Below are 144,179 nucleotides of genomic sequence, written 5' to 3'. Positions count from 1 at the left end.
TGTGACTTGGGTGCTGTTAAAAGCATTCCATTTTAAAAGGGAAACAGAGCATTAAAGTTTAGAAAATTTGCAGCCTGATGATGAAATCTAAATGAAGTAAAACCCCTTTTCCAGGGAGAAATTCAAGTCAGCTGCAGATTTGCAAAAGTAGCAAGGAACCTAATGCTAATCCCCAAGACCCTGAGGAAAATGTCTCCAGGACATGTCAGAGACCTTCATAGCAGCCCCTCCCATCACAGGCTCAGAGACCCAGGAGGAAAATGTGGTTCTGTGGACCAGGCCCAGCGTCCCCATGCTGTGTGCAGCTTAGGGACTTGGTGCCCTGTGTGCCAGCCGCTACAGCCATGACTGAAAGGAGACGACATGTAGCTTGTGCTGTGGCTTCAGAGCAGGGAAGCCCCAAGCCTTTGCACCTTCCATGTGGTATTGAGTCTGCAGGTATACAGAAGTCAAGAATTGAGGTTTGGAAACCTCCGCCTAGATTTCAGAAGAGGTATGGAAACACCTGGATGCCCAGGCAAAAGTTTGCTGCAGGGGTGGGGCCCTCATGGAGAACCTCTGCTAGGGCAGTACAGAAGGGAAATGTGGGGTCAGAGCCCACACACAGACTCCCTACTGGGGCACCACCTAGTGAAGCTGTGAGAAGGGGCCCACCATCCTCCAGATCCCAGAATGGTAGATCCACCTTCAGCTTGCACCTTGTGCCTGGAAAAGCCACAGACACGCAATGACAGCCCAAGAAAGCAGCCAGGAGGGAGGCTGTACCCTGCAATGCCACAGGGGTGGAGCTGCCCAAGATCAAGGGAGCCCACCTATTGCATCATCGTGACCTGGATGTGAGACCTGGAGTCAAAGGAGATCATTTTGGAGCTTTAAATTTTGACTGCCTCGCTGGATTTAGGACTTGCATGGGGCTTTGTTTTAGCCAATTTCTCTCATTTGGAATGGCTGTATTTACCCAATACCTGTATCCCCATTGTATCAGGGAGTAACTAGCTTGCTTTTGATTTTACAGGCTCATAGGTGGAAGGGACTTGCCTTGTCTCAGATGAGACTTTGGACTGTGGACTTTTGGGTTAATGCTGAAATGAATTAAGACTTTTGGGGACTGTTGGGAAGGCGTTATTGGTTTTGAAACGTGAGGACATGAGATTTGGAGGGGCCAGGGATGGAATGATATGGTTTGGCTGTGTCCCCACCCAAATCTCAAATTGAATTGTATCTCCCAGAATTCCCACGTTGTGGGAGGGACCCAGGGGAAGGTAATTGAATCATGGGGGCTGCTGTTTCCTGTGCTAGTCTCATGATAGTGAATAAGTCTCGTGAAATCTGATGGGTTTATCAGGGGTTTCTGCTTTTGCTTCTTCTTCATTCTCTCTTGCTGCCACCATGTAAGAAGTGCCTTTCACCCTCCACCATGATTTTGAGGTCTCCCAAGCCATGTGGAACTGTGAGTCAAATTAAACCTCCTTTTCTTCCCAGTCTCAGGCATGTCTTTATCAGTAAAGACAGACTAATACAGAGGGTCAGGAGAAACTAGAAGAGCATGAGAGCCAGATTATAGGCCAAAGATGGACTGGCCTTGATTTTTTCTGTTTTGTGAGTTTTGTAGAGATTTGTCAGCATTTTATATAAAGTGATGTTCTAATTATTTAACTTGAACTTCATTGGAAAATGGAAATCATGCAAAAATCCATACATGGAGAGGACAACAAGTACTTCATTAAAGTTTGGTAACATCCGTGAAAAAAATCTTGCTCTTCCTTAAGGCAGTACATCACTGCAGAGATGCTCTATTTTTGTGTTTTGAAATGGAGCACTGCAGTTTATTGTAAAACTGCTGGTTCTGTTGTTTACCATTGGAATTCCCCTGAAAGTTTCCTTCTTCAGTTGAGCCAAAGTTCAGGAAAAGATGTGACACAACCTAAAGACAAAAGGGAGGAAGTTAAAACAGAGAGGCACTATTTAGTGATCATCTTGCGTATATCATTTCTACCAAATTATTTACCTGAATTATCTCGTTTAATCCTTCCCACCATCTCACAAGATAGGCATTATCAGTCCCATTTTATAAGTGGAAAAACTGCAGCTTAGAGAGATTGGGTAATTTTCCCAGAGTCACATTCTAGTGAGTGATGAAACTAGGATTTAAGACTTATCCTTAATTATCATACATCAATCCATATGGAGGATGAAGAACGTGAAAGAGAAGGAGGTTACAGAAGGATATGAAATTAAGTCAATAAGGGAAGAACTGAAAAGGTGGCACTGGCATCAAAACTGCTGATCTACCGTTCTGAAGCAAGAGAGTCACTGAAAAAAACAGTAGGATTAAAGAGCTCAGAACTAATGAGAGACACCTAAAAAGAAAGTTAAAAGCTTGGTCTCAGCGATAAGTAATCTGCGCCCCTAAATTCTCTACTTTAATTATAATTTAGCTGTGTGGGCTCTGCTTTGCATAGTTATAGATAAACTGGGAAAAGTGATCTTAGAGGAGCCAAAGACTAGAAGCTTCAGAATATTGCCCACAAAGAGAAAGTGGTCTCTGTTTTTACACCTGGATTTGTCACCTGAGTGGTGACAACCTCCTATGAAGAAGTAAGATCAACAGAAGAACCAAGGAGCAGAGTGATTAATCTCTCTTAACAATACCATGCTTATCTTTAAAGCGCATTAAATATCTGGAACATTTTGTCATTTTAAAAACCATTCATGAGGCTGGGCGCGGTGGCTCATGCCTGTAATCCCAGCACTTTGGGAAGCCAAGGCGGGTGGATGACGAGGTCAGGAGATGGAGACCATCCTGGCTAACACGGTGAAACCCTGTCTCTACTAAAAATACAAAAAATTAGCCGGGCGTGGTGGCGGGTGCCTGTAGTCCCAGCTACTTGGGAGGCTGAGGCAGGAGAATGGCGTGAACCCGGGAGGTGGAGCTTGTAGTGAGCCAAGATCGTGCCACTGCACTCCAGCCTGGGTGACAGAGCGAGACTCCGTCTCAAAAAAAAAAAAAAAAAAAACCATTCATGAGAAGAAATCATTTGGAAAGACAATACTTTATGTGTAATAGGGTGCTTTTGTAGGCTGGAACGGAAATTTTGTTGGATCTGAATGTGGATTTAGGCGATAGTCCTAGAAGTCCTTAGGGTCTTAGTGCAAAACGTGTCTATCACTCTCACAGGATGTTCATAGACATGCAGACAGATTCTAGCCAAAGGTCAATAGGAAAGAACTTGAATCATGACGGCAATGATATTCAGACACATTAAAGATATGTCTGCTGGAAAAGTCCAAAGGAAGCCAGATATCAGGAAGAGACAGCTAAGTCCCTAAGGGAAAAGCTTGGTGAATGAGGAGATAATCTGGCATGGTGAGAGAGAAGTAGCACAGGATCTGAGTATCCAAAGACAAAATGTTAGCAGGTACAGTGCAAAGCTATGCACAGACACCTTACCCCTTATAACTCGGTCTCTTGGCGGTCCCCATGCCCTAGACCAAGGCAAAAGACGTTGTTTAAAGAACACTTGGGCATCTCTGTCTCATGGGATTTTAGCACAATCCGTAATCCTAAATATTTGCTCTTGTTACCAATACTGTTCAGGCCCCAGGAAAACTCTTCACATCTATTACCCTGTGATATGGTTTGGATGTGTTCCCACCCAAATCTCATCTTGAATTATAGCTCCTATAATTCCCACATGTTGTGAGAGGGAAATAACTGGAGATAATTGAATCATGGGGGCAGTTTCCCCATACTGTTCTCATGGTAGTGAATAAGTCTCACAAGATCTGATGCTTTTGGGGGTTCCTGTTTTGCTTGGCTCTCATTTTCTCTCTTGCCGCTGTCGTGTGAGAAGTGCCTTTCACCTTCTGCTGTGATTGTGAGCCCTCCCCAGCCGCATGGAACTCTGAGTCCATTAAACCTGCTTTCCTTTACAAATTACCCAGTCTCAGGTATGTCTTTCTCAGCAGCGTGAAAACAGACTAATACACTGCGATTTTGAAAGAAAATATCACTGTATCCAAATGCCACGAAGGTTTTTGGGCTATGCCATTACCAACTTCAGAAATCAATAATGCTTCAGAGTACAAGCAGCAAAAGAGCTCAAGCAAGGGAAAAACAAATAACATGTCATAATCCTCTCAAGTACTATGAGCATAATGAATTCTTGCATAATGAAGTATAATTTCCCATAACTACTGGGCATCTATTGTCTTCTTCTCTTTATGTTCCACATTAGGGCTCTGGAAACACTCATAAATTAGCACAATATTCACAACTGTTGCATGTGGAAGCTGAGGAATATTCTTTATTACTAAGTACACTAGTTCATGTCTTAAGTTATACATATGTAAGTTTATCCTCTTAAACTGTACCTGAAGATACAGACATAGCATGTATAAAGTGAGATATTTCTTCACTTCAATAACTAGAGGGACATTGATGACTAGGCTTAGTAGCAGTTTTATTTTTTATAGATATATTTAAATAATTTAACTTATACTCATAAAATTAAAATTAAAATTCCAGCTCCATTTAAATAATTGATTGAACTCTTTGATATTCATTCATTATAACTTGAATTTTCTTATTTAATTTCAATAGCTCTTTTAAAAATATTTCATCAGAAAAATAAGCTTTTGAAAACATGAAGGGATTTTGTATTTTAATGTTTACATTTATTTTAATTTATATTTTTAAATAGAATTCAAATGTATTCAATTTTTTAAAACTCCAAATAAAATTAAACTTATTTTGTCATTACTTAGATCACTGACATTGAGAACAAGCTACAATTATAATAGAAAACACAAAATGCAGTTCAGAAAAGTAAAAATGTTAAAATTTTAAAAATAGAAATTTTGTTGTAGTAAAGGAAAATTTGTCAAGTAGGAAGATAAGATATACTTTATATAACAGTATGTTCGCTTGATTTATACTCAAGTATTTAGACCCTTTGTATGTGAATATTCTTATTCTGGGGTCCAAATATGTTGCAGGCAGCACTGTCCATGTACCCTAAAAGAAGAGAGAAATATGTACAAAAAATTCTTTAGTGTGCAAAGCTGTATCTCTAAGACCCTAAGCCGCTGTGCCATGTGAATTTTGCCACTTTGTCACCGGAAAGCTTGGCACTATAACTGAAACAGCTGTATATGTTGGTGTCTATGTTATAAGATATCTTCCCACAGCCGCATGCCCAAGGAAGGGAGCTGGGCTCTAAAAGGAGAAGGTGTTTTCTCACTGACTGAAGAATGAAGTGAGCACATAGATCAGGAGGCAGAAGGCCACCCATGGCAACTCAGAGATAAACACCCCAGTCATTTGAAGTCAAGGGCAAGTTGTGTATGCCAAACAAAGCACCGATAGCCGCTCTCCAGGTCGAAAGAGACCAAGAGCGCTGACATCTATGAGGGCACCAGTAGCAACCAGAGCACAGGAACTGTGGCCTCCCAGGCAGTGACTATTACTGCATACATGGGTCCCTCCCCTCTTCTGTCTTCTGGAGGATTCCCTGAGTGACACAGCCACCATGACAAATCAGATCCTGCCCCTCACAGGAAGGGGCTGCTGATCCATTAGTCACAAGAACTACAACTGTGCAAGTCACCTTACCCAAGTGTATTAGTCTGTTCTCCATGCTGCTAATAAAGACATACCAGAAACTGAGTAATTTATAATGAAAAAGAGGTTTAATGGACTCACAGTTCCACATGGCTGGGGAGGCCTCATAATCGTGGTGGAAGGCGAAAGGCATGTCTTACATGGCAGTAGGCAAGAGAGAGAATGACAATTAAGACCTTATGAAACCATCAGATCTCGTAAGACTTATTCACTACCACGAGAACAGTAAGGGGAACCACCCCCATGATTCAATCATCTCCCACCAGCTCCCTCCCACAACATGTGGGAATTATGGGAGCTATAATTCAAGATGAGATTCGGGTGGGGACACAGCCAAACCATATCACCAGGTAACTTCCACAAGTGAGTGGAATGTAGGGAATATTCAGGTCCTATAGATGCCAATGAAAATATTTTGTATAAATATAATTAATAAATTGCCATATCCCAAAGTTGCTCCTTAAGTAACATAAGAAATAAATTATTATGCAAGACAAACTCATCTTTAAAAATCTATTTGAATACAATAAAATTCTATTTTGAGAGAGGGCTAAAAATCTCAGGTTTTCAATTTTTTCTCCCAAATTTAAACTATACAATATAACATATGAGCTAATTTAAGCCAAAAAGTTTCAAGAGACAACTTGGTAAACTTCAGGTGGTTAGTTTCTTCAAGACTGATAGTTACATTTTACTCTTCTAGGCTGTAAATATTGTAGGCACCACTTAACCAAAGGGAATAAACATACTTAAGATAGATGTGGTCTGTTCTAAATCAAACATACCAAAGAAGAAAATGCAATGGGAAAGGGTGATTTCCCAAAGAATCAAGAAGCCTATTATAATTAGTTTCTCCTGGGGAGATGATTCCACTCTTTTGCAATAGTCAACATTCCTTGAAAACAGATGACAGTTCATCTGTCTGAGTGGGATCTTTGCCTCCAAGGAGCAATGCCACTGGGGAATTTATCTGTCTAGTCATTGGTGAAAATGTGAGAACTTTGCAGAACACATTCCATAAGTCTCCTGTCAAGAGGAACTTCTAACAACCTTCAGCGATGCTCAGGGCTTGCCATTTACTCTGAAGTTCCACATGGGACGCAGTCTTCTTGCTCGGGTCCACCGTAGACAGGGGGTGGGGGGCGGTGGCTGTGTGTGAAATAGACACCACGCATTGGAATTGTCTGAATGGCTAATATTTTTCTTCTACTATTCAGGGTGACTTTCCTCAGATCATTTAAATTGGCATAGTATTTATTACACGTGTTAGCTATCCTGGAATTCAAACCATGCATCTTGGTGTAATTGATGAAACAGCCCACACCGAAACATCAGTTTCTCACTTAGAACTTAGGCTGGGGAATTTTCCCTCTCCTTTCCCCATTTTGTTGCCTCTATTATGTTAGTGGTGTTTCCCATTAGAGGGTAAACTATTTTAAAGTCAGGACTCTTTACTTAAAGCTACTAAAAGCCGGCATTTAATGAGCACTTACTGTATGTCTGACGTTGGGCTATAAGCTTCATGTGAATCATCTCATTTAATCCTTTCACAGCCCTTGGAGGCAGGAACCTTTTTTTTTTTTTTTTTTTTTGGAGACAAAGTTTCATTCTTGTCATCCAGGCTGGAATGCAGTGGCATGATCTCGGCTCACTGCAACCTCCGCCTCCTGGGTTCAAGTGATTCTCCTGCCTCAGCCTCCTGAGTAGCTGGGATTACAGGCGTGTGCCACCAGATCCAGCTAATTTTTGTATTTTTAGTAGAGATGGGGTTTCCCCATGTTGGCCAGGCTGGTCTCCAATTCCTGACCTCAGGTGATCCACCTGCCTCATCCTCCCAAAGTACTGGAATTACAGGTGTGAGCCACTGTGCCCAGCCTGAAGTAGGAACTATTCTTACCCTCATTTTACGTATAGGGTCACTGAGGTTTCTAAATAAAGCCACCAAAAAGATCTGATCCCAGAATCTGTACTTTGAAGTCATTAATTACATTATTTCTAAGAGGCATATTTTTCACAGTTAAACAGCTCTGAAATTGTTAGCATATCTAAAACAAAAAATTTATTACAATGAAATGGCAGTGGTGTTCTTTTTTAATGGTATGAAAACTAACATTGTATTTGACAACCTATGGCATATTCATTTCTGTGACCTTATATAGCCTCTTGCCCTGCTCATATTCCACTCCCCTATAGGATCTGACTCCATCCTGACACACAGTAGACATTAAATAATTCTTACAGTAAAATATGTATATTTATAATTTAAATAATATCAAGTAACACATGGTGGAAGGTGGTAGCTGTCTAAAATATGCATCTACTTCCTTAGTCATTGAGAACAGATGGCTAGCTGGGTCCATGGCCTCTGGGAATACAGACTATGTTCCCAGTGTTCCTTGCAGCTCAGTGCACTCAGGTAATTAGGTTATGACTAATCAAGGTAAGCAGAGCTGATGTATGAGACTTCTGAGAAGTCTTCTAAGAGAAGGAGCACATCCTTCTTCACCCTTCCTTCATCCCACTGCCTAGAACATCACAGTGGTGGCTAAAGCAGGACTGACTCTTTTGGACCATGTAAATAAAGCCTGCACCTTAGGAACTGTGGAGGTGAGAGCAGGAAGGGGCCCAAATACCTCATACCAGCCACAAACCGCCTCCCTCTGAACTTTTTACATGAGAGAAATATCATGTGTGTTTAAACATATTTAAGTTCTCTGTGACATGTAGACTGGTGTAATCTTATCTGATACAGGACTTAGAACCTGAAATTGGAGAGATTCATGACAACATTTAAAAATATTGCAACGACTTAGTAGATGCAATCAAATAGTGGGCATTGAGAATTCAAGCACTGAGGACTGGGAAAGCTGACAGCATTTATTTTGCAGTGGTAAAACCCTTGGTCAAAATGAAATCCTCTGACCTTAAAAGGCAGATGACCTGCTGACTGAGGCTGCAGTGTAAGGAAAATGTAATGTTTACTAGCTCCTTCTTGCCACCTTTTCCAAAATTACTCAAGGTCGGAGCTAATGAGTCTCCAAACAGAGACGAAGGAAACATCACTTGGCTAAGGGAAGCGCTCTCTGCTTGTGGCCTCCCCTACAACTTGACAGAAAGACTCATAATCTGAATCCTGGCAGGGTTGAAAAAGTCAACATATGTACGCCAAAGTGAAGAGGGATTTTGTGGCAGCAGCAACACAGTAGCCTTAGCAGGAGATAAGAATGGTGTCCTGTCCTACAAATTTTACGAGCCTGCAAGCCAAAAATAAAAATAAAAGTGGTATTTTGCTAAATCAATCCACTGTTAAAGCCATTATTAAGTTGGTAGAAGGGGAATAACACAAGCAAAGCCAAGAGATTAGTAAATTAAAGGCCAGAGACTTTAGAGTTAAATATAATCTCTCAGGGCCCAGGCAAGGGTGAGACAAAAGAAGGGTCCAGGGGCCCCAGTGTGGTGGCTCACACCTGTAATCCCAGCATTTTGAAAGGCTGAAGTGGGTGGATGACTTCGACACCAGCCTGAGTAACAAAGTGAGACCCTGTCTCAAAAGAAATAAAACACCAACAAAAAAAGAAGTGCCCAGCACACAAAACTAAAGCCCTCATTCACAGGCTTGGGCAAGGGCAGAGCAGCACCTGAAAGTGCATGCCTCCTTCAACTTTGTGCTTTGGGTACCTTCTTTGCTTCCACCTAGTCAGGCCTCTATCAAAAGATATTTCACTGTATGTTTCTTACCTATGGAACTGATCAGAAGCAAAGCAATTGTAAGCCTTCTTGTACTGCTAAAGCAACCTCAAACCTAGCCTGCAAAAGACAGTGACAGATGAGTCCTCAAAGCAATGCTCAGGTCCTGGAACTACATCGGGGGGTACCTATGACAGCCATGAGGCTTGTGCAACTTTCAGTGGGGCATTCTCTGATGCTCACCTCAGAATCAATGTGGGGATAAATGAACAAGGAAGAAAAAATGAGAGAGCAAAGCCAGTGGCCACAAGAAACAATGAGCAAGAGAACATATCCTCCATGGACTAGATTCAGGACTTCCAAGGGGAAAACCATGGCGCTTCCTCTAATGCCAAGGCAGAGAGTCTTGCCCAGCACGATAAGACAATTGCTGTGAAATAATTACTGCCATTTGTTCTCCACTCTCTCTCTTTTTTTTTTTTTTTTTTTTTTTAAGACAGAGTCTTGCTCTGCCATCAGGCTGGAGTGCAGTGGCACAATCTTGGCTCACTGCAACCTCTACCCCATGGGTTCAAGTGATTGTCCTGCCTCAACCTCCCAAGTAGCTGGGATTACAAGCATGTGCTACCACACCCAGCTAATTTTTGTATTTTTAATAGAGACAGGGTTTCATCATGTTGGCCAGGATGGTTTCGATCTCCTGACCTTGTGATCCACCCGCCTCAGACTCCCAAAGTGCTAGGATTACAGGCATGAGCCACCGGGCTTCACTCTCTTTTACAAAATGGAGCTTTTGTCATAATTGTGCTCTTCTTACTGTGCCTTGGTATATTGGATGAGTATGGGGAAGAGGCCTATGCAGTTCAGTTTCTGTGCTGCTGTGGCACACAAAGCCACATCTGGAACTGATGACAAGGTTTTCCAGTTATGCAGCTCAGTGCAATTATTGGATGGTCTTATGGGTTGAAACGTGTCTGCCCCCAAATTGCTATGTTTAAGTCCTAATCCCAAGGACCGCAGAATGTCACCTTATTTGGAAATAGGGCCATTGCAGACGGAATTAGTTAAGATGGAGTCATACTGGAACAGGGTGGGCCCCTAATCCAGTATGACAGACATCCTTCCAAAAAGGGGAAATTTGGACAAGATAGCATGCAAGGAGAACACCATGTGAAGTGAAGGCAGAGATCAGAGGATGTTTCTACAAGCCAAGGAAGGCGAAAGACTGCCACAAACCACCAGAAGTCAGGGGACAGCATGGGACAGATTCTTCCTCACAGCCGGAAGAAGGCACCAACACTGCCAACATCTTGATCTTAGACTGTGTAGCCTCCAGAACTGTAAGGCAAATTTCTGTTGTTTAAGCCACTCAGTTTGTGGTACTTCGTTATGGCAGCCCAGGCGAATTAATACAGATGGGATTTGGGCATGAACTGCTCTGAGGAGAAGGTAAAGGTATAAAGAAGAAATCACTGAGTAACCAAAAGAGCAGACTGTGGCTCCTAGTGTTCACCTCCACTTTCTTAGCAGTGCAATTACTGATTTTGAGCTAGTTGACTAGATTCCTTTGCAACTAGGTATAGCCATGGACCACATTCTTGCTGATAAGATGGAAGTGGAAGTCTTATATACAACTTATGTGAGTGTTTCTAAAGAGAATGGCAAGATACATCCTTCATTTTCAGTTTTGTTTTAACTGCTGGCTGGAAGACACATGGAACAGGAGGAGCATAAGCAGCCCCCATCTTGGACCACGAGGGGAAAACCACGTGCTAAGTATGATAGAGCAACATAATAGAAGGACTCAGGGTCCCTAACAACTACAAGAAGCCCACTACTATTCTCAAGTGCTTTTCTTTTAACTTCTTCAACATGGAAAATAAAAAGCCATTGTATCCTATTTAAGCCATAATTACTTAGGATTTTCTGTCACTCAGAACTAAATCGTGGCAGAGACAGTAATTATCATCCAGCACCCATTCTCCTCTTCTCCCTCTTAGTAATAGAAGCTTTACAAGTTTAGCTCAGCTAGAGAATGACCCCTTCAGCTAATTGTGTCCATATTAATATAGCTGGGCAATGATGAAATGTAAGCAGAAGTGATACGCCAACCTCTGAGGCATGCCTTTAACCATTGCCCATATACTCCCTACTCCTTCCTCACTTCCCATGAGTATTGAGTCAGTTTTGACCGTGTGAATAGGGACATGGAGATGGCAGCACAAGAGAGATGGGGCCTTGGTCTGTAGATAACCCTGACAATACATCTGCCTACCCATAGGCTGTTACGTGACTTAGCTTTAATTCACTAAATTTTCAGACCTCTTTGTTAAGGCAGCTTAGCCACTGCCCTAATACATTATTTCAATCATAGGAGATACAGCTTTAAAGCCAATATTTTCAGATGCACTATAAACTTTGCGTCAAAATCATCATGGGATGGAGGACTTTTAGAGAAATGACCTGAAGAGCAGGGTTGTCTGGAACATCCTATGGAATTTCTAATTGGTTCTAAGTAACCTGGGAGAATGTAACTTGTAGAGGTCCTCCTGAGTCCTGGAGTCAATCTTTAACTTGTGACCTAATCTGATCTCTAGATCAAGCCTGAAACTGGATTTATGAGCTACAATGGGGCTCGCCTCTGTCCCTGCCCCTTCAGGCTAACACCAGGTGTCCATTTCCATTGGCCAAGCTGCCAGGATAGCCCCAGTAGCTTGTTACACTAGCTTGTTAAGTGGCACAAGGATGACCAGTGTGTAGTCAAATTTATAATATGGATGCCAGAAAGTGTAATACACACCATGCATCACAGGCAAAGGGGACAAAATAACCAGGTGACATAACTGATGGATCAGATTCGTCACCTGTGCATAACTGGTTTGCATCTCCCTTTTTGAAGCAATGGAGACTACATTAATTATACTCCTTTCCATCACCAGTTACTTGATGCTTCCTGGTAACTCCCACATGGGTAAAGATTCTACATCTCTCAGCATTTGCAGCTCCCTGGCACCATCTTTACAAATGGACTTGCACAGATGAATTCAGCGATTCCAGAATATTTCCTGACCCCACAAAAAAAAAACAAACTCCCCAGATGCCCCATCTCTTGGTTTACATGCCACTGATGATAGCTTTGATATAATCCATGTAACTTTGTTCTTGTATAGAAAGCTAAACTGAAAATTCGAGTATAACTATAATGAGAATGACCTGGAGTGTCTCTCATTTACATGTCATAAAAATGTCTGAGGGACAAATAAGAGTCATTCTAATTAATCTTTAAAATGATATTGCAATGTCTATTTGGAGCAAGGTAGTAATTGCATTCAACTGAGTTGAAGCCAAGATATAAATATCTTGCAGTGCCACAGTGTATATCTGACATGTTCATGGGAAGTTCACTTTCCAGCCCCGGTGACAAGGCTTTAAAAGCATACAATGCACACAGTACCCCAGCACCTCCAAATTATCTGGCTAAATTCACATTTATGGAGATTATTGCCAGATGAAATTTCTGCCAAAACTTAAAGACAATGAAGCTGACCAAAGCAAAACCTGTAAAAAGCAAAAAGGAAAACAATCCCTGAGGGGAAAAAGAAAAGGATTCAATCTCGTTCATAGAAATTTAAATCACCTGTTGTGGCCTTGCACCCGGGATACCTCTAATGCATGTGGCAGTTTAAAAAGAAGTTGCAGACTTCCACACCTGCTATCACATTCCTGCCCCATTATTTGAAACTCTCGTCTGTCTCTTTCCTGGCTTCATTTTTGAGACTTTCAGTCTCTATCTCTCTTCTTACAGGCTCCTTTAATTGATAACCTCTTATAACCCACAGTTTCCATCAACAACATCCCATCCTTTCCTGTCCCCCATCTTTGGATCTTGACACATGCTGTTGTTTCTGCCACATCTTCCCTGCTACCTACCAGACAGCCTCCCATTCCACCTTGGCTGAGATAGCCACTACTTTTTAAAATACAAGAAGTGGAGATGCTGAGACATTGCCATATACTCAAAGTAGGTGAAATAAATCTCAGTCCACTGAAGGACTGTAAAACTGCCTAGTGGCTGAATGCAAATCCAGGCTGGACATGCCTATGCTGAAAATCAAACATTCAACATGTTCCAAAATTCAAAACTTTTAAAGTGTTGACATGATGTCACAGCCAAAATGCAGGCACACAACATAGTTTATTCAGTATCCCCCAAGGAAGAAAGATCCTCCTAGTCTCTTTTAGCTGCAATATATTTTCTGTGTGTGCCCAGATTCCCCCACTCAAGCATGCCCACAAAGGATAATAAAATGGTATCTGTACAGGCTGGACACACCAACGGCAGTTTCCCACAATGCCTTATATTGTGCCAAGACCTACATATATTACTCACTGTGTTTTATTGTTTTTCTCTCTCTATGGTGTAAAGATATTATTGGAAATGTCAACAATGCCTGCAAATATCCCTATGGTTAACAGTAAAAAGAAAAAGAGGACAAATTTATGCTTATCCATAGCATAGAAAGCCAAGCTTTTGGAGAAACTGGACAATGCTGTTACATGTGAAACATCTTACATAAGAGCATGGTGTTAGAATGACCACCATATATGACCTGAAGGAACAGAAAGACAAACCAATGAAGTTCTATTCTGAAAGTGATGTACAGAAGTTAATGAAAATAGAAAAACATTGCATAAGGCTCAAAATGAAGATCTTGATTGTGTATAGAAAGAGTGGATCAGTCAATGTTGCAATGAATACATGCCACTTAATGGTATGCTGATCATGAAATAAGCAAAGATCTATGACGGTGAACTAGAAATTGAAGGAAATTGTGACTATTCAACAGCCTGGTTGTAAAAGTTTAAGAAAATATACAGCATTAAATTTTTGAAGACTTGTGATGATAAATCATCTGCTGGTCATGAAGCAGAGAAGAAATTCACTGATGAGTCTGTCAAGGTCATTCCTGATGGAAATCTGACACCAGAACAAGTTTATAATGCCAACAAAACTTCAGTGTTTTGGTGTTCTTGCCCCAGACATATATTCACTACAGCTAATAACATAACCCCTACAGGAATTAAGGATGTCAAGGACAGAATAACTGTGCTGGGATGTGCTAATGCAGGAGGCATTCATAAATGTAAACTTGCTGTGATTGGCAAAAGCTTGAGTCCTTGTTGTTTGCAAAGAGTGAATTTCTTGTTACAGTTTTGCTAACAAAAAAGCATGGATCACCAGGGACATCTTTTCTTATTGGTTTCACAGACATTTTATACCAGTGGCTCATCATCACTGCAGGAGAGCTGGACTGGATAAGAGCTACAACCTTTTGTTATTCCTTGATGACTGTTCTACTCATCCTCTACCTGAACTTTTCATCAAAAATAATTTTTATGCCGTGTACTTTTCCCCAGTGTGACTTCATTAATTCAGCCATGTGATCGGGGTATCCTTAGATGAGTGAAGAGTAAATATAAAAACACTTTATAGAACAGCATGCTAGCCACAGTGCACAGAGGCATGGATGTGGAAGGTTTTCAAAAGGAGTTATCATGAAAGATGCTGTATACGCTGTTGCCAATGCCTGAAACACAATGATTAAAGACATGTTTGTGCATGCCTAGCAAAACCTCTGGCCTGCAACTATGTTTAGTGATGATGAACAAGGTGGTAACTTTGAAGGATGCTGAGTGTCAATTGAGAAAAAAAGAGTCTGACCTCCTTACATATGCAAAAAATATACCTTCAGTCTGCCAGTAAGATAAAAGTAGATATCAAAGAAGTTTGTTTAATATCAATGAGACTCCACTTGTTCTATCTTGACTTGAGATAGCCAAAATGGTTCTCAATCAACGTGACTGTGAAAACAGTGATAAGAAGATGACATGGTTAACACTGCAGAAAAAGTGCCTATAGAAAACATGGTGAAAATGTGTGATGGGCTTATTGAAGGGCATGATGAATCCATAACAGAACAAGAAATCATGTCAATTTATAAAATCAGAGAATTCTAAGACAAAAACCATTGTTAATGAAGTAGGCAATTCTGGAAGGAACATTTTTAAAAGCCATCCAACAGAATGTCTCCTTTTCCCTACAGAACCCACTTCTTGGTCCCTCAACTGCTTTTGATATTTCTTCTCACCTGAAAAAAAACGCAGTGGACAATAACCTTTTAATCAAAACATAGCACCACAGGTGGAAACTGAAAGCCTGCATTGTTTGTTGTTGCTGTTGCTTATTCTGGTGATGGCACTGTGCTGCTTAGTTACCCTAAACACATTAATATACCTATATTAATGGTAGGTTATATGTTTTACTGGTAAATACTTATGTGTGCTAAGAAAATTATTGCTTATTGGTAGCATATAAATTTAAAGTCAGGAATGATGGTGATGCCAGACAACAACAGACTGTCCACATGGGTGGCTGAGACGGTGACACCTTTGCTTTCTGATGGTTTAACGTAATCAAATTTTGTGCCATGCAAAATATTATTTAAAATATGATATAAAATACACCTTCAGCCTATGTATATAAGATGTATATGAGACATAAATACATTTCATGTTTATACTTGGGTCCTATCCTCAAGATACCTCATTATTTATATGCAAATATTCCCAAATCTAGAATCCAAAACACTTCTGGTCTCAAGTATTTTGGATAATGGATACTCAATCTGTACAAACCACTCACCTGTCACCTATAAGACTTAAAAGCCAAAGGGACATGAGCTACCACAATCCACTGATGCCTACACACAACCCACAGGGCATAGCCTGAGTGAACTGGGGACTTAAGGCTGCCCTGGAAGTGGCAGCTGCACTACAAATCCCCATAGCTGCCCACAGTTCCAGGTGAAGCTTCCTCCAGCGGCCCCAAGAACCCATGCTGAAGTTTCCACACAGGATTCAGTAGGGTTCTGTATTAGTCATGGCTCTCCAGAAAGACAAAACCAACTGGATGTATGACATAGCTAGAGATTTATTTGAAGGAATTGGCTGATGTGGTTTGGCAAGTCCAAATTTTGTAGAGTAAGCTGGCAGACTGGAAATTTTAGCAGGAGTCAGTGTTTCAGTCTTGAGTCTAAAGACAGTCAAGAGGCAGAATTCCCTTCTTTTGGAGAGACCTTAGTCTTTTCTCTGAAGGCCTTCAGTGGGTCGAATGAGACCCATCCATATTGTGAAGGGTAATCTGCTTTACTCAAAGTCTACTGATTTAAATGATAATGACATCTATTAAAATACCTTTATAGAATGAATATGGCATACACAGCAACCTGGATGGAATTGGAGACTATTATTCTAAGTGAAGTAACTCAGGAATGGAAAACCAAACATCATATGTTGTCACTCACAAGTGGGAGCTAAGCTATGAGGATGCAAAGGCATAAAAATAACACAATGGACTTTGGGGACTCAAGAGAAAACGGTGGGAAGAGGATGAGGAATAAAGACTACAAATCAGGTTCAGTGTATACTGCTTGGGCAATGGGTGCATCCAAATCTCACAAATTCACCACTAAAGAACTTACTCATGTAACCAAATACCATCTGTTTCCCCAAAAAACTATGGAACTTTTAAAAATAAATAAATAAATAAATAAAACTACCTTTATAGGAACATCTAGATTCATGTTTAAGCAAACAACTAGGCACCATAGCCTAGCCAAGTTGACTCATAAAATTCCCCATTATAGGTCCTAAGAAGCCTAAACTACCCGCTATGATGCTCCAAATACTATCCCCTGTTCTCCAGGTAACCTGGCCTGGGAGCTGATTCATCCTCCATAAGTACAAAAATCACCTCCCATGGCTCCAACGCAAACATCAGTGGCAAATCACAAAGCTCCAGATCTTCTGAGTCACCCCAGATCCCAGGGGCAGGTCTCTCCTCTCTAGAGCACAACACTCCATCTACACATGAAAAGTGGGGTGCCCATCTACACCCTTGCATAGATCATAACAGAAGCCCCTCACCTCACCACTGCCCCTAGAGAGAGCGTTGTACTAAACTAACCATATGGTCACAAAATTTACCTCATCACACACATTTGGGCTGTGTGTTTTGAACATTCAAACAAGATACACTCACACATTCATAAATCACCCAGAGATCTCTAGATTGGTATCATTTTACTCAAAAGTTGGGCAATTTTGGCCAGGCACGGTGGCCTGTGCCTGTAATCCCAGCACTTTGGAGGCCAAGGAGGGCGGGTCACCTGAGGTCAGGAGTTCTAGACCAACCTGACCAACATGGAGAAACCCCGTCTCTACTAAAAATACGAAATTAGCCAGGCGTGGTGCTGCATGCTTGTAATCCCAGCTACCCAGGAGGCTGAGGCAGGAGAATTGTTTGAACCTGGGAGGTGGATGTTGTGGTGAGCAGAGATCGTGCCATTGCACTCCAGCCTGGGCAAAAAGAATGAAACTCTGTCTCAAGAAAAAAAAAAAAAAAAAAAAAAAGATTTAGCAATTTTAGTACTTCAACATTTATACTCACTGGGAAATGTGTTTATTTAATCTCTCAGCTTACTCTTAGCTTCAGAAATAAAGCCTTCCTTTACTGTTTTTTGATAACAGAAATTATAGCAGTAAGAAAATACAGATATCAGAAGATACATCCCAGGCTCAGAAGCAATGTGAAATGGGTCCCTGAAACCACAAGTTAAGTCAGGAGGCAGAAAATACCAAAAATACAGCCAAAGGAAAAGCACAGAAAGCACTCACTTCCCTAAAGTGCATCCCTTATACACAGAGACTTTCTGAAGAGCTCTGGAGGCTAAGGGAGATGAATGGCATTCAGCCAGGTTAAAAACAAAATACAAACAACAGCATCACCACAAGGGATTAAATTTTCCAAATCCTTATTCATTTTCTAGCAAGACAATTGCATGCAACTACAACATCATAAAATGAGTTATTGCAGATCCCAGTAGCATTGTAGAAATGAAACTAGTTCCTCTATTCTTAGTACAATAGATTATTCAAATTGTGATCGAGAGCTGCAGAAAGTGCTCAAGGAACTTTGCATTAAACAGGGAAGTGGCCACCATTTCTCTTTCATGCTGGTCTGTTCCCTCCCCTGAGAGGGAAGCTGAGCAGTAAGAACAGGCTGAATTTCTATGCCTTGTTATCATCATTGGTAATTAGCACTTACTGAGCATCAAGGGTCCACTAAGTGCCAAGCAGAACTTAATGCTGCCCAGTGGGTTGTCGGTCTAATTTCAGCCCCAGCACCTCCACAAAGACCAGCCACCAAAAATGCATAGCAAGAGGGTTCAGACTTGCCTTATCAGACCCAGAGTTGCTTGATTACACAACAGGAAAAAGAAGTGGCCAGAAAAGAACTTGAAAGAGGAAAGCAGATCTTTTGAAATGTGTCATTTCTTTCCTTCACCCATTGACCTCTTTTGCAGGACTTTTGCAAAGGAGGGGATCATTATTTACAGAAACGGTTCACAGCATGGTAGAGAAAAGATCCAAAAATTATTAAAGATTACTTGTTGAATAGAGGAGGTTTTGATTTCTGATGAAAGTAAAAGTTCTGGCCAGGCACAGTGGTTCATGCCTGTAATCCCAGCACTTTGGGAGGCCAAGGCAGGTGGGATTGCTTGAAGCCAGGAGTTCGAGACCAACCTGGCCGATATGGTGAAACCCCTCTCTACACTTAAAAAAAAAATACAAAAATTAGCCAGGCATGGTGGCACAGACCTGTAGTCCCAGATACTCAGGAGGCTGAGGCAGGAGAATCACTTGTACCCAGAAGGTGGAGGTTGCAGTGAACTGAGATCCCATCACTACACTCCAGCCTAGGTGACAGAGCGAGGCGCTGTCTCAAAGAAAAAAAAAGTAAATATTCTTCATCATTCAAGTTGTAGAGTGCAGAGTCCCTGATAAAACCAAAAACAGCAATAGCCCCATATTTCTATCACATTTCAAGTTTAATTGTTGCCACATATTAAATTTGAAATGTGAAGAAAATTTCCTTGTAACAAATGGGAAACCTGATTCCTGCTTTATAGTTGGTCATTTTGGTCTGAGTCAAATTCCTGTTATACTAGTCAGGTGACCTTAAACTTAAAAACTTAATGTGTGTGTCTCAGTCTTCTCATGTGTAAAATAGGGATAGCAATGAAATCAACCTCAAAAGGTTGTTGTGAGGATTAAGTGAAATAACCCATATAAAACTGCTTGACATAGCTTAGCACACAATAGGTATTCAATAAATGTTAATCATAATATTATGTGAGCTCTTTGCCAAATGTCAGGTATGACACAAATGCAGGTTATTACATTGCCCTTGTACAACATGAATCATTTAAAGAATCAGAAAATCGTAACTACTTCCAAATACCGTTGGTTTTTTTTTTTTCTTTTTTTTTTTTTTTTTTGAGATAGGGTCTCACTCTGTCACCTAGGCTGGAGTGCAGTGGTGCAGTGGTGCAATCTCAGCTCACTGTAACCTCTGCCTCCCGGGTTCAAGAGATTCCCCAGTCTCAGCCTCCCCAGTAGCTGGGATTACAGGCACGCACCACCATGCCCAGCTAATTTTTTGTATTTTAGTAGAGACACAGTTTCACCATGTTGCCCAAACTGGTCTCAAACTCCTGAGCTCAGACAATCCACCCACCTTGGCCTCCCAAAATGCTAGGACTACAGGCGTGAGCCACTGCACCTGGCCCAAATAACATTTTTATGTAAGTAGACTCACATGACAAAACAAGGCAGGTCAAGGTGAGTTGCCTCTTGACTAGAGGAAGCTGAAGCGAAGAGAAGATGTTCTTCAGAACTGGGAGGAAGATGAGGGGAGAGGTGCAGGTCTCAAAGACATGGAATCAATCCAGGTGCCCATTAATGGAGGATGCTTATTTTTAATAAGAAACTCTACAACTTAACTGATGAAGAACTTTTACTTACCTTTTATCCCCTTTTCCTCCTCTACTTACACACTCAAATGGAACTACGGTTAAGACTACATGGATTCAAATGCTGTCTGACTTTGAAAAGGTTACCTCACCTCCCTGTGCCTAATTTCCTCATCTGTAAAATGCAGACAATGGAAATGGTATATAGACACCGTGGAATACTATGCAGCCATAAAAAAAGAATGAAATAGTGTCCTCTGCAGCAACATGGATGCAGCCAGAGGCAATAGTCCTAAGTGAATTAACACAGAAACAGAAAACCAAATATCACATGTTCTCACTTATAAGTGGGAGCTAAACATTGAGGGCACGTGGACATAAACATGGGAACAATAGACACTGCAGACTATTAAAGGGGAGAGGGAGGGAGGGGGATGCAGGTTGAAAAACTACGTATCAGATACTATGCTCACTAGCCAGGTAACAAGACCCATACCCCAAACCTCAGAATCAAGCAATATTCTCATGTAACAAACCAGCATACTTACCCCTGTATCTAAAATGAAAGTTGAAATTTAAAAAATAATTTTTAAAACAGGTACACATTTCAAACTCTCTCCATGTAAACTAAACTGAAGAACCTTATTCCCTGGAATGTCCTTTCTGCTTCTGGTACAGTCACAACTGTCATCTTGCAATGTATATTAACCCTTAAAATGCTTTCTGAGAGTCAGTTTATAGGATTGCTCTGCATTAGATATTTGGAAACTTCCTATTAAATTTCAAAAACAATGTGCTCCCTAACCTCCACCTTTCTATCTCCTTTCTCTCTATTCACACACTCAAATAGAGTTCTGGTTAAGATGACATATATTCAAATGCTGTATGACTTTGAAAAGGCTACCTCACCTCTCTGTGCCTAATGTCTTTATCTGTAAAATACAGATAATGGAAATGCTTATATCCAAAGCTTGTTGTGTGGATTCAATGTGATATATGGAAAATGAATAGGAGATCAGAATCACCATCATCAGCATCTTCATCATCATCTTATCATTGTTATTACACATATTCCTCACTCCTCTAAGACTGACAGTTCATCTTCTCTGTGAAACTTCCAAATCACCTTTCATGGAAACCAGTAACACTAAGCAACAGAATAAGAGCATAGATGTGGATGGATCACAAATGCCCTACACAAGAGGCCTGAATTAGAAGAGTCTGCAGCATGAAAAGAGAGGCCTTTCATGAGTGTTGAGTGGGGAATTAAATATAATATCCTCATGCTCACTAACGATTAACATATAGCACAAGAGAATATTTTTTAGAAATGATGCATCTGAGCTTCAGATCAAACACCTGGTTTTACAGATGAGGAAATCAGGACCCAGAGATAAACAACTTGCCTAATGACTTTATATTGGAGACAAGAACCCAAGTCTCCAAGTCCAGTGCTCTTCAGCCATCCCTGGCTTCCTGACAAGTTGTAAAACTCTTATGCAGATTTAGAAGCCAAGGAAAGGTAGGGTCAATGCTGGGCCTTGTGCATTGGGGGCTATCCCAGTTGCATCCACCAAGAAGCTGATATTCTTCCCTTCCCTTCTCCTCTTTATTTCCTTCTGTTCAATGCTTCTTTCTCTCCCAGGTCACAGCCAGCCTTGTAAGAAGATGCTGCACTAAGATAGCTTTAGTAATAAAATGCAGGTACCCAGGGTCAAAGCCGCTCTCTTTCCTCACCCTTCTCCTCACCATGGCTCCCCTCTGTTCTGGTCCTGTCCATATCAGGACTTTTTTTTTTTTTTGAGGTGGAATCTCACTCTGTTACCCAGCCTGGAGTGCAGCAGTGCAATCTCAGCTCACTGCAACCCCCACCTACTGGGTTCAAGCAATTTTCCCACCTCAACCTCCCAAGAAGCTGGAACTATAGGCATCCGCCACCATGCCTTTATGTTTTTGTATTTTTAGTAGAGATGGTGTTTCACCATGTTGGTCAGGCTGGTCTCAAACTCCTAACCTCAAGTGATCCACCCACTCTGGCCTCCCAAGGTGCTGGGATTACAGACGTGAGCCACCACACGGACCTATCTCAAGACTTTTGATCACCGACCCTGTAGCCTTTCCCTCAGAGTCCTTATTTCCTTGCTTCTCTTCCCTTCTACCCTCTCACCTTTGCCCTCACCCTCTCATGAAATGCTTTTTTCCTACTCACAACCCACATCACCAGGCTATCCCTCACTCCTTCTGTCAATCTCAATTCCAATATCCCTAGTTGAGTCTCTTTCTGAATCATGCCCACTGACTGCCCAGCCACATTCGGGCATCTCCCTTCCTTTGCATCCTGCCACTTACCACACTTTTATATTTCTACTTCCACAGTACCTAGGGCTTTTGAGAACAATGGCCATCTGCTCCCCAGTTCCTGGTATATACCATAGTTCCTGGCTCAATACTAGATTATCAACAAATATTTGTTTGGATAATGCTAGCTTATCAACAAATATTTGTTTGGATGAATATAACACAAGTAAAAATACACAAAGTATTCCATTTAGCTGAAACTGTCATTGTTTGCATGTCAGTGACCCAAAACTCTTTCATGGGTTCCATAAATGATGAAATAAACAACTATTCTACTTTTTGTTCTCCTGGTTCTGGTTTCCATACCTCCTCTAATAAGACATTCCTTCCCCTTTCGTATTTTTCTTTCTTCCAAAATCCAAAATTTCAAAATTAACCTCTCAAGGGGTTAAAAGAGACTTGAGGTCACAGGGTTGTATGAATTGCCAAGTCATTGACCAAATAGGAAGTGCACTTATTGCAATGATAAATACACCAAACTAAGGGTAGAGACATCTCATTGCATAAAACACATGTGCTACAGCTGAAAGAAGGTGCACTTGTTCCCCTGGTGCATTCCTTCTTCTATGCTTTCACAGTTTATTTTTCCCCTTCAAACCTCCAGCCTCACCCACCCATTCTCACCCATAGCTGCAACGACCTTGCTTACCATTTCACTGGAAAGATAGAATCCACCCAAATAGAACTCCCACAAGATAGCCCCTCTGCACACATGGCCTCATCCATCTGCACCTTCAAACTCTACTTCTCTCCCGGAAAAAGCTATTGCTTCTACCTCACCTGTGCACTAGATCCTAAACCTTCTTGCCTCCTCAAGGACATTTCTTCAGTTGTTCTCTCCTCTCTCCCATACCATAAAAGTTGCCCTCTATACTTAATCATTTCCACCAGAACAAAAGATGTTCGTTCCTTCTCATCATAAAAAAAGGGGGAAAAAAAAACAGAAAATTTCTCCAGGTTTCTCTATATTTTCACCTTCCCTTTTCTAGCAAGATTCCCCAGGAGCTACTATAAGCAGTGTTTTCAAGTTCCCGTTGTCTCTTGAGTCCACTCCAGTTAAACTTTGACCTTCTGACCTTCAATACCCGATGGACGTCTCTCATACCTGCCAAACTGCTAAAGCTACGGTCAAATCTCTGTCTTCATCTTGTTGACATTTCAGCAGTATTTGAGACAGATCATGACTATCTTCTTATAACCTCCCTCATCTACATTTTCTCCTATTTGTCTGGGCACTGTGTCCTGGTTTTTTCTGGTTCCTCTTTATCTCTGACATCTTTAAATGTTGGTGCATTCTAAACTTAGCCCCAAATTCACTTCTCTCTCTATACTCACTTTCTTGGTAATGTCATCTAGGTTTATAGGTAAAAATGCCATTTTCATGCTGATGACTTCCAAAGATGTCAACTGGGTATCTTAAATGTATCATACCTAAAACTGAGTTCTCAATATATACCCCCCAACCTAGCACTTTTGATGATTAATTGCGATTCAAATCTTTCAGTTGCTCAGGCCAAAACTCTTGGAGTCAACTTTAGCTCCATTTTCTCCTATACCCCACATCAGCTCTGTCAGCAAATTCTGTTGGCTCCATTTATTTTTTGCCTTCATCAGCGTCTTCTATTATTATTAAAGGGCACTAAGCCTCATGCAACTACAGGAGTTTAAAAGGAGCCAGAATACTATCAAGAATCCCAAAGAACACAAAGACTCCAAGAATGAGGCACAACTCTGCTGACCCAAGGCCCTCCCTCCTTCCCTGCTTCCCCTGACACCTCTGCCCTACCACCATGTCAGCTAATCATATTTTTCACAGGAAGCTGCAAAGATAGCACAGAGAGGTCCTGCGTACATTTCACCCAGATTCCTTCCACGGTTACATCTCACATATTTATAACCCAATATCAAACCCAGAAAATTGACACTGTGTGTGTGTCACTTAATCCTATGTGTGGATTCATGTAATCACAACTGCAATCAAGACACAGAAACTAAAACATTGCCACAAAGGACTTCCTCATGCTACCTCTTTATGATCATGCCTACCTACTTCTGTATCCAAAACTCCTGCCAATCTGTTTTCCATCTCTATAATTTTGTCATTACAATAGTGTCATATAAATGGAAATGTATAGTATGTGACCTTTTGAGGTTGGCTTTTTTTTTCACTCTGCATAATACCATTGAGATCCACAGATGTTATCAGAAGGACATTTTTGTTATTTCCATTTTTGTCAACTATAAATAAAACTGCTGTGCATAAATTTGTACACATTTTCATGTGGACCTGTTTTCATTTCTTCAAGATAGGTTCCCAGGAGTTCAATTGCTGAGTTGTATGGTCAACGTACGGCTAGTTTAGTTTTCATTTGTTTGTTGGCTTGATTTTAGAAGGCGCCAAACTACTTTCCAGAGTGGCTGTACCATTTTCCATTCCAAGATGTTTGCCAGCCCCCTGGTCCAAGTCACTGTCCTCCCTCCCCAAGACCACTGTGATAGCCCCTTAATTGGGGACTCTTCTTTGATCTTTTTTCACCCCCTACAACTTCTGTTTTCAATCTAGCCCCCGACTGATTCTGGCAAAATGAAAATCAGGTTGTGCTATTCCTCTTCCCGAGACCGTGTAATAGCTTCCTATCCCACCAGGAGTAAGGCCAAATTTCTACTCATGGCCTGCAAGGACCTCTATCATTTGACTCTTCCCTATTCTCTGACTCTATTTCCAATTATTCTCCCCAAAACTCACTCCTCTCCAGCTACATTGGTGGCCTCCTCACTCTGCCCTACATATGCTAGGCAATCTCTTGCCTCTGAGTCTTTATAATTGCTGTTCCCTCTGCCTGGGATGCTCTTCCCACATAGTTCATTTCCACACTCCTTCAGGTCTTAATCGAACATCATTTCCCTCTTAGTGAGGATTTCCTAGTCATCCTCTCACCCTACCAACCTTTTTGTTTTTTTCCCTAGTACATTGTCACCAACATGTCACATACCTTAGTTACCTTGGTTATTATTGTCTCACACCTATCATCAGAATGCAGGCACCTTGAAACCAAGGATTTGTGTCTGTTTTATTCACTGTTGAATCCCCAATGATTGGAACAATTCCTGGCATATAATAGATGCTCATTAAATATGTTTTAGGAGAATGAATGAATCAATAAATAAACAACTACTAACTGGAAAAATAACTGCCAGCATTTCATATTTGTTCAAAATGTCCTTGCGTATAATGACATTCACAACATTGAAACAGAGGCCAAAGTACTAAAAGCATTTAAACAGGTCCCTGGAAAATAATAAAGATTTTTGCCGTTTTTGCATTATTGGGAATTTGTCATTTGATATTGGAATACATTCTTAAAGAAATGTGGTTATGTTATACATCATTTTAATGGGCATTTCTCACTATATTTTTTTTTGTTAATGACTAATTACTTGCTTTTTATTTTATGTTTATATTAGACTATGAAAATGATGTTAGACAAAAAGCAAATTTGAGCAATTTTCTTATTTGTGTTCAAAATGGGTTGTAAAGTAGCAAAGGCAACTCGCAACATCAACAATGCATTTGGCCCGGGAACTGCTACTGAATGTACCACGCAATGGTGGCTCAAGAAATTTTGCAAATGAGACGAGAGCTTTGAAGATGAGGAGTGTAGTGGCCGGCCATCGAAGTTCACAACCAATTGAGGGCAATCATCAAAGTTGATCCTCTTACAACTACACAAACTGCCAAAGAACTAAACATCGACTATTCTATGGTTGTTCAGCGTTTGAAGCAAATTGGAAAGGTGAAAATCTCAGCTCAGTAAGCCGGTGCCTCATGAGCTGACCAAAAATCAAAAAAAAAAAAAAAAAAAAACAACATTTGGAGTATCATCTTACCTTACACTATGCAACAACAATGAACCATTTCTCAATCGGATTGTGACATGTGACAAAAGTGATTGTATATGAGAATTGGTGACAATCAGCTCAGTGGTTGGACCAAGAAGAAGCTCCAAAGCACTTCCCAAAGTCAAACTTCCACCAAAAAAAGGTCATGGTCACTGTTTGGTGGTCTGCTGCCAGTCTGATCCACTACAGCTTTCTGAATCCCGGCAAAACGATTACACCCAAGAAGTATGCTCAGCAAACTGACTAGATGCGCCAAAAACTGCAATGCCTGCAGCCAGCATTGGTCAACAGAAAGGGCCCAATTATTCTCCACGACACAACCCGACTGCATGTCACACGACCAACACTTCAAAAGTTGAGTGAACTGGGCTACAAAGTTTTGCCTCATCCGCCATATTCACCTGACCTCTCGCCAACCTATTAACACTTCAAGCATCTCAACAGCGTTTTGCAGGGAAAACGCTTCCACAACCAGCAAGATGCAGAAAATGCTTTCCATGAGTTGTTGAATCCCAAAGCATGGATTTTTGTTCTACAGGAGTAAACAAACATATTTCTTGTTGGCAAGAAAATGTTTTGATTGTGGTGGTTCCTACTTTGATTAATAAAGATACGTTTGAGCCTAGTTATAATGATTTAAAATTCATGATCCGAAACCACAATACTTTTGCACCGACCTGTATTTGAAAGTGCACTGGGCCACCCAGCAAGAGTTCTTACATTTCGTCTTGCTCCAGAACAAAATGTTGGAGCAGCTCCAGTTCTGCAGTGTCATGTCAGAGCACAGAGTTCAGGAAGCTAAACAGGAAGCCAGGAGCTCATTCCTTGATAATCTGGAGAACAAGGTCAGGTACAATTTACATTCCTGCTTTGATTGTCAATCCAAACCAAAAGATGGAATTCTTCACTCCTACAATAACTGTATCTTAAAGCCTAAAAGAATAGAATAAAACTTTACCTTATTACCCACTGCATTACACGTTGGTTTTTTGTTTTGTTTTGTTTTGTTTCTTTTTGTTTTTTTTTTGAGATGGGTTCTCACTCTGTCACCTAGGCTGGAATGCAGTGGCACGATCTCAGCTCACTGCAGCCTCCACTTCCTGGATTCAAGCGATTATCCTGCCTCAGCCTCCGGAGTATAAGAAAGTTCTATGCCAACAAGAAGAGCTTATTTATAGGCTGACAGGTATCATTACATGGATGTGCTAGAAAAACAAAGCCTAAGTAGGTTAATATATATTTTACTAATGCCAGTTGCTATTTTTTGAGTGCTTACTATGAAAATAGCTAGCGATTACATAGCATGTATTATGTACCATGGACTAGTCTAACCACTTTACACCTGTTAACTCACACACAGCTAATGAGTGAGGTCCCCAGGACTTGTACCCAGGCAACCTGGCTCTGGAGTTTGGGCTCTTTTGTCCCTTCAATGTGTGCTAATGTCTGTACCCTCGTGTCTGGAGGTAACATACTGTATGTTACCCTCAGGATGTTATTAAATGTTTAAGCCACCCCAGGAGATAATAGAGGAGAAAAGTGAAGCTTCGATAGATGAAGGAACTAGCCTGAGAAGTGATAAGGGGGTTTCAAAGTGAGGTTTGTCTGGCTCTAAAACCCATTCTCCAGGCCTCTTCTGTTTGCTTCTGCCCCCTTCTCCCTCTGCCATGACCCTGGTGGGAAGGTAGGCTGCTCCCATTGGCCACCCACCCTCACTGTTCCTCCCCAGCCCAGAAGGCTCCCTGCATATTGACTTACTGCTTCACTCCTCCTTCCAAATGCCTTTTCTTCATTTCTGTAGGGAAGAAAATGGGATTATTACATTACTGTAGCTTGTCTTTGAATACAGTATGCTACTCAAATGAAGTTTTCATTGGTCAGTCTTTGGACCCTAAGACAAGAATCTCAGAGAGCATTAAGGGAATAATTTTTATTAACAGGTCTCTCTAGACTATAAATAGTCTATACATCATACCACCTGAGTTCTTCGCTTTGTCCATTATAAGCAAAGCTGGCTTACAGTAGGCCACATACTACTGGTGTAATCTCTGACAAGTCCTGTGAGCTCTCTGTACCTCAGTTTCCCATCTGCAAAAGGGGATAAACATATACCTGCCTCACAGGGAGTGGGAGGATTCATTGAGCTAAACTGCAGAAAGCAGTGCTAAGAAAGGTACCAGCAAGTGCAATGTGAATGTTTGCTATTATTGCATATCCCCTGGTCACTGCCCTGGCATGGAATAAGGAAACACGCTTTCTCCTCTCCTACATCCCCATTCTCCTCTCAATCTAGAAACACTTTCTGCCACCAGTTTCCAAGAAAGCTTGTTTTCTACTTCATGGAATGAAGTATTGGGTTGCTTTAATAAAACTTGCTGTTTGTATCGTGTTTTTCTTCCTTAAAGGACTTTTCTTCCAACCAGCATTTCTTTCCATGAGACTAAACACAGGAAGGCTCTTCTAAGAGAAATTTTTGAAAGAATTGTCATGGGCCTTGTTTTCAGGAATGGCCAAACTGGTAAAAGTCTGCTTACCATGAGAAATGTTCACAAACTACCACAAAACAAGACTGCGCACAATACATAAAAATGTACTTTGTTCAAATACAAAAAAAAAAAAAAGAGCTTTTTTTTTTTTTTTACATTTACCAGCATTGGAGGGTAACTTTGAATTATTCTGGATGCTTTGCATGCTGCTTCTTAAGCTTCTTTTAAAATAAATTTAAGAGAAGGAGACCAAAAGAGAATGGTGCAATTAAATTTTTTTTTAAAAAGCACCCTTTGCTTATGTAACTCCTGCCATGGCAATTTAAGGAAAATAGATGGCCTAAGCAGTGTTATCCCATTCCATTGTACAACCCACTGACAATTTTCACCTCCCTTGATAGAAACATCACCCTTTCCCCCTTTTTCAGGGGACTGTTAATCTTTCTCCTTCACAATCTATTTCCCAAGCCATGTGAATTTCCAATTATTCATGTTTAACTCACTCTTTGCTTTGTATGCTGAGAAAATCTTTGGAACATATAGGCAGGAGCCCTGTGCTGTTACCTATGATTTCAGAAATACTCGAATGTATGTTTCTGTAATAATTCATAGCAGTAACTCACAATGCTGTAGCACATGCTGTAACTTCAAATGAATGGATAATTGGTCAGGGAATTATGGAGGAAACTAGATAAATAATGAAGTATCTGCATAGTCTGAGGTACGGAGGTTTTCCTAGATGGGATAGCATAAGACATGCCGCTTCCTGTGAGCATGAGGACCATATGTCCTCTGGTCCTCTGAACTGACAGATCGGTATCTGACCAACAGTGATTCTCCTCAACTTAACAGGGTTTAAAAAAAATAAATTTAAGGGGTACAAGTGCAATTTTGGTACATGCATATATTGCACAGTGATGAAATACTGGCTTTTAATGCATCCTTCACCCAAACAAGATACAATATACTCATTAAGTATTTTTTATCCCTTACCCCCCTCCCACCATTCCAAGTTTCCAGTATCTATCATTCCACACTCTATGTCCATGTGCTCACATTATTTAACTGCCACTTATAAGTGAGAATATATGGTATTCGACCTTGTGTTTCTGAGTTGTTTCAATGAAGATTATGGGCTCCAGATCCATCTACAATGATGCAGAAGATGTAATTTTATTATTTTTTATGGCTGAGTAGTATTCCACTGTGTATATGCATATATACATACTTATATACCATTTTTCTTTATCCAATCATCTGTTGCTAAACTTAGGTTGATTCCATATCTTTGCTATTGTGAATAGTGCTGCGATAAACAAATAAGTGCAGATATCTTTTTGATATAATGATTTCTTTTCATCTGGGTAGATGCCCAGTAATGGGATTGCTGGATTGAATGGTAGTTCTGTTTTTAGTTCTTTGAAAAATCTCCACATTGTTTTCCATAGAGGCTTGTACTAATTTACATTCCCACCAACAGTGTATAAGCATTCCCTTTTCTCTATATCCTCACCAACATCTGTTGGTTTTCGTCTCTTTAATAATAGCCATTCTGACTGGTGTAAGATAATATTTCATTGTGGTTTTTATTTGCATTTCTCTGATGATTAGTGATGTTGAGTATTTTTCTCAGATGCTTCTTGGCCATTTGTACATCTTCTTTTGAGAAATGTCTATTCATATTCTTTGCCCATTTTTTAATGGAGTTGTTTGTTGTTATTGTTGAGTTGTTTGAGTTTCGTATAAATTCTGGATGTTAGTCCCCAGTTGGATGCATAGTTTGCAAATATTTTATCCTATTCTACAGGTTCTGCGTTCACTTTAACGGTTTGATTAAAAAGCAGTTTTTGTTCCTACATGCCTTTCCTTTCCAGCGTCTACCCTGTATTTGACATAAAAGACATTGGGCCACTTACTGTTGGGGGCCCTGTGATTCCGCCCTACAGGTAAGACATGCTATAGTTAATGGCCTCATCTCAGACGACAGGCCCGCAGGGTCTGTCTGGAGTCACAGCCTCCTCACTGCCCATGGCTCTCGCACGTGCCCTTGATCATTCCTTCTGTCTGCTTTGAGTAGACTGCCCTCCTTCAGCTCACAGTGCAGCAATTGTTTTGACATCTTGTTATCACACATCCTGTTCCCAGGCACAGATAAGAAGAGATGTGTCCAAATAAGCATAGTGCTAGTGCATTTTCTTCATTAGATCAAATTATTAAGTTATCTAATTATGGTCATCCTTAAGTCCATGGTGGCCAGATTTATACCATTATACCATTGAGCAAGATTTGTGTTGCTGGTTGAATCCAGAGAAAACACACACTAAATTTAAATTTTGTGTTTTATCCCTTTAGCTTTCCTTAGTTCCAAGAGTTCTCTGAAGTCAATGTTCTTAACCTAGAATGATGAGCACATTATTTTAATAAGGTCAGAGCCATGGCTTTAATCTATCCATTTGTCAGTTAATGTCACGCAATTCCATGATCACAGACCAGGCTAGTCCCAGGCAATTGTCTCGGAAATGACTATAAGTTACTAGGAAGAACAGCCTAAGAAAATGTGACTAAGTCAGCATAAATCTACCATCCACCCTACAAAAGATGAATCATTTTTCTTGTGTAAACAACAGCAATGAATGTTGAAGAGTTTCATTAAGAGTGCCATCCACCCAGTATTCATGTAAACAGCTCTAAACCAGTACCTGTACTAACACCTAATATCTGTAATTAATGTCTACGGTGTCAAAAGTTCAGATTCTAATGTTCATGCAAGCAATGACACCACAACCACCAAAGCTTTCGTGTATTTTTCTGTATGGTCTTGAAGCATAAAATACATTGAAATTGACTCTGCCTCCAGAGGAATTGTGACAAAGTTTGGAATGCCATTACAACTTATATTAATAAACTGGGCATAAAGTCCATTCATCGATATACAACATTTTTAACATGAAAACACAAAGACTCTGAAGTCAGTATTTCCCATATCAAAACAGCCAGAAGGGTGGATATCCTGGCCCAAGGACATGGCCCATCTTGTCCCAGTGGTAGATATAGTCCTACAACTAAGATGAATTAATCAAGCTCCTTTTGCCAAATGCCATGGATTATTCAAACCACACAATTAATTCCCCTGATTCAAAGTAGAATTTCTGTAGCTTGTCCGTAAGGATAAAATGCACTCATCCGCTGGTACTAGCACTCATTTATTCCTGAATTCAACAAACGGACATTATCTGCTTCATTCAAGCTCGGGATTATAGTATCCTCATGGAGCTTTGACTCTAGACATCGATCAAATAATTATATAAATACATATAAAATCCTAGTCGTGATAAATGAAAAATAGAGGCCTAAAAGTGCATAAAACAATCTGAACACTGCAGCATTGATTATCATTATACTGAAAAAGTAGAAATAGAGTATTTTACTTTCAGAGTTCTTGTGGAGATGAAATTTGATATATACAAAAATATATTTTACACTATAATACCTAGATAAAAGGAAGGATCATTTTACTCTGGTGGATAGGCTAGCCTATGCTGCAGTAATAAGTAATAAATAATATCTCAGTTACTAAATATGCCAAATGTTTATTTCTCTCTTGGGCAAAATTGTCTGCAAGCCTAGCAGCTCTCCAGGGTAGCTCCCTTCAAGCAGTGAATCAGGAATCCAGGCCACTTGCATCTTGTGGCTTCAGTATCTCAAGACGTGGCTTCCAGGTCACTGCGGCAGCAAAAATCAAAAGCAAGTAAATCAGACAGTCATGCACTGGCTCTTAAATGCTGCGTCTCACCACGAGGGCACTACTAAATGTGCAGGGGAACATGGATATTCAGGAAACATTTCTGCCAGGCATAAGAAGAGTATGGCTCTTGAACCAGTCACCTGACTCTTCAGAGATGATTTTCTCATAGTTCAAGTGGGAAGGGCAATTCAAGCAATTTCACAACAGAAAGGGGATTCATGTGAGGATCTTTTAACACTTCAAGGAGCCACAGAAAAGGCTATTACTGTTATTTCTACCACAACCACCAATAACACCAGCAACACTAAGAGAAAGAATAAAAAGTGAGTTTAGAAGCACAACTGGGCTGGACTAGTTTCTGTCAATGGAAAAAGAGAGCCAGTCTAGGTGGACACCTAATTGGCAGCATCCTCACCAAGTCACTTGGTGGCAGAATACAGAAGGCAGTAGCAGCACCAAAGCAAACGAATACAGACCCTAGCCCTCCCCTAATCTCCTGGTATGCTCAAGTTGACTTCTGGGTCACTACACATTTACCCAGTTTTCCTACTGGCCTAGTCTAAAATTGTCTAATTGGGTTAACAGACCCAGTTTAAAGAAATAAGACTAAATGTACCCAGTTACATAAGCACTTTCTCATTCTGTAGAACATTATCCTAGGTCAGAAATGAGGAATATTGCTGGTTTAACTGGCATAATTGTCCCTGTTTTCCCATTATGGAGCCAATGGCCCTGATCTAAATTACAGACCCTCCTTTACCTAACTAAAACCCAAGAAGCCAATGAAGAAGCAATTTCTGGTTATCATGATGGCTCCCAATTGTCTTCGGTAAGATGGAAACTCAGGTGGTGTTTATCTATTTGAGAAATTTTATTTATTTATGTTCTCTTAAGCAATCATACTCAGCACCAATATATCTTCTTAATATGCTCCTTTATTGCTTTAGTGATAGATATGACCATTAGGTGCCCAGCATGACAAATGTATATTTGGGACCTTGTGCAAATTATATTGAACTCTTTATCATGTGTTTTAGTTCTCTATCTGCCTGTGCAGGCTATTCACAGCCAGAGCAAAGCGGCAATGTGTAGTGAAGTTAATGGCAATATCAAAATTTTAAAAAAAGGATGTTTCTATAAAAACAAGTAGAGGTGAAAGGGAAAGAAATTAGAGTAATTGATTGTAAGAAAAAAAGTAACAGAGGTTCCAGAGATCAACGCTAGAAGTCCAAAGGCTTGGGACATTAATGTAACCACTACAAAAAGAAGATTCTAAGAAAAACAACCTATAAGACCTACTGAAAATAAATGGCTGTTTCATAAAATCAAATAAAATCTAAAATGCTAAAAAGATAGAAAGGATACAGTAAACAAAACTGCACTTAGTTATTTTAAGAAGGTTTATAGCTGAAATGTATGTCATTATTAAAAGGTATATGGTGACCCAAAGCGAATTAAAAAGAAAACAGAAACACGTTGCTGTTGTTGTCTATTAAGAGAAGTTATAAAATCTCAGGAGATTTTCTCCAGAACTAAAGCTTGAGAAATCACAAAAAGGTGACAGTTTGAAAAAAAAAAAAACCTGCTATTCATTAGGAGATACACCTAATGTAAAGGACGAGTTAACGGGTGCAGCACACCAACATGGCACATGTATACATATGTAACAAACCTGCATGTTGTGCACCCTAGAACATAAAAGTATAATAAAAAAAAGAAAGAGACTCTCAAAAAAACTGCTATTTATTCTGGAAAAGATAAAAATGTGAAATTTACAAAAATAAGTAGGGTAGGGGCTAGAGCCACGAGAAGATGGTTTAGCAACAGGTTAATTTGTTATTTTGGATCTGGAAATTGGTTTTGTTGTGTAATAGTAACAGGAATGGTACAGTGCCAGGAAAGTTTGGGAAGATGCTGTCAATTTTACTTTAAAATGAGAATCTGTTGTTTCTGTGTTTTAACATTTTTAGTAACATTTCCTAAGTGCTTTGGGGGATGTGGAGGAAGGTGATTTGATATATAACCTTACTATTGGTAGAGATTCATCCTTAACTAAGTAGTAAATTATATTACCATTTTAAGCTTAATTTATGAAAATTGTCCACATATTAGTAAGTATATCACTTGAAAATAAATATGTTGGGACATTTCAAAGGAGACTTGTTCACATGATTTTATGTATATATGGTGGGGGATATGAGTATGTGTGTGACTGCTTGTGTGTATAGGGTGTGTTTATGTACATTTATATGTCATGTGAGTGTATGTGTAAGTGTATGATTGTGCATGTGAGTGTACATGTAGGAGAGCGTATGAGTGAATGTGTGAATATGTGTGTATGAAAATGTATGGAAGTAAATATGAGTGTATATGTGAGTGTGGGTGAGGAGTTGTTGCTGACGGCATAACACATCTAATAAACCAAAGGGGTAAGGCATTTCTATGGCCTGGAAGAGGACAAAGAGCAGAGGTATTTATGGGTTAATTAGCTCAGCAACTTGCTTCTTATGCGTTCCCCTAGCCAGACTGTGCTCAACACCAAAGTCATTTCCTAAATGGTCCCTTAGAGGCTGGGGCTTGTCTTCCTGTCTTCCTTTCACTGTTCTCTCTATCCTTGCTTGCCAAAGAAAACAGATAGAACTCCAGTAACATCCCCTATTAGCTTCTGACCATGTCTGTCTCAGTTCTAGGCTCTACCTCTCCAAGGAATGGATGAACCTATTCATCCAGGTTGATGACTTCTTCCAAGCCTTGATTAAAAGTACTTTTTTCAAGAAATTTTCTGTACCCGGCCTTTCCCCCACATAGCCCTCTCCCTCAACTCCTAAGAACAGCAATTATCGTTTGGATTCACATATTCTAGCTATTTGCTCTCTGTACATCTCCAAAGCCCCTTCCAGCTTTACAGTTCTATGATTCGGTGTTGTCACCTTCTCATTTAGAGTAAAAGTTTGTCAAAGGAAGGAAGCCAATCTCCTCTTTTATACTTCCCACAAATTACTATAATGTCATGCTCAAATTATTTGTTCAAATCATCTTGGATTAAGTGGAAGTTTTATGAGTGTTTCTCATACTATTCTTGCAACTTTTCTGTGTGTTCCAAAAATCTGAAAGGTTGGGGAAAATAATCTTTGATGAGAAAAATTGGGGAGGTGTTAGATATGTCTATTACCTTGATTGCAGTGATAGGATCACAAGTGTTTACATATGTCCAAACTCATTAACATGTATACATTAAATATATGCAGTTCTTTGTATAGCATTATACCTGAATACAACTAATAAAATAATCTGTGACAAAAATTCAAGGAATATGAGGAATATTTTCTCCCTCTGCTATGAACCAGATGCTCCTTAATCCTTGCAAAAAGCAGCCCTTTTACATAGGTCCTTTGATCATTTTATGGGTGAGAAACTGGCATCTCAAAATCATGTCCAAGATCATGCAGCTGAGAAGTAGCAGATTCTGGATACAAATTTAACTCCTTATGTCATTTCCACCAGACTATGTAGTCTAAATATTACTTCTCATTGGTGTACAGCTGGTGATTAATAAATGCTTATTGAATTGAATTAACTGTACAGAGATGAAATCACATGGCTATCTACCCAGGGTAATTATAATAATTACACAGATTAACTTTTATTGAGAACTATGCGCCTGTCATTACATCAGATAAGCCTTTATTATATATCTCAATTAATTGTCACAAAATTTGTTTTTGACATAGCTACAATTATGTTCCTCATTTTGAAGATGAGTGAAATAAAATCCAGACAATTTAAGTAACTTCTCCAAGGCCTTTGTTTTTCAGCCTATTTTCTCTCTTATCCATAGTGAGTCTATTCTATTGATCTGTCCTCAAATTCACTGGTTCAGTCCTCTATCATCTTCATCGCGCTACTGAGCCCATCCAGGCAGCTTTTACTTTGGTTACTGAATTTTTTCAATTCTACAATTTTCATGGGGTTTTTTTTATGACTGCTACTTCTTTGCTGAGATTTCCTAATTTTTTATTTGTTTCAAAAGAATTTTTTATTTGTTTCTGGGGAACTTTTAAAATGACTGCTATAAGATTTTTGTCTGATCACTTCAACATCTGCTTGCTTTTCTCATGCATGTTGCGATCTTCCTGGTTTTTAGAATGACAAATGACTTTCTATTGTATTCTGGGAATTTTAGATATTCTATTATGAAACCCTACACCCTATTGAATCTTCTGTTTTTAGCAGGAAGTTCCCTTGGGAAGCGTAGTGCAAGGGTTGGGTGGGTGTGTATTTCCAAGTTTCCACTGGGCCGTGAAAACCCTCCCTTGGCAAGAGTGGGACACTGACTCACACTGTTCCATTGCAGATAGGGTGTTCCTATTCTGCTCCCTCCTCTGCTCTACTGACACCTTCCTGGTGAGGCAGGACACCAACTCCCATCCCACTGGGCTCCACTGACACCAAGTAAGAAAAGGGAGGGAAGCAGGGCACCAACTAGCCTGCCTCCCATCACATAATTCTGCCTTGTTGCTACTGGATGGGGGTGGATGCTCAGCTCCCCACTGGGTCCTACTGACACCAGAAGAAAATAGAAGCAGTGATGAGCCCCAGCATGCACTTAAGTCTCATTGCTGCTGGGTCAAGATGGAGACCCAAATCACCACTGGACCCCACTGACACCAACCTGGCAGGAGAATTGTGCAGCCCAGTTTCATTTGGTCCTGCTAGCACCACCGGATAGGAGAATGGAATCTTCTGCCCAGCAGGGGGTAGTGGGTAGAAGGGCATTTTTCCGTTGGTGGTTGGCATTGGCTAGAGTAGGGTAGGTATTGCCAAAATGCTTCCTGGTCCTTTCCCTAGAAACAGGCGTTTGTCAGAGCTTTTTATGTCTGTGCCTGTTTGTGGCTCTGGTTTAAAGGCTTCTGCTGCACCTGTGCAAGATACACAGGAGGAAATAAGGGAGCCCAGGAGCTCATTACCATGCCATTCCTCAGGTCCGGAGGTCCTGGGTAGCTCGGCCTTCTTTCACTCTTCAAAGACTTCCAATGCTGGTGTGTTGTATTAAGCCCAAAATTTTTAGTTGTAAAGGACCTATAAGGAATGCATCTACCCCATCTTGGAGGAATCAGAACTATTTAAGATCTTATAAACTCATAAATAGTGAGGCCAGAATTTGAACCCAGGATGTCTAGTCACAGGAACTGTTAGTTTGATTGTTATGCTAAAACTAGTAATAATAAAAACAATTATATATTAGCTTGTTAGGGCTGCCATAATAAAATACCACAGAGCAGGTAGTGTAAACAACAGAAATTTCTTTTCTCACAGTTCTGGAGGCTAGAAGTATGAGATCAAGGTATCAGCAGGGTTGTTTATTTCTGGGGCCTCTCTCCTTGGCTTGTAGATGGCTACCGTCTTGCTATGTTCTCATAGGCTTCTCTCCATATGTGTCTGTGTCCAAATTTTCTCTTATTTCAAGGCTAGTCACATCAGATTAGAGCCCACACCAATAACCTCACATTAACTTAATTACTTCTTTAAAGACTCTATCTCTAAATACAGTCTCCTTCTGAGGTTAGGGCTTCAACATGAATTTTTGGAGGACACTACTCGGTGTGTAGCAATATGATATATACCATTATACTATATAGAACAGTATGTTCGCATAAAGGCAGGATATTATAGATACGTATTATATATCATCTGAGGAAAGTAGCCTGAATGTACAATTGGTTCTTGGCATCAGGGTGAATTCACCAATTTGCACATTAACCATGATTAACACCCATTTCCCTGGCCATTTTTCTGAATAATAGGCAGGCAAAAAGTACAGCTGATTGCATGTATGGAAAGGGAAAAAGCTATTGCCCCCTCTAAGCTACTTGGGTTGACAGGAAATCCATTGGCTAGGCCTCCTTCTTTTTCTGAAAAGACACCCCATGGTGTGGCTTCTCTTCTCTTGCACTGGGAAGGTGACATTGCTGGAAACATTCAGTGCCTCTTAGCTGCTTGTTGGGGTGATTGGTGATCTCACCGCAGGTCCTGGTGCCTCATTCCCACAGTCACTCCAAAAGCTCAGTCGCCTGAAGCACAGCAGCATCCAACAATATGGAACAGTTTTTGCAATGTAATAGTAAGTTTCAGAAGTAAGCACCGAAACAATACATACAGCGTGCTACCCTTTTCATAAAGTCAAACATAATTAAACCAAAACTACATAGACTTTGTTGAAAAACCGTATAAATACAATAAACTATATTTTTTAAAAAGCAAGAGAATGATGAATATGGGATTCAGAGTGATGTCTGCCTTTGGTGGGTAAACATCCAGACAGTGAGGTGGAGACAAAGCCCTGTAATAGGTGAGGCCTGGTAACTGTCAGGATGCCAGCTTTAGTTTTTAGATGGTGGGTTCAAAGATAATCACTGCATTATTTGAAATAACAAAATAAAATAATGATTAAATACATAAAAACAGGGGGAAACTGGATTGCTAAGAGTTGTTGTTAGTCTTTAATTAGCTAAGAATTGGGATTATGTATTACTTTCTTCTCTCCTTTTCCTCCAATTACTAAAGAATTCACTGTGTTTCTCAAAGGATAAGTTTTTCTATAAACATTTTTAGTTTGTAACTGCTCAAGCCAACAAATAGCAGATCAGTAATCAGTTAGGCATATCCTGAGTACGTTTTACCTGAGGAATTTTCCAAGCCTAGAAACTCCCAGTCCTAATCTCAGAGATTCTGACTTGACAGCAGGGATGAGGTCTGGGAATCTTTATTTTATGCTGAACTCCAAAACTGTCTCCTAGGAAGCCATCCTGCCTTCAATGCCTTGATATAGTACATCTCATACATTGTGCACTCACCTTCTAAAATTTCATTTTTATCATATTACTCTTTATTTGAAAATCTTTACTGTTTCACTCTTGCTTGCCAAACCTTAATCCTCTACCCACCTGCAAAGTCCTCTGCAATCTGGCACCACCATAATTACCCAAAGTCATCTTGTATGTCTTCCTTAGGCATAGCTAGATACAATTAAGCCTATTTCCCCTTGCCACCAATGGGAATTCATTAGCCCCTCTGGCCTATTTTCTTATGGCCTTTTCCTTATCTGGAAATTCTTCTCTCTCCTGCACCTCTTCAGATTTGGCAAATCCTTCCAGGCCAGATTCAACTCTTTCCTTCCCATATGAACCATTTCTGACTTGGCCAGCTGTATTAGTCTGTTTTCATGCTGCTAATAAAGACATATCCGGGACTGGTTAATTTACAAAGAAAAGAGGTTTAATAGACTCACAGTTCCACATGCTGGAGAGGCCTCACAATCATGGCAGAAGACAAAGAAGAAGCAAAGTCATGTCTTACATGGTGGCAGGCAAGAGAGCTTGCGCAGGGGAACTCCCATTTACAAAACTGTCAGATCTCCTGGGACTTACCACCATGAGAACAATATAGGGGAAATTGCCCCCATGATTCAATTATCTCCACCTGTCTCCACCCTTGACACGTGGGGATTATTACAATTCAAGGAGAGATTTAGATGGGGACACAGCCAAACCATATCACCAGCACAATAGCCCCCAAATGAACTATGAAGTGATTGATATATTTCCTTACTTCTTTCTTTCCAGATAGTAAGCCTTCATGGAATCACAGATATTTTTTTCCCCCTCATCTGCATGTGATTTGGATTATGTTGTGGACACTTATGGTATCATTCCTACTAGGAACCATTCCTCTTACTTTGTCCCAAGGCTAACGCCTGAGCCACCCTGTTGGAAGCATGACACCCACCACTGATCCTATTCATTTGGGCAGTGCTGCCTCTCTAATCCAAACTAGACCAGGAGGTCCTTCCCCAGAAAGTTTAAACTCAGTGCCCAGAGATTTGAGACAGTGAAGAAAAACTGGATGTTTGGATGTTGTTATCTGTCATGCCTCATGCTCTGGGTAAACAATGGACAGAGAAGGCCAAAGGTCAAATAAAGAAAAGATGACGTGGTTGAACAGGAAAAAGCAGAATCCAGGACTGGAGAGAATATTCTAGTGCTGTGAGTCCCTGCCTCAAGTTCCTCAGTCCTGACTGAATTCTCGTCCTTATATTTAGTTAGGCACCTCAGTCCCAGTGAATAAATTTCCCCCTTTCAGTTTAGCTACTTTAAATAGGGTTTCTATTATTTTCATCCAAAAGAATTATTCTTCTTTATGATCCATTCTACATAGGGCTGACTCACACACCTGGCCATTATTCTCCACGTTCCTGAGCCTTCCCTCAGCCTGTCAGTCACCAGAAGAAATAATAGGAAGGCGATGACTCCCATTAACCAGTTCAGTCAGCTTTGAGTGAGCGTCCTGTGATGCTGGCTGCTAGAGATTTCACACTCCAACACCCAGGAGAGGAGAGCAGGATTCAAGCACTGTTGCTCTCCAGACACGCAAGGGAGAGGGGTTGATCTTTAGCCATGGGCTCAGCTCGCCCCCTCTTTGCTTCTGGAATGGACACTCCCAACATCCCCAGAACTACACTTTTTGATCTCAGAATTCACATTTGTTAATTAAAAGAGATAAATGCCGGTTTATATTTTAACGTATTCTGTCAGGTTTGGCAAAACGGAGGGAGAACTAAATCCTACTCTCATCACAGGGAATTTGTATTTCCAAACTTTAGAGAAAGATCTCCTTAAAATCTGACTTCAAGGAACAAATCATTCAAACACATCAGGTCATGCTCTGCTTTCGTGATTTTTACTTGAAATTAGCACATTACCTAGCATACAACCTCATTCTTAAAGGATGGATTTCACGGAGCAATGAGAATTCTGGGCAAATTTTAGATATCTAAAGTAAATTATTTATTTGCTCTGTGACCAATTTAAGGATTTTACATTGTCACCAACCTGGGTTTCACAGATAACATTGTAGCTGGTGTCCCAAGCCACACTGTGACCATAAAGAAATGTTCCCAGTTACTTTGCACTGAATCTACAAAGTGCACATATTTTTGCCTTCCAAGCATGCAAGCCTTTGAAAGACTCCCCTTCTGTCAGTGCTATGAATTCCATGGTGCCAGTGGTATTTTACCACACGGAATAAACAGCCGGTTGTGGTAAACGGTTAGCAAGGGAATACTGCAGGTCCTGTGGAAAAACTAAAACAATAGGAAGTCAAAAACCATCTCTTGGACACTCTCAGGGTCTTTCCCTGTGGACCAATTAAACAACACATTCAGTTGTTGGCAGTCCTTATTTTCAGAACCACAGGCCCAATTACTGGGCTCCAAGCAGCTACATTTTATAGCTAAAATGATTTACAGCCAGTGTTTTCACTGCACAATACGTGTTCCTCTTTGTTAAGCAAAAGTTCACAGAGAAGAACCACAACTGAGGAGCAAAAAAAGGGGAAGCATACATGCAAAAAGATCTAACCCACAAAGCCAAATGCAAATTAAAGAAAAAAACAGTAGTCTTTGGACCTCAGCCCCTCTTCTTTTGGATTCAATGCCAAATGTGTATTTAGAGATACCCTGAAATATCATCCATTTAGAATTTATTTTTTGCCTTTGTTGGAAGAGCTGTTCTGCAATATGGTTTGTTGAATAATATACCTAACTCAGTTATTAAGGACAAAAGCTACCAGTCAATCCATTCTGCTTTATTAATGACCAAGTCCAATTGACTAGTGGAAATCCTTTTTATTGTTTAATGCTCAACCATTAAAAATATTTGCAGTGAAAGATGGGAAATAGAACTCAATTTTTTTTTTTTTTTTTTTAAGACGGAGTCTCACTCTGTCACCCAGGCTGGAGAGCAGTGGCGCCATCTTGGCTCACTTTAAGCTCCACCTCCTGGGTTCACACCATTCTCCTGCCTCAGCCTCCCGAGTAGCTGGGACTACAGGCGCCCACCACCAAGCCTGGCTAATTTATTTTTTGTATTTTTAGTAGAGACAGGGTTTCACCATGTTAGCCAGGATGGTCTCAATCTCCTGACCTCATGATCCGTCCGTCTCGGCCTCCCAAAGTGTTGGGATTACAGGCGTGAGCCACCGGGTCCAGCCTAGAACTCAAAATTTAATATGAATGTAGATGAAGCCTCAAGCCTTGTTTGAAGTCATTAACTCAGGGGGAGGTTTACTCGCTCTAATAGATTTGGCCTACTTGGTAAATAAAGGAGATATCCACCTCACCTATATGATTACGTAGAGTACAAAGTCATCCTTCCCTGACCTCTTTCTTATAAATGATTTGCTGTTCAGAGTTTTGTCTTTGGTAATTAAGAAACTATATATGAATCAAAAAAGACCCCGCATTGCCAAGACAATCCTAAGCCAAAAGAACAAAGCTGGAGGCATCATGTTACCTGACTTCAAAGTATACTACAAGGCTACAGTAACCAAAATAGCATGGTGCTGGTACCAAAACAGACATATAGACCAATGGAACAGAACAGAGCCCTCAGAAATAATACCACACATCCACAGCCATCTGATCTTTGACAAACCTGACAAAAACAAGAAATGGGGAAAGGATTCCCTATTTAATAAATAGTGCTGGGAAAATTGGCTAGCCATAAGTAGAAAGCTGAAATTGGATCTTTTCCTTACTCCTTATATGGAAATTAATTCAAGATGGATTAGAGACTTAAATGTTAGACCTAAAACCATAAAAACCCTAGAAGAAAACCTAGGTAATACCATTCAGGACATAGGCATGGGCAAGGACTTCATGTCTAAAACACCAAAAGCAACGGCAACAAAAGCCAAAACTGACAAATGGGATCTAATTAAACTAAAGAGCTTCTGCACAGCAAAAAAACTACCATGAGAGTGAACAGGCAACCTACAGAATGGGAGAAAATTTTTGCAATCTACTCATCTGACAAAGGGCTAATATCCAGAACCTATATAGAACTCAATCAAATTTACAAGAAAAAAAACAAACAACCCCATCAAAAAGTGGGCAAAGGATATGAACAGACACTTCTCAAAAGAAGACATTCATACAGCCAACAGACACATGAAAAAATGCTCATCATCAAATGCTCGCCATCAGAGAAATGTAAATCAAAACCACCATGAGATACCATCTCACACCAGTTAGAATGGCAATCATTAAAAAATCAGGAAACAACAGGTGCTGGAGAGGATGTGGAGAAATAGGAACACTTTTACATTGTTGGTGGGATTGTAAACTAGTTCAACCATTGTGGAAGACAGTGTGGTGATTCCTCAAGGATCTAGAACTAGAAATACCATTTGACCCAGCCATCCCACTACTGGAGATATACCCAAAGGATTATAAGTCATGCTGCTATAAAGACACATGCACACGTATGTTTACTGCGGCACTATTCACAATAGCAAAGACTTGGAATCAACCCAAATGTCCATCAGTGACAGACTGGATTAAGAAAATGTGGCACATATACACCATGGAATACTATGCAGCCATAAAAAAGGATGAGTTCCTGTCCTTTGTAGGAACATGGATGCAGCTGGAAAACCATCATTCTCAGCAAACTATCGCAAGAACAGAAAACCAAATTCCGCATGTTCTCACTCATAGGTGGGAAGTGAACAATAAGATCACCTGGACTCGGGAAGGGGATCATCACACACCGAGTCCTATTGTGGGGAGGGGGAGGGATAGCATTAGGAGATATACCTAATGTAAATGACGACTTAATGGGTGCATCACACCAACATGGCACATGTATACATATGTAACAAACCTGCACGTTGTGCACATGTACCCTAGAACTTAAAGTATAATAAAAAATAAAATAAAATAAGAAAAAGAAACTATACATGATGAAATGAGAAATTAACTCAGACAGTGGTGCAGATTTAACTGTTGTAAAAAAATCTTCGTACTCAATTGTTTTCATTGGAGAGGAGAGGGATTTTGCCCTCCAGGAATCATTTGGCAATATCTGGAGATATTTTTGGTTGTCACCACCAGGATGAAGAATGCTATTGGTATCTAGTGGGTAGAAGCCAGAGATTTGGTTAAATATCTTACAATGCACAAGACAGCCCCCCATAACAAAGAACTAACCAGGCCAAAATGCCAACAGAGTAGAGGCTGAGAAACCCTGCCTTATATTTATACATGAATTAATTGTCAGATCCTTTTAAAAATTTAGCTAACTAAAAGCAGTTCTCAGTTGGTTTTATCTCATCTGAGGAAAGTGCTTAGGGTAAGGAGGAATTAAGGAAAGGGGAGGGGTACCTCAGAAGGAGAGAAGAAAACAAAAAAAGCAATTACTGGAGTTAGTTAAACACAAACTTTCCTACAATTCAATGGTGCTCAAAAACCAATTACCCACAAGATCCTTATTAATAATCAGCTGATTATTAGTTTGATTATTCAACTTTTAATTTACTTCATCTTTGTTCTAAAAAATGACTTGGCTCCAGGATTAATATCCAGAATATTCAAGTAACTCAAACAACTCAATAACAACAACAAAATAATCCAATTTTAAAATGGTCAAATGATTTGAACATATATTTCTCAAAAGAAGACACACAAATGGCCAAGAGGTATATGAAAAAATACCCTTCACTCATCAGAGAAATGCAAATCGAGACCACAATGAAATATCATCTCACCCCAGCTAGAATGGCTATTATAAAAAAGACAAAAAAATAACCAATGCTGTCAAGGATGTGGAGAAAGGGGAACTCTTACACACTGTTGGTGGAAATGTAAATTAGTAAAACCATTAGGGAAAATAGTATTGAATTTTCTCTGAAAACTAAACATATAATTACATATGATCCAGCAATCCCACTATTGGATATCTATCCAAAGAGAATGAAGTCAGTATGTCAAAAAGAATCTGCACTCCCATGTTTATTGCAGCACTATTTATAACAGCCAAGATATGGAATCAACCTAAGTGTCCATCAACAGTTGAACGGATAAAGAAAATGATACATACACACAATGGAATACTATTCAACCATAATTGCCAGAACATGGATGGGCCTGGAGAACATTATGTTAAGTGAAATAAACCAGGCACAAAAATATAAATACTACAGGTTTTCACTCATATGTGAAGGTTAAAAATTTTCATCTCATAGAAATAGAGGATAGAATAGTGGTTACTAAAGACTGTGAAAGATGAGGAGGTGCTAGGGAGAAGTTGGTTAACAAATACAAAATTACAGAAAGATAGGAAAAATAAATAGTTCTGTGTTCCTTAGCACTGTAGGATGACTCTAGATAAATGTTTGAGGTGATAGATTTGCTAATTATCCTAATTTGATCATTACACACTGTATATGTTGTATTGAAATATCACACTGTACATGTACAATTATTGAGTCGATTAAAAATAACCTTTAAAAATGATTTGGCGGCTCAAGCCTGTAATCCCAGCACTTTGGGAGGTCAAGATAGGCGGATCACGAGGTCAGGAGATCGAGGCCATCCTGGCTAACACGGTGAAACCCCGTCTCTACTAAAAAATACAAAAAAACTAGCCGGGCGAGGCGGCGGGCGCCTGTTGTCCCAGCTACTGGGGAGGCTGAGGCAGGAGAATGGTGTAAACCCGGGAGGCGGAGCTTGCAGTGAACTGAGATCCGGCCACTGCACTCCAGCCTGGGCGACACAGCGAGACTCCGTCTCAAAAAAAAAAAAAAAAAAAAAAAAAAAAAAGATTAAACATGAAAAAAATGGCTCCAATCCTTTTTCAATAGGTGTTAAAATTTTGCAGTAATTTCTTCTTAACATAAGGAAACAAATTTCTCTTCTTTCTCATCCTCTTGAGGCTTCTTTCTGGACATTTATATCCTAGAACTTATCTTTTGATATTCAAGACAGAATATAGGTCTTGTTTATAATAACCTCTGTGTATTTCATTTTAAATTCAATTTTACTTTATTTGCTTAAAATTTTGTAATTTTTTTGCCCATGAGACAGCACTATGAGAGAGGTATCAGCCAATTCAGTAGAGAATTCACATGATATAAGCAGTCCTGGCCCTCTCCATTCTCTGAAAGTATTGATGCCAATATCAGTCTGTCAGACTAGCATTTCTCATCATATTTCCTTAGTAGAGTAGTTTCTTATGTGTTGCCCCAAAAAGTCATACAGTCAAATAAGATAACATTATATTAAAAATGGGTAATTATACTGATTATGATGCTACACCTTGCCAAATGTTTTATTCTACATTATAGTATGCTTTCTACAATAAGCCGATGAGATGGGTCTTATTATTCCTCTTGCACAGCTGGGAATTCCTATCATACAGAGAAGTAACTTGGCCAGGTTTCATTGCTAACATTGAATCTGGGATTGATTTGAGACCAAGTCTATCTTGTATTCAAACCTGGTGCTCTTAAATATTGTGTTCTACTACTGACTTAAGCAGAGTTAAGTAGGATTTCTTTACCACAGAATTTCTCAGACCCTTTGTCTTAGTCTATTCCTACTACTATAACAAAATACCTTTGACTAGGTAACTCTTAAACAATAGAAACTTATTTCTCACAGTTCTGGAATCTGGGACGCCTAAGATCATGGCGGCAGGAGATTCCGTGTCTGGTGGGGGCCTGATCTATAGATGCATTGTTTTAAGACATCTTTATGTAATGGAAAAGGCAGAAGGGATAAGTGTTGTGTCTTCACATGGAAGAAGAGGTGGAAGGACAGAAGGGGTGAACAGCTCCCCTTGTAAGGTCACTAATGCCATTCATAAGGGCTCCATCTTCATGTCTTAATCACCTCACAAAGGCCCCACACTTGAATTACCATCACGTTGGTGATTAAGTTTCAATGTATAAATTTGGGAGAACACATTAAGACCATAGCACCCTTTAACAGGCTGTTTCTAATTCGAAGTTCTAAATGTATTTCTCAAACTTATTTGTCCCATGCACTCTTTTTATCATGAAACAGCCTTCATGATGGATGTTTCATAAGGCTTGCCTAGAACTACACCACGTTCTCCACCTGAAAAAACAAAACAAACAAACAAACAAAAAAAACCTGGTCAGAAAAAAATCTGAAGAATATCTGACACCTCCTAGTTGTTCCCTAAGTAACCTGAACTGGTGACCAAAGAATCACCACAGTAAAGCCCTGTGAAGCAACGTAAGTGTCACTGGACTGATGAGAAAGGTACAAATCCTGAGAGTGGAGGCTAAAGAACTTCAGGCCTTTTGTAGAGTCTCTTGTAGAAGTTAAACTAAGTACACAATTTTCTCCCTATAAGCTTCATGTTGAAGTTTTTACCAATGAACAGCTGGAGAGTATTAAAAACTGTGGGACTATTTTCCTTCCTGCTAGAACAAAAGACATTAAAATAAACTGCTAAGGGAGGTTTGGTGACTTACAAAGTGACCTGCATTATGAGCACTTTGGTCTGCTGCAAAATTAGTTCATAAAGGCCAAAAATGAAGTGTTACTGTTGAATGAATTCCCACATTTCCATAACAGCATTGTTAGCTTGTTATGCTTTTCAAAACTTTCCTTTGTGTTCCTTACTTTTATAGTCAATATTTAATTGGGAGCATAACTCTGGGAAGAATCAGACTCCGGGAAATAAGGGAAAGTCAAGTAAAGAGTATTATATCCCATAGGGCACATATACTTTAGGAAAGCCAAGAGGAGAAACAGTCAGCAAAATAAAACCAGATGTGAATTTGATATGATTATACCATCCCTTCCAATACGAACAGCACTTTCAAATTTACTTTTTTTTTCTTTGAATCAGTTGCATCACTGAATCCTTTCAAGTAAGTGAAACATTGAGCAATGCTTGCCCAAAAGAATTAGATGACGCCCACACAGGGCTTTCAAAAATTCATTTGCATTTGAATGAGGCAAATTGTAATTTAGTATAATAAAGTCCATGTAATCGAGAAGAAGAAATTACATAAACAGCCCCACCAACTTCCAGTCTACTAGTTCTAATCCCAACATGGCAATTTGAATCTACATGTCCCATCCCATCAGAAATGTTGTTCTGTAAAATAAGTTATACCCTTTTTGACCCTGCCATACCTGCCTGACTGTGATAGAATCAAATGTGACCAACACATTTGGTTATTTCCATTGAATATAATCCTAAGGATTCCCCATGAATAATGGATACTTCTGTCCAAGTCTTTGGTACAACAGATATGGCATTGTGGTCCCACAATAAAAGTGAACGTCTCTAATGTATGTTCAAATTCTGATGTGGAATTAGCAGAGTCACACATCTGTATTAGGAAACATCATATCTTTGCCAGAAAATAATATTTAGAATGAGAATCAGACTACAAACAACTATAAACATAGCTCTATATTTTCAAATACAAATAGGATAACAGTGCAAAGTTGTCTGATCGTTCCTCAGAATGTTTAATTCACATAATGCATAATGTCTATGCCTGAATATTGCAATGTGGTGAGAGGGGGACTAAGCTGTCACAATTTGAAGAGAACATGAAGAGGAATTTCCATCTTTCCTCACTGTGCATGTGTGTTCTGTCACTAAAGTGTCATATTTCCTGTCCTCTTGAAGCTGAGCTTAAATTTTTCAAACCACTTTCACAAAATCACAACCTCTCAGACTTTAAGGAATCTTAGAAGCCATCTAGTGCCTTCATCCAGCCCTCGCCCTCACCCTCTCCAATCACAGATAGCTTCTTAACTGATGGGCAGAACAGCTCTCTCTAATGGGGAGGCAACTGAAGACACATAGAGGTGGTTGCATCTCACATTGTGTTTCTGCTCCTAGAAAGTGCTTCCATATCATGGTGGCTCATATTTGTAATCCCAGCACTTTGGGAGGCCAACCATGTGTAAGTATCAAAAGGTACCTCTCCTCTGCTTTCCCTGTCTCCATGAATGTGATTTACTATTAACCAAGGAAGATGCTTGAATCATAATAAATCCTTTTTCCTCCCTGGTACACCCTTCCAGTGAACCTACTTCCCAGGACATTCTTGAATTCTGTTCCCTCTTCCCCATTTCCCTCCTACTGCCTCCATCCAGTCCATCACTATTTCTCCCAGGGATTGTGTAACTCTCCCCATTTTAGTCTCCCTGGCTCCAGCCTCACCTCATCTCCCTCACTGCAGCCAGTGATCTTCCCAAAACACAAGCATGTGCACGTCACATCCATTCTAATCACACTGAAAGACACCTAATTAAACCCTCTTTCCTATCATATAAAAGGTATCCATACTTGGCCATGTTTTGCAGACAAAAATACGCAAACAAATTGCATTCTCTTTTGGAAGAAGTTCAACTTTAATCAAAGAAGCAGTAGTCACAAAGGAAGAACTGCAGCTTTACAAAACATTTCCACATGGCTTATCAGTTCTGAGCTGTTAGTTGACAACAAACATATGGAGGAAACTACAGTATTAAGGCAAAGATTTAAAGGCCCCATAAAAATACCTGTATATTTAAATAAGACATTTTCCAGACCCTCATAGCTGGGTAAAATCAAAGTGCATGTTATTAGATGCCTCTTAGTTTTTAAGAAAGAAGTTAATCTGCCATTTCCCCCATCATTAATGAAGTCCGTGGTTACTTTTATGGCTGTCTACCTACTCAGATGATTGACGGTTTCTGATAGAGTTTTCTAGTAAGGATAAATGCACTGGAGAGAAAAACATGAAAAAATCGTGATTCAGTAACAGAAGCAGAAACCTTTATAACATTTTTCCATTGGGCAGATTAACTTCTATGGCGTATGAATTGTCTCTATCATGAACAGCATCACACTAGAGATAGAAACGGATTCTGTTAGTCTTCAGTCACTTTTATGAAATAAAGCAGAGTGATTTAATTATATATTCTGAGGCTCCTAAAATAAACTCTCCCTTTCTTGGCTCTTGCAATTTTCAATAAATATACACTAAGAGATACAACTTTGGAGTTTCTTAGCAAGTTCCTGAAAAATAAATTCTGATTTGTTAATTTGTCTAAATTCACTAAGAAAAAATATTTAAAGCATGATATACCAGTCAGAGTACACATTAGCAGAGTATCTTAAACAAATTTTCAAATACTCTGAATTGCTTTTGACAAAATCCATAGTACATTCTCATTTACAGTGGTGCAAAAAAAGGACACCTGCTTTTTTTTAAAATTTTTATTGGACTTTGAAAGGTAATGAACTTTGCAAAAAATGAAATACTAAATTGTGAGTAACAAGTGATTCCAGTTAGGTCCCAGGCCTAAAGTCTGACTTCCCTCAGCTCAAAGAATTGACACATCCTCTAAAAACACAAACTGTTTTTATTGCATATTTGTAAGTGTTCATGTAAGTGTGGAGCAATAAGTTTTTCTTCTTCATTCAAAACCTGGAATATTTTGGTTCCACTTTGGATTTTTCATTGTCCTTCCACACTTTGGAACCTTATCAACACGCTGGTGTAAACCTGCTATGCCATAGCTCAGTGTTGCCGACAGCCCTTGAATAAGTTTTTCTTTACTTCGTGAAGGTTAAGAACATTCTTTTTAATGGGTCCATTAATGGATATTATCTAAATTGGATTTTCATACTTGTGTGAAAAATCAAACAGAACACATGTTTTTCTGGTCATTTCACAAGTTGTTTGCCCGCCCTAGCAATTTGTGAAGATGGATATGTAGACAAGTCATGGCCCTGTCTGCCTATACAAACAAGATGATTTGGGTCAAAATTATAATTAAAAATGAAGTTTCATCCTCTGTTGTAAAATACAAAAAATGGAAAGAGCATGGTAGCTTATGCCTGTAATCCCAGCAATTTGGGAGGCCAAAGCAGGAGGATCACTTGAGACCAGGAGTTTGAGACAAGTCTGGACAACATAGCAAGACCCTGTCTCTACAAAAATAAATAAAAAAATAAAATTAGCTAGGCATGGTAGTGCATACCTGTAGCTCCAGCTACTCTGAAGGCTGAGGTGGGAGGATTACTTGAGCCCAGGAGTTCGGGCTTCAGTGAGCTAGGATCGTGCCATTGCACCCCAGCCCAAGTGACAGAGCAGGACCCTGTCTCAAAAAAACAAAAATAAGCACACACACATACAAAAAAAAATTACAATAGTTTTTCTTCTGACTTCTTCCATAAAATTATTTTTTATCATCCCCAGGGACTTAGAGGCTATTTCAGATACAACAGAAAACTTGAATAGAATGAAATCGGGAAGAAAGGGAAAGAAATTCTTAAACATGACATTTGAACATCTCTTTCCTACCTAAATGCTATTGAATGAGGACAATCTTTCTATGGTAGATAAAGAAAAAAATAAGACTTGGGAGTGAAAAACAAGAGCACTCTAAGAAGCTGTGTTAACAAAGGATTAACCTACAAAAAGGAAGCAAGATAGAGGAGGAAATTATAAGAAAATTAGACTGCATCTCTCCATGCTGAACATAATAGTGCATCATTAGGCAAAGATTTTCATATGTGCTGCCTTTATGAAAATCTATATGCATTTAGCCCTAGTTTTTAGTGCATGTAGAATGCAAACATTCTTAAAGACCTCAAAACAGTACTAACTGTGGATGTTTTATTTAAATTTAACATTTTACCAGGATCTGTAATTCATTGATTAAGGATTCATCTCTCTATTTTAGCTCTTGGTTTAAGGGCCCTAGTACAATATATGTCAATCCAGGGCTATCTAGAGCATTAACTGAAAATCTCAAAAGTGTAATTCTTCATTACAGCAGAAATAGAATTATAAAAAATAGATCCTTCAATTATAAATGACATTTACCACTCTAATCAAGGTTAGTCTTACATGTGGTTAGGGTCCAAGGTCAAATACGAATGATTCCTTATTCCAAAATAACTGGTGCAGTTCCAACATTGATGTTTTGCTTCCACCTTTAGCAAATATTTCCATTGTGTTGGTTCTGAGTTATCATAGCCAAAATAACAGCTGCATTTTATTGAGTATATTCTATGTACCAGATAGTGTATTCAACTCTTCATAATTGACATAAAGGAGTCTTTAAGCATGGACACCAAAGTCAGACTTCATGCATTTGAACCCTGGCTCACAGGAAAATTACCTAACCTTGCTAAGCCTCAGGTTTTTTCAATGTAAAATGGATAGAATAATATCTATAAGTTTGTTGTGAAAAAGATGAGAACCATGGTGATTGAGAAAAGCTAAGCAGTTTTCCAAGATCACACACTGCTAGACCATGGAAGAACCAGACTCAAACCAAGTTCTTCTAATTCCAAGTTTTCTAATTCCTGTAAATTTCCACGGTTCTGAAACATGATCTCTGAGGGTCACTAGGATGGCACGCAGATAGAAGGTACCAAAAAAGGATGAAGACACATCACAAACAGTGTTTCTATTCCTGGGAGAGGACATAGACCTTTGGGGTCTTAGGGTGACTTAAAGAAGACAGACCCTAATTAACTCTTAGCATCTCAGGAAATTATATTGATGACAGGTTGTTCATCTGGACATCACAGGAGTGGATAGTTTCCAACCACCAGTGCATGACATACCACAGAACTCAAAAAGAATGAACAAAATGTATTAAATGAACAAATGATTCAATTAATGAATTCTAAGAAACCTTATATAACCCTACAGTTTATGACAGAAGATGAAGACACATCGCAGGCAAGTTGGAATTGGTTGTCCCGTCCCTTAGTTGTGAGCTCCACAAGGGCAGTGACCACTCTTCAGTGACCACTCTATTTAAACCACCTGACTCATGCTGAGTTAACACTCAGTAAATAATTGTTGAAATGAATTAATCAAATTGCCACAGTGACTTCAACTATAACTCAGAGATATTTCACCCCACCTATTTTCTCCCAAACTCTCAACATCTAGCAATATTCAATTTGACCCGCATTTGAATCCCACCCATATAAACCAACTGCAAGGCCCAGAGCCTCACAGATCAGACATGTCAACTCAAGGGAAATGAATACATTCCATAGCAAAAGGAATGTTATTTTAAAAGGCTCTGTTTAATATACAACATAATGCAGGTTGACTGAGGAGTAATATACATGATACTGACCCAGATTTAATGCAGACCTTCCACTTTTATCATAGAATCTAGAAGAGTCTCATTTTTTGTAAGAAGTTTGCTTGAATCAATAGCACTATGACTGCAGTGTCTTCTCTAAAATTGTTGTTTGTTTGCTCTCAAACAACCTTGATCACCTTTAGTGGCTACTCTCCTAACTCTCTCCATATTCTCACACCCTCCCACACACACATATACTCCACCCTGAAAGTCACTCTTCTCAGTGGTCTGCCATGCTAGGGAGTAGGGCTTACACATGAAAAAGTAAAATGGCTAGACCTCTGAGCCCATAAGAACTTTTTTCTTTGGAGACCTCTCTTCCCACTCTTCCTCTAATGATGCAGATAAGATGATCCTGAGGCTATTCCCACTTTAAAGCTGTCTCTGCCCTACAGAGGCTTGAAATGGGTAGGTTAAACTTATTCTTCCTTATGAAGAAATGCTTTCTTATTTTCTTCAGTGTGCATTTCCAAGGGACTTTTTTTCCTTTCCATCCATCTCATTCACTTGCTGCCACTACAATTGCTTTTCTACCTCACCTGGAACTCTGCGCCTCCACTCTTTACTTTATCCTCTCTTTATTTCCTTCCCTACTCAACATAGTCTTCATGGTCTATCGCTTTAACCACCTTTTGCCAACATTCTTGAATTCTTTGCCCTGATGCTGTTCTGTCACATCTGGGAGAACTGTAGCCTCATATCAATCTGCCTTCTCTGTACCTAGAACCAGGTCACCAAGTATTGGTATATAAAACAAGACAGATGCTTATATTTGTGCTTCAATGAGTCATTGTGTTATTTAACCTCAACTAGGCAACACTGCTCAGACATCTCTTTTTCTAACTCAACAGCAGCTATTTCAAATCTTCTCCTTTCTCCCTAAACCTCTGATCTGCTCCTTCCCTCTCAAAAGTAGCTTGCCTATAGAAACTATCACAGGAAATACTACAGGTTCCTGCCACAAAATCTACTTACTTTTCCCCTCCTGCTATAATAGCTACTATGTTTTAGTACTTTCTGTATTTCAAGTACGATGATAAATGCCTTATTTGGCAAATACTTAGATGGTGCTTACTACCTTCCAGGTATAGGTACATGGTTTGTTTTATCTCCAAGACAACATCGGAATCACTTTAGATATAGTAACTCATTTAAGTCTCATAACAATCTTATGAAATAAGCATTATTATCACCCCTATTTTATAAATCAAGAAACTGAGGCACAAGAACATTTGCTAATGTATCCAAGGTCAGACAAGCAATCTTCTCCAAAATACATGTTCTTAAGCATTCTACTATGCTGCTTTTTATTGTGGTTTATATACAACTATGCATTACAGAGGGAGTCTTATTTTGTGAGCAAAACATGAGGAAACTGAGGCATAGAGAAGCTCAATAGTTTCCCCAGTTCATGCAGCTGGGAAGGAGCAAAAGTGGGTTTTGAATGGAGGGAATTAGTCTCCAGAGCCTATGCTTTTCCCACTAGGCTGCCTCTGACTTCTCCATCTAAGGTTAATCCTCTCTGTGTTCTACATCCCAATTCATCCTGTTTTTCAGGAACCTTTCTTCTATAGCATCAGCATGTATTTCTATTTATGTTTAATAGACATCAGTCTCCCTCCTAAAAATTGTTTTAGAAAGCTCTTTAGAAAGTTTAATTGTCATAACCTCCTACAGTTTCTGTGTGGATAGAGCTCACGTGTGGTTTAGTCTTTGTTTTCCAGTGCTTATTGCAGTGCCTGACATGTAATAGCATGCACAATAATTTCCGTAAAGTGAATGAAGGAGGGGACATGGTCTAAGGAGAAAGAAGGAATATGGAGGCTAGCCACCTGATCCAGCCTCGTTCACCCCAGGGACTACAGATATTTAACACATGAGCACCACAAAAAAATTAAAAATGTAACTTCAGGTTTGAAAAAGATGGTATGAAGTCAGAATTCCCCACCTCCCCACCATCACCATCACCACCCCACCATTCCTGGAAATCAACCAGAAGCACCAAGGAGAATAAGAAACAGAAAAGCAAAATGCATTTTGAACAGTAGTAGAAAATAGTTAAATCCAAATAAAATGAAAAACTTTCAAAAGCGTAGAGAAGAGTAATAGGTCACTAAGACTGCAGATCTGAGAAAAAGCCAACAAAGTAGGCTTTTTCAAAGTGAAGAGTACATGAGGTATACCCTTTATTTCCAGTAGGATAGAGGTGCACAAGATGACAGCATTTTTCTCTATACCTATTCTCATCTAAAAGAAGCAGGAACTGAATGAAGAATGGCACAAATAAGCCATCTTTGTCTGTTCCTATAATTGGAGACAGGGAGAAGAGAGGTGCTACATTATGAAAAAGAACAAAAACTACAGCAGCCTATCCATCTGTTTTGGTCCAGAGTGAAGGCAAAATAAGTTATAAAATTCTAGATAAGAAAAAATCCTTCCAGCCTGGAATGTGACATGCCTCCTCCCCACATCATTCCCCCAAAATGCTGGCCCAGGAAATATCCATCTTCTTCAACATGAGAAATTTTTTAAAGGAATGCATACTAACAGATGGGTTCACAGGTCATACATTATTTTGCTTTATGATTCACATACAAAAAAGGATGTACAAAAGGTGCCTCCAAAGGTATTATGAGGATAGGAACTGGAAAAATTACAGCTGAAAAAGAATGTCACCAGAAAAAGGAAGCCATAGATGAGATAAAAATTTGGCCATAAAGTATAATACTCTATCAAGTGACAGTACTAAGCGATCGGGAATAATTAGTGAGACAATAGTCGGAAGTGAAATAGGAGCTCTCAAATATCAGAAGAACAATAAAAGAAAAAAATAAAATTATCATGAAAGCAACAATAAAACTGTAAAGAACACAAGGGTAAATCAACATTGGCAAAAATGCACACTAAAAGATATAAAACATAGAAATAAGGAAACAAAAATAAAGACCTTAAAACCACTAGAGAGAAAATGAATAATATGGAATACAGGTAAAGGAGATTCCAATTATCTGAATGTTTGTGTACCCTCAAATTCCATATGTCAAAATCCTAGACCCCAAGGTAGTAGCATTAGGGGTTGGGACTTTTGGGTGTTCATTAGGTCATGAGGTCAAAGCTCTCATGAATGGAATTAATACACTTCTCAAAGGGGCCCAAGAAAGACTCCTCTCCCCTCCCACTATAAGAAGACTGCAAAAGATAGCCATCTATAAACCAGCAAGTGGGCCCTCACCAAACACTGAATTTACCAGTGTCTTGATCTTGAACTTCCCAGCCTCCAGAACTGTGAGAAATAAACTTCTGGGGCTTTTTGTTGTTGCTGTTGTTTTTTTTATTTTTTGTTTTTTTTTTTGTTTGAGACAGAGTTTCACTCTGTTGCCCAGGCTGGAGTGCAGTGGCACCATCTCAGCTCACTGCAAGCTCCGCCTCCTGGGTTCACGCCATTCTCCTGCCTCAACTTCCCGAGTAGCTGGGGCTACAGATGCCTGCAACCACGCCTAGCTAATTTTTGTATTTTTAGTACAGACGGGGTTTCACCGTGTTAGCCAGGATGGTCTCGATCTCCTGACTTTGTGATCCGCCTTTCTCGGCCTCCCAAAGTGCTGGGATTACAGGCGTGAGCCACCATGCCAGGCCACTTCTGTTGTTTATTAGCTACCCCATTCATGCTATTTTGTTATAAGACCCCAAATAGGCTAAGGCAGAGATCAAAAATATAAATAATTGGAGTCTCTGAAAAGAAAATGAAATAGCAGAACAGAAATTTTAAGATACAGTTTAAGAAAAACTATTTAGGCCACATACTAAATATCATGGTCTCTGAATTTTATTATTGAGAGAAAAAAGTCAAGCGACAAAAAAGTAATTATACTATCATTCGTGTTTTCAAGGGAAGATCTATATAGACACATGTGCTTTTATAAAATTTATCAAAAAAGATAACAAAAAAATTGGCAATGTTTATTATCACTGTGTGCCATATAATGTAGAGAATGTAATGTGTAGGCTAGGAAGATAGCTTTATAATACCTACCATTTTGTGTGCCTTTAATTTTGAACTGTATAAATAGTATTACCTATTTAAAATTAAGGTCTAAAATAAATAAAATATAAATAAATACTATCCATTTACCTGGTTTATGTTCCACATGATTTTAAAAGTTGAAAATTTTAAAATGAAAATTTGAAAATTTTCAAATTTTATGGAACATAAAATATTCCTTTTAATTTAAAATACACATCTGAAGAAATTAAGGCTAGTATCATTATCTCCTTTGAAAGACAAAAAAAAATAAACTCAGGACCCAAGAGACTAAAAGAATTGACCAAGTTCACATAGCTAATAAGCTAAGATTGAAACTCCAAGTACTCATAATAATATAAGACTTGCCATGAATAATTAAATCAATGGCCCATCTAGAGATGTACTCTCTTTTGGATAGTGACATCTTTGCATATTTTATTAAACAATACCGTTATTGTATTCATTATCTATTTCTGCATAATATATTACACCCGAATTTAGCAAAAATAATAAACATTTATAATCTTTCATAGTTTCTGTGGGTCAAAAACATGAAAGTGGCTTTGCTGGGCAGTTATGGCTCTGGATCTCTCATGAAGTTGCAACTCAGCTGTGAACAAGGACCATGGACATCTGAAAACCTGACTGGGGCAAAAGAACCCATTTTTAAGGCATTTTACTCACAGGCTGGTTCTCATTGTAAGTCTTGTTTCCTCCATACATGAGCATCTCCACAGGCTGTTTGAGTGTCTGCCAAACCTGACACCTGGCTTCCCACAGAATGTGTCCAAAAGAACAAAGCGGAAGCTGCAATTGTGTCAGCCCTCACCTGAAAAGTCACATGCCATCGCTTCAGATAGTTGGGGCCACCTTGCAGGCCGCCTACGCCAGCTTTTTTTCATAAAGTCAAGTTTACAACACTGAAATAACATTGTTCATCAGACTGTATAGTTTGAACTACCTTCTGTAAAGCAATTCAGAAATAAAGATCAAACACCTTTAAAATGTTTATATTCTTTGACTAAATAATTTCACCTCTCAGAATCTATTCCCAAAAAATCACAAATGCAAAGAAAAATACTATTTAAAATTTCCTATAAGGAAAAAAAGTTTAGTTTCTATAAATTTTTTTTTTTTGAGGCGGAGTCTCGCTCTGTCGCCCAGGCTGGAGTGCAGTGGCCGGATCTCAGCTCACTGCAAGCTCCGCCTCCCGGGTTTACGCCATTCTCCTGCCTCAGCCTCCTGAGTAGCTGGGACTACAGGCGCCCGCCACCTCGCCCGGCTAGATTTTTGTATTTTTAGTAGAGACGGGGTTTCACCGTGTTAGCCAGGATGGTCTTGATCTCCTGACCTCATGATCCGCCCGTCTCGGCCTCCCAAAGTGCCGGGATTACAGGCTTGAGCCACTGCGCCCGGCTATATTTTATTTTTAATACCCCAGAAGAGTAAAATGGTTAATTAAATTCAGGTGAACCCATTGATGTTAAGATGCACCTTTTCCACATTTTAACATCTCTGAAATTGGAATATGTCTTATAGTAGTTGGCATATTATTATCCCCATCAGCTGATGGCATTTTATTATCCCTATGAGTTAAGTACAAAGGAGTTGTCATTACCATGCATGCATGAACATGATGACAGACATTTGTGTTGTCATTACCTCTACTAAATTATGTACATTGTTGGTACCACACACGTTGATTTAGCTGCTATTTAAAATGTCTCCAGTATTGAAATTGTCTCAAGTATCTTTTCTAACCACAAAGGTATAAAACTAGAAATCAATAATAGGAGGAACTTCAGAAAATTCACAAATATGTGGAAATGAAACGACACAGTCCTGAACAACCAATAGGTCAAAGAAGAAATCAAAAGGGAAATCAAATAGTATTTTGAGACAAACAAAAACAGAAACACAGCATGCCAAATCTTATGAGCTGCAGTAGCAGCAATGCTGAGAGGGAAGTTTATAGCAACAAATAACCTACATAAAGGAAAAGAAAAGATCTCAATTGCCCTAACTTCACACCTGCAAGGACTAGAAAAAGAACAAACTAAGCCCAAAGTCAGCAGAAAGAAGTAATTAATAAAGATTAGAACAGAAATAAATGGCATAGAGACTAGAAAGATAATAGAAAAGATCAAGGAAACTAAGAGTTGGGGTTTTTAGGGAAAAAAAATCCACATAATTAAAACACCTTAACCAACCTAACCAAGCAAAAAAGGAGAGAAGACTCAAACAAAATTCTATATGAAAGAAGAGATATGACAACTGATACTACAGATATACAAAGGACCACAAGAGATTACTATGAACAATGATACACCAACACATTGGAAAACTTAGAAGAAATGGATAAATCCATAGAAACATGCAACCTACCAACACAGAATCAACAAGAAATAGAAAATCTGAACAGACCATGATGAGTAAGGAGATTGAATAAAAAAACTCCCAATATATAAAAGCTTGGAACTATATGGCTTCAGGGGTGAATTCTACTAAGCACTTAAAGAAGTATTAATGCCAGTGTTTCTCAGACTTTTTTTAAAAAATTGAAGGTGAGAGAATACTTTCAAAGTTACTGTATGATGCCAGCACTACCCTCATAACAAAGTCAGGCAAGGACACAGCAAGAAAAGAAAATTACAGGCCAATATCCCCAATGAATACAAATGTAAAAATCCTCAACAAAATACTAGCAAACCAAATTCCACAGCACATTGAAAGTATCATGCACCCTGATCATGTGGGATTTATCCCCGGGATGCAAAGATTGTTCAGCATATGCAAATCAATAAATACGATATGCCACATTAACAGAATGAAGTATAAAAAACGAGTATAAACATCTCAATAGATGCAGAAAAAGCATTTGACAAAATTCAACATCTTTTCATGAGAAAAACTCAACAAATTAGATGTAGAAGAAATGTACCTCAACATAATAAAGGCCACATATGACAAACCCACAGCTAACATCATACTGAATGGGGAAAAACTAAAAGCTTTTTTTCTGAGATCCAAAACAAGACCAGATACCCATTCTCACCACTTCTGTTTAATACAGTACTAGAAATCCTAGCCACAGAACTTAGGCAAGAGAAAGAAATAAAAGGCATCCAAACTGGAATGGAAGAAGCTGAGTGGTCTCTGTTTGCTGATACAGTGCTATCTTACATAAAGAAAACTCTAAAGCCTGTACCAAAAAAAAACCCTATTAGAACTAGTAAGCAAATTCAGTAAACTGACAGGATAGGAAATCAACATTCAAAAATTGTTAGTGTTTTTATACATTAACAATGAACTATCTGCAAAAGAAATCAAGAAAACAATGACATTTATAAGATCTTCAAAACATAAAATAAAATACTTAGGAAAAATTTAACTAAGGAGGTGAAAGAGCTCTACACTAAAACTGTAAAACATTAATGGAAGAAATTGAAGAAGACACAAATAAAAGATACCCTTTGTTCATGGATTGGAGGAATTAATATTGTTAAAAATATCCATACTACCCAAAGTAATCTACAGATTAAATATAATTCCTATCAAAATTCCAATGACTTTTTTTTAAAAAATAGAAAAAACAATTCTAAAATTTGTATGGAACCACAAAAGTCCCCAAGTAGCTATCTTGAACAAAAAGAACAAAGTCAGGAGAAACGCATTCTCTGACTTAAAAATCTATTACAGAGCTACAGTAATCAAAATAGTATGGCACTAGCATAAAAACAGACACATAGACCAATGGAACAAAACAGAGAGGCCAGAAATAAGTCCACATATCCAGTCAATTGTTTTTTGACCAAGATGCCAAGATCATACAATGAAGAAAAGAGAGTCTCATCAATAGATGGTGTTGAAAAAACTGCATATCCACATGCAAAGTAATGAAATTAGACACTTGCCTTAAACCATACATAAAAATTAAGTTGAAACAAATTAAATATTTAAATGTAATGTTTTACATCATAAAACTCCTAAAAGAAAACGTAGGGAAAAAGCTCCTTGACATTGGTCTTAGTAATGATTTTTTGGACATGACCTTGAAAGCACAGGCAACAAAAGTAAAAATAAACAAGCAGATTCCAATGAACTAAAAACTTCTGCAAAGCAAAGGAAACAATGACAAAATTCAAAGACAACCTATGAAATGGAAAAAACTATTTGCAAACCAAAAACCTGATAGGAGGTTAATCTAAAATATGTAAAAAATTCACACAACTCAATAGCAAAAAAAAAAAAAAAAACATATAAGCCCAATTTACATATGGGTAAGGAGCCTGAATAGACTTTTTTTTTCGAAGAAGACATGCAAATGACCAGCAGGTATATAAAAAGATGCTCAGTATTACTGGTCATCAGAGAAGGGCAAATTAAAACCACAATGAGATATCACCTCACACCTGATTATTATGAAAAAGACAACAGATAACAAATGCTGGCAAGGGAGTGGAGAAAAGGGAACCCTCATACACTGTTGGTAGAGATTTAAATTAGTACAGCCATTATGGAGATTCTTCAAAAAATTAAACGTAGAACTACTCTATGATGCAGCAGTCTCACTTCTGGCTATATATTCAAAGGAAATGAAATCAGTATCTCAAAGAGATATCTGTACTTCCACGTTCATTGTGGCATTATTCACAATAGCATTGATAGGGAATCGACCTAAGTGTTTATCAGTGGATGAATAACGAATATGTGAGATATATATGTATATGTAATAGAATATTAATCAGCCTTTAAAAGGAAGAAAATCTTGTCATTTGTAACTATAAATGAACTTGGACATTGCAACAAGTGAAATAAGCCAGCCACAAAGACAAGTAGTGAATGATCTCTTATATGTAGAACCTAAAAAAGTTGAACTCATAGACACAAAGAGTAGAATGGTTACCAGGGACCAGTAGATGAGGGAAATGGAGAGAGATTGGTCAAAGGGTACAAACTTTCAGTTATGAGTTGAATAAGCTCTGAGGATCTAATGTACAGCATGAGTGGTGGTGGATGTGTTTATTAATTTTATGGTGGTAATCATTACACAATGTATACATATATCAAATCATCATGTTATATACCTTGAATATATTCAATCTTTGTCAATTAAATATTTTTAAATACAATAAATAAAATGCCTACAAATGTAATGCTGTGATTCAGCATTGAGATGAAAAGTCTTTGTGTACACAAAAAAAGCATGTAAACAGAGACTCAGTGGGTACATTTTATGTTGATGAAGCAAATATTCATCATAGGACGAATTATCACTATGATATATTTTGTTCCAAAGCAACAAATCACATACGTGGTTTATGAACCTAAGTAGATGATGCCGTGCTACATTTTGTTTTCTGAGGATTATGCAAAAGAAGCATCTCTTACATGCCAAGAAATGCAACTAAAGGAAAAATTATTGCCAAATCCCTGAACTAGACGGAAGAAATGTCAAAGCATCAAAAGGCTGGTGTGACCAACAAAAAATATCATTCAAAGCTATCATTAAGGCTTTGTGTCAGTTTAATTGGAAACACTTTTTTTTCTTTCCTAGCAGTATGTAAAATAGCAAGTGCCCCAAAGTCAATGACATCTGAAAATCTCATTTAAAATAAATACTTCTAGAAGATTTGAAGAATTCTTCGGGTTTACATAACTTATAAAAGCAGAATGTAAAATTAGAGTCAAAATGATGTAAGATAATTTTAAAATACTGTGGGAAAGTAAATGTTAATACATCAAAATGTTAAAAGTCTTCACAATACAACACATGCATATAAGAAACCTGCAATTGTACCCCATAAACATGTAAAAACAATACTAGTAATTAATTCCTTAACTTACAAAAAATAAGTGCTAAAAATGTTAGAAGTCTATAAAATGAGATTATAATTCATCTTTATTTTCTTCTTTATGTTTTCCATATTATTGACAAAAGAATGTATGTTTAATTGGTTAAAAAAATAACACTTAGAATTAAACATGAAAATGAAAATGTACCCTCCAGGCACTTTTAACCTCCCTTTATAGCTCATTATTGTTATTTATCTAAGCCTTTTGTTAAAGTCCGTTTGTATTTCAAATTCTTCCTTTTCTATGAGAGGTACATTCTCTAGGTTCACAAACTTGTGTTCCTAGATCGGGCCAGTGCATGTCAACCCAATCTGGAGTCTTCACACTTTTATAATCTTCAATTATACTTTCTTGGCCTTTGCTATTCTAGCCACAAATGGTAATTCATTATTTTTTTTCTCCAGATATTGACACTGTTTCAGAAAAATAAAGCACTTTCCCAACTCATCTTTCTTAATGGTTATACTTATTTCCAGTCACTGCTCTAGGCTTTTTCTGAAATCAGGTCTACAGCAGACCTACTATATTTCTAAGTTATCTATCCATTGTGGTATCTTTTGAGTTCTTTCCTACATGACAGAAACCAAGACACAGAAAGGAAACACATCTTTTCCTGGATATATTAGTGATCAAAGGGCCTTTTCGTTGACATATTTTGAGCCATGGACTTTCAGATTATACCTTTCAGATCAAACACTAGAATTTCTAAGGTCATTGAGAAGATGAATGAGGACAGCAAAAGGTGACGATGGACAGAAATAGAAGACATGGGGTCTGAATTAAACCCCAGAACCTGGGGGACCTGAATCAGCTGGATTCATACTGAGGAATATATCCCCAGGCAGTCTTTCCTCTCTGCCCTTGATCCAAGTTTTATTGCACTTACAAACCCCATCTTTCTCCTCTTTTGTCTGTCTCACTCTTCTACTCTCAAAATAAACTATATTCAACTACCACAAGCAGCCTTCGGTTGCAAATGGGAAGCAGGGTGAACCCCAACATCACCTGTGTGTGCTCCTCATCAGTCAATGCTGACAGCCCTTCCTCAAACCAGCATCTCTCATCTGTTTCTGTTGTTATCACGTTTCTGCCCTTGTGCCTCACGCAGTCTTCTGTCACTCACAGAATCTGCGGGTGGCCCTCCTGCAGATGTGGCCAGAGTATCAGAGTACCACCAATCGATTCCACAAATGAAGGATACCGTGCCTAAATTAAGCTCTCCCACTGGCACTATTAATCAGCCAAGAGCCTCAATTAAAATTTGATTATCAGAAGCTCTGTTTTCACTTCAGTCCCTCCTACAAGTCAATTCATTTGATGGTGTAATCATAAAATTATTTAGGCATTTAACTGCAGCCCATAAGTGTGTTCAACTCCCTATTTATGCCCTATCCCACCCCCCACTAGTTAATAAATAAGACCTGGCATGAATGCTACTCAGCTACAACTAATAATAAATGTCTGAATTGGTCTGAGATTCAAGTTCAGAACTTATTTTTCTTGGAGCTAGACGTTTTCCAGAGACTTGGACATGAAGGCATGGTGGAATAAGATGGGATGCAGAGGATGTCACAGAAACACAGAACGCAGAGCAGAGTATAAATTTGTATGAAGGGGGAGAAGGGTCTGCTAACACTATCTTGTCACTGTTACATTAAGACCTAGACCTTCTAAAGTCAGAATCTGCCAAAAATAGTAAAATAAGGCTACATTTCGTTGCTTCATCATGTGTGAGACATTCATTAGCATTTCATGCAGGCAGGCAGAAAATTACTGGAGAAAGGAAGAAATCACATTCCCAGCTCATCCACCAAGAGCTGCAAATTTGGCATTTCTGCACAGGAGGAAACGATACCCTGCTGGCAACAGACTCATCAACCCAACCCACAAGGAAAACACAGAGAAAGCCAAGGGACCATGCATCTTTATTGCTCTCTGTATCTTGTGAGTATTTATCAGACTGAGGAACATTTCCTATAATCATTACATAAACTCTCTTCTCAGCTAAAGTACTATGCTCCCTACCTGAATTCTGTTTCATTCATTAGAACTGAGGTATGATTAGCTTCTTTAATGATTAATATACTCACAATCTGTAGAAATGGGGAAAGAGGGAAAGAAAGGCATATCAAGCCCAGAGCACTAGGAAGGGCTGGACTTCATCTGTGTCCCAACCGCATTCTCTCAGCACTTTTCAGAAGTGGTCCCCTCTCTAATCATTTAAGCTGCCTCACAGCCACAGATGATAAACAGGCCTTGATCCTGGATTCGACTTTCTTCTTTAAGGTGATGGTCATGCTTCCTACTTGGCAGGCTCCCAGTTACCGATGGCAATGGGAATACATTAACTAAACAAAGCCAAGCACTTCAAAGACTTTACCTCATTCTTCATCGCACCTTTTCAGGAAAACTGATTAAGAAGGGACCTACTAGACTATTTTTAATTTTACCTCTTCCTCCTGTAATTACCCTGCTTCTGGGAGAAGTGTCACATGCAGCTGACTGTGTGTCAAAGGAAGACATCGTGGGCTGGATAATTAAGGCCCGAATTCCAAAGGATGGTTATGTATCTGAGTCACTTCCACTTGGGGGATGAGGGCTTTACCTAGTGGCAGGCTGGAGTGGCCAGCCTGTAGCCTAAACATTGTTTTGCGTGATAAATGCATGTTAATGGAAGTGGACAAAATGAGAGACTGTTACATTGTCTTAAGCATGTGGCTTTGAATTGACTTTCTTTCACCTGCCTCTAAACTACATCATGTTGCTGCTTGCAGTGGACTGGCAGCTTTCCACTGCTGTTGTCACTACTCATTCCAGGCTGATGTCTCTCAGATTGCAGCATCAAACCTTAGACCCTTTTCTTTGAATTCTCTATTAGATTCATTCCACATTATCCAGCTCCGATGGTTCCACTTCAAATGATTTTTTTAATCTGAGATTTAGCCATTTAAAAATCATATTTTTGCAGAATACTCAATGATACAGGAAAATGTCATAATATGAATACAGATTTATATATATTTTTTGAGACAGTCTCACTCTGTCACACAGGCTAGAGTACAGTGGTGCAATCTTGAGTCACTGCAACCTCCACCTCTTGGGTTCAAGCAGTTCTCGTGCCTCAGCCTCCTGAGTAGCTGGGATTACAGGAACACACCATCATACCTAGCAAATGTTTGTATTTTTAGTAGAAATGGACCTTCACCATGTTGGCCAGGCTGGCCTCGAACTCCTGACCTCAAGGGATCAGCCTGCCTCAGCTTCCCAAAGTCCTGGGATTACAGGCGTGAGTCACCACGCCTGGCCTCATCATATAATATTACATAAAAAACATTACGTATGCAATATGATCTGATTTGATGTGTATACACATTATTTTTTAAAAATAATCCCAAAACATCAGTCTTTTTTTTCCTTTTTTTATTGAGACAGAGTCTTGCTCTGTTGCCCAGGCTGGAGTGCGGTGGTGCGATCTCGGCTGACTGCCACCTTCACCACCCAGGTTCAAGTGATTCTCCTGCCTCAGCCTCCCAAGTAGCTGGGACTACAGGTGTATGTAGTCCCACACCCAGCTAATTTTTTGTATTTTTAATTTTTTTGTATTTTTAATACAGACAGGGTTCACAGTGTTAGCCAGGATGGTCTTGATCTCCTGACCTCATGATCCACCCACCTCAGCCTCCCAAAGTGCTGGGATTACAGGCATGAGCCACCATCCCCGGCCCAAAATATCAGTCTTAATCATTTCTTGGCAATGGAATCAGGAGTAATTTTGATTTTCTTTTCTGTACTTTCAGGAATTTTCTAAATGCAGTATATGTTTTTACAAGCAGAAAAAAAATCATCTTTTCCAACTACTATACAGATGTTGGATATTCCTCAGTTTAAGCCTGCATTTTTTCATTTAGTTGCACCATATTCTACTCCATTAATTTCACTTCCTATCTTCTGGATTCCCCAAATCCCACATGGTTCAACTTTGTTTCCGGCTTCCAGGATGCAAACTTAGCAAGCAGGCTGAATTCTGGATGACTCCTCACCACATCTTGTGGCAGGAAGCAGAATGAGCCAGGACTATCTTCTAACTCTCATCTACCCCAAATACCGGGACCTTGAAAATTCCTCTGAGCTCCCTGGGCCTCTTTCTCCCCATAAATGAACTGAAAGATTAGGATGAATGACCCTAAAGGCCCATCCAGCTTAAAATTTCTACTTTTCATCAGCTTCTAGATCCAACTGCAGCAGCAAGTTCTAATTGCTGTGAGTGTGAGGTTACTGCAAAGTCCCACTCACAAGGCAAGTGATTCTCATTCAGCAGGAACTGGTGAAAGCTCAAAGTCATAAATATTCAGGAAATCTAACATACTGTTTTATATCAGAACAAACCTCTCAGGCAAAATATTCATTGCAGATGTAAATGCAACCCAAATATCTGCTGTATGGAAAACCAGGAGACCGGGAGAGTGCTCAAAAAAAGAGAAAGGCAAGATGGCCTTTCAGAAACATTAAATTATGTAATATACCAGACATAAATAAGGAGTTAGCTGTATACCCAGCATTTAAGTTTAATGAAGTCTGAATTCATCTGAATCATCAATTGGCTCAAGTATAAATACCTGGAATGATTACTATAATCTGATCTAAACAATTAATTTTAGAAAGTATAACTCAACTTGGGTGGAAGTATTGACATGTCAAGGTTAATTTCTTAAAATTATACAAGTAATACATGAATTCACTATAAAATAAAAGTCAAACCATACAGATGTACACAGAGTAAAAACCTGGACATTCCTCCTCGTGTCTCATCCTCTCCAATCCCACTCTTCCAACTACAGGCAAGTGATGTTTTAGACCCTTTTTGATCTAAATGTACATATCTTTACATTGCTTCTATCTCTTTCACATGGCACTATGAGAGTATCGATAAACTATTAGATGTCTTTGTCCTGTCACATTTAACCAAAAACTTGACAAGTTTCTTATTAAAATGGAATCCTTGCTTTTCAAGGGAAAATCTATTATTTATAACTTCTAGAATCAATTCTAACCATTATTCTCTATCTCTGTAAATATTATCTTTAAGGTAATAAGCAAATAAGCATGAATATTAGAGGAATAAATGTTACTAGGACAGTAAGAACAGCACAGAAGCCACTGTGAACAGTTCTGGCCTTCTAAACACAGGCATCTGCAGACTTCTATTAGCTCAGGCCTTAACTGAGCTCAACAGATGCCCTCAGGTTAATTATCATTTGAAAATATAATCACTTCATACTCTGCCTTGGGAATCAGCATCACAACTCTTCCTTCTCACTGCCAAGGTTCTGCAAAACTATTCCCAGACAGAGCTGAGGGTTTGGAAAGGAAGAATCAGGATACTTTGGAGGTCCTAGAGGTTCAGAGATGGCTCTTCAAAGACCAGACTCCTAAGGTTTAATGTTAAAACACCACCATGACTATGTTTATATAGTTTAAATGCTAACATGACTCTACTACTGGCAAAACAAATTCTGTGGAATAAAAGGCAATCAAGATTTTGCAGCGATCACTTGTATATATAGCCAATAGGAAAAAAATTAATTCAAAAAATTAATGTAATTAATCAGATGGCTCAGTTTGAAAGAATTATTATATTGGTTCTGGGGAGGGGGAATAAATATTTTTATTATTTATTGAGTGCTTAATATTCTAAACATCTTACATAAGGTAACCAACTTAATTTCACAACACATGTAAAAGAAAGTACTATATCTTCCCCATTTTAAAGAAGAGGAACCTAAAGAAAGGAGAGCTGGTCAGCTTCATCTTCACAGGATCTGGGCTCTCCCTCCTAGTAGCAAAATGCAGCAGTTTCAGCCTTCACACCTTTACATCTCTTTCCAGAGAAAAAGTCTTCTCTGGATTCACATTCTCATTAGCATGACTTTGTTACATGCTCTTCTCGGGTGGACAGGGAGGCTGGGATATGACTAGAACAAGCCAATCAGAGCCTGCACCTAAAGGCATGTGGTGGCATCAACACCACCTAAGCTTCCCAACTGAGAAGGGAGGGAAGTCAATCCTCCCTACCCCAAGGTGATAGAAGGGAAGTAATGGATACTGGGGAGGTGACCACCAAATATCTGCTCTACAACTCATTAGCCAGAAACAAAGGAACTGAATGTTTCTCTAACCGTATAATTATAACTATATTCCAACTTGAAATTATTAATTCCTATTGGCATTATTTGTTCTGAAACAGTATATCTTACATGCAGTAGCTTTTTAAAGAAAACCCACATTTATAGTCTATCCTCTCTGTCCCCAAATCAAACTACAACAGGTTATCATACATGCTAGGCACTATCAGCAATATAGATGGTCATTTTTGTCAGGAATTTTTATCGTGCAGAAGCAAGACTATCACAGTCTTTCTGATTGGAGGAAAACAGATTTCCAATGAGAAAATTCTTTCTATGTAGTCATCTTTTATATATTTGTTACTTCACCTTTGAACTATGGATTTGGTGCTTTGCTTACATGCAAGCAAAACACGAGTGAAATGAAGAACTCTGAGTCCTTACAACATACTCAGAATTATTCCTCTGCTTTTCTTCTAAATAGATAATTAGCTACTCAGTTTAAAATATGTTCTCAAATGAAGATGCCACAGTGTTGCTTGGGAACACGCTTTAAAGTTTATGACCTTCACTGGCAGTATGTTGCTCATATTAGAACTAACATGGAACGCAATTTAATCCATGAAGATTTGTTAAAGTAGAGTGCCTGCTATGGGAACATCTTGATGCTCATGCCCATGTCTTGATAGAAGATATCCTCTACATTAGCCTTCACAAGTGAGTAGACCACAATTGGTTCTATACCTGCTAATCAACATCTATGTATGTATATGTATTTAAATAGCTGCACTAGGAGAAATGGCATGCCAAGAAAGGTGTAAACTCGATCCTCTACCTTACCTCTCCAAAATACATGTTCTCATTTTGTTTTCCTAGTCCTTTCATGGTTTCCATGGCTTTACTCTGAGCCTTCTGCTAGTTTTCCACGGCTATGATAAATTGATGTCTCAAAATTGAAATCCATAAATAGAAACAACCAGTGGACTCTAGAAAAATAGTGCTTTATTGTGGGAAGCAGATTCCCAACCAGAAGATTTCACGTTAAGCTGTGTTTGAATGGAAAAGAAAAATAAATATAAAACTGAAAGAGTCAACATAACAGATATCAACTCACAATCAGGGAGAAACACTTCATATCATTGTTACTAGGGATGACTAATCCAATAAATGTCTTGGCTAACACCAGCTGCCCATAATCTAAATATACCAGCAACCATTCCCAGGCCTACAACGTGCATACATGCTGTTGAGAAGTATCATTCTATCAAAGCCTAAGGAGCCTCAAAGCTCATTCAGGTCTGAGCCTGAACAAGCTGCAAAACATTTCAAACCTCTCTAGGGTGATTTAAAGCTCCAGAGAAGGCAAGTTAGAGGGGTGACTGAGATTCTCTCATTTAATGCAAGAATCCCTCTTCAACAGTACATATCCACTGATCCACCAACAGGGAGCTGGGCAAGGCTGCTCCAACAATGCTTGTCAAGTTTCAAACATTGGGAAACCACTCCTTATACTAAGTCAAACCCCCCCCTCTGCCATTCCTACCAAAATATGTCTAACCTTTCTTGCAATGACAAGACTTCAACTACAGGAAGACAGCTATCATGTTGCCTAGTCACGTCATCTACTGTCTTCTCCATAGGACATCCTACAGCCTGGATATATTTTGCATCTTTCTCCTTGTCACTTTTGTTAAGTGATACAAAAATTTAGAATTTCCAAAAAGCATACCTGCTTCCTTTTCCTACTATTTCTTTTTGTAACAGGTGTTTATTTCATTTTGCAGTCTCTCAGAATTCAATAAGTGAACAAGTATACCCCATAATAAACACTCATCCTGAAGATTTTTTTGTCTTAAGTTACCATTTATACTGCTTTGTGTCTGTTTAAACTATGCTCAACTGATTGCCTCTACCTTTGAGTCTCCCTATATCCAATCTCCTCCATTCAATCATTCTTGCCCTGTGGATTAAGGTCAGCAAATGCCTCTCTATTCTACATCATCTAATTGATCCTGCTGGTGTGACATTTCAATCTCGGCTTCATCTGGAGAAGCAGCCTCACGTGAGATGGTAAAAATGCTATAGAGAAAAAAAAAGCAGAAACAGGAAAAGCTTATTAACCTTCGAAACATGATAGTACATTCTGTGCTTCTCTTAACACCTGATCATTTTCTAAGCCCTACAACTTTAGATTTATTATGCCCTAGGTGACTAAGTCATGCTTTTTTGTTTGTTTGTTTGTTTTGTTGTTGTTGTTGTTGTTTTTTGTTTTTTTTTTTTTTGAGACGGAGTCTCGCTCTGTCGCCCAGGCTGGAGTGCAGTGGCCGGATCTCAGCTCACTGCAAGCTCCGCCTCCCAGGTTTACGCCATTCTCCTGCCTCAGCCTCCCAAGTAGCTGGGACTACAGGCGCCCGCCACCTCGCCCGGCTAGTTTTTTGTATTTTTTAGTAGAGACGGGGTTTCACCGGATTAGCCAGTGATGCTTTTATAAACAGAATGTGAGATGCTGTTTTCAAGTAATTTTGTGGCAGTTTCACAGACTGGGAGAGATTGGAGTACTGATCATCTATGAAACACAAGATCTGAGTTCCAAACACCGTGCTGCTCTGTCAGAACTTTTCTATGTTATGTAGATAGCTGATGCTACAATGCAACGCCAAAAAGTGGAATCCTAACCTCGTCTGAAAAGCCCAAGTTATAATCCCAGGTCAGACCAAAGTGTCCAACATAGATCTAGCTTCTGCTGTATATAGCACCTTCGCCTCTCTTAACTCAGTTATACTTCAAAACATCCTGCCAAGACCAGGAAAATGGGCTCCATTTCACCAATGAGATCAGTGAGGCTTGGAGATGTGTGATGTGATGAAGCTCACCTAAGTGCCAGATAGAGTTAAGGTAAGAAATAAATCAACAATTGATTCATTATACTATATTCTTCAGCATTTGCCACAGCCCCCCATTTGTGAGGTCTAACATTACAAAAGTTAACTTTTTTGTTTTGAGGGTCTGGCTCGGTCACATAGGCTAGAATGCTGTGGCACAAACACAGCTCCTTGGAGCCTGAACCTCCCAGGCTCAAGCAATCCTCCTACCTCAGTGCCACCCCCACACCCCCACCCCTAGTAGCTGGGACTACAGGCACATGCAACCATGCCTGTCTTTTTTTGGGGGGGGGAGCGGGGGGTAGAGATGGGATCTCCCTATGTTGTCCAGGCTGGTCTCCAACTCCTGGGCTCAATTGATCCTCCTGCCTTGGCCTCCCAAAGTGCTTGGATTACAGGTGTGAGCCACCATGCCTGGCCACAAAGTTAACTTCTGCTTCTACTTGCCTTAGATTTTGACAAGTGATATAAGCAAAAGAAACAGTCAGAGGGGAAGAAAGTTCCTAAGATGGCTGCAAACATGTGTCCTAAAGGACACAGCACCAGGGCACTGCCCGGCAATCAACCTTCCTCACGGCCTCAGTGAACTGTGATAAGGAGAGGCTATTATATGCTGCTGATGACACATGAACACCACAGGGTTCACTTAGCATCTGCTGGTGGCCACACCTCCTTCTGCTTCTTGCTGCAGAACCCTGACTCCGGATACTGTTTTAAGTGTGTGTACAGGACCCTCAAAATACTGGATCTCAGAATAACAACCAATTTTCCACTTTATCTGGGTTGAGATATAAAAACCTATTTTAAAAATGTTTGATGGTAAAAGGGAGAAAAATTTTTCTGTCTCGTTTTTTGAAAGCATGAGGAAGTTTCCCACTGAAATTTTTTTTTAGAAAAAAAGAAAGGGAAAAAATTGCATGGAGGTAGGGGGACAGTTTTCCTTCTGAAATTTTCCAGATATTTCTGAACCTTCATACCACTTACTCTGGAATTAATCACATGAATATTATGAGCCTTTTTTAGGTAACTAAGCACAGAACAATTTTCCAATCTCTGCTTTGCCATTTTCTTTATAATTGTGGCCTAGTGACATTAGTTCCTTCATCTGTAAAATGTTGATAATATTAGCCTACTCCAGGGAGATTCGGTAAGAATAATCGAAGAAAAGCCTTTAAGCCCAGCTTTAGCAAGCACCCCCAGAGATGGAGGCTTCTAAGGAACTTGGGAGGAGTGAGAGGGAGCCGAGGGAGTAGGACCATAGCAGGAAACGCAGAGAGAGAAGCCCTGCCCACCTTATCCAAGGTAAAACATCCTAGCTTATCTCTAACACAAGCTCTCTCCCATGATTAAGTCCTCTTTCTGGTCCAGCAGTTTCTCCACCAGACCTCACCCAGGTCCCAGAGAGCTATTATCCCGACATTAAACTTCCTTGATTAAGATTTTGTTTGAAAAGTCCTCATTTCTATTTACGCACTGCTGCTTTCAAGACTACACAACAGCGCCAGGTGTGATGGCTCACACCTGTAATCCCAGCACTTTAGGAGGCTGAGGTGGGTGGATCACCTGAGGTCAGGAGTTCGAGACCAGCCTGACCAACATGGTGAAACCCCATCTTTACTAAAAAATACAAAAATTAGTCGGGCATGGTGGCAGGTGCCTATAATCCCAGCTACTTGGAAGGTTGAGGCAGGAGAATCAGTTGAACCCAGGAGGCAGAGGTTGCAGTGAGCTGAGATCACACCACTGCACTCCAGTCTGGGCAAAAGAGCAAACTTCCATCTCAAAAAAAAAAAAAAAAAAAAAAAAAAACCAGGCACGGTGGCTCACGCCCTTAATCCCAGCACTTTGGGAGGCTGAGGTGGGTGGCTCACCTGAGGTCAGGAGTTTGAGACCAGCCTGACCAACATGGTGAAACCCTATCTCTACTAAAAATACAAAAAATAAGCCAGGCATAGTGGCACATGCCTGTAATTCCAGCTACTTGGAAGGCCGAGGCAGGATAATCACTTCAACCTGGGAGGTGGAGGTTGCAGTGAGCAGAGATTATGCCACTGCACTCCAGGCTGGGCGACAAAAGTGAAACTCCTTCTCAAAAAAAAAAAAAAACAAAAAAACTACACAACATATGTTAATGCTATGGCTAAAGATTCAGTCATTAAGAAAATTACAGTAATGTGGAGTCTGTTGACTTTTCACCTTGGAGACCAAACACATTACTATTCACTTCCTGCTTTAGTTTTTAAATGATTGGCAAGCTCATAAAGCCCCATATCACTAAGGCAACAGCTGAGAGTAGACCATCCTGTAATTCTTACATACACAGTCAGCCTTGGAGGTGGTAAAGTGATAGTCACCATTGGACAACTAAGGAAAACAGAGACTGACCTCAGCTGAACACTATCGTGGCAGAATTGTAAAAAAATAAAATAAAATAAAGCCACAACTTTATTGGATTTAAGAGGAAATTACACAAAGTAAACTTCTTTTTGCTTATCCACTTAAATAATAGTTAACTCTACTAGTAGCTTTGAAATGTCCATTCTCTTATACTAAAAGCAAATGTAGTTCACAGAGAATGTGTATCAGTAATAACAGATCAAGCCACTAATAAAAGATATCAGAATTCAAAACATAGAAATGTAAGAGGGTTTTTTTAATCATAAATGTCAGTGTTTTTTAAATTACTAGGACATACTTTAACAGTACTCACTTTTTGAAGAAAAAAAAAAAAGGCAGGCCTCTTCAGTATATTTGTATATTGACTTAAAATGTGATAATCCCACTTTTTAATTAAATAAAAATAAACACCAAATTCTATGGAATTTGGGTTTTTTGTTGGTTTTTTGTTTGTTTGTTTTTGAGACAGAGTTCCACTCTTTTGCCCCATCTGGCGTGCAGTGGCATGATCCTGGCTTCCTGCAGCCTCAACCTCCTCAGGCTCAGGTGATCCTCCCACGTCAGCCTCCTGAGCAGCTAGGACTATAGGCGCAGGCCACCACACCTGACTAATTTGTGTATTTTTTTTTTTTTGTAGAGACTGGGTTTTGCCATGTTGTCCAGGCTGGTCTTAAATTTCTGGGCTCAAGTGATCCTCCTGCCTGGGCCTCCCAAAGTACTGGAATTACAGGCATGAGCCACCACACCCAGACTATTTCTATTGAATTTGATGAAAATGCTTATCCACAAATATAACTAAGTAACAACTTACTCCTTCTCTAAACAAAATTAAGACAAAAGATGTACTCATCAAGCATAAAACCTGACAGTTTTTAGTTTAGATTACAAATTCATTCCCCTTTTCCTTTCCAACTTCCTGTTTTGTATCATAAGCCAGACCCCTCTACATTTGAGATCCCTTCCCTGAATATGTCCAAAGACCAGAGATCCTGCTGTAATTTCTTTTTCCAGATTTATTTTGAATTGATAAAGTTGTATGTATTTATGATATACAACATGATGAAGTGTATATATACACTGTGGAGTAGTTAAACTCAGCTGATTAGCATGTACATTGCCTCATAGTTATGATTTTTGTGGTGAGGGCTGTAATTGCAACCCCCTCTCACTTTCTCTGTCTATGCATTTTCATCCACCTTTTCAATCATTGTGAAATTAATTATCTGTTTATGTCCAAGTCACTAGTGAAGCACTCCATAAATCAACAGATGTGCTTTTGATTCAGAGCATTACCCTCATTCCTTCCAAGCTAGGTCCTAAAAAGGAAATCATTCCAGTTAGAGAAAATTATCTCCAGAAAATAATCTTCAAATAAGTGTTTCATGCCCTTCAAAAGCCATGTCAAATCTAAGACTTTGATCATGAGGTATTCAGCACTATCATGGCAAGATACTATTTTAAAAATGGCGTAGGCCACGGGTGGTGGCTTACACCTGTAAACCCAGCACTTTGGGAGGCCAAGGCAGGCAGATCACAAGGTCAGGAGATCGAGACCATCCTGGCCAACATGGTGAAACCCTGTCTCTACTAAAAATATAAAAATTAGCCAGGCATGGTGGTGCCTGTGGTCCCAGCTACTCAGGAGGCTGAGGCAGGAGAATCGCTTGAACCCAGGAGGCGGAGGTTGCACTGAGCCGAGATCATGCCACTGAACTCCATCCTGGGTGACAGAGCCAGACTCTGTCTCAAAAAAAAAAAAATGGCATAGATATGTGTATACACACAAACGTATTGGTGCAAAAGTAACTGGAGTTTTGCCATTACTTTTAATGGCAAAAATCACAATTACTTTTGCACCAATCTAATATATATAAAAATCAAATAAAAATACATAAGTATTTATTCTTGTAATAGTTGTGTGTATTTCTGTTTAATATTTTGACAACTCAGTATCCACTTCTCCTTCCTATAGGACACAACTGTCTTTTGGAGAATTATATTTTTTAATTAAATAGTCTTGCTGCAACAACAAATCCAGGTGCCTGCCTCCCAGGAGATTCCCTTCTTCTTAAATTACCTGTATTAGTCCATTCTCACGCTGCTAATAAAGACATACCCGAGGGTGGGTAATTTATAAAGGAAAGAGGCTTAATTGACTCACAGTTCAGCATGGCTGAGGAAGGCCTCAGGAAACTTACAATCATGATGGAAGGGAAAGCAAACATGTCCATCTTCGTATGGCAGCAGGAAGGAGAATGAGTGCCCAGTGAAGTGGGAAGCCCGTTATAAAACCATCAGATCTCGTGAGAACTAACTCACTATCATGAAAACAAGATAGAGGAAACCACTCCCATGATTCAATGCTCTCCATCTGGTTCTTCCCATGAGACCTGGAGATTATTGGAACTACAATTAAAGATGAGATTTGGGTGGGGACACAGCTAAACCATATCATTACCCAAAGTCAGTTTCTGTTGCCTACAACCCATGGACTCTGTTACTGCTACTTATAAAATAAACCCTGAGTAAGAACACATCAGTATTTGCACTCTGGGCAATTAGTATATATGGGAAGATGCATTCTCTTAATCAGCGAGTAAACAGGATCCAGGGAAGTTGAATTTTCAGGCAGAAAGGTTGCCAGGAGCTCTCTCTAGGGAAATGACAACAGCTGAGAAGACATCATTTTAAGACATTTCACAAGCTTTTGTGAGTGACAAAGGGGCCACAGAGAAGGAAGTTTCACAAGTCCAGATGAAAGCTGGTGAAGACCCAGAGCACAGCAGAGGCAGTAGAGATAGAGAGGCAATTATAAATTTTTTTAAAAAAAAGAAGAAAAGTTCAGGATTTTATTATTGGGAGAATGGCAGCAAACATATATATGTATACACACATATGCACACATATACATTTTTATATACACATACATACATATATAATACACACACACACACAATCTCCAGACTTGTTGGTGTGTTCTGAAATTTGTTGCCCAGGCTGGAGTGCAGTGGCACAATCCTGGCTCACTACACCCTTGACCTCCCCAGGCTCAGGTGATCCTCCTGCCTCAGTCTCCCAGAGTGCTAGGATTACAAGTGTGAGCCACCACACCCAACCTATTGCTATTGAATTTAATCAAAATGTTTATCCATAAATATAGCTAAATAACAACTTACTCCTTCTCTAAACAAAATTATGACAAAAGCTGTACTCATCAAACATAGAATCTAACAGTTTTTGGTTTAGATTCACAAGTCTTAAAAATGACCTAGTCTGGATGATTATTAATTCATTCCCCTTTTCCTTTCCAACTTGTTGTTTTGTGTCATAAGCAGACTCCTCTACACTTGAGATCCCTGCACTTGATATATACTTATAAAATCTCCAGACCTACTGGTATATTTTGAAATTTGTTACTACTGTCAATGGAATAGCAATTGAAATTGGCAACAGGGTTATTCAGCAAGAATTCCAACAGCAGAGGAGTGAATCATCTCTCCGTGTTGAGGAATTTTGTATTTTATGCAGCAAGTTTAAAGAATATTTTATCTACTCTTCAATATATACATAGTGTATTATGTTCAAATTGCTAACAATATTTTATTGCTCATTTTTTGTGATCTTTTTCAATAGCTTCTAACTATCCTGATTTCCACATATCACCCAACAATGAAGGAATTTCTTTGCTTAGTTGATGCAGGAGCATTAACTTAATGTTGCAGAATTTAAGGTCTCCTCTTTTATAGACTTATAATATCCTTTCTGTCCCTGTGCAGTAAGTCTGATTTAATTATCTCCCAGAAATCAGTAAAGGTACTATTTTTGTCTTTCCTTGCTTTTAATCCCTATTTGATTAAAGTACCACGTGCTTAATTGGACTGGGTTTTCCTCAACCTCCTCAATTCTAAATATCAAAGGCAGCTGTGGGACTGCTGGAATGGTGTTAACAGGCTCCTTGGATTCAACTAACTGTTCTGGGATAATCAGTAAATCAGCAGAACCCACAAAATACTAGTTCCTCTTCCCCTTCATGCTGCCATGTGCCACCACGCCCTCCACATCGCTTTCATAGTTCTTACCAGCAAGGGTAGAGGAGATATTTATAGGAATGTGGAGGGTGTATGAAACCTATTATTCCCCTTTCTAACAGGCTGAAATCTTTTTCAATCTTGCAGGTTTTTGAAAGACTTCAGGTGCTGTTTGATTGAAACCCTACAGTATTGACAAGAAAGGACTCACTGAAAACTTCAGCATTTGAAAATGAAAAAGAAAAACATAGGTCCCTGTCATATATTTGGTTGTTTTTTTTTTTTTTTTAGACGGAGTTTTGCTCTTGGTGTCCAGGCTGGAGTGCAATGGAGCAATCTCAGCTCACTGCAACCTCCACCTCCTAGTTTCAAGCAATTCTCCTGCCTCAGCCTCCAGAGGAGCTGGGATTACAGGCACCCACCATCATACCCGGCTAACTTTTGTATTTTTAGTAGAGAAGCGGTTTCACCATGTTGCCAGGCTGGTCTCGAACTCCTGACCTCAGTTGATCGGCCCATCTCGGTCTCCCAAAGTACTGGGATTACAGGCGTGAGCCACCGCACCCTGTGCCAAGACACATTTTTAAAGAAAGTATCAGGTAGCACTATGGTGCTTCTACAAACTAGTGAGTTTTTGAGATACCAGGAGAAAGAGGGAGGGAGGAGAGAGACAGAGGCAGAGACAGAGAGAGACAAAGAGAGCAATTCTCTCGGCTCCGAATGGGAACAACATTATACCAAAGTAACTTCCCCACCAGTAGACATTCCCAGGGTTTCCATGATACCCACACAAGGCAAAACTGAAACATAGGCTACGATGATGGAGAAGAAGCCCAATTGCACATCACCGTCTTCCTAGAACTGTCACAACAAAGTGCCACAAACTGGGTGGCTTAAAACACCGGAAATTTTTTCTCTCACAGCTCCGAAGTCTACACATCCAAAATCAAGGCATTGGTAGGGTTGGTTCCTTCTGGAGGCTCTGAGGGAGCATTCATTCCAGGCCTTCCTTCTAGCTTCTGTTCGTTGCTGGCAAACCTTGCCATTTTTAGGTTGCAGTGACATCACTCCAATCTCTGCTTCCATCGTGTGTCTCTGTATTCCTGTATCCAAATTTGCCTCTTCTTAGAAGGACACCAGTCATCAAATTAGGGCCCACCATAATCCAGGGTGACCTCTTAATTTGATGACAGAAGCCCATCTACAGAAGCCCAATTTTTCAACAAGGTTATATTCACAGGTATTGGGTTAAGACTTCAACCTGTCTCTCTGGGAGACACAATTCAAGCCACAGAACCCTCTATAATACAAAATAGCCTCATGCTACTACCTAGGTATTCAGTGTTTATCTTTGTATATTCAGCCCTTTGTGGAAGTTCCTCATACTCTAGTACTTTTATAAACACTTCCTCAAGTCCTTATTTCCTAAGAGTTATTCAGATAAATTAGGAGGTGTGGAGAGGTACTCACATTGGTTCTCAGTCAGCGATGACCACACCCAGCCATGGGACTTGCTGGATGTGCTGCCATATTTTGATTTAAATTTTACAGCGTAGAGTAAAATTTGCTATGAATAAGAGGTGAGGAAAATAATTCATCTGAATCCAAATAAAGACTGTCTGTTCACCAGAACACACAAAAATTTTGCCTTGTGAGTATATAAAAAGATGAGTTCAAAGCAATCAGTAGTTCTACTCAAAATGGACACCAATGGGGCAAACTAATGAGAAGTGTGGAAACAGAGAAGACTTTAAGGGACATTGTCAAGCACCTCTATACTGTGATGGGAAATGCACAGTAATTGTGACTTACTTGTCTATGCTGTTCTGAGACTTTCAATCTCTTCCAGTGTGCTGTCAAATCTGTTAATACCTAGAACATTAAAATGTTAAAAACTTCTTGTTTGAGCTACACTTTTTTGTTTTGTTTTGAGACAGGATGTGTCTCTGTTGCCTAGGCTGGAGTACAGTGGTGCAATCTTGGCTCACTGCAACCTCCACCTCCTGGGCTCAAACCATCCTCCCACCTCAGCTTCTCAAGTAGCTGGGACTAGAGGCACTCACCACCATCCCAGCTAATTTTTGTATTTTTGGTAGAGACAGGGTTTCACCATGTTACCCAGGCTGGTCTCAAGCAGTCCTCCTGCATTGGCCTCCCAAAGAGATGGGATTACAGGCATGAACCACCGTGCCTGGCTACATTAAATGTAGACCAAATGCCCCAATTCCAGCACCACTCCTGCTAAATAAAATCTCCAACATTTACCAGTTGCTTAACTCAGTACATGTCTAAAGATGAGAATTTCAGACCTATAAAGAAAATTATTTTGAGTAGCAGAGAACTGTTTTTAATCTACCCAGTGATTTGTTCCATGTATATGGGAAAATGAATCCCATTCAAGACTGGGATGAAATCAACCAACTTCACCAAGAAGATGGATCTCAAGAATTATGTAGCTGTCTATAGCTTTTTGAGAACAATGAAAATATTTTTGCCCAGGATATAACCCCCAACAGTTGCCACAGAGCCAGAAATTCTGTCAATGGGGACCTGTTCTGAACACGTGTGAAGAGCTGCCTGATATAATGCTAATACCCACTGCTACTCCCACACAACAGCTAAGATTTTATAAAAAATTCACTTACTCAGGTATTTTTCCAACCAAGAACACTAGAAATAAACTCAGGAAAGACATCTATCTGGGAAGATACATATTGAAGGAAAAGGCAAAGGTGCCCAAATCATGTCCCCTCCTTTGCAGTTGTGCCTGGGGCCTGGCCCTGTGACTCTTCTCCTTGGACTTCCATACAAAATATCTGTAGATGACATTTTTCATAATTTGAAGGATGCTGGGGGAAGCCATGAGGTAAGGGATCTGCCCAAATATTTTCCCAGAGAAAAAAGTCATGTTAAGTGAAGGGAAATGAGGGAAAGAACAGAAATTTGGGGAAAAAAGAAAAAGCAATGTGTTCTCTTGCTCCAATGACCAATTTCATCCCTCTATACCCTGTTAGAACCCTGCTGCCTGGTGAGCCCTCTGCCTCTGATCCTGAAGGCCAAGTGAACATCAGGTCAAAAAATAAAATCCCAGGACACAATGGCCTTCCACTTCTTTCCACAGCCCATGGCAAAGCTCTTTAATAAGATAATTCCCCATGCCCTGCTGGAAGCTGGGTCAGATGCAGAAATATCATGAACTAAATGTCAATTAAGAGCCTCATTCATTTATAGTTGACAGAGAGGATTCTAGAAATGTAAATGCGGCTGAATTTTTATTTTCTGCCCTAAACTTCACATCTCTCCTACAGAAACCTGCTTCCTACTTTTCTCCAAAAAGTATACCAGTCAGAACTTCCAGGCCTCTCCACTGATGGTATAAGCAAAATAACATGTTCCCTTTGGCAGGATGCCCTGGTGCTGCCAATTTAATTATGCTTTTCAGTATTTTTCAGCCTTCTTTTAAGTGGCAGAGACTGGTAGCCTTCTCTCTTCTTTCCTGGACACACAGCTAGACCTCAATTTTCAGCTCTCTCGTGGTGAGGTACGGCCATGAGACTGAATTCCAACAGATGGATTGTGAGGAGTGTGCACAACTCTCAGGTCTGGCCCATGAAACTTCCATGCATAGTAATTCTTGCTTTTTTCCCATCTGCCAGCCTGATGCAACATACATAACCACTTTGGAAGCCACAAGGCAAAGATGGCAGAGCCACAAGACAGAAAGAGCCTAGGTCCCTAAATTGTCACTAGGAAGCTCTAATCTAAAAAACAAACAAACAACAAAAAACCAAAAACACTCTTTAGGATGTTCCACAAGCAAGAAATAAAATTCTATTATGTTTAAGCCATTATACATTCTTTATTCAAATTTTGTGTTATAGCAGTGATATGGTTTGGATGCGTGTCCCCACCAAATCTCATGTTGAAATATAATCCCCTGTGTTGGAGCTGGAGCCTGGTGGGAGGTTTTTGGGTCATGGGGGCAAATCCCTCATGGCTTGGTGCTATCCTCAGGACAGTGAGTGAGTTCTCACAAGATCTTGTTGTTTAAAAGTATGACACCTTCCCCCCACTCTCTCTTGCTCCTGCTTTCACCATGTGAGATGCTGCTTCCATTTCGCTTTCTGCCATGACTGTAAGCTTCCTGGGGCCTCCCCAGAAGCTAAGCAGACACCAGCGCCATGCTCCTGTACAGTCTGCAGAACTGTGAGCCAATTAAACATCCTTTCAATATAAATTACCTAGTCGCAAGTGTTTTTAATAGCAATGCAAGAAGAGCCTAATACGATATTCATATTCATATACTTATTTATATGAATATACATATACATATTTATATGAATATACATATCATCTATACATATTCATCTACATCAATCCATGTAAGTATCCAGGACCCTCATGTGTTTCTCCCATGGCCAGCCCAGTCTCTCCGGTTATGAGTTCAACATAGAAATACATACTGAGAGCAGAAGTCCATTTTGTGATCCTGGCAACATTGTTAGTGGCAGGATTAGGATTACATGACTTTCAGTCCATTCATCTCTACAACAGGAACATAGCTGTCTCTAGTGAATCTACCTTGACTGATATGCACCTTCATTCTGAGGTGCCCACCATGGAGACTGTGGGCTTTCTACACTGTTTTTCACTACAGCATTGCATTGGGCAGTTGTGCTTCTGAAAACACTGCAGATGATGTAAAAGAGCCTGTACATAACAGATGTGAAGTGATATACATATATGGAGAGATACTATTATTGTTGTTTTATTGTTACAGCAGGCACCTTTGTCATTGGCAGTCTTGTGCATTTTATTCTTTCCCTTCGTCTGGTGGGAAATCCTGTGTCACATTCTTCCCTGCTTAAGGCATGATCATAAAGTCAAATATTATTGTTAAGACAAATATTTTATATTACATATTACATAAAGACACATATACTTATTATTAAATTGATTTTTTCTTGGAAACACACCCAAAAATGATTCATTTCTTAGAAAATAGGTAAAGCATTTCATCTGAGACAAGACTGTAGCATACGTTAAGTGTGGTCAGTGGGTGAGAAATCACATTTCACTTTCTAAGATTGTTTCAACAATGAGTAGACTCATAAGTAGCCTTTGAAATGAAAAACAGGAATTGGGAGGAGAAGGCAGAGCAAAAGCCTAGATAAGAAAAATAGGTCGAAATTAAGCATTGACATAGCTGAAGGAAATGTAGTTCAATACTCCATATATAAATAATTGCCCTGATTAGATCTAAAGGAGTTTAAAAGAAGGTGTGGTTAAGTTAGAAGTGTCACCAGGAGGGCTTCCAGGCTTATCCTCTCTCAGACAAGGCTAAGTCCTTCCTTCTGTAGGCTCTGGTATTTGATATGGTCAGCATCCATGAGTGGATTCATCTCTTGGGAAAAGTCAACAGAGATTGAGGAGTGAACAAGAAAGCCAACATATTCATCTACATCAATCTATGCAAGTATCCAAGATCCTCATGTGTTTCTACAGCCAGCCCAGTCTCTCTGGTTATGAGTACAATGTGGAAATATATATGAGAAAAGAAGTCCACTTTGTAAGCCTGGCAACATTTTTAGTTGCAAGATTGAGATTACATGACATTCAGTCCATTCATGTCTACAACAGGAACATACCTGTCTTAGGGGTCAATGCATCAAGCCATTGAAGATGTGGGTCTTTCCCCCTCCTAGGAGAGAGCTTGAATGGACAAGGCCAACTTTGACCTTTCTGTCTCTTGTTTTCCTTCATCCCACACTTATCTGTCCTTTACTTCTGCACCCATTCCTGAATGTACCATTTTTCTCATTCTTCATAATATTAATAGGTTTAAACAATGTTCTCGAGTTGCCTGTTAATTGCATGTGAAATGCAAGCTCCGCCTCCCGGGTTTATGCCATTCTCCTGCCTCAGCCTCCTGAGTAGCTGAAAATAGCTTATTTCTAAGATGAATCATCCTGATATGGTTTGGCTCTGTGTCCCCACCCAAATCTCATGTTGAATTGTATTTCCAGTGTTAGAGGAGGAACCTGGTGGGAGGTGATTGTAACATATTCCCCCTTGCTATTCTTGTGACAGTGAGTGAGTTCTCACAAGATCTAATGCTTTAAAAGTGTGTGGCACTTCCCCCTTCACTCTCTCTCTCTCTCCTATTGCCATGTGAAGATGTGCTTGCTTCCTCTTCACCTTCGGCCATGATTGTAAGTTTCCTGAGGCCTCCCCAGTCATGCCTCCTGTACAGCCTATGGAACCGTGAGTCAATTAAACCTCTTTTCTTTATAAATTACCCAGTCTCAGGTAGTTCTTTATAGGAGTGTGAGAATGGACTAATACACTTCCTGATATCTGATCTCAAGGGCCAGGTGATATTTTTATTCAAGTCACCTTTGCCTATAAAAGTTAGTGTTATTTTTCCCCCTGAGAAGAATATATTTGGTCTGTTTTTGATGCAAATGTCATTCATTTGATGGTCTCATCCTCAAATCTTTAGACATTCTACTTTTAATTTAAAAAAAATATATTATTAAGTTGACTTCGTAAGCACAAATTCCTTGCCAAAGGAAAAGTCTGGAATGGCAGATTTGTAACTAAAATAACAATTAGTACTTGAGACACAATGAGATTGTTGAAAGAGCAATAGACTTGACGTCAGAACACTAAGGGTCTTGACTCTGTTCAGCCACTAAAGCACTGGGAAACTTTATTTTTTATTTTTTTATTTTTTTTTTTGCACATTTCCATCCTCTGTTCATTATATGAAAAGTAAAAGAACTAGATGAAATCATTTGTAGACTTCCTTTTAGCTCTATGTTTTCATGATTCTAACACACTAGAGCGGACATGCCATAGTACTAAAAACGCTTGCTAAGAAGAAAGGGGAAAGAGAAGACCTACCAGTGACTGAGCCTTTACCAAGTTCTAAGCATTATGCATATACCATCTCATTCAATCCTTAAAACCACCCTGTAAGTAGATCCTAGCATAATCTGCATTTTACAGATGACAAAGTAGAGGTCCAGAGAAATTAAGTGATTTGTTCAATTTTATGAGATGAATGATTTTGTCCCCCCCACCTGCCCCAAGAATTTATGTGTTGAATTCCTAAGCCCCAGTATGATGGTATTTCAAGGTAGAACCTTTGGAAGATAATTAAATTTCGAAGAGGTAATGGGGGAGGCTGGCCCTTGTGTAAGATTAATATCCTTATATAAAGAGACTAGAGCACTTTCATGCTCTCTCACTCCTTCTCTCCTCTCAATCTCTCTCTCTCTCTCTCTCTCTCTCTCTCTCTCTCTCTCTGTCTCCCTCTCTCAGCCTCCTCTCCCCTTATCTCCCTCTTCCTCTCTGCTATGTGAAGACACAGGAAGATATCAGCCATCCGCAGTCCAGGAAAAGAGCCCTAACCAGAAACTAAATCAGCCAACACCTTGATCTTGGACTTCCCAGACTCTAGAACTGTGAAAAATACATGTCTGCTGTTTTAACCTCCCGGACTATGGTATTCCACTATAGCAGCTTGAACTAAGACACCCAATACCCTACAGTTAGTACAAGGTCTGAACCTTATGTTAAAATTCTGAACCTTATGTTAAAATTAGAGACCCAGCTAAATTATACCAAAATGTCTGACGAAATTGTCCCCCATGCAGCCTACAATGTGCCAACAGCACCAGTTCTTGAGTGCTACTACTCTGAGGGCAAGATTATAAATTAATTTGTGTCAGTGCCACAAATGCATAGCAAACGACACAGATGGTCTGGTTTGAAGCAAAGGCACTCTAGAGGCCACCTTGATCAAAAGGATTTCACTATCCCAGGAGCTGGCAATGCTGAGCACCTGCTAAGCCAGTCTTTAAAAATCAATTCGTCTGGGATAAGCATTGTTTTCTTCCTGTGGCTTTCTTCAAACTGTAAATTCTACTGCATTGGGAGTTAGAAGTTCATTGCTTCAACCTGGTCACAGATGCAACTGGTGAGGTAAGAGTGCACCAGATGCCTGGGGAGGGGAGAATGATTGAGAAGAGAGAATTGACATGAGAGAGAAGAGAGAAGAAGATACAGGCAGATGAATGCAACAACCTACTTCTCTCTTTGCTAGGACCAATCCTAGAGAATTCTGCTCTCGGCTTAAGCTGAGGAACTAAAGCCATTATTTATAACTTACAACCTCCCAAGTCAGGCAGCACTACTCACATGGGAAGGTTATCAGAAGAAGCAGGGAGTGTGTCATGGTGGGGACATTACTGTAGCAGATGGTGACCATGTGAGCTGTGGCAGCAGCCAAGGGCTTGTTCAGAGTGGATTCCGTTCTGCTTTCATGACATCTGTTTCCAATCTAGGGCTGAGCCTCCAGATCTGCTGACACTGCTCCTCCCAAATCCAAGTCATGCCCAGCTCGACATCCGGACCTCAGCCCTTGAGACAGGCTGCATTGAGCTCAGGGAGAAAATTGGAATTTCTCTTTCTTGCCTCATTAAAGGAACTGTCTAAGTTCACTTCTCGAACAGGAGCATTTTGGCTGAATTGAGTCTTGAGTAGTGACGAGCAAAGGCATCACATTCCATAGTCCTTCCTATGTCTCAGTAATAAATGCACTGGAGTAAGAAAGAAATCTCTGCACATGCCCTTACTCCCATGGGAATGTTGTGACTCCATCTGCTGCTTCACATGCCAAGTGCTAAGGATGGCAGTCCTTTCTAAGAAACCATAAAAAAAACTTACTGAGCATATTCTGCATTTTTACCTCCATTGAACATACATCACTAGGTGCCAGGCAGAGTATACGATGGACCACATAATCTCATTGCCTTAGATGTGTCTTATGCAAGAAATCAAGTCCTTCTGGAGGTTTCATCTGGGATATCCAGATAACAAAGGTGCTACATTGATGCAGTTTTTTCTTATAACAATTCTCCTACTCCATTACTTCATTTTCCATGTGTTGACCCAGCTCTCATTTTAGCCTCTTTAGCCCCATCTTGGGTATGAGATTTATTGTTCCAATGTGGACTGTGAAGAGGAAAGTGTGAGAATGAGATCATAGGTTCCACTAAGCCCCACTGTCCCAAAACACAATGAGCCATTTTTGGCAGCCTGACCAGCCCTGCAGGAAGGCCACTGGCTAAGGAACCATGCCAAGCTTTGAGCCAACCATGCTGTGTTGAAAGATTTCATGCAAAAGTCCCAAAGCAGAGTAGTGGAATTTTCTGGAAGTAAAGCACCCCAATTCCTGTCCCAGAAACAATGTTTATTGGATGGCCTCTGGCTCCTAGCGACCTGGTTTTCATTTGCATCAGGCAAATAGAAATGAATGTAAAACTTTCTGGTGCCTCACCATCCCCACCCTCCCAAAGCGACCCAGAGTTTCCAATTCCTGCTGCAGACTCTGACTCCTCTCACTTCCTTCCTGAGCGAGAGCTCTCTCTGCACCCTCTGCTCTACACAGAAGGTGGGTGGAAAACGGAAAGCCACAGGGGCTCTCAGGAGAGAAGAGGAACAAAACAGCGCAGACCTGAGCACATGCACCCAAGCATGTGGGCCACCATGGGGTGCCACGGCCTTTGTGTGCAGAGCCACATAGGGCCATAGTTCTACCTACCCCTAGAGTTTATGTCCCAGGCATTAAAATGTAGAGGAACCTCTGTCTGCCTTCTTCATTTACTGGTGAGATCATAAGCTTTGAAGGAGTAGTGCGGACCCAAAGATGACACAGGACAGAGCCAGGATTAGAATTTGGGTCTCCTAATGACCCCATGCTTACTCCTCCTCACTGTCTCCTTGTGCAAGGGGTGAGAAGAGAAAGGAAGGACAGAGGATCTTGGGGTGGAAAAGTTTGAGAACTTTTAGCCTAAGGGTTTTCTAAGTCAGAAATTGTGCAACTTTCGTCTGTTCTGCACACATTTCTCACAAGGCACCTGGTGGCTGCTCTGAAGGTAGATCCTCATGGCATTGTGCCAGCTGAATGCTGTGGGGCAGGAACAAGCCTCAGCTCACTCCTCTGGTGCAAAGTCCTCTGGATCCCAGAGCCTCTCTCCTGCAGCTTGGGCAGCCTTCGGCTACTGTGGAACCAGCTGGAAACTTATAAAAGGGAAGCTGTGGTTCAGCACTGGCAGACAATATGCAGAGATACAGTGTGGAGCACTTTAAGGTTACCTCTATCTGCAAAGATCCCTGTCCTGCTGCCTCCACAGCCACTGTTCAAAGGCCAGTGGGACATAGAGTTCTGTGCCTATGGCAGAAACAATCCATATTAATTCATTTTAATACAGAGTTTTGAAGTTTTTTAATTTACCATCTTTAGATTGCGGATCTACTTGTAGCACAAAGCCTACATTTTAACCTGGGGCCACACCACCTTCAGGACATGCATACTCATGAAGAATCCAAGCCACTAATCATTTTCTTCCTCTTTTTTCAGATTCGGGGGCTACATGTGGAAGTTGTTATGGGGGTATATTGCACGATGCTGAGTTTTGGATTTCTATGACTTCATCATCCAAATAGCAAACATAGTACTCAATAGGTAGTTTTGAAACCTTGTCCCTTTGTCTCCTCTCCTCTTCTGGAGTCCCCAGTGTCTATGGTTACCTTTTTTTTTTGAGATGGAGTCTTGCTCTGTCGGCCAGGCCGGAGTGCAGTGGCGTGATCTCGGCTCACTGCAAGCTCCGCCTCCTGGGTTCATGCCATTCTCCTGCCTCAGCCTCACAAGTAGCTGGGACTACAGGCACCCACCACTGCTCCTGGCTAATTTTTTGTATTTTTAGCAGAGATGGGGTTTCACCGTGTTAGCCAGGATGGTCTTGATCTCCTGACCTTGTGATCTGCCTGCCTCGGCCTCCCAAAGTGCTGGGATTGCAGGGGTGAGCCACCGCACCTAGTCAATTGTTGCCATTTTTATGTCCATGAATACCCAATGTTTAGCTCCCACTTTTAGGTGAGAACATACAGTATTTGGTTTTCTGTTCCTGTGTTAATTCACTTAGGATTATGGCCTTCAGCTGCCTCCATGTTGCTGAAAAACACATGATTTCACTCTTTTTTTATAGCTGAATAGTATTCTATGGTGTATCTGTACCACATTTTATCCAGTCCACCATTGATAGGCACCATTGATTCCATGTCGTTCTATTGTGAATAATGCTGTGATGAACAAAGGAGTGCATGTGTCCTCTTGGTGGAACCATTTACTTTCCTTTGGGTACATATCCAGGAATGAGATTGCTGGGTCCCATGGTAGTTCTATATTAAGTTCTTTGAGAAATCTCTAAACTGCCTTCCACAGTGACTGAACTAATTCACATTCCCACCAACAATGTATAAGCATTCCCTTCTCTTCGAAGCCTAAACTACATCTGTTGTTTTCTGACTTTTGATTAATAGGCACTCTGAGTAGTGTGAGATAATATTTCATTGCCAAGCCACCAAAGTTTTTGATGTGGGTCCTTCAGATGTTGTTATTTGTCTTGTCCCTTCTTATGTACCAAGATAATAATTACTCTTTGTGGTACATGCTAGGGATCTCCAATACATCAGGCAAAGATGTTACTATCCCTATTTTACAGATGAATAAAAAGAAGTGAAAAAATTCTGATTGCATGATTTGCCTCAGATCTCACAGCTGGTAATGGGGCTGTTACTCAGATCCTGGTCTGACTCGTTAACCTGAATTCTTTCCAAGGTGCTACTCCTTCTACCCATCTCAAGTATAGCTGGCCAAAACTCAATCATCAGCTCATTCATCCTCCCTCTAAAGCTGCACACATAGAAACTCCTGTTCTACGCCCACCCACACTCTTCTTAATCACCAAGACTCAGCAAAGATAGACACTACTACTGTCCTGTATCCCTGAAATACTAACTAACTAGAGACAAGTTACCTGCTTTTCCTTGAGATTCCTAAAAGTTTTCTTTCTGATAATCCAATCATGAATCCCACTTTTAAATGAGCTACTCATGTTAGCTGATATCAGGTTGGTTTTCTGTTTCTGTAATACCTATAAATGTATGCCCATATGAGTGTGTCTGCCTTCAGTCATAATCCTTGACAGAAAGAACCTAGACTGTTTAATTTTTGATTCAGTATCAAACAGAAAATCATCCAGAATTAACTATTTAATGAATTTTTAATTTCTACAGTGAAGATTATGCTGATGACAATGGTGATGGTAATGGTGATAATAATGCTTGGATAATGGCCTGCAGGGCTCTTTGCTATAAAAGCATCCAGAGTGCTTCACTGAAAATGTTCATAAAGATTGCCCAACAAGCTGCAATAGAGAACTTAGTAGACATGAGTGGCAGAGTCTCTATGTACTGGTTTTCTCTGGTAGTGCATAGACGTGTTTACTGCCTCCTCACTCCCACTGCACTGAATGACATGGCAGAAGAGGCTCAGAAGCTGCAGGAGGCAACTGCTTCAGGAAGAAGCACCTGTTAGCAAACCGAAGCATTGCCTGCTTCCCACACAGGGAACCAACCATCGCTGAGTCATCATTCACCAAGCTCAGAGCCAAACTGACAGACTGGAGAAAGAAGTCAACGAAACCTTCACAGCAGGTGCAAGGGACTACTGGTTTCCCTTATGATGTCCTAAGCATGACTCCAAGTTGGAGAAGCCAGTGCAGGGAGCCCACTCACCACATGAGCCGGCTGCGTGTCTTGGCTTCCCTGCCTTTGGTGTGTGCTCTGTATCCCACTGTCAAGCCCACTAAACAGGATCAGTATGATAGTTTGGGGCCTCAGTCACTGAATAGTAACATCCATAGCCCACGGTCTGAGAATGAAACAGGATGGAAATAATAAAGATAAAAACTACAGAGACACTTGCACACCAGCATGGGACTTCCCCAGAATGTACTCAGTCCTATAAATATATCTTTTCAAATGCTCAGAAACTCTTCCCTCAGAAGGTTGTATACATAAATCAAAAATTACCCTTAGTTTCTAAACACTTAGACTTAAGTGATTGTGAATAAAGAATACAAATAGCTTATGCTATGCATTTAGTCAATATTTTGCACATGCCAGACCAATAGCTGTTGCCCTGATTCCATCTTGCATTTAGGACATTCATTTTTTATTGCAATCATGTTTTACTGAGTGCTTTCAGGAAGAATAAATAAGGCTTTAAAGGAATAGCACAGAAAATTTATAAATTGAAAGTCTTTTTACTTTTAAGCTAACTTTACATGAGTATGCAATTGTATGTCAATGACTTACAATCTTTGAAGAAACTGTACATTTTTATAAAGAACATCTACCTTAATATGAACACCTTCTGGCTTGCTTTAGAAAGGGGACACAGAAATCAATCCATAGACTCATATTTCAACCATCTCTTCTTTTTATTTTATTCTAAGCTCATAAAGATGAGAACTGGAAAAGAATAAAAATGTGCTTTTTCACTCACATATTCTTATTCTGTTATAATTGCAGGTGAAGGATGACATTTTATAGTGAAGACATTTTATTACAACTCAGGAAAACGTTGAGTTATGAGCTGTAAGGAATGGGGACATCAAAAGATGCATGACACTCAAATTCAGAAATACCCATCATTTTTCTGTACATGGTATTACAAAAGATAAATAACACTCACATCATTCACTGCATCTGCTTACATAAATGGTATTGGCTTGCTATAAATATTCACTGCTATATTTTACATTTAAGTACGCATTAGTAATGATGCTTCTATTCCTGCATTTGAGGTCAGGTGAAAAGGTTAGTGTGCCAACCTCTAAGATAATGAACTCTGACCATTCCTTTTCTCTGACACCCACATTCAAACAATTACCAGGCCTGCCCCATGGTCTTAGAGCTAAAGGGAGAGGAGTGGGGAAGATCGACAGGGTCTGGAGCCAGCCTAAGTCCAAATTCCAACTCCACCACTTATCAGCTCTATAAATTTGACAAGTTGCTTAATCGCCCACTCTGTGCCTCACTCTGCTCCTTTGTAAAGTGGGCACAGTAATATGTTCTGTTAGAAGGACACACTGAGTTATATGGAAAGCACTTAGAAAGGCACATAATAAGTGCTACATAAGACTTAGCTCTTTGACAATAAGTTTTTTTCTTTTTCTTTTTCTTTTTTTAAACATTGCCGCTTTCTCAGTACCTCCACTTCCACTCCTCTCCAGCCCCTGCTGCCTCCCTCTAGTCGACTGCAACAAATGGGGTTCCAGCTGGGCTCCCTGCTTATGGCATAGCCCACCTCACCCACCTCCATTTCAAATCGAATGTCCTCTCCTTCATGCTACCCACTAGACATTTCTATCACAGCATCTACTTCACCTTGGTCTTTATCTATGTTTACGTGTAGTGCAGCTGAAAAACACCTATTTTAATTGCATTCAGGAGACCACTTAGGAAATTGTTATTGGTTAGGAAATACCTTGATACATTTTGGCAGGAAAGTTCCAAAGACTGACTGGAAAGAAAAACTAAGAGAAAGCTAATTCCTCGGTATGAAATATACACATGCATTTAGAGGGTGGCTTAAGCAGTGAAAAGTAAGTTGGCTGAATGGGGAAAAGTAGTCAACATAAAAAAAGATTTCATCTCACAGATGGGCAATGCAGTGGGAAATTCCTAGTGACAGGGGATGAAGGACACCGAAAACAAAAATGAGTCATATTTAAGTTCAAACTGTCTTCACTTCTAACATGTGAAAAGGACCCAAAACTTAAGTAAAGCCTGAGACACACACAAAGGGCTTGTGGTAACTTGTTTGGGAAGAAATCAAGGAAAGAGAGCCAGGAGTGTAGATGAATGAGAGGGAAGAGAGAGGCTGTGTGAAATGAGACAGAACTGAATGTGGGAGTTCAGGGGCTTATAATTTGGAGCCAGAACGAAGACATCAGTGATCCAGAACTTGCAGAAATCTTGATGATGGAGTTGGGTTTTCCACTGTGTCTGCAATAAAAGGCTCAAGGTAGTCTTATTCAAATCCCCAAGCCCAGGTGCGTTAGTTCAGGTTCTTCAAGAAGCAGACAGGATTAGATGTGCAGGAGATTTACTGGGAGAAATACCTTGAAGGGTTATGGGATCAAGGATTAAGCTGGAGAAGGTGAGAAGAGACTGGAGATTGAGGCAGGTCTGACTCCTTTGAAAGGAGAGTGGGAAGAAAGAAAAATTGAGTACACTCTCAGATCACAGAGCAGTTCTAAGAAAGATCCAGCCAGGCCAATGAAAAGTCACTGAGCCAAAGTCACTGTTGGAGGAGTACTGCATCTCACAGGAATAGGCCAGCAACATACTCAGTTATTGGCTGATAACAGCCCACTGAAAGTATGTATTCAGCATAATCATGATGGCAACCCCAGAAAGCCAGCTGGCACCATTAATCAGCCATGCTGCCACGGCAGGACACTGGAGCTGCAGCTTTTCATCACCACCACCCAGCATCACCTCAGCTGATAGGAATCATGTCAAATGCATCATTCAGTACTTAACTGCTCAATAAATACTTGTTGAATAAACTGATCCACCCTACATATCAAATAATTATCCTAAACTATGGAAACCTGATGTTGTGCACAGAATTCATTTTATTTTTACTATTTGTAGTCTTTTAAAATTTCCATTAAAAAAAGGTTTATTTAAAATCGTGTTCAGAAACACTATGGTGGTTCCACAAATAATTAAACTTAGAATTACAATAGGATCCAGCACCCAAAAGAAGTGAAAGCACGGACTCAACACATAACCATACACTCATGTGAATGGTACTATTCACAATAGCCAAAAGGTGGAAAAAACCCAAATGTCCATCATCAGATGAGTGGATGGACAAAATGTGGTATATATACATGCAAAATATTATTATTCTGCTTTCAAATAAGAAAATTCTAACACATGCTACCTCATTGTGCTAAAAGAATTAAACCAGTCACAAAAGGGCAAACGCTGTATGAGTCTGCTTATATAATGTGTTTGTCCATTTGCATTGCTATAAAGGAACAGCTGAGATTCAGTAATTTATATTAATTTTAAAAAGTTTATTTGGCTCATGATTCTGTGTTCAGATTTGGTGAGTTCTTTATCTCACTGACTTCAAGAATGAAACCACAAACCCTCACAGTCAGTGTTACAGCTCTTAAAGATGGTGTGTCCAGAGTCTGTTCCTTCAAGTGTTCAGATGTGTCAGCAGTTTCTTCTGGTGGGTTTGTGGTCCCACTGACTTCAGGAGGGAAGCTGCACACCGTCACAATGAGTGTTACAGCTTCAAAGGTGGTGAGTTTGGAGTTGTTCATTCCTGCTAGTGGATTCATGATCTCGCTGGCTTCATGAGTGAAGCTGCAGACCTTTGCGGTGAGTGTTGCAGTGTTACAACTCTTAAAGGCAGCATGAACCCAAGGCACGAACAACAAGCTATCTTGTAAAAACCAAAACAACAAACCTGCTACACCATTGAAACAGACCCAAACAGGTTGTCAGGGGCTCCTCAGGCAGCCTGCTTTTATTCCCTTATCTGGCCCCACCCCATCCTGCTGATTGGTCCATTTTACAGAGAGCTGACTGATCCATTTTGACAGAGTGCTGATTGGTGCGTTTACAATCCCTGAGCTAGACACAGAGTGCTGATTGGTGCGTTTACAATCCTTTAGCTAGACACAGAGTGCTAGACAGAAAAGTTATCCAAGTCTCCACTAGGTTAGCTAGATACAGAGTACTGATTGATGCATTTACAAACCTTGAGCTAGACACAGGGTGCTGATTGGTGTATTTACAATCCCTTAGCTAGACATAAAAGTTCTCCAAGTCCCCACTATACTCAGGATCCCAGCTGGCTTCACCTAGTGGATCCCGCACCTGGGCTGCAGGCTGACCTGGTGGCCAGTCCTTTGCCATGCGCCCGCACTCCTCAGCCCTTGAGCAGTTGATGGGACCTGGCGCCAGCGGTCTGGGGGTGGCGCTTGTCGGGGAGGCTCAGGCTGCGCAGGAGCCCACGGCTTGTGGGGGAGGCTTCGGCATGGCGGGCTGCAGGTCCCAAGCCGTGCCCCTCCGGGAGGCAGCTGAGGCCCCGCAAGAATTCCAGCACATCGCTGGCAGGCCGGCACTGCTGGGGGACCCCGCGCACACTCTGCAGCTGCTGGCCCGGGTGCTAATCCACTCACTGGCCGGGGCCAGCGGCGCCGGCGAGCAGCTCCGAGTGTGGGCCCGCGGAGCCCACGCCCACCAGGAACTCGCGCTGGTCCGCAAGCGCGGCGCGCAGCCACGGTTCCCGCCCACGCCTGTCCCTCCACACCTCCCTGCAAGCAGAGGGAGAGGGCTCTGGCCTCGGCCAGCCCAGAGAGGGGCTACCACAGTGCCCTAGCGGGCTGAAGGGCTACTCAAGCACCGCCAGAGTGGACACCAAGGCCCGAGGAGGCCCCGCGAGCTAGAGCTGCTGGCATGTCACCTCTCAATTTTGCAGGCTGTACAAAAAGTATAGCCCCTATATCCATTCAGGTGAGGGCCTCAGAAAGCTTCCAATCACAACAGGCAAAGAAGAGCCAGCATGTCAAACAGTGAGAGAGAAAGCAAGAACCTGGGGAGAGGTACCAGGTGTCTTTCAAACAACCAGCTCTCATATGAACTAATAAAGTGAGAACTCGCTTATTATTGCAAGAAGAGCACAAAGCCATTCATGAAGGGTCGGCCGCTATGACCCAAATACCTCCCCCTAGGCCCACCTCCAACAGCATATTTCAGTAAGAAATTTGGAGGGTACAAACATCCAAACAATATCACTGAGGTTCCTAGAGTAGTAAAATCCACTGAAACAGAAATCACAGTGATGGTTGCCAGGGAATGGGAGGAGAGGGGACTAGGGAGTGAGGGTTTAATGGATGCAGAGTTTCAGGTTGGGAAGGAAAGAAAGGTTGGGAAGAAGAAAAAGTTCTGGTGATAGTTATGCAACAATGTGAATATATATAATGCCACTGAAGTGTAACTCTTTTTAACTCTAAAAAGGGTTAAAATACAAAATTTATCTTATGTATATTTTATTGCAATAAAAATATTATTTAAAGAATATATTTGATAGAGGAAAAAAAATAAAATAGGAATGCTCCATTCTTATGCCTTAAGGCCTAAGCATTGTTTCGCTGTTTCTCCATCCCTGATGAAGTCAGCACTACTACTGACTTCTCCCAGACCAGCAGTTTAGCTGGTGGGCTGGTTCCTGGGCTTTCTCTGATTGTGCTCTTCCTGGAGTCTGCTTAGAGCAAGTTCTGGGACTCCACCCAGGAGCTTTGTCCTAGAGAAGTCATTTCCGCCAACCATTCCCACAAAAGGCCACAAAGTCCAGGTCCCTGTAGCTTCCTAGACCTTGGCAACTGGCCCTGGTCTTTTGCTCCTTTGACTGAGATTTCTGCTTCAAAATAAAAGTAAACTTATTTTGGTAACTGCATCCAGATGGCTTTCTCCCCCTTAGAGTCTTCTGGCAGAATAAAAAAGTGAGAAAGCAAGCCTGTGAAGCTGTATTAGTCTGTTCTCATGCTGCTAATAAAGACATACCCGGGTAATTTACAAAGGAAGGAGGTTTAATTGCCTCACAGTTCCATAGGGGTGGGGAGGCCTCAGGAAACTTACAATTGTGGTAGAAGGTGAAGCAAACACATCCTTCTTCACATGGCAGCAGCAAGGAGAAGTGCTGAGCAAAAGGGCAAAAAGCCCCTTATAAAACCATCGGATCTTGTGAGAACTCACTATCAAGAGAATAGCATGAGGGTAACTGTTCCCATGATTAAATTACTTCCCAGTGGTCCCTCCCACAACACATGTGATTTGTGGGAACTACAAGATGAGATTTGGGTGGGGACACAGCCAAACCATATCAGAAGCCAACTGAATCTTTGGCAAAATGTTGCTGTGGTAGACTGGTGTATTAGTCCATTTTCATGCTACTGATAAAGACATATCCAAGACTGGGCAATTTACAAAAGAAAGAGGTTTAATTGGACTCACAGTTCCACATGACTCAGGAGGCCTCACAATCATGGCAGAAGGCAAGGAGGAGCAAGTCACATCTTAAGTGGATGGTGGCAGGCAAAGAGAGCTTGTGCAGGGTAACTCCCCCTTACAATACCATCAGATCTTGTGAGACTTATTTGTATCATGACAACAGCAAAAGAAAGACCAGCCCCCATAATTCAATTATCTCTCACCCAGCCCCTCTCACAACATGTGGGAATTATGGGAGCTCCACGATGAGATTTGGGTGGGGACACAAATCCAAACCATATCAGCTGGCACCCAGCTAGGGTATGCAATGTGTGTTATCCACAAAGAGGACAGAGGAGGAGTGGGCAGGGGTCAAGCCTTACCTGTCTCTGATTCCCACTTTCCTCTCTGTTCCTGCTCTTGCTTCCCATCCTTGATCACGGGACCTTTCTCGCTTTCCACTCTGCTTCAGGCACTAAACCACAGTGGATACCCTATTGCTCTCTGCATTTCCATCTTCCTTTCTGCCTATCTGTCCACTCACTTCATTTCCTTTATTCTGCTAGAGATTCCAAATCACCAGGAACCCTGAGTTTAAAGTTCAGGCTCCGCATACTGTGTTCAAGGTAGTTTACTAGGGGAGCCAGGGATAAACAAGTCAGCGGTTAATTCTTCAAGCAAACACACTGGCAGAAACATATATGACTCTTCAGCTTCTCTTATTAATGTGGAAGCACTGGTTTTTATCTGAATAGTGCTGATGATGTGTTAGGTACCTTCTGAGACCTATAAATCTTTATGACTACTCCATCAAGTGAATGCCCTTATTCCTATATTGCAGATGGGAAGCCTGTGTAACTCAGCTGAGGGCACACAGAATAAGGGACAGAACCAGGATTTGAACCCAAGCAGACTAGCTTCAGAGACAGTGCTCTTAACCACTAGCTAGTTAGTGAGACATCTCCATTTTATAATGCAAACTTAATCATGATCTCTACAGAAAGGGTATATTCTAAAAATTGAAAGCAAATTTTCACAAAACATTTTATTTTAATATGGAGAATTGTTCAATGGAAGAAAGCTTACCAATACTTCTCTCTGATGGAATCGACCCACATGTCCATCAATGACAGACTGGATAAAGAAAATGTGGTACATATACACTGTGGAATACTATGCAGCCACAAAAAGGAACAAGATCATGTCCTTTGCAGGGACATGGATGAAGCTGGGGCCCTTTAAGTGTTTTTCGTTTGTCATCTGGCATGATGTTAAACTTTGTCAGTAGAGGGCTCTGGAGAGGCATCACAGAAGGAAAGGATTTAGTTTCCTGGTTTTTCTGCATGCCTTCCAGGCTCCTGCAGGCTTCACAGCTTCTCCAGGGTCCTCCTACAACACAGCACAGCACATGTGGCTTCCCAGAGCCCAACACCTGCAGTGGAGCAGCTTCTCCAGGGCTCAGGTCCCACGAGGTACAGTGGCCAACATCACCCAGCAGCGAGCAGTTCCCCCAACAGCCCCTCGGGCAGATTTGTAGCAGAGTTCCTCTGATGAGATACCTCCTTGTGAACAGCTGTCTCCAACACCCTGGAAAGCAGATTACTACCAAGTTCCTGAGGGCTAATTTCTAGATAATTCTGTCAGCATAGTATCACAGGGACTTTTCTGCCATCCAGTCAGCCACAGCTATACCCTCTCCAACAAGGTCTGGATCTCAGCCCTCTGATACACTTAGCGTATGTGCATTTTCTGTTTCCTTCCTACCTGGACATCTACTCAAATATGCTTTACCTCTTGGCTCTATTATTTTCCAAGTTTAGACTTCACTATTTTATTGTGTATACTTTCTTTAGTCTACTTTAAATTATTTGTGTAATGTAAAGGCTAGTCATGGAAATATGTATGTAGATGAGGGTCATGCCTATTTAACTTACTATGCTCCATTCCCAGAAAATAACCAGGCTTAATGCAGTAAACCAATTCTTTCTGATGACAATAATGAGGCTAGTGATCCTAAGTCATTCCATCCCAGGTTAGACTTTCCTACAACTGAAATCGGACCCTTAGAAGTTTAAATGTTAGTACAAGGAATGACAAAGCCATTAGAGACACCCAAATCAAATTCTGTTTTCCTAAACAATTCCTGAAATTCATGTGGCCTGAGCCAGGCTAGGAACTGATTCAGGAGACACTAACTCCAGAGAGATGGAGGGAGGTAGATGTGGAAAACTGGAGTGAGATGAAACAGAAATTTTCAAACAGGAGTCATAGAGCAGAGGATGACAATTTGAGATGAACAAATAAGAGGCTGGTGAGCATTGTAATGATTAAGAAATAAGGTCTCAGACGAAATTCCCAGGGTAGCCCCACATTGAAAATTTCCCAGGTTAACCATCAATTCCATTACCACCACCCAGGGCATGGATTGCTGCGGTGTGGGGAATGTGCTGAGAGGAACTCAGGAAACTCCAGCTTTGATTTAAAACCTCAGGATCTGCTGTGTACTCATTATGTGCCCTGAGTAGTTCCTTAACCTCCTAACAATGCTTACCTCCCAGGACTGTCATGATGATAAAAGGAAGCACTGAATATGCAATGCCCTTCTCATGGTGCCTGGCACCTAGGAAGTCTCAGCAAATATAATTACCTTCTTTCCTTATATTGGTTTCCTAGCTGCACTAGGCTAAGTGGCCCTGCTGCAACAAAGTGCCACCATCTGGGTGACTTAGAACAAGAGGAATCTATTGTCTCACAGTTCTGGAGGCCAGAAGTTCAAAATCAAGGGGTCAGCTTGGCCGGGCTTGCTCTAAAACCTATAGAGTAACAGTCCCCAACCTCTTTGGCACCAGGCACCAGTTCCATGGAAGACAATTTTTCTATGGGCCAGAAAAGGGTGGATGGTTGTGGGGTGATTCAAGCACATTATATTTATTGTGTACTTTATTTCTATTATTATTACATTGTAATATATAATAAAATAATCATACAACTCACCATAATGTAAGATCAATGGGAGCCTTGAGCTTATTTCCCTGCAACTAGATGGTCCCATCTCAGGGTGATGAGAGACAGTGACAGATCATTAGGCATCCGATTCTCATAGGCAGGATGCAACCTAGATCCCTCGCATGCACAGTTCGCAATAGGGTTCTCGCTCCTGAGAATCTATTGGCAGGGCAGATCTGACAGGAGGCAGAGCTCAGGCGGCAATGTGAGTGATGGGAGGTGGCTGTACTTAAAAGATAAAGCTTCACTCACTCGTTCGCCTGCTGCTCACCTCATGCTGTGCAGCCCAGTTCCTAATAGGCCACAGCCAGTACTAGCCAGTGGCCCGGGAGTTGGGGACCCCTGCTATAGAGAAAGAATCTTTCCTTACTTCTTTCAGCTTCTGCAGCTCGGAAGTTCCTTGACTAGGGCAGCATCGCTCTAATCTCTACCCCCACCTTCACCTGGCATCCTCCTGTGTCTCTTCACATCACCCTCCCTCTGTGCTTGTCTGTCTCTGTGTCCATAGTTCCTTTTTCTATAAGAACAGCAGTCAGATTGGTTTAGGGCCCACCCTCTTAATCTCATTTTAACCTGGTTCACTCTCTGAAGACTCTATTTCAAAATAAGGTCATATTCTGAGGTACTAGGAGGTTAAGACCTCAATATATCATTTTTGGGGGCATGGGGGGAAACACAATTCAATTCATAATATTTTTCCTTAGTTTACTGCCAGAGTAGCAACCTAGCAACTTTCCTCCATAGTGAACTATCAGTTTGCTATTTATAGGACACTGTCTGCCTCGTTGGTTTCAATAATATGGCTTATAATATGCCTATATAGGTCAAGCAACTTAGAGACCTTCCAAGTCTCCTCTGCCTCCCCCTATTCTGGAACTGGCCGTTGGTGGCTGCCTCTGCCCCCAGCCCCCACTGACCCCAGCCGATCACTGCCAGTCCTGCGCTTACCAGATGCCCTTCTCTTCCCCTCCCTTCTTAATCTGATTTCTGAGCCTAAAGACTCACAACCACATAGCAGCTGCATTAAAATCTCTAGACTCTGCCAAACATGAACAATCTAAAAAAAATGGCAGAGACAGTGAGAAAAACATTCCAGTTCATCTGAACGAAGTCCCCACCCCCCACATTCCTATGCCGAAGCCCAAGTGCTTATTTGAAATGTAAGAACTTTTGGGAAAGCGAATACATTTTGCACTAACCCTTTCATATGAACTGCAGGGGTCAGGGTAACATAAGGGCACTGGGCTCCTCTCTGGAAGAAGAAGAGCACAGGGAAAGAGCACAGACAGGGGACACGCGTGTGCAGAAACACAACCGTGACAAACTAGGAAACTGAAAGGAGTGCCTAAGTTTTCTCATAGGCCAAAAGTCTTGGTAAAAATAGACTCATGAGCATTTTCCTCCTCTTTCTCTCTCTCTCGTCCCTGCTGTAAAGCATGCTTGTTTCTCTTAAGTAGAAAAAAGGAAGAGATGGATGGCGTGTGAGAGGCAGGTCCATAGTAGACAGTCACCTGAATGGTCTGCTTTTAGCGGGGATAAAAGATTCCCTAGACCAAAGTCACCTCCCCATCATCCTCTCAGGGCCTAAAATTAGGATCATTGGATTCATTCTTAAGTTCAAGACATCTATCTTCCCAAGACAATTGATAAAAACAGAGCTCTTCGGGGAAGGAGCACACTGCCAGTGCCCACTAATATATGCACAGTCTCTGGGATATTATATTAACTGGTGGTCACCTTAGACAACTGCCCCCAAGGGAATAAATCCAACTATAGTCATGTGTTTGCTGTGTTCTCTGCTATATCCTCAGAGCTGTGCAAATCCCTGGGCATAAAATGTGATATGAATCAGCTTCTATAAAATGGGAACAAATAAGTACCTAGAGCATTGTTGCTTTGAAGACTGAAGGAGTTAACACATCTATAATGCTTAGAACAGTTCCTGGCCTATAGTAAGCTGCCAGTCAGCATTGTTATTGCTGCTGCTGCTGTTGTTGTTGACTGAGAACACTCACAAGTAATGAGAGAGAAGAAAGGCCTGGAGAACTGCTGCTGAGAGCTGGGTGGGGTGATACCAAAGGGAAGGGGCCTGGGAGAAAGCAGGCAGTGGCCCCAAAAGGAACTGAGAGCAAAACTAACCTTGCCCACGACACGAGCGCCCCAGGCACATGGCGCTTATCAAGTCCCAAGTAGGCCCCCAGCACAGAATTGTGGCCCTCATTTCTCTCCCAGGTGGAGCTGAAAGCATTCCTCTAACTGCTTTGCTGTGGCCGATGAGGCATGGTAAAGGCAGGAGAGTGCAGTGGGACAAAACTTCCATAAACTACAAAGCCATTGCGTCCCGGAATTTCTGAAACTGAACCAGATATATAGGGAGCACAGGGCACTGTAAATTAGGTGTCCTGGATTCCTGACCTGGACCCACGGGACACCCTATAGCCTAAAGGAAAGGCAAAATGCTAGCACACAGTTTCCCACAGTATGATACAAGTGGTTCGTGAGGAAGGTATTCAAATAGGTTTCTGGGTTAAATAGAGTTAAGTAGATTTCTTCAGGATAATTTTCTCAGAATTTCTAATATACATAAATGCATTGCAAATCTCCAGGGCGTAGATATTGTGTACCATATCCCAAATGATCAGGAAGCCTGTGTTTAACTGAGTATCTGGGTGACCAGGGTCTTCTGCAAACCCTGGGGTTGTAGATGAATGCTAGACAGTGTCTCCTCAAGCAAGTTATTTAGGCTTTCTGAGCCCTTGGTTTCCTCCTCTGAAAAATGGAAGTCAATCAGTGATTGACTAGCTGATTTTGTCAAATGCACTGTGTGAAGCTGGTGAAGGCAAAGGTGCTCTGCCTCTAGGCACATATTAAGCATCTGCCTGACCTTTTTTTCATACATCTTCAGGGAGTCACAAGTCCCTCAACTATAAGATGATCTAAGATCCATTCCATCTCTAAAATGGTGAAGATACCTGAATCAGAAGGATATAGAGGCAGATATAAATTACTTCTGCCTGCCCAGCATCCTTTCCCTTTTTTTTTTTTTTTTTTTTTTTGGTTGTTGTTGTTAACAGCTCTTTAGTTTCCTTTTCTGAAACTACCTCTTTCCCACTTCTCAGTCCGTATGTTTCAGGAAAAGTTAACCAACTCCTTCCAGCTCCAAAAGTGGGCATGTTACCACAGCCTGACCAATCAGAACACCTCACTCGCCAGGCCATAGTGAAGGGCTTATGCAAGGGAATGTTGCTGACAGAAATTGTTCTCCAGCATAGGACATACCCTAGAGATATCGGATGGAAAGATGGACAGAGGGAAGGAAGGAGGGAACGAGGGAAGGAAGGAAGGAAGGAAGGAAGGAAGGAAGGAAGGAAGGAAGGAAGGAAGAAGGGGAGAGGAGGGGAGAGGAGGGGAAGGGAGGGAAGGGGAGAAAAAAGGAGGAAAGGAGGGGAGGGAGGGGAGGGAGGAACAGAGAGGAGGGGAGGAGGGGAAGGGAGGACCAAAGAAAGAAAAAAAGAAAAAAAACCAAAGGAAGGAAAGTCTTTACTTCATGGCTACTAAACCAGCTGAATAAAAGCCTTTAGTCTTGGTAGCCATCTTTGTGTTTGAGAGAGAAAATGATTCCTGATGACATTGGCTGAATCACCCCTGAAATCCATGTCTTCCTCCAAAATATCTCATTTATGAGAGCCAGTAAATATGCCCTTCTATTTAAACTAACTTGTAACTGAAAACATGCTGAACAATTCAGATATCAATCTTGGGATTCCCAGAGCTATAGTGAGGCTCAATTAAGAGGCTCACAGTGTTCATGCTGAGTCTACACTCAACAGAAAACCACCGTAGGAAGACATTAATGGATGACTGTACATTGGCAAGCACTGGCAGGACCTGACCATTGACCCATGTGCGCTGTGCACCAGGAAGGCCCCAGAGACTTCAAATAATTTCTTCCACCCGCTCCCTGCTATCTGAAATGCCAACATGGAGCATCTGTGATGTTGGTAGGGGGTAGAGGGCAGGTGTGGAGGGTGTTGTGGAGACTTTTGAGAATCTAAGGAAAGCTATTAATCCTCTTTGTAAATAAGCAAAAAGATTTGCATGCAATTTCAGTGGTTTACACACCCCCTGGAGCCCCAAAGGGACTCCTTCCTCAAGGTGTCTCAGGACTCCATCCCCTTGCTTTAGGTAGAGAAGAATTGCTGAATTTGTCAACATGAAATATCCCAGTCTCTCAGAGGACTTCAGATGGAAAGGAAGACAGATCACCACTGGCACCAAAAGGGAAAGGGGAGTGGCACCATTCCCCACAGAACTCTGGCACTCACACAAACAGTGGGAATTGATCATGCCGCCCCTCCCCTACATGTCCTTTTTGGAGTGTTTTAACTCATAGGAATGGGGAGCCAGCCTAGCTAGAACCCCTCCTTTGTCAAATGTGGAATTAACCCTATGGCATGAGATTTTGATTCCTGCTAAAAGAGCTCCCTGGAGAGAGAACACTTCAAACTCCTATCAGTCATTCCTACCCGATTCCAGATAATGTATTTTAATAAGGAAAGTTAGGGGTGCTTTAATAACAGTAGAAGGAAGAGTTATGACAACAGATGTCCACTGCAGTCTGGCTTTGTCTGGGCCCGCATGGTGGAAGAACTAGTTTTTTATAATAGCAGTTGATCTAACCTCTGAAGCATTTAGCAAATTATTGTTGTAAGTGGTTTTGCTCTTCCCAGTTGCAGGAAGTTTTCTACAAAAAAAAAAAAAAAAAAAAGCCAAGCCTTCCTAACCAGGAAACTATGAAGTTGATAGTTTGCTTTATATTTAATAGCAAAGTTAAAGGTTAATGGTTTGACAAGTCCTTATCCATTTATCGTCTCAAACTTTAAAAGTTGCATAAAAACTGGCCTCTCCCACTGAAACCTAAATGTTCCATCACAGCTCCTGGCAGGCCTGTGTTTGAGACCCGGCCTAAGCCTCATGTGTCCTCCTACACATTCCGGAAAGAAGGCAGGGAATGAACGGAGGTGGCCAGCTGCACCTCAGCTCTCAGCCACGGCCGTTCCACCACACCAAAGTCTTGGAGATATTTCCTCTGCCCCAGAAACTGTCAAATCTAAGGTCCCACATTAGGAGGGTTCAGATGGATCTCTGAAAAAAACATATTTTACCAGTGAGAGCCTTTTGCCAAGAATAAGAGTGGTCCCCTGTTTGCTTGTTTCAGTCTCAAAGTGAGAGCAGATAACAATTTCTGTTTTTCTGATCCCTCCATAGCCTGGAAAGCTCTTCTCTTTATCTTTCTGCCTGTTTGTTTATTATACTTGGAATCCCAGAGGGGAACCAACATGTTAAACCTTCTCCATAGCAACTGTATCCCTCTTATTTCAACAGGGCCCAAGTAATCATTACCACCCTTACAGATGCAGCCTGAAATTGGGGCTGGGCCCTCAAGTTCACTTCAAGAGTGTTGGTGCCAGGATATGTGATATTTTCAAATGTTTGCCACCATAAGTCCTTGGAAAAAGGTAAGAATTTATTTCTTACAAGAGTTTTACATCTGAAAAGTAAATATTTAAATTAAGCCACCTCGTTTCCTTTTGTTTCCAAAGACCTCTTTCAGAATCAGAGTCACTGGGCTTGGCATGTTCCATTGGGAAGCTCATTAAAGCTCAAGAAACATCTTTGGCAAGGGCCAGACACCATCAGCTTGTATGGCAAGGATCTGGATGGCAGGATCTGTGCTTTATGAATGACTACGCACTGGCACAGATTCAGATGCAGAGTGTCTGAGCACCACGGAGGAGGACTAGAAAGTGTTTGAAGTTGTATTTGATGTCTTCTGTTTTAGAATCCTCTCCCACTTCATAGGATCCGTTGGAAGCTTCTCTATGTTCTCTGCTCACAGACTCCATCTTCGTGTTGCCTTCTGGTCACAGCCCTTGCTTCGGTAGCCACCAAAGCCTGTCCACTTCAAAGGGCTCTTGGGCTCTGAACTGCCTTTCCCAGATGGCAGTTCTAAGACCCTGCGCTGCAAGAACAAGCTCAGTCTGTTAAAAAAGAGTTCCATGCCGTGGAGATGTCAGGCACCATCTGGCAGGATGCTGTTGCCTCTCCCTAGCAACTGCTCCCACATCCATGTCTCTGGTTACCTTGCCTGCTTCCCTAGTTACCAGAATTTCCAGTCTCTAGCACACCTCCGATACCACCTCCGTCGGTTTGCAGCTCCGTGAACTCCCAGAACCTCTTGAAAGTGGGTCCCAGTGATTCTGCCTCCAGGATCACAGACTGACTCTCGGCACCAACCAAGCCCACAGTTTCACTCCTGTCAAGCCCACAGTATCTGTGAGTCAAAACCACCAGCACTTTAATTCAGGGTTAAACAATCTAATCAATCAGCCAGTGAATCTCAATCGTGGATACGTATTTGAATCACCTGGAAGCCTTTAACAAGACTAACCCCCAGGCACCAGCCCCAGATATTTGGATGTAATTGGTCTGAGGTAGAGCAGTATTTTTTTTTTTATACTCCAAAGCTGGTTTAAAGGTGCAGTCAGGGTTATGAATCATTGATCTAATCCAAGAAACGAATTGCTGCATCCCCTTTCATATGCCCCCCCCAAAAAAATTCTCACCCAATAATGACTGGACAGACACAAATACTAAAGAAGTTACCCCCATTTAATTTAAACAAGTAATTTCTCCAGATTTTTAAAGTTGTGTCATTTTGATAAAATATAATTTATAATGATATTTTATGAAAACCAACCCAATTTTTTTTCTGCCAGGATAGCTCCGTGGAACTGCATTACTACCTACTGAACATAGACTTTGTCCATGTTACTCCCTGGTTGAATATTATGCACCTTCTGAAACTATAACTCTTTGATGCCTCCAAAGTGCTGTGTACAACCCTGAAATAGTCAGTTATATAACAAGAATGTCACTAACCATATTTTCCAATCAGATCTTCACCATTTTTCACATAATCCTCCATCTCTTCCTATCAATGTGAGGTCCTGGTACTAGCAACATCTTAGACATGCAGAATATATGGCCCCAGTCCAGACCAACTAAATTGAAATCTGCATTTTTAACCAGGTCCAAAGAGAACCCATGGCTGCATTCAAGTTTGAGAAACACTACCCAGTAAACTGCTTTTACGAATCTTACTGTTAGAATAACCTCTTTAAAGGCTCTCTTTTTGTGGCCTTAGCCCTTATTTTCCACTGACTTTCCCTCCATGGATGCTCTGCTCCCACCAAACAGGTCCACCTCCAGCTTCTAGGCTTACGCTTTCCTCGACATCCTCGCTCACCTTCTGCAAAGCCCTCTCCCCTCCTCTCTGCCTGAAGGCGGCATTCCCATTTCTCAAAATCCCAACAGAGCCTCTCCTCTCCAAAACCTCCCTAGATCTCTCCAGCCCACAGTGGTCTTGCCTGCTTATAATTTTATAGCACTTATCTGTACATTTGTCAAAATCATGGCTGTTTCTGTTTTATTGTTTAACCCTTATTTTGCCCTTAACTTTTCAAGTACTTACGCCTTCTCTCCTCCACTTGTCCATAGTTTACCTGCCTTTGTACCTGCCACGGAGCTTTGCACATAATAGACACAACAAACATTTGGTGTTTGGTTTTGACTTAGATCTCTGATGGCAAACTATTTAACACATGAAACCTATAAATCTGCATCTAGATACTAGTAAAAAATTTACAACCTCTAAGCTAGCTGGTATTAAATTTTCCAATATGCTAGATACATGAGTTGGAAAGTAGTATACTGTATAAATAGATACTGGGCTATTTTAGATAACTAGAGAAAATAATTATCAAAAATGAAAGCAAGACAACATAATATTAACTAACAATGTAAGTAGAAACATTTCATATCATCGTTACTTAGGACAGCTAATCAAATAGAAATCCCTCAACTACCAACAGCTGCCACTGGCCAAAATGCATTAGCAGCCAACCCCAGGCCTGTGATGTCCAAAGAAAGTCATATAGGCCTCCCGACCAGGATTGTCTCTATCAGGGTATGGGCAGTCCCAGAACTCATTCCATTCCACTCGTGGATAGAATGACCTCATGTGTTGCAACAGGAATATTCATGGGTGTTTTTTCTAACTCCTTTCTTATTTTTTTCATAGAGCTCATAAATATTTATTGAGAATTAACTATGTATCCTGTAGTAAGCCCTGAAAATATGAAAATGAGTAAGACACTGTCTTTGCCATGAAGTTATTCACAGCCTCCGCAGGAGGAGACCTAAGCAGGTTATTTTAATGCAATGCAATGAATATACAGTACTAGAGTGCTGTTCTTTAATTAATACAGTACTCGAGTACTGTATTAATTACTAGAGTGCTGTTCTTTAATTGACACAGTACTAGAGTACCATGTAATACACGCGATATTGATGGAAAATAAGCAAGAGCTGCCTAACACAACCTGAGGCAATCAAGGAGACCCCTGTGGAGGTGGGGATGCCTACACTGAGCCTTAGAGTTGGCGAAGAGGTTAGCCAAGTCAAAGATCAACAATCAATGCTCCAGCTTGAGGGAAGCATGTAAAGAAAGGGGTGAAGTAACTGAAATCACAGTGTGTGGAAGGAACCTGTGATAGCTCCACATTGTAGGCGGTAGGACGTGAATTGGTTTCTTCCACAGAGGCAGTGACTGCTTGCTAGTTGATAAGCTTAGATGCAAAAGATCTTGGACTTTATCCTAAAGGCAAATGGAGAATGTCTAGGCTTGAAAGATTTAATGCAGTTTCCAAGATCTGATATGCAAAGTTAAGAAGAGCTTAGATTCTACACAAACCAGAACATTAAATGCCATAAAATTCTAGTCAACATAGCTATGTATACACTGATTCAAACATTCCATGGGTCATGTCTACAGCTGGGTGTTAGAAGAAATGATCTCTGAGATAAATCCAGCCAAGATTCTATTTTCTGATTCCAAACGCCCAACAAAACTGTCGACCTGGATCTGTCCTTTTGAAAGCAATGAAGCATGCCACAGGACAAATAGCACAGTATTGTCAACGTATACTTGTAAAATGAAAAGAGCATTTAAAGGGCTGTAGAATCAAAGGCCAGTGGCAGACATGGGCCTGATTCTCACTCCTCCAACTTCTCTTTCCAGCAAACCATACCTTTTCTGCAATTATAGCTCATCGTGGCAGGCAAGTTTATGTGTCGATAATGTCTTTATTCTTTATATTTTAATTTAAAATATTTAACATATTTAAATTTGCAAACAGCCAGTTCAGTTATTTGCTTTATACTTATATACTTGCTTTATACTCACTCACATACTCACACAGATTTTTATTCAATTTTGATAGATTAAAAGTGGTTGGTTTGAATATTGGCATTTTGTGAAATTTTTTCTCAGTATAAAAACTAAATTATTTAGTCTAGTTGTTCAAAACCATTAACACAGAAGAAAAACACTAGCAGGAAGTAATTCTGTTTGGTTCATGTAGATGACAAAATAAATTATACCTAAAGTTATCTATAAGCTGCAATAATTCAACTGCCTGCCTTTTGAGTTAGCGAACCATGCATGCTGCTTTACCTAATGGCTTCTAATCTGGACTGGACTTTTCAAGATGAATGAAACTGATTAAGGCAACTGTCTCCTGCCAACCTCACCATATTTGGATGCAGCGTCTCATCCTTCCATCTCACCTGCCCAGGTATGATTTGCCTAGCAGTGATATTATTTGTTAGAGACAGGATAAATAAATGTCCATATTTATGTTCTTTGTAGTTTTTGCAGGACTACATAATGAATCATTAGGAAAAATCATAATGATGATAGAACTTAGAAAAATGCTGAAGAAGTAAGTATAATAGTTTAAAAAGAAAAAGATTTTAAAAGGAGATTCTGTCATTTGCCACAACATGGAAGGACCTGGAGGACATTATACTAAGTGAAATAAGCCAGATACAGAAAAAAAAATTTGATCTCACTTATATGTGAAATGTAAAAAAAGGTCAAATATACAAAGATAGGCCAGGTGCGGTGGCTCACACCTGTAAATCCAGCAGATTGGGAGGCTGAGGAGGGTGGATCACTTGAGCCCAGGAGTTGAGACCAGCCTGGGTAACATAGCAAGACCCTGTCCCTACCAAAAAAAAAGAGCAGATTAGCTGGGCATAGTGGCACACATCTGTAGTCCCAGCTATTTGGGAGACTGAGGCGGGAGGATCCCTTGAGCCCGGGAGGCAGAGGTTGTGGTGAGCCAAGATCAAACCAATGCACTCCAGCCTAGGTGACAAAGCCAAGCCCTGTCTCTCTCTCTAGATAGATAGATAGATAGATAGATAGATAGATAGATAGATAGAGATGTAGATGTATATGTGTACACACACACACACACACACACACACACAAAGCTAGAGAATAAAACAATGGTTATCAGCGTCTTCATGTGGTGGGGAAATGGGGAGATGTAGGTCAAAGGATACAAAGTACTAAATATGTAAGAAACAGGTTGAAAGATCTAATGTACAGTATGAAGACTATTGTAGTCAAGATCTTTGCTAAATGCGTAGACTATAGCTGCTCTTGCCACAGGGGGGAATTTCGGGTAACTATGTGAGATGAGGGATATGTTAATTAATTTATTCCACTATAGTAGCCGTTTTACTATATATATGTATCTTATAACATCATATTGTATACATTCCATATACATAATAAAAAATAAATAAATAAATTTATATATTGTGATTTGTTTGCCCATATATTGTGATTTGTTTTCTTTATTTGTGAAAAATAAAGAAAGACAAAGAAGAAGTTGCAGAGCAAAATAATGAAGAGACTGGGCCAGACTGCAAGATGAAACTCCTGGTCTCCCCACTTGCTAGTGAGGTGACTTTGAATTGGTGATTTAATCATTGAAAAGTCTCTGCCGGACGCAGTGGCTCATGCATGTCATCCCAGCATTTTGGGAGGCCGAGGTGGGCAGATCACTTGAGGCCAGGAGTTCGAGACCAGCCTAGCCAACATGCCGAAATCCCATCTCTACTAAAAATACAAAAATTAGCCAGGCGTAGTGGCAAATGCCCATAATCCCAGCTACTTGGGAGGCTGAGGTGGGAGAATTGCTTGAACCCAGAAGGCAGAGGTTGCAATGAGCCAAGATTGTGCCACGGCACTCCAACCTGGGTGACAGAGCAAGACTCCATCTAAAAAAAAGAAAAAGAAAAGTCTCAGTTGCCCAAGGTGTAAAACGGTAAAATGGGAATAATAATAGTAGATCCTCTCTCATAATGTGAGGTTGATAAGATTATTTTAAGTAATTTATATATAGCATGTAAATCAGAGTTGGGCACATAGGAAACCAAATGTGCTAGCATTATTAATATCATTATCATCATTATTATAAGACACCATAATAATAATTAAGTTCATTAATTCCAGTAATTCTCAGGGAATAGGTTCATGGAATCACAGAGTATTTCATACACACACACACACCCTCCTTTTCCAGCACTTCTGGGAATGTTTGAAATATAGAGGAAGGGGAAGCTTCCCAAGAGATTCTATTACAAAGGTTAGTTATCAGAAAAGAATGCTGTGGCAAACACTGTTGGCTGAATGATCCAACCCCACTTCCAGCCTCTTCCCTTGTTCCCCTTCCACCTAGGAATGGCAAGTGACACAGTTCAGCAAGAAAAGACATTTCTCTTCGTCCTGCTGAAATGATGCCTGGGCTGTGAGACCATTCCTGTGGCCATGATAGGAAACCTCCAAAGAATCAAGAGACCTCGCTGCTAGCATTGCTGGGTCCCTGAATCAGTGCCAACAACAACCAACTATGTATTTTGCATCTTCTATGAAAAACAACCCCCTTTACAATAAAGACATTGAATTCAGGCTTTCTAACACATACAGCCAAAAGCATACCTGGCTGATACATTTATAGACTACATTGCTCTTGAGACTGCCCGAGAGACACCTGTCTGCAGCGCTCATGTTTGCCCATTACCACTGGTTCCTGCTTTCTTTTCCCAGGGTATAACGAGTTCCTTGGTGTGCTCATGTTTCTATTTTCAGTCTTCCACCTCTCCTTGCATAAGTCAAAACTTGGGAGTATCCAAGGAGCCTTTCCTTCCAGCTCTTCCCCATTCCTTCTGCTCGCTCCCAAGTGCTAATCTCACTTCCAGCTATTCATGCTGCAGGCTTTTCGTTTCTTGCCTTGCAAGCAGCCACATTCTGGGTGATACAGCACCAGGGTACCTGTTACTGGTGCTACTAAATACCCCAACACAAGCGTCACAAGATTCCTCTTCAGTGTCAGCAGGAGTAGGGACATTCATCTTCCCATTGAAGACAAATTAACCACTTGTCTGTCTCTACTTTGTCAGTTTTACTACCTTAGTCTCCAGTGAGTCTCAAAAAGCCCTCCTGCCCACTCAGTCCTTCATCCCTGCCTGCTCTCTATTGAAGTCTGTTCCACTCCATACCCAACAACATTGGTAAAAGGCTGCGCCATCTTTGAATAGTGTTTCCATTTATTATTTTGTGTTATTGTTATTTAGATAAATTGTTCACTTAAATAAATACATTATGAACATATTTTAAATTGCCTATGGACTTATTCAAGATAATAATTCCTCAGATCTAAAATTATTTACCCATTTTTGATAAAAAAGGAAAAATTGGGGCTTGAATTAAGTGATTGATAATTTTATTTTTCTTCATAAAATTTGTCCACATTCTGAAAATGTTTAATATCATATAAAAAAATTATAGTCATCTTGGTTAAACCGTAGTGTCAGTAAAACAGCATCTACATTAGTCTGGGGGAAAAAACTATATTCTGCCACCAGCAGAAAGATGAATTTTGTTGGCCTTTGAAAGTCAGAGGATTAACTAGTGTTTGGAGGGAAATGTTTTAAAAGATACAGAACCTGTCATATTTTCTGCTTCATGAACTAGTAACACAAACACTGGAGAGGCTGTGATGGGTGTGTTCCAGCTGTCTGCTAACAGATGAGGCTTTTGAGGTTATGAGCCAAAGGAACAGCAAACACCATTCTGTGTTTAATAAGCCTTATACTCTCCAGTATTGAGATTACCCATGACAGAGTTAAAACTTGGTGAGAAAAAAAAAACAGTTATTCCAAGCCACTGGCACAACATAAGATCCTGCCATTGTAAGGAAATCACGTGGATTACGAAGAAAGCAATTGTGAAAGACAGCATTTTTCTTAAAAAAAAAAAAAAAAAAAAATTACTGCAATTTCCAAGCAGGAGGGGCTCGAGCTGCAAAAGTTGAAATTTCAAATCATCCAAATTACTATTTAAAATTTGGTCACAGAGGGCAAAATACAACATTTTAATTTGTTTTCTAGCAAAACATACATATATGAATCCAGGTAAATCAGAAACTCTTCCCAGATAAGAAAAATTTTAAATAATCACAAGAATAAAAATAAGTCATTTGCAGACACAGCTCAATAATGTACCAAGAATGGTGCAATCACATACATAATTCAAGCATAATGTAATCTTTAAAATACATATTTCTAAAATAAAGAGCAGACAGCTTGGGTGTGGATTCTGGCTCTTACTGTGTTAATTTGGCGAGTAACTTAACATCTCCGTGCCTCAGTATCCACATCTACAAGATGCAGAAAATAGCTATCTTGTAGGGTTGTTAAAATAAAAGTGAAATGAGCTGGAATTGTGCAGTGCTTAGAACACTGCCAGGCACATAATAAGGGATATACAAGTATAACTAAAAAATAATAATAGCTGAGAAGCTTACATGAGGGGATAAATTTGGACTAATCAGTCAGTGGGGGAAGCCACAGAAGCCTCCAGGCTTACCTCTCACTTCATACAAGAGGAAGCCCCTAAGAAATCTCTTGACACCCAGGAAGAAGGGGAAACTGCCTCCCTGTAATTCCTACCTTGAACCCTATGTCTGAGACAATAACGAATAAATCCAAGTCTGCTTCTATGTGGTAAAACACCACATATTATATGGAATATTCATTTCCTTCTCTTCTTCAAGCCAAGCATCCTCTAATCAACCTCTATTCACAACACCTGCCTCTATAGGCATGGCGTTTGTCAGTTCCCCCATTAAAGAGGGGCAGAAAGTACCCGGTGTGGTCTAGATGCAGCATCTGAGGCTGTCATTGTGGACCCTTGACTTCTATTAACTAAGGCTCAAATCAGATTCCCATGTTTTGACATCAATGTCACCCAATCACCTTCTACCTAGCCTACAGTGAACAAAACGGCCCTCTTGATCTACCACAGCCACAGCACTCAGCTTCATACTCACATAGATATTTTAAAACTTAAACTCAAAAATGTATATTTATCCCTATTAACTAGTCCCACTTGATTATTAATCAGAATAAATTTACATGTACAATCAGATTTAGTAGTACACCAAATCAGATTTTAAATGTCCTAGAGGAAATCTGGCTTTTTTTTTTTAAGAAATTGTATGACAAAAATTTTGTAAAGCAAATAAGTATCTTCCAATTGATTTTTTATGTAAATCTTTTAACATATTAAATTTGCCTAAAGCAGGATACAAATATATTAAGTTTTGGATTATACCATATTACGTTATTTAAACAGATCTGCCTTCCTGTATTTTGATTAGGCTAATACTAAAATTAGTTTATTTTCCCTGAATGTACTGAAACAAAAATATTTGCATACATAAGAGAGTCAAGAGGCCACGACATGACCAAAAATACTGCCTAGGTCTAAAATTTTCATAAAATGCAATCCTCACAGAGCAAACCAAAAGTTAATTCTTTGGTTTAAAAGTCCCCTCTTACTCCTTTTATATAAGTGAAATTATGTAACTAAAGAATTATAACTAATAAGAAATATGAGTGTTTCATGTTTATTCCGTTTCCATTGAATTGGACTCCACAATTGGATCACACTCTTCAAGAGCTCTATCAGGTAAGGGCTTGGGCAATGCCTTTTACAGGCTGACTCCAAATTACCTCTCTTGCCTCACCTCTGATAACACCCTACCACTATCACCCACTGAGTTTCACCAACCCCACCCACCTACACTCACAGCACTACCTATTTCTCCAAACTGATACTGATGGAGGAGGAGGTTGATAAGGTCTCAGATCAGTCCATGACAGGAAGACCAATATCTAGCATGCCTGGGTGAACCTTGGGAACCAGAACTGAGCTGTGCCCTTCTCTGGGGCTAACCCTACCCTACTGCTGAGCACACTATGCTTGGCCTTCTAACTCCGTATCTGACTGAACTTTTCCCTTCCTTTACAGGGTTGGAGCTCTTCTTTAAACTCAGACACTTAACTGGGGCCCCAAACAACTTTTCCAGCCCATTACCAAACCCCTGTTATTCAGTAACCTCCTGGGATCCTGCCATAAACCAAAAAGACCTCTAAGCACTGTCATGCCAGTTCCCACAAGACTTTCAGTATCAACACTCCTGCCCAAGGATCTCCCACCAGATTGGAGACTGGGTCAAAATTTACCGTACATACATTAACAACACAATTATTTTTGGTGGCGGGGAGACAGGGTCTCACTCTGATGCCCAGGCTGGAAAACAATGGCATGAGCTCAATGTAACCTCAATCTCTTGGGTATTAAGTGATCCTGCTGCCTCACCTCCCAAAGTGGTGGGATTACAAGCATGAGCCCCCCACACCTGGCCTAACATTACAATTTGAACTGCTAATACAAGGTAATTTGAAGAAGAAATGTGCAGACTCATGCACAAAGAAAGCCTCAGCTTCTTTTTCTAGGGCATCTAGGCGTCTCAAATAAATGAAATATATTCTATGTTCCTGGGTGAGAATATTGAAAATGTTATCATTTCAATCCTTTCCAAGTTACTGGTGGTTTGTAGATTTAATTTGGACAAATAAACTCATCAAAACTATCTCAAAATTTATGTAGAAGCAAAATGAATGTGGATGGCTAAGGAAGTTTACAAAAAGAAGAGTTTTAGAAGAATTTGCTCAATTAGATTTGAAAATCATACTATAAAACCACAACATTTAAATCAATCTAGTATTTACTTGTGAATGCCAAGCATATCAAGAGTGTGGGAAAAGACCCTAAAAGAGTTTCCAGTGTATGTAAGGATTTACCATATGGTGTATGAGGCATCAAAAATTAATAGGAAATAAAAAAAGATTCAGCAATTTATATTGGAGAAACTATTAGGGGAAAAATTATTTGAACTTTTGCTACACACCCTTATGAGATAAATCTTGTATATAGTAATTAAATATGTTTTTAAAATAAATTACAAAGTAGAAGGAAAAGTACAAAGATTTGTCTTATGGAGGGGAACTTTGAAACTAAAAAACAATGAAAGTAATTACAAAGAAAGAGGTTGATAAATTTTTTATTAAAATAAGGAGAAATAAAAGACTACCAACTGGAAAAATATCCATAACAACTATGAGACAAATAGTTACTGTCCTTAATATGTAAACAGCATTTACAAATCTATTAGAATACACAAAGACCATGATAGTTAAAGTATATTTACAGGCAATTCTTCTTAGAGGAGGAAATAGAGGTAAAAATAAATTTTAAAATTTCAAGCTTAACTCATAAACAAATACATATTAAAATAACAATAGTTACTCTAAGTGAAGTAACTCAGGAATGGAAAATCAAACATCCTATGCTCTCACTCATAAGTGGGAGCTAAGCTATGAGGATGCAAAGGCATAAGAATGACACAGTGGACTTTGGGGACTCAGGGGGAAAATGTGGGAAGGGGGTGAAGGATAAGACTACAAATTGGGTGCAATGTATACTGCTCGGGTGCACCAAACTCTCACAAATCACCACTAAAGAACTTACTCTTGTAACCAAACATCACCTGCTCCCCAATAACCTACGGAAATTTTAAAAAAAAATCAATAAAAAAGAATAGCAACAGGATTGTTCAAGAGATCAGAAAAAACAAAAATGAAAATGCAAAGATTTTAGAGTGAAGCAAATGAGTTTGAATACTAACTCTTACTATTTCTAGCTATGTGAGCTTGGACAAATTATTTAATTCTTCTAAGTCTCAGTTGCTAATCTATAAAATGGAGATAATAGAAATGTATGTAGCTGCTTTGAATATTAAATGAGATGAACGACATAAAGTATTTAGCACAGTGCTTAACACATAAGTACTTAATAAACATTAGCCATATAATCTTTCTTCATTACACATATAGCACTCATGCAAGAGATATTTACAGACATATTTGTGAGTGACAAGCACTCTACTAGATGCTGAGGATACCATGGGAAAGAAAGATCAACACCATCCCTGCCCTCATTGAGCTTACCATCTGCTAGTACTGCCAGACAATTAAATGAAGAGTTACAATTCAGTAGAACAAACAATATTTAAATGCTCTTGGTAGGGAAGCTCACAGGGCAAGAACTAACCAAATCTGGGATGTGGCAAGGAGTCAAGGCCACAAAGCACTGAGAAGCCAGTTGATCCTATTATGCCTTTGGTGGCACCAGTCTATTCAGTGGGGAAATTTTCTCATCAACAAAACTCAGGTGTGGAAGACTGACGGCTGGATTCATCCAGGCCTGGGATTTTGCCAAGTGGTAGTGAAAGAAGTTATGTGAGGACAAAAGAGTTGATAGTGTCAAAAGAGAGTGAAGTGATAGAATATAAAACCTAAACAGATTGAGAAATGGATTGAAGATGGAAGGTGGGTGACAGAGAAAGAAAAAGTAAAGTAATTGAGGGTCTTGAGAGCCTAATGAGACAAAGAGTAAGATGTATATGAGGCTATGTTCAGAGAGTAAATGTCTGAATATAATAGTTGAGTAACCAAAATATGGGTAAGGACAAAGTACAGAGCATGGCCATGGAAAAAGAAGAGGAACAGGGTTAGAGTAGAAGAGGGTTATGAGTAAGTCAAAACCCTGAGAAGCTTGTGACATTTGGGCAGATGTCCAAGTCACTCAGGAAATGACAAGGCCTGAGGGTCCATGGAAGGGCAGAAGCCACATGCCAAAGTGGAACCTCTCTTAGAATGGTAGAAGGAGTCCAGGCATGGTGGCTCACGCCTGTAATCCCAACACTTCGCGAGGCCGAGGCGGGCGGATCACGAGGTCTGGAGTTCAAGACCATCCTGGCCAACATGGTGAAACCCTGTCTCCACTAAAAATACAAAAAATGAGCCAGGCATGGTGGCACATGTCTGTAGTGCCAGCTACTTGGGAGGCTGAGGCAGGAGTATCGCTTGAACCTGGGAGGCGGAGCTTGCAGTGAGCCCAGATCGCACCACTGCACTCCAGCCTGGTGACAGAGCGAGACTCCATCTCAAAAAAAACAAAAAAAAAAAAGAAAGAAAGAAAGAATGGTAGAAGGATTGGCTCATTTAAGATGATAAATTAGAGGCAGGGTAGGAAAATAAAATCTAAATTATCTTTAATTATTCCATTTCTAAGTTTTAGAAGAGAGACATAAGAAAAGTTTTTGCTTCAAACTTTCTGGTTAATTTCACAAACATAAATTTTCATCAAGAAAAGTTATAAAACATAATTCCCTGCTAGTAACAGGACCAGTCAGGCAATAGGGTACCACAGCATGAGTTTTCAGAGATGTATATTTCAACACTAATAAAATAGAATCCATTCTAGAATTGCCTTCGGCATGGTAAGAAAATGAATATCTATTAAAACTCAAGATGGAAAAAAGGAATCCCTTTGACATATTTATTTCATTAGTTTGGGGAGCTAGTTCCAGATCATTAAACTTATTTAAACCTATAACCAAAAAGAAAATGGTGAAAGAAGGGAAATGAGATTGATTCTAGGATAGTGGATAGGAATTACAACAAATTTGTAATATATTATAGTAAAAGTGAATATCATAGGAAAATTCCAATTACTTGTAGCCTCCTTAGTAACGCCCATCAATTTCTTTGGAAAGGCAATTCCATTTCAGTATATCCATTCAAAGAAGACACACTTGAAGCACTGAAGTTCTAATATCAAGCCAAAAATAAAAGTTCAGCCATGTAAAAGCAAAAGGCAAAGTTCTGTTGGTCTTGATTCCTTTGACATGTAAGTAAATAATAACAAACGTGAAGGACGAATTTCATTTTAAAAGTTCCAACTTGTCCAGATGAAAGGCCATTATCTAAAAATGGCATACCAAATGACACTGCTTTGGGGGCCTCAGCACTTGATCCAAGGGGAAAAAAAACCCTTGTGGTTTTCATTAAATTGAAAGCTTCTCAACAAATAATTCATAATTTTTTTTCTGCTCACTTTGTTCATTCATATCTCAGGTCCCCTAGCACCCTAAAGTCTTATACCATTCATAACATCCAAGTGAGAATACAGAAGAATAACTGTGGTTAACATTTACTACCTCCTCTACTCAGTTCAAGTCACCATCCTCATCAACTAATTTGCCATGGAGAGTGGGGTTCTTCACCAACAGATTTGGTAGGACCAGTATTCTTCGCAAGAAATTAGTTTTTTGCTTTTGCTTTTTTTTTTTTTTTTTTTTTTTTTTTTTTTTTTTTTTTTTTTTTGAGACAGAGTCTCACTCTTGTCACCCAGGCTGGAGTGTAGTGGCGCTATCTTGGCTCACTGCAACCTCTGCCTCCTGGGTTCAAGTGTGCCTCAGCCTCCCAAGTAGCTGGGACTACAGACACACACTACTACGCCTAGCTAATTTTTTGTAATTTTAGTAGAGATGGGGTTTTGCCATGCTGATCCGACTGGCCTCAAACACCTGACCTCAAGTGATCCACCCACCTCAGCCTCCCAAAGTGCTGGGATTACAGGCGTGAGCAACCGCGCTCGGCCAGGAAATTAATTTTTAACTAAACATTTAAAAAATATTTGTCTTTCTATGCAGATCCCTCTTTTAAACTTGCAGTTGGTACACAATGGAATATTATTCATCCTTGATAAAGAAAGAAATTCTGTTATTTGCAACAACATGGATGGGATTGGACATTATGATACTAAGTGAATAAGTCAGGCACAGAAAGACAAACACATTCCACTTACATGTGGAATCGACAAAAACAGAACTCACAAAAGCAGGAAGCAGAATGGTGGTTACCAGAGGCTGGAGGATGGGAATGGGGAGATGGGGAGACGATGGTCAAAAGCTACAAAGGCACAGTTAGACAAGAGGAGTAAGTTTTTCTTCATCCACTGCAGTGTGGTAAATATGGTTAATAGCATTATATTATACATTTCAAAATCGCTGAAAGTACATTTCAAATGCACTCACCACAAAAAAATAAGTATTTGATGGGTATGATAATTTGCTTAATTATTCCACATTTTACTCATAAATCACAATTTCACTTTGTACCCCGTAAATATACACTATAATTTGTCAATTTACAATGAAAAGAAGTAAATAAAATAAAAACAAGTAAGTGGATTCATTATTCTTTTTGAGAACCAATTTTTGTTCACCCTGCTTATATACATCAGACATAGAATTAAGACTTTTGTCTTACTTTGTCCAACTCAAAAAAAATGAGATCTTTAATTGAAACTACAATAACTTATTTTAAAATTATGATAATTTAATTGTTGATGACTCAACAATTAGCAAGTAAGTCAACTTTCAATATTGATATTTGATATGAGTTTTAGTTTTAAAATTATAAATAAATTACACAAAATAATGGAAAAAGATTTAAAAATTATAAATAATAAATTATGCAAAATAATGAAGAAAAAGACACACATATACACACAAAGAGCTTTTTATTCTTTCAAATCACAAAGTGACATAGATGTGATTGATCACTTTATTTTTGAGTAGCATAAACATCTGCCAATTATTTGTCTCATATGGAAATTTTGGAGGGGAATGAGTTTTTTTTCTATCAGTTTCAAAAACGGAGGTAAAATTGGGGCAAAAAACAGACCAAATGGTTATGTATATTTTTAGCAGAAAAAAAATGCACTGAAGCAAAAAAACATATACCTCTTTACCTCATGTCTCAGTAATTAATTCAATGTGTTTAAATTTTTCCATAAAAGATTATCCTCTCATTTTGTTTTTTGTTTTGTTTTGTTTTGTTTTGTTTTGTTTTTTTTGAGACGGAGTCTCGCTCTGCCACCCAGGTTGGAGTACAGTGGCCGGATCTCAGCTCACTGCAAGCTCCGCCTCCCAGGTTTATGCCATTCTCCTGCCTCAGTCTCCCGAGTAGCTGGGACTACAGGCGCCCGCCACCTCGCCCGGCTAGTTTTTTGTATTTTTAGTAGAGACGGGGTTTCACCGTGTTAGCTAGGATGGTCTCGATCTCCTGACCTCGTGATCCGCCCGTCTCGGCCTCCCAAAGTGCTGGGATTACAGGCTTGAGCCACCGCACCCGGCCTATCCTCTCATTTTGAAACAAGAAACCTAAGCATAAGCAAAACAGTATTTATTCCATGTTTCATTCACTGAAATAAATAACATCCAGCAACGTTTCAACTTGACACAGTGACAGTTAAAGCATCACAGACCCAGATTCTGTAACCTTTCTGTCTTAATTTGACAACCTAATCTCCCAAAACTCGGTCTGGAACACCTGCTGGTCAAAATATTTTATGAACTATTTCTGGAATTATTCAAAAGAAAATAATAAAACATATCACACTGAGTAATTTCTCTTTTTAGAACACTAGGGTAAAATCTTGCAAAGATTCGATTAAACAGCAGTGGCCCTCTGGAGATGAATTTAGCGATGATGCTTTGACCAAGAGAATCTTTTTCTGGTGAGATATTTAAGAAGAGATACAAAGCAATGAACATTCATTACCTTTTCCTCCCTAAGGTGACAATGTAAGAAGGGTTTATCTACCTTTATTCTTGATTGCAGCATAAATGTAAGGTAAGCTGCTCCTTCTGTAGACGATCCACTTGTTGTGAGGCTTTGACCCTCATGCCTCTGTTCCTCCAAGCTTTTGTTCTAAGAAGAAATTCTTCATGCTCAGAAAAAAAAAAAAAAATTGTCATAAAAGTGATGCATGCTTGGAAAGTGTGACTATGACTTGGCATTTTCTCCTTTAAGGTTACTCATTCCGGAAGAAAACAGATCATTAAAACTTGCCCGTAAATATCAGAGGTTTTATTTCAGCAAAAAAAATTTGGGATTCCTGAATGCATCAAACTAGGTAACAATTAATTTCCATCAAGAGAAGGACTGTAACGCATCAGCCAAAGTGCTAGAAACCAAAAGAAGATGACTAGATAACTATCAGCAAAACTACTCACAAACAAGTTGTTTACTTTTATAAAAGTTCCAAATACAAAGTCAAACTAATTCATTTTGCTGATTCAAATGACAGTTTCTCTACCTGACAGAGTGAAAAAAAAGTCAAATATATTTGCCTTTAAACATTTTATATGTTGTCCAGAAGGTAACAATATATCCCTTGAGCCTTAAAACAAGATTAGATTTTTAAACCAAAAATGTGACTAGAGGAATCATAAAAAGCAAGGAGAAAATTTTCATATGCACTTTGAAAAAATACTGCTCTTACCTAGAATGTACCAGAATTCCTCTCTTACTTTTGCTCTTGCATCAATGAAGCATTTAATCTTGTCTGAATTCCTTCCACAAGACCAATGCAAGTGATATTGACTAGCAAGAATTTTCTTTAGGAATGTGAAACTTCGATGTCAAGTCTTAGCCGTAACGTGTGTTCCCATGCACAACTAGACATCTATTGCCAAGGGGACAGAGTCTTCCTTTTGCAACAGTAGTTGCCCTTTTTCCAAGTTCAGAACAAAGACATTTTTGAGAAAAGTTGATGAAAAATCAGGCCCAGGATACCTTGCAAATGCAGGCTGTTTTTGTAGATGAGCATGCCTTTAAGATAGAAATCAACTTTAGAATTAGATTAATTAAAATTTAAGTTTAGAATGTAAAAATAAGAGTCAAAGAGGCTTTTTAAATTTACTTATATCCAAATTTTGCAGGATATATTGCTGGAATACGACCAAAGAGTTTACTATATTAAACTAGGTAAAATCTGAAAAATATTTTTAGTACAACTAGTTTATATTTCCCATGTATTAATGCCTCTCATTTTCCTGCTTCCTCTCTCTTTTGCCTGATTTTCACTTCCTTTTCTTTTTCTTCTTCTATCACTAACCTTAGCTTGGAAAAGTTTCCATGATTCAATCTTCATTGAATTTCTTTGTTCTCCTTAGCTGATATTTCTTAGTAGGATCAAAGCTGAATAGAACTTTTTACATTTTACAACACTTACCCCATTTGATTCTTATAGCCATCTGGTGACATAGTCCCAAAAGATTTTATTACCTTCTATTCTACACCTAACTGAAATGATACACCTATTAAATGGTAATGTAAAATCTCACAAGGCTCTTCCAATTTTCTTCACCCTCTCCAAATAGACCTGTCTTTTTCATCAATGCGGCCGCAGCAGTTAGTATGGTCCCTAGCATATAATAGGTGCTCAGTAAATACATATTGAATAAATGAATGAATGAATCATAGCTATACTTCTTCTATTTTATGAGAACTTCCACTTTTCAAAGCGCTTTTATATATATGAACTCCTCTGAAAAACACATTTCATTAATTGGAAAGATCAGCTACTTTGGTTCTCCATTTTACTGCTAAAGAAAGTGTGGCTCAGAAAAGTAAAAGAAATACATTCATAAATAGCCAAAAGTCTGTTTATTAGGCCAGCTTAGTACCTAAAAAAATTACTACAAGTAGAATTTTCAACCCCATATGAACCTCTGTGCTATTCTTTGCTACAAAGTTACGGTTACGATAAGTGCTAGTTATTTTCACTATTCTGCATAGTCTCAATAGTGTGTGTGTGCATATGTGTGTGTACATGTGACTTTATATATGTATGTATACACACACACATATATAGATCTGTTTGTTACATGTGCTAAGCTATTGGGATATGGGATAAAAACCTTACATATTTTTACTTACTGATTGCCTCTAAGCGGTACATAAATTAAACCCAATTACTCATTTCCTTCTAAGTTTTAAAATATAGAATTCAAAGGTCAATGCTTTCTAATAACTAAGCTGCAATAATAGCTTATTTTATTATAGAACATTGTAGAACATGTCATTGTTCCATATTAACACTCCTTTATATGATAAGCAATCATGACCTGCAACATTGCTAACACACACAATTCACCCTTGCCTTTTGGCCCTCCAGATGGCCCACTGGTTCTGTTCAAATTGAACGCCAAGATTCCTCTTTCCTAATTGCAGGCTGCCAGCAGGAGCTGTTTGCAACAGCTGTTCGCCCACAGTCAGTTACAACATCCCATTTCCTGGGCCTAAGTTTCTTTATAGTCTACAGGCTCTTTGTCTGTCTACCTAGCTCATAGTCATAACCAGTTCTTGATTATGCAGAAGGGAAAGAGGAAATGTTAATAATTTAATATGTCATCATCAAAGGAAAATTATTTGAAAGAACAAGAATTATTATACCAGGTTAATCCTGTGATCTCAGTTTTTTGGTCTCTGATAGCAGCAGCTAGACTTATGGGAGAATTTGATTATCAAGATAGAGTGTGTATTTCTTATTACTCATTCATTCACTTATTCAATGCTTTTAATCAAGAGTATGGAATATACGAGACCTCAACCAAGTAGCTGAGGGCTGGGTGGAGTTGGGGGATATTTAAAAAAAGTAAAAAAGAAATGCAAGGCTGGGCACGGTGTCTCACGCCTGTAATCCCATCACTTTGGGAGACCGGGGTGGGTGGATCACAAGGTCAGGAGTTTGAGACCAGCCTGGCCAATATGGTGAAACCGCGTCTCTACTAAAAATACAAAAATTAGCCGGGCATGGTGGTGCACATCTGTAGTCCCAGCTACTCATGAGGCTGAGGCAGAAGAATCGCTTTAAACTGGGAGGTGGAGGTTGCAGTGAGCCAAGATCGTGCCACTGCACACCAGCCTGGGTAACAGAGTGAGACTCTGTCTCAAAAATAAAAGAAAAAGAGAAAGAGAAAGAAAATGCAAGTCATTGTCTCCACAGAACATAAATCGAGACTTCTAGCTACCTAAAAAAGTCGTGCTCTGTCCTTTCAGGCTGAGTGCTTCTGCACCTGCTGGCCCTGCCTGCCTGTGTTGCCTTTCACTTCGCATCATTCTTTATGTCACTCGCCATCCTCTCCTCCTGCCTAGTGAATGCTAATTCATCCTCAAATCTGACATTCAATGTTGCCTACTGGAAACCTTTCCTAAACCCACCTGCCAACCACAGTAGGTGCCCCACTTCATTGCACCTTCCACTTTCATTTATCATCATATTTGATTTTTGAAGAAAATGTTTAATGTTTGTGGGTACATAGTAAGTGTATAGATTTATGGGGTACATGGGATGTTTTGATACAGGTATGCACTGTGAAATAAGCACATCATGAAGAATGGGGTATCCATCTCTTCAAGCTTTTATCATTTGAGTTATAAATAGTCCAATTATACTCAAGGTACTTTAAAATGTATAATTAAGTTTATTATTGACTATTGTCACCCTATGTACTATCAAATAGTAGGTTCCCCATTTATTCATTATTTTTCTATTTTTGGGCCCTATATTCAGTTTTAATGATTTTATATTTTAATTATATTTAAAATATATTTAACATAACGTTGACATATATTTTACATATAATATGTACATTATGTGTAATACATATTTTAATCATATTTCATTCTATTTAATAAATATATTGTTGTATGTTTTAATTATTTACTCTCCATCTCCCAGAACTTAATACCTTGCCTACTACCATTCAGGAGGTCCCCAGTAAATGTTTCTGAGTAAAGAAATAGATCAGTAAATTATAAGACAAAATGAAATGAGTGCTAAGTGGTTAAAAATGCAAGTTCTGAGTCAAATTGCTGGGCTCAAAACCTTCTTTGTCACTTCCTAGCTGAATAAACTTAAGTACAGAGAATAGAGTCGCCTTAAGCAACAGGAGATTTAGAGTAGGGATCCTGTGATGGATAATTTTATGTGACAATTTGGTTAGGCTATGATGCCCAGTTGTTCAGCCAAACACCAGTCTAGATGTTACTGTGAAGGTATTTTTTTAGATGTAATTAACATTTAAATCAGTAAACTGATTAAAGCAGATTACCCTATATAATGTTGTGGGCCTTATCCAAGCAGTTGAAGGTATTAAGAAGAAAACCTGAGGTTTCCCAAGGAAGGGATTCTTCTCAAGACGGTAACATAGCAACCCTTCCTGGGAATGAGTTTCCAGCCTGCTGCCCTGCAGAATTTGTACCCAGGACTGCAACATCAACTCTTACCTGAATTTCAAGATTTCAAGCCTTACAAATTTAAGACTTTCAACTCCCCAAAAATCATGAGTCAATTTCTTAAAATAAATACCTCTCACTAGATAAATACATATATAAAGATATATATACAATACATGCTATATGTATATAATTCATGATATAAAACATTATACAATATATAATTATATTCTAATATAAAATTTACAAATATATAATCATATATATAATATTGATTCTGTTTCTCTAGAAAACCCTGGCTAACATAGATATATATATACTAGGGAACCCAGGAGAAGCCAACAGTCCCGCCTCACATAGAAAACAAATGCCTGAGTCAGGCTCATGGAGACAGGACCAATCAGATGCCCATTCACCTAGAACCTCAGCAGCAGGAGTGTGCGGCTTCTTATTCTAGGGCTTTGTCATCAAAGTGGCTCTGCAACTTCCTTTGCGTCTCTTTTATTTTCCTGGAGCTACAGACTGGCTCTTCATATGCCAATCTGTTTGTCCATTCTCTGCTTTGCATCTTCTGCTCACTCTTTGTTTCTACTTCCTCAGAAAGTTACATTTGGTCCGTTGTGACCCTCATGGCCTAAAACTACTCCATGGCTTTTCTCTGAGCAATCTTTCAGCTTCAGCTCCTGTGGCTGGCTGCTTCCCTATCATGATAATTCACAGATCAGATTACCGAGAGAAGTCAGTGGCATAGTTCGTTTTGGGGGCCCTAGGAATTGGCTGCCCTTGGGACCCATCTCAGGGACAATTAAAGATGAGAGTTATAGATGCCAAGCATGGCCATCTGGCACTGTTTCTTCATGCAAAACTAAAAAACTGCCTTGGAAGAAGCTGTGAGTCCATGATGACATGTCTACAAAAGAGGAAAATGACGTGGGCAGCAAAGGGAGCAGCCATGAGATGATGACCAGCATAGGAGCTCTCAGCCCACCCCTGTGAAGGGAGCAACTGGTACCACCAATGGCTGTAACATTGACCACTTCTTACCTATACTCAGTTCTTCTCAGGAACAGGGAATATTTGAAAGTTCCATTGGTTACAATAATGAAAGAGATTGAGTCAGAGATGATGGCAGTAGTCACAGAGTTCATATGAATAATATTCACATATTAGCCAAGCATTCATAGTATTCTGATGAGCCCTATTATTTTATATTATTTTTACCTTATTAGATTGGGGAGCCTGAAGAAATGCTTATGCTTTTGCGGGGAGGTGGTATTTCACCAGAAGCAGTTCAAATTCTGATGCAATGCTGTTTTACACCATAAACTAACTTCCCTTTCTTGAATTCAGCTCTTTAATAATAGAGAAAATTAAAGTAAGACTTCTAAATGATCCCAGTGTATCAATGTGGGCCCTTACAGATCACACTTGTTTGGGAAATATTGGGAAATATTGCTGGACTACTGCGTAGCAAGGATATCACCAAGTAGCCTGACTTTACAGCATCTGGGTTGGTACCAAGATGTACCTTCCAGTACCAGAGCCACTCATTGTATGTGGCTAATTACATGTAAGTGAAATTAAGTCAAATTAAGTTACAAATTTAGTTCTCAGTTGTATTAGTCACATTTCAAATGCCCAATAGCCACATTGGGCAAATAGGCTATTATATTGAACTGTGCAGATTTAGAACATTTCCACCATCACAGAAAGGTCTATTGGATGGTACCAGTATGGCACGCTCACTCTGATATTGAGGGTAAAGGAATCGGAACATAGTCTTACCAGAGCTTCCCTTACAGAACGATGACCTTAGATTTCTAGGAACATACTTGTGGAGAGAGCTGCCAGGAAAGGGATTTATAAGTCCCTCGCCTCACATACTGAATTTTTAAAGAAGCTGATCCATTTCTTAGGAAGTGAAATGAATGTGTTGGAAGATTTGGCCAAAGCACCAGAGTATGAAATCATCCTGCAGTCCCAAGCCCCTTCGTGTCATGAGGAAGGTGTGCCCAGATACTGGGGCACAGGTGGAGCGCATAATTCAACAGTCCCTTAGAGAAGGCATGAAAATTGGAAAATTGGGCCGGGCGCGGTGGCTCACGCCTGTAATCCCAGCACTTTGGGAGGCCGAGGCGGGCGGATCACAAGGTCAGGAGATCGAGACCATGGTGAAACCCCGTCTCTACTAAAAATACAAAAAATTAGCCGGGCGCGGTTGTGGGCGCCTGTAGTCCCAGCTACTCGGGAGGCTGAGGCAGGAGAATGGCGTGAACCCGGGAGGCGGAGCTTGCAGTGAGCCGAGATCGCGCCACTGCACTCCAGCCTGGGCGACAGAGCGAGACTCCGTCTCAAAAAAAAAAAAAAAAAAAGAAAATTGGAAAATTGGTGATTTTCTAGAGAAAACCTGTACCAGTTCCCGAGAAATAGATTTTTGGTAGCTGGCTAAAACATATAGCTAAGATGAAGGATGGTGAGTTTGAGGGAAGAAAATCACTAAGCTCCATAGTTTGTGAGTCCTGTGGAAGGCAGCCATGTTCTTGGGAAATACTGAGGATTCTTACTCAGGTGTTGCATGCTGTGGGAAACTTAACCACTTAGGCAGCACGAAGAAAAAAGGCTAGACACATTAGTGCAAACAGTGTAAGAGGACTTGATAAGTAATGAGGTAGGAGGGCTTCCAGGCCTACTATCACCAGAGTTGACAGTTACAACAAGAACAGTTACCCCAGGACCCCACCAACGTCAGAGGAGACAAGGAGGCAACAAGGTTCCCACATTTGAGCCTCAGACTTCACATTCCTTTCTTGTTTAGTCAACAGTATTATGAGTCACATTTTTTTCCTTTATTAACTTTCTCATAATGAGAAAATAACTGTCTACATATAATAATTATAGACTCCAGCAATATTTATTTTATTTCTTTCATTGTAATCTTTATCAGTCAAGTTCTTTTAACCTATTGGATTAGAAACCAGTGGCCAGTAGAAAGTAAAGCCCATAATTACATACATTCCAGTTTGCTGCCAACGGCTCCAGTTTACATTGTTGTCCAGAAGTTATTGTCAATAGTGCCCCATTTCACTCACAAAATCCCAAGTTTGGACAATAAATAATGCAGTCACCTACTCATAATGCTATTCCCTAAATATGTTCCAAAATGCCAAGGGGAAGATGTGTTATTTTCCAAGGCTGGCCGTTTGAATACCACCGTCTCAGCAAAGGTCAGCTTGGGTGGCACACATGACTTCACCAGGTCAGCACCGCTCACCATTTTCAAAGCTATTCCATTTTTATGCCTTTTTTTTTAACCTCTCTGTACTTCTCAAATTCAATTTTAGTGCCAATTTTGTTTAGCACAGTCTTCTTCCTGTCCATTCTTCAAGATTTTTATTTTCCCTTTGGCTTTCTATTTTCTTATCTCAGTTGTCTATTTTGCTACATTTACTGTAATGTGTGCTTTCTATTTGTGGCTTCTTTCTTCCCACATTCAATTTGTCTGTCATACTTTAAATGACTATGTTTGAGTAAATGATAGCATTTCACGAGTATCCACTGGTAGAATGAGCAGTATCTGATAACCAACCTTTTTATTCTACCTCAAATCTATTGAACTTTAGCCTGATAGGTTAAAATTCCTAGTGCTTGCAAAAATATCTGAAGAGTAGTAGCCTGCTGATAAACAGCTATCAGCCAGCCCCAGGGGAGGTGGGGCCAGGAGGGGTCCTGATTTGTAGTGTTTGCTGTTTTCCATGGTATAAATACCCTCATCATGGACAATTTTAGCCTACAACCTAACCTCAACCAGTTAGCACAATGTGTAAAAGTGAAACAGTTGTGTGATATAGGTCTCTCACAGGTCACTGCAAAACCCTTGGCAGAGATATGGAATGTAAAGTCCTAAAAAGCAAATTGCATAATAAATAATTACTCTAATTGTGTGAATTCTGAATTATCGTAAAAGGAAAATAAGCCTATATCTAAAAAATAACATATAAGGTTCTTTGTGAAAACTGGAAAAGTCAGTAGGTGCTATTTCTGGTATATAAAAGTGCCAATGTGGTGAGTTAACTGGGCTCTAACTCCCCATTCCCCTTGCTACCCCACCGAAGATCATTCCCAAATCCCAAACACATTATGTGCGGATAGTACTCCAAGCACCATGACTGCCACACTAAAGCAAATCCATGGGCCAGCAAACTTCCATGAGCTGGAACTGAGCCTCCACGCAGAAAGGAAAAAAAAAAAACAAAAAAGTCAGACACTTTCAGAGCTGCAGATCAATGCACTAGCTATTGAAAATCCTTTGGCAGTCAGCAAAAGTTATAAGATTGCCTTTTCTCTGTTCTGAGAGATTGCAGAAGGCCTAAAGGTTACATTTGGGATCAGTGATTTTTTCACGGATCTAAGCATTATTTCTATTCAAAGCCAATTTACAGCTTTGTTTAGTCCTAGTGGCTTAATATATAATAGAGAATAAAGCTGGTTAGAAGTAGGAAAAGCCCTTTGAGGCGTAAATAATTTAAGCATTACTCACATCAATTCAAATGTTTTAATCAAATGTAAGAGATTCCACACAGAATTCACTAACTAGACACACCAGTAAAAGGCAAAATAAATATTTTCTAGAGAGTGTTCTGTCGCAGCACAGCATTACCTCCAAACTAAAAATATTTGGCCTGTGCAAAAAAGCCTAAAGGCTGAAAATTTACTGACTACAAATTTATTAAGGTAATCATAGGTGTCTGAACACTTCAGTCACATATATTATTGTGGATTAAAAAACAAAAACAAAACCAAAAAACCTCATGCTAAAATGTGGGCCGGGCACAATGGCTCACGCCTGTAATCCCAGAACTTTGGGAGGCCGAGGTGGGCAGATCGTTTGAGGTCAGGAGTTCGAGATCAGCCTGGCCAACATGGCAAAACCCCGTCTCTACTAGAAATACAAAAATTATCTGGGCGTGGTGGCGCATGCCTGTAATCCAGCTACTCCGGAGGCTGAAGTAGGAGAATAATTTGAACCCAGGAGGCAGAGGTTGCAGTGAGCCAATACCACGCCACTGCACTCCAGCCTGGGCAGCAGAGTGAGACTCCTTCTCAAATAAATAAACAAATAAAACGTGGTATATATACACCATAGAATACCATTCAGCCTTTAAAAAAAAAGGAGGAAATCTGCCATTGGTGACATGGATAAGTCTGAAAGATATTATGTTGAGTGAAATAAGCCAAGGCCAAAAGACAAATACTGCTGGCCAGGTGCGGGGGCCCACGCCTGTAATCCCAGCACTTTGGCAGGCCAAGGCGGGCAGATCACGAGGTCAAGAGATCAAGACCATCCTGGCCAACATGGTGAAACCCCGTTTCTACTAAAAATACAAAAATTTTCTGGGCGTGGTGGTGCACGCCTGTAGTCCCAGCTACTAGGAAGGCTGAGACAGAAGAATAGATTGCAGTGAGCCCGGATCACGCCACTACACTCCAGCCTGGGTGACAGAGCAAGACTCTGTCTCAAAAAAAAAAAAAGAAAAGAAAAGAAAGAAAGACAAATACTGTTGCTAGTGGATGGTGTCCAGGTTCTTGAACAAAGAATTGGACAACATGCACAAACAAAGGAAGGAAAAAATGAAGCAACAAAAGCAGAGATTTACTGAAAATGAAAGTATATTCCATAGCGGGTGAGCTGGCCCAAGCAAGCAGCTGAAGAGCGTGGTTACAGAATTTTCTGGGGGTTAAATACCCTCTAGAGGTTTCCCATTGGTTACTTGGTATACACCCCATGTAAATAAAGTAGTGGCCCAAGATCAGTCTGATTGTGGAGGGGACCAATGAGAGGCTGACATGAAGTTACAAGTTATACCCTATGCAAATGTCTGATTGGTTGTGGGAAGTGACCAATCAGAGACTGTAGTTACAAATGAAGACTTGGCCCGCCACCAGCCTGATTCATAATACTATGCAAATAAAGATTTGGCCCACAACCAGCATGATTGGTTGCAGGAGGGGACCAATCAGAGGTACTTTCAATTTTTCATCTGCCACACAGAAAAGGTGGAGTGTTGCAAAGGGAGTCACCTCTGATCCTTTTGTTACTTGGATGTGAAAAGATGGGGTTTTCCTTTTGATTTGGTTCTAGGAAGTCAGCATGAATTGGCCTTAGGTTCCTCGCCTCCAGACTTTATTCTCCTGCCCCAGTACCACATGATCTTACTTGTATGTGAGATCTAAAAACATTAAACTCATAGAAGTAGAGAGTAGAATGGCAGTTATTAGGAATGTAAAGGGGACAGGGTTTAGGGAGATGTTTGTCAAAGGATACAAAATTTCCATTAGATGGAATGAATAAGTTCAAGAGATCTATTGCACAATATGGTGACTGCAGTTAATAATGACATATTATATACTTGAAAATAGCCAAGAAAGTAGATTTCCAGTATTCTCACCACAAAATATGGTAAGTATAAGAGGTAATGCATGTAAGTAGCTCGATTTAGCCATTTCATATATATGTGTATTTCAAAACTTCATGATGTACATGATATGTATATATACAATTTTGACTTGCCAATTTATTAATTTTTTTTTTTTTTTTTTTTAGGCAAGCTCCTGCTCTGTTGCCCAGGCTGGAGTGCAGTGGCACGATCTCGGCTCACTGCAATCTCCGCCTCCTGGGTTCAAGGGATTATCGTGCTGCCGCCTTCCGAGTAGCTGGGGTTACGGACGTGCACCACCACACCCAGCTAATTTTTGTATTTTTAGTAGAGACGGGGTTTTACCATGTTGGCCAGGCTGGTCACGAACTCCTGACCTTAAGTGATCTGCCTTCCTCGGATCACTGCACCCGACCAAAAATTAATTTTTAAGAGTAAAAACCCTTATTCTAAACATCATAGAAATTAGATTAAAAATAAAATAGGCCAGGCACGGTGGTTCGCTCCTGTAATCCCAACAGTTTGGGAGGCCGAGATGGGCGGATCACTTGAGGTTGGGAGTTCAAGACCAGCCTGACCAACATAGAGAAACCCTGTCTCTACAAAAAATACAAAAAAAAAAAAAAAAAAAAAAAATTAGCTGGGCGTCGTGGTTCATGCCTGTAATCCCAGCTACTCCAGAGGCTGAGGCGGGATAATTGCTTGAACCCAGGAGGCGGAGGTTGCAGTGAGTGGAGATGGAGCCATTGCACTCCAGCCTAAGCAACAAGAATGAAACTCCATCTCAGATAAAATAAAATAAAATAAAATAAAATAAACCCTGCATATACACTTCTAAATTGATGTATCATTTCTAGAAATGGCTCATATTTATTTAGATGCAATGCTAAAAGCTCTACATAAATGATTTTATTTAATCTATTAAGAACCCTAGGAGATAGAACTTAAGGACAAAGATAATAATAAAGGAAAAAATTGTAAAGATAAAGAACTCTAGGAGGGAGATACTATAATCCACATGATCCATATTTTACAGATTAGGAAAGTGAGACTTGGTGCAGTTACTTACTCAAAGTCTGACACCTGGGAAATGGCAGAATCTGAATTGGAACCAGGCATGACCCAGAGTACCCCCATTTAGCCAAAGTACTGCCCTACCAAAAACATTACAATTATTTTCTGCTCTTTGATCTACTTGTTCCACGCTATAGACCTATCCTAAGATAGTATGTGATAGGCACAAATATAGGAAAAAATTGGAAACAGTGTAAACATTCAGCAAATGAAGAATGTTAAATGACCTATTCACTCAATAGAATATTTTTCAAAGAACTGTATTCAACAAGCCTGTTTCATGAGAAGCTCATCATATAATATCAAAAATGCAAGTTATAAAACAGAATATGCGGTATTTTACTATACAAAATAAAACTACAGTTGGACAAGGGGGAAAAAGTTCAAGGAAACATAGCAATATGTTATCTCTAATTGTCTGCATGCGTTAAAATAGTATATAATTTCTACTTTTCCTTCCACATCTTTCCATTTTGTTGTACTTTTTATGATCATTAATATCATTTGTAGCACGAGAAAAGTTATTTTAAATTCAACAAAAGTATTGACTCACTCATATATCTGTAAGTGAACACTATGTAGTTCTCATGAAGGAAATGTTGGAACTAAAAAGGGTCAAAGAAAAATAACTGGAAAGATCAGAAAAATGGGTAACAAGTTAGGACTATCATATGTGGGAATTATTTTTAAAATGATGAAACACACAGGCAGGGAATACCATAACTGGTGCAGGCCCAGCTGGAGCTAAATGGATAGAGCTCCTGACTGGGAGAGGGCAGAGGCCCAGGCCAGCTCCATCCTGTCTGATCTCCCTCTCAGCCAAAACCTTTCAGAGTCATCTTCTGTTCCGACCTCCATTCCTGCCTCCCCATTTACTCTTTAACTCACCATAAGCTTCTCTGTTCCCCTTAATTTCCTCCCCCAGCTCCACAAAAAAATGTCTTTGCCACTGCCATCAATGTTGTCTCTGTCGTCAAATGCAGTAGTCATACTCAACCCTTGTCTTATATGAATCACCTCCCAGCTACAACTAATTCCTTGCACATCTCTTTCCCTGAATCCTGTGACACGCCCAGTGACAGATAAACTACCAATTGTCTACCCAGCAGGGGTTACCCCGTGCACACATGCATGGCACCTTGCCAACACGTGCCAGTTGTGTTCGGAGGAAGTAGACTTCTCCCCTAGCTCCAAGATATGAATCATGTTGGCTCACACCAATCCATGCAATCTCATTCCTCATGGCTGTAATGGGTGCAGGAGTTGGTACACCCAGCCCAGCTCTGGCCAATGGGATCTCAGGATAAGTTCCTCCCAATGCTCAATTCCTGCTCTTGAACTCAGTTTTAATGTTTGGCTCTGTGACAGCTTTTTTTTTGTGGGGAGAGGTGGGAGATGACCATGAGAGGAAAGCCAGGAGAATGAACAGCTAACAGAGCACTGATGTGGAAGAAATGCTGAATTAACCCTGGAATCACTTATGCCTGGATTTCTTGTATGTGAGGTAGTAAGTTCTTACTGACTAAGCCACTCTTAGGGGTTCAGTTCCTTGCAGCCAAAGGTGTCTTAGTTGATAACTGACATGTTCTCCCTTCTCAGCTTCCATTTTCACCCACTTGTTCTTCAGGCCCTTTCCTGATCTCTATACCCTTTGCATATTAGTGGTCTGGAGTTTCACCCTTGGCTTTCTACTCTTCTATTCACTTTCCCTTTGTGCTTTCTCTCTTCCACTTGGATGATTTCAACTACACATATTTGTTTATAGGTATATATAAATATTTATTAAGGACCTACTATGAGGCAGATCCTGTTCCATGTTCTGTATTCTGTGGATATACTGATAAATAAGACCACTGTTTCTCTGAACAAAAGAATATATGTATATGTATACATATATGTATATGTGTGTGCCTGTGTGTATATATGTAAATACATGCACATATATGTGTGTACATATGTAACTACTCATATGTACATATATGTGTATAGATATGTAAACACTCAAATGCACATATATATGTGTGTGTATATATATATACACACATAGATATACATATATATAAAGGGAAGAAGGAAAGGGAAGGGGTTGAGGTTGAAGAATTTTTCATATTTTTAGTTATTCAAATGTTATTTTGCCTCCTTTTCTATAGGAATGTCTGTCACTTGTTGATTTAGTAGAGTTTTTTATTTTGGACACTACTCTTTTCCTCTTTTCCTATTCTCTAAGTGTGTACAGTATTGGACAGTCGTTTCTTAAAGATTTTGTAAAACTTCTGGTAAAGTTATCTGGGCACATAGTGTTCACTATGTAACACTATAAAATAAGCCTTTTTATTTCACCTTGGGTGAGTTTGTGGGAGGTATACTTTTCTAGGATTTCATCTATATTTTCAAATTTATTAACTTAAAAGTTTTCCAAAATATACAAATTGAAGGCTAAAAATTTCCCTCTGCGTACAACTTTGGTTGCACTTTTTATGTGTAGTGTCTTTATTTAGATGTTGTTCTAAGTACCTTTTTATTTCTCTCTGTATAGATTTTACTGTTAGTTACTAAGAGAGATGTGTTCAAGTTTCTCATGATGATTGTTGATTTGTTTATTTCTCTCCATAGTTGTCATTTTGCTTTGTATATTTTGAAGCTGTATTATTAAGTGCATCCAAATCTAAAAGTATTACATTGCTCCAGGGAATTGAACATGCTATCCTTATCCCTAGAAATGATTTTTTGCTTTAAATTTTACTTTTTAATGAATTAAGATAGCTGTGCTAGCTTTCTTTTTGTGGGAATTTGCCCTATTTATCTTTTTTCATCCTTTTATTTCCAATCTTTCTTTATCATCACCAGTGCTTTTTAAATGATTCCATAATACTGCTACCACTGTAATGCTCTAATTATAGTTTTAGCTTCCAAAATAAGATTATTCACTCCTCAAATGAAACAAAAACAGAACTGGCATTTCTGGAATTATGGTTTGTGGTTTTGAATATGATTGGTTTACTATGGTAAACCCTGTTTTTTCTCTAAAAACCAGTTCTTGTTTTTACTGAGCTCATGGGCTCTGCTGGAAAAATCTATCCGTGTGGGTGGATGGCAGGGCAGGAAGAGGGAAGATGTGGCCAGGAGAGGTGGTGGTGGGTAAGCAATGCTAAGTGTAGGGCGTGTTTGGCAAATCCTGATGCCTACAAGGGCCAAACAGGTAATTTAAGCAATTATGTGAGATGAGAGAGAACTGGTGATTACTTGTCCTTCTAAAGGCAGTTATTTGTCATCAGTTGTTACCCTGCTGAGATGTTACAGACCTTTCCCAGAGAAACCTGAATATAGATCTGGATGGGAAATCTACTGAATTTGAAAAATTGGCAGCTAATTCATTTATTTAAATATATGATGTCTGTTGCCTACATTTGCAAATCCTGGCCTCCACCTACAAATTCTGGCAAGGATCACACTTAAAGAAAGAGAAAAGTTGGAAGAGGTCTTTCCCCATCCCTGCTTACCCTATAAAGGGCTTACTCACTCCTCTTTGTACAGGGAAATTCCTCTTAAGAAACATAAGCCTAAGGCATGTCTTAGCTCTTGGGAAATGGGTTTTTGAGATAACCTGGTCTGGTCAACTGCACAAACATCATGATGTATTGCTTCTCTGGAGGCAAAAATGGAAAATGGTAGGAAGTAAGAATAGGTGCTTAAAAATGAAGAGCCACCAAAATAACCAAACTGTAGCAACCAAAACAAAATACAAAACTTTGTCTGGGGTTCCTGTTGACAGCACTATGCCAACATCCAAATTTGTGCTAATCTCTCTAACCTCAGCCCAAGTTAGTCCAGTCTGAAAAGTAACTCATCCACCTTTCTCTAAGCAGTTCATGAGAAAAAAAAAAATATGGAAAAAAGAAGAAAGGAAAAGAAAATAGGCCCCAAAATATGTGATATGTACCTGCAGGCATATGCACATGCCAGGTCCTTAATTCTTCTGCTCTTTTGTTTTCTGATGGAGTTTCACTGTTTCTCAGGTGGAGTGCAGTGGGGCAATCATAGCTCACTGCAGGCTTGAACTCTTGGACTCAGGCGATCCTCCAGCCTCAGTATTCCAAGCAGCTGGGACTATAGGCAGGTGTTACCACACCTGGCTAATTTTTTTTTTTTTTTTTTTTTTTTTTTTTTTTTGGTAGAGATGGGGTCCTGCTTTGTTGCCCAGGCTGGTCTCAAACTCCTGACCTCAAAAGAACCTCCCACCTTAGCTTTCCAAAGTGCTGAGATTACAGGCATGAGCCATCATGCCCAGCCCAATTATTATTTTACAATAATAAAATATTTGTGTAATATCTCCAAAGAACCTTTAGAATACACACTGCCACCAAGAGAAGATGATTCAATGACTGGCTGAACAAAAAGGTGTTCTTTAGAAAGAAAAAAAAGGATTGATTTCTTACCACTTACAAATCACTCTTAGTAACATTTATATATGCTATTTTATGTAGTGTTCAAAAAAAAAAAACTATCAGGTCCTTCCATTTTATAGTAAGAAAACTGAAGCACAAAGAAGATAAATGACTCGCCAAGGTCACAGTTAATAAGTGTCAGTGCCAGGATTCAAAACTAGGTCTCCTGTGTCGAAATCCTATGTTTTACACTCTATCACACCTTCTCTGGCTGACAATCCAATGAGAATCTCAGCTCCAGCAGCCTGGTTCTTAGATAGCCAGGACTTCTGACAAAGTGTGAGGGCTGGGTAGTGCCAATGTCAAGAACTCAAAACAGTAGGAAGTCAGAAGTTAGCAGCAGGACTCACAGCATGGAGCAAAGGCACGGCCTCTGGAGGGCTGCAAGGAAATACTTACATGTGATTTCTAAAAAACCAAAATTGTTATTTCTCACCTTCCCTACAATCGATTCCACCTTTCCTTCCCTCCAGATATAGACCAGGTACCCACATCACTTCTCTGAACACAAATCTCATTTTACTCTAAATTCAAAGAAACTAAATTTCTATTTCCCTTCTTTCATCTCCTTTTCCACACCCCAATCAACCACTTCATTATTTTAGCTTAGCAAATTTCAACTTTATCTAAGATCATTTCACCATCTACCTTCTGATATTTTTAGTATATTAAGTAGGTAAGTTAATATGTATTGCTTCAGTTAAAGAAAATATACTCAGGTGGAGTATGTTTTCATCATAGTTTCATCTGCTTTCATCATAGTTTCAATTAATAAAATTGTATTTACTCATATTTTAAAATATTTATCATATAAAACATATATCTCTACCATGCTATTCTGGCACATTTTTTGGCTGGTTATAGGATAATTGTATTGAATTAGTTGTACAAAAAAAATTGAGGTTTTTTTTTCTTAGATAAAATAAACAAATAAACAACAGAGAGTGTTGTTAGATGATTTTCGTTTTCTTCAATACACACAATATAAAATTTCTCAGGGAACTGTGACAGAAGAGATTTCATTGGAAAATAATATCCATAATTCATTAGTCATCTCTCTGGTTAGTTCTCAGATTGTCCCTTCAGAGGAGCCTATAATTATTTTTCATCATTTCCACTATCAAAGGTTTATTTTACAAATAAAAATTATACATGTATAACCCATCTGTCAACATAATGAGAGGTTTAGGAGAATCCATTCTGAAGTAAGAAGCTTCTCTCTCAATTTGATCTCAGTCCCACCTTGCTCACAACTGCTTTGTATCTCTGACACTTCATAAGCACTTTAATTAAATATTTTATATCAAAGATATTGTCATATTTTCTTCAATCAATTCTTTCTGCAGTGCCTTAGAATGAATTAAGGAAGGGAGAGACCATGTGACAACTGTAAAGTACTAGGTACTTCCCACAAACAAGATTAAGCATTCAGTGTACATTTACAAATGACTCAAACCTATTGATATGGTTTGGACCAGTGTCCCCAGCAAATCTCATGTCAAATTGTAATCCCCAGTGTTGAGGTGGGAGGTGACTGGATCATGGGGACAGATTTCTCATGATTGGTTTGGCGCCATCCCCGTTGGTACTGTCTTCACAATCATGAGTGAGTTCTCATGAGACTCGGTTTTTTTTTTTTCTTTTTCTTTTTTTGAGACAGAGTTTCACTCTGTTGCCCAGGCTGGAGGGCAGTCATGTGATCCTGGTGCACTGCAACCTCCATCTCCCAGGTTTAAGCAATTCTCCTACCTCAGCCTCCTGAGTAGCTGGGATTACAGATGCGTGTCATCATACCTGGATAATTTTTTGTATTTTTAGTAGAGATGGGGTTTCACCATGTTGGCCAGGCTGGTCTCGAACTCCTGGCCTCACGTGATCTATCTGCCCACCTCAGCCTCCCAGATCGGGTTCTTTAAAATTGTGTGGCACCACCTCCCTCCTTTCTCTCTTGCTCCTCCAACCATGTGATGTGCCTGCTCCCCCTTCGCTTTCTGACATGATTGGAAGCTTCCTGAAGCCTCCCCAAAGCAGAAGCTGCTATGGGTCCTGTAAAGCCTGCAGAACCGTGAGCCAACGAAACCTCTTTTCTTTTTTTTTTTTTACATAATGAGCATAGTTTTGTTTTTTTTTTTTTAATTTATTTATTATTATTATACTTTAAGTTGTAGGGTACATGTGCATAACGTGCAGGTTTGTTACATATGTATACTTGTGCCATGTTGCTGTGCTGCACCCATCAACTCGTCATTTACATCAGGTATAACTCCCAATGCAATCCCTCCCCCCTCCCCCCTCCCCCCTCCCCATGATAGGCCCCGGTGTGTGATGTTCCCCTTCCTGAGTCCGAGTGATCTCATTGTTCAGTTCCCACCTATGAGTGAGAACATGCGGTGTTTGGTTTTCTGTTCTTGTGATAGTTTGCTAAGAATGATGGATTCCAGCTGCATCCAAGTCCCTACAAAGGACTCAAACTCATCCTTTTTTATGGCTGCATAGTATTCCATGGTGTATATGTGCCACATTTTCTTAATCCAATCTGTCACTGATGGACATTTGGGTTGATTCCAAGTCTTTGCTATTGTGAATAGTGCTGCAATAAACATACGTGTGCATGTGTCTTTATAGCAGCATAATTTATAATCCTTTGGGTATATACCCAGTAATGGGATGGCTGGGTCATATGGTACATCTAGTTCTAGATCCTTGAGGAATCGCCATACTGTTTTCCATAATGGTTGAACTAGTTTACAATCCCACCAACAGTGTAAAAGTGTTCCTATTTCTCCACATCCTCTCCAGCACCTGTTGTTTCCTGACTTTTTAATGATCGCCATTCTAACTGGTGTGAGATGGTATCTCATTGTGGTTTTGATTTGCATTTCTCTGATGGCCAGTGATGATGAGCATTTTTTCATGTGTCTGTTGGCTGTATGAATGTCTTCTTTTGAGAAATGTCTGTTCATATCCTTTGCCCACTTTTCGATGGGGTTGTTTGTTTTTTTCTTGTAAATTTGTTTGAGTTCTTTGTAGGTTCTGGATATTAGCCCTTTGTCAGATGAGTAGATTGCAAAAATTTTCTCCCATTCTGTAGGTTGCCTGTTCACTCTGATGGTAGTTTCTTTTGCTGTGCAGAAGCTCTTTAGTTTAATGAGATCCCATTTGTCAATTTTGGCTTTTGCTGCCGTTGCTTTTGTTGTTTTAGACATGAAATCTTTGCCCATGCCTATGTCCTGAATGGTACTACCTAGGTTTTCCTCTAGGATTTTTATGGTATTAGGTCTAACATTTAAGTCTCTAATCCATCTTGAATTAATTTTCGTATAAGGAGTAAGGAAAGGATCCAGTTTCAGCTTTCTACTTATGGCTAGCCAATTTTCCCAGCACCATTTATTAAATAGGGAATCCTTTATAAATTACCCAGTTCAGGTATTGCTTCATAGCAATGCATGAATGAACTAACACACCTACCTTTGAAGAGAGTTCTCCCATGGTTTTTGGGAAAATAGATCATGTACATTTAACTGAGAATTTACTTAATAATTTTTGTTATGAAGTTGTAAGTCTTCAAAAAATATTTGCTTATTGATATCGTGTAGCAAACACATCGCCTCATACAGCATGTATTAAAATTCTTTGCAAAAGAAAACCATTTCAGTTTTTCCAACTTGATTACAAAGTTCTGACTGTCCTCTATAAGAAGCAGTTACAATGAGGGGTCAATGACTATAAAAAGAATTATATTTCTCTGGTTTTTAATATAAAAATTCATGAAGTACTTTTATGAAGAACATTTTTCAAATTCCTAGCAGTTTGTTTCATCCATATTTCCAGGCCCTTTGGCTGAAACTAAAAATCCATTAGCTTTTCTGAAACATTTCACTGAGTACCACAACTGGTGTAAAAATAGGCTCCCCTCAAAGCCCACATTATCCTCAGTGACATCTATATTACAGTGTCATATAACTCACAAGCCAGCCCCAGTGAATCATGGCCAAGTAACAGCAGAGGAAGTAAAGGTGAAGCCTGACAGTATTCTGCTATTGACTAAAGAGGATAAGGACATCCTGACTGTATTTTCCCCACTTTCGCCCAGAATTACAATACTCTGTAACTCATACCAGTAGCCACTCTAAAGAGTGTAATTTCAATTCTAAGGTACCTTACAGAACACTAGTTTATGCTGATAAGATACAGTGCCTCTATCTATCTCACAGAAACTGGAAAGGGGAGTAAAGCAGTGAAATGAGAAATGTTTAAAACATAGCAGAGAATATTCACTCTCCTTCTTGGAATATTGAGTCTTCTAAGTTACTTACTTATATGTTTGGTTCCATATCTGCAAACCACTTAAGCAGATCCAATGATCCTACACATTTCATCTACTCTGCTGGTCATCAGTTGCCCAAACAGAAAACACTTAGTGAAATAAATGGATTACAAATGAGATACCAAGTGAAAAATATAAAGTAAATTAACAATCCATTTCCAGGAGTGAAAAAAAAAATACAGTGCCATTAAAATACTAGAATCATGAATCTATAAATAAACTACCTGTCCAAGAATGACAGGGTAAACTCTCCAAAACTATATTCATTTCCTATGACTGCTGAAACAAATTGCCACAGACTTGGTGGCTTAAAATAACAGAAATATATTCTCTCACAATCCAGAGGCCAGATGTCCAAAATCAGTTTTACTATGCTGAGATTAAGGTGTTGGGAGGGCCACCCTCCCTCTAGGGAAAAATGCATTCCTTGCCTCTTACACTTTCTGGTGGCTACAGCGTTCTTTCACTTACAGCCATATCATTGCGATCTCCGCCTCTGTGATAACATGGCCTCCTCCTGGTCTGTCTGTGTTCAAATCTCCCTCTGCCTCCCCTTTGTAAGGACAGTTCTGATAGCACTTAGGGCCCACAAGGATACCCAGAATAATCTCCCTATATCAAAATCCTTAACATCTGCAAAGCCACTTTATTCATGATTACCAGTTCCAGAAATTAGGATGTAGATACCTTTGGGGAAAAGGGTATCATTTTTCAG

The sequence above is a fragment of the Macaca nemestrina genome, chromosome 16 (assembly GCF_043159975.1).
Source record: "Macaca nemestrina isolate mMacNem1 chromosome 16, mMacNem.hap1, whole genome shotgun sequence".
Classification (NCBI taxonomy): Eukaryota; Metazoa; Chordata; class Mammalia; order Primates; family Cercopithecidae; genus Macaca; species Macaca nemestrina.
The sequence above is the reverse complement of the archived record's forward strand: the minus strand, read 5'-3'. Positions refer to the sequence as shown.